We start from the raw sequence: 144,179 nt of genomic DNA, 5'->3' as shown, positions 1-144,179 counted from the left end.
GTGTAGGCTGGCAGCAACAGTTCAGATTCAACCCCTAGCCTGGGAATTTTCATATGCCACAGGTGTGGCCTTAAGAAGCAAAAAAAAAATTTAAAAAGGAAGCTAAAGATAAAAGTATAAATTAAGATACAGAGAATTGTTTAAAAAAATCAAAACTTAAAAATCCAAGTTCTAGATCTTTTATAAAAGTTGACAAATTAGACAAACCACTAATTAGGAAAATCAAGGGGCATTTTGCTATTGTATTATATAAGCTCTTTATATATTTTGGATATTTAATCACTCATTAGATATATGATTTGCAAATATTTCTTCCCATTATAGAGACTCTTTTCATTTAGTTGACGATTTATTTTGTTGTGCAGAAACCTTATACTTTGATGTACTCCCACTTACTTATTTTTGTTTTTGTTACTTTTGTTTTGGTGCTAAATATAAAAAATCATTGCCAAAAAAGATGTCAGCAGGCTTATCTTCTATGTTTTCTTCTAGGAATTTAATTATTTCAGGTCTTATGTTCAAGTCTTTGATCCATTTTGAGTTGATTTTTGTGTGTGATGTAATAATATAGGGATCCAGGTTCATTCTTTTGCATGTGGCCATCCAGTTTTCCAAGCATTCTTTATTGAAAAGTCTATCCTTTCTCTATTGTGTGTTCTTGGCACCTTTGTCAAAAATTAATTTACCGTGTATACATTGGTTTATGTCTGGGGTCTCTATTCTGTTCCATTGATCTATGTGTCTGTTTTTATGATACAGCCATACGGTTTTGATTTCTATAGCTTTGTAATAAAGTTCAAACCCCTTTATTGAATTTTACAGTTGAATTATTTTATTCAGCTCTGTAATTTCTGTTTGGCATTTTCTTACATTTCCTATCTCTGCTGAAATTCTCACTTTGTTCATGCATTCTTCTCCTACTCCCAGTGAGCATTTTTATGACCATTATTTTGAATTCTTTATCAAGTAAATTACTTATCTTCATTTCATTAAGATCTGTCCCTGGAGTTTTATCTTGTTCTTTTGTTCCGAACATATTCCTGTGATTCTTCATTCTCAACTCTCTGTGTTGATTTCTATGTATTAGATAAAATAACCACCTCTCCATCTTGACACAGTGATCTTGTCTAGGAGAGGAAACTTACATCCTGGCCCTAGCTCTTGATTGCCTCTCAAACCTTTGTGATCATCTACGTTGCCTTCTTTGTTCTTAGGACTCCCAGAAGTTGAGGCAGTGATAAGACCTGTCAGTGTCCCAAAGGGGACTTGCTTGACTTGGAATATCACAGGCAAGATCCAAGGACAAATGACAAATCGGGGGGAAATGTATAACATATATCACGAATAAAGGGCTACTATCTCTAATATAAAAAGAAATGAGGAAAACAATGAACAAAAATCCTACAAAAAATAGGCAAGAGATGTGAACAGTCAATTCACCCAAAAAATAAACTTTGTAAAATAACTCTAAACATACGAAAAGATGTTCAACTTTACTCATAATAAATAAGTGAAAATTAAAATTACACTGAGCTACCATTTTACTATCAAATTGGCAAAAATTCTAAAGCTTGACAGTATACTATGCTCATGAAGTTATGGAAGAGAAGCACTCTCATACAATTCCCATAGGAATGCAAAATGATAAAATCCTCATGGAGAGGAATTTAATAATATCTAACAAAACTGCAAACACATTTACCTTTCAAACCATTGACCCCATTTCTGGGTTTTTTTTACCCAGAAGTTATACCTCAACAATATGAGGCTATTCATTGCTACATTGTTTGCAACTTAAAAATCCAAGAGCCCACACCTAAGAAAGTGAATGAATTAACTGATACAAACATGCATTGAAATTTCAAGCAGCAGTGAAAAAGAATAAGGAGACTATCTATGAACTGACAAGCAGTGGTTTTCATATCAGTGCAAAAATGTATATACAGTATACTGCCTTTGTCTAAGAAAGAAAGTAGGAAACAAAAAAGAACATACTTGTTTTGGAAAAACTATAGAAAAGATAAAATAGAAAGCAATGAAATGAGTTACCTACAAAGGGGCTAGGAGAATAAAATGAAAGGAATAGAAGGTAGATTGAGTACACCTGATTATACCTTTTTGGATACCTTCGGAAGCACGTTAATGTTCTGTATATTTAAAAAAGATTTTTTTAAAAAATGAGTCAATCAACAAATATGGGGAAAACCACAAAATTAAATGTAAACAGAAATAAGGGATCCAAACTGTATCTTAAATAATCTGTATTTTAAATATTATGGGAGAAATAATAAACTAACCAAAATTACTTCTGAACACCAGCTATAGAGTAAAAGAATTGCAAACAAATCTGGGTCTCACCTTAGCAGGTTTGTTTTTGTGGTAGCAAGGGTGTGTGAATTCTTCAACCATTTTATGTGCATTGAAGGGATAAGCTAATGAGTAAATGTGCTGATGTTCCCAGAAGCCAGAATTCTCACTGCAGAAGAAGAGACAAGCAAATACGGAATGAAGAAAGGCAAGTAAAGAACTCCGTGAATTTGGATGAAAATGAGAGGAACCATCACGAGTTCAGGGTTTTTCCAATACACAAACACACGCACAAGGAGTTCTGCAAGACTTCCTTGCAGAAATACTAACTGCAGGTCTGTGGTAGGAAAAGTTTAACATCAGCCTTAAACATCTTCTTTATGCCAGAAAATAAGAAAGCACTCCAAAAAAATAATGGAAATCTGTCAAAAAGCACACAAGAGTCAGCCTGAAGGATCTCCCACTGACCAAATCTGGATCAATTTGAGCATGAAAATGACTACAGTAAGAATTATAATCTATTGAATAAAATACGAATCCCTGAGTCCATATTGATCCTAGATGACAATGATGATGATGATGGATAATACATACCTAGATATATACATAAACTTTTGCAATATATCTTGTTTAAATATCAATTTCTTTTATTAGTAGTAACTGGATTTTAGATCCCTCTACTTGTTTGAAATATCAGTCCATGTCATTTCCCCTTATTCTGATTAGAATTTATTTTTAAAAACTCCTCCTGACAGTAAATGCACATTAAGAAAAATACTTATCGTGTTAGATTCCTTCAAACATATTCCTTAAGTCGTGCTCACAAAAATAAAACAAATGTTCCCCAAATCCCTAGAAGGCACCACTAATACTAAAATGGAAGAGGAAAGGAAAGAGACAGAAAAGGGAACCAAACTGTGAGGGTTAATGAGAGAGGAGTCGTATTCCCTCTGTTGTGCCTTAAACCATTCAATTGCATTAAGGAAGGACATCAGAAGAGAAAAATGTGATCCTCTTCCACAGAGAAATTAATTACTTTCTTAGATTTGAAGCCTTTCCAATGAAAAATTTCCTGTTGCCCAGAAGCACCTTTCTAATTAATGATCTTTAGTTTCTCAGGTAAGCTCATGCTGTACAAATCCCTTCTCAGCTTATAAGGGAAGAGGCATTTAAGGCATGAACTGCAGGCTGAAAGAACAGGCAACTTACACAGAGAAAATGAATTGACAGCTGCAGTCTGGGTGTCCCCACTCTTATGCTTGGAGCTCATGAGGGGCTGCAAGGATCTTTGCCCCCCACCCCCACCCCACCCCCGCTGCCCCAGACTCAGTGGCAAGGAGTGTGTGCTGACTTAAGGCTTCAGCGCGTTCTTGAAAAATCACTGCACAGTTAACTTCTAAATTACTGAGAACAATTGTAGAGATCAATAGAAAACACCAACCTCTAAAGACATTTCCTACAGCATAATTTGAAGAAGTAGAATACACGAAGCAGTGAGCCACAGAAAATCAGGTCCTGGCACTAATTAGAAAATTTTATAAGCTTTCTCTCTCTAGAAAATCCGTTCATTGGTTAAAGGACCAATGTGAAACATGGTTTACAAATTTTCATTTGGGCTGAAAAAAATTACAGCCGGATATTTGAACCAACATTCTAAATAAAATTGTGAAACTGATTAATTACTTACTGTTAATAAAATTGTAACAGAAAATTGATTATTCACTAGTAGTTAAAAGCTGTTTTCCACATGTCAGAATGAAGACAGCTTACGAAGCCAAAGAAAATAAAACCCCACTGGAGTATCTTGTTTAATCAGAAAGGGAAGAAAGGAGCTTAATACTGTGTCCCCAGAAACATAACTTCCTCCCTCAAAATTGGATTTTACAACATTTACTTCCAATGACTTAATAAATGCTCACCTCGTGATTAGCGATTAATCCCACCTAGCAAGACAATGTTTTATTTTACAGTTTGAAATTGTTTGACCTAGAGTAGAGATGCCACAAAGGAGCACTATAATCTCTCTCTCTCTCTCTCTCTCTCTCTCTCTCTCTCTCTCTCTCTCCCTCTCTGGTTTCTGGAAGTAAATAGTTTAGAGGTCAGTAGATATTCCTGCTTAACCTCCACTCAAATCTACTCATCTCATTTGATTTTTGCTTGTGTGGTTGAACCATTCACACTGCTGTGAACAGTGCCCCAAGAATACACCTTACCAAAGTTATTCTTCTTTTTAAAGGAAATAAGAAAATAAACTCTCCTTGAGCAGAACAATGGGACCATGTTTCCTCCTCACTCAAAGGGATACAGCCTCATGGAAGTAGGCAGCCACAGTATTACTTGACCCATCATCTTTCTTTAAAGGAAAGTCACAATTTCTGTCCTGAATGATTGGTCTGACCAATCACTAACAGCATAGGTCTATAATCCTCCTCAGGTGCAGACTCAGAATAGGGTGTAATTTGGATCTATTTTCTTTCATTTCATTCTCTTGTACCCCCACATCATATTCTATAGCTAATTCCTTCATACTTTCTTAAATATTCACTTCTCCTATATTTGCAAACTAAAATTCAGATCCTTTGTTCAACTGCCCTTTTTTTCTATTCCAAATCCACTGTATTTTCTCATTTGTATGAGACAAATTAGATATTGTCTGTTATATTTTGCTAACTTTTTAATACTTGTTATAATAAAATATGTAAACATAAAAACATGACAAAATAATAAATAGGAATTGTAAATATATGTTAGGACCAACCACATATCTGACAGAGTACACAGGACTATTTTAAAGTCATATGAAGATTTTCCTGCTAATATTAGGCAGACTGGAATACTAAGACATCCTGTTTATTACTAAATTAAATATATTGCCTCATAAAATTAAGAGAATACCTGTATGCCTAACAAAAGTGAAAATCTCCCATAATTCCACTGCCTGAGATAACCACTGTTAACATTTGGCATATATCTTTTCTGATTTTTCCCATTCTTATATAGGTTGTTTCTTCTTACAGTGGAGGATCTCATATTGGATAGCCTGTTTTGTAATGTGTTTTCTATATTAATAAATATACATCTAAAATACCATTCTTTATGGATGAATTATATGAATTTTAAGAATGCTCTAATTTGGTTATCTAAACTGTAAAATATTTTAAGATGCTATATCTGGATCTATATTTTGCATTTAATTTTGACGATGCTTTACAATACTTAATGCACACTGACCAGGCTCCACTTTAAAACCTAGTATTATATCAAAACATCACTAATAATGTTTAACTTTTACAGGAAACTATGCATTATAATGTAAAATCCAGCTAAGTACATTTTTTTATTGAACTACATTTAGTTCCTCAGGCTCATCTGCTATCAATTAGGGTGATAAGCAGGCACTCAAAAGCTATTTTTTCAATTATGTTTTCTACCTTTCAACCAAAAAGTTTCTGTCATTGCATATCGTGTAGTATTTTTGAAAAGGCTTCATCTTAGCCACCAAGTGATAACTTTAAAATCAAGAATCTGAACCAATTAATTCTGAACATTAATTACTTCTTTTAAAACAAAAGGCACTTTAAAGTAAGTGATTGCAAATATACTTTTTATCCCACTAACAGTCCTTATCTCTTTTTCCCCCAGCTCACAATTCTGTTGACAACTCATGCTCAGACTCAAATCATCATTCAAATCATAATTGAAGCATAATTCTCAGCTCTCTTTGTACATGCTAATTCCACAACCACCAGATGTAAAAGCCACACAGAAATTCCTATAGAGTATTATTAGCTTGCAAGGAGCAGAATTAAGATGCATAAAAGTATCTTCTATAGCAAGTAAATATTTTGGTTTTAATTACATTATTACCTTGTTTTATGCTACTAATTACCACAATTTATTGTATAATTGACTCTCAGAAAAAATATTATCAGAGCAGTTCTGCAGTCTTAAACCAAAGGTAGCATATACTGATGATTTTGCCTAACACCTCTGTTCCCTTAAAAATATAACATAAAATCTTTTTGTGATAGGTTTGATAAATCTCTTTTCTGTTTTCCCACAAATATGTAAAGTTATCATATGCTAGTTATTTGTTGATTTATTTCTCATAAATCACAGGACAATTAAAAAAACTATATTCTCAAGCGAGGGACAATGTATTAAGCTCTCTTTATTCTCTAGCACCCAGGTCAGAACTTGAAACTTAGTAGGTGCTCGATTAATTTTATTAACTAAATTAATGAATTAATCATTTAAAGCATTCCTTTTACTTAATGTCATGAAAGTATTATTGTTAAATACTACCTAGCATCTATTGCAGCCTTTACAGATTAAAAACCTGCAGCCTTGGAGCAAAAGACTGAACATTAGAAATAATAACAGTTTGCTGTAGACTGAAAACAAATGAACTCATTCTGAGACTCGGCAGTCATTCATAAGCCACTTGAGGGGCCTGCCCTCTTGCAGTTTATGACCCCAGTCAAGCCTTTCTAGTGAAATAAAGCCTTGTGTTCACTCTGGGGCCATCCATTGTTCTCTCTGTAATTTGTACCAAATTGTAAAGGTTATAAATACTTGCGGTGAAGCATAGTTGCTGAGCTACATTCACTCACGCTTAGGTGCTTTTTCTTCTTTAATAACTACGAGACCAGGGACTAGCATTTACTTACTTCATAATAACCTAATCGTACATACCTTTGAACTCAGGATGTTCTTCAAATGCCATGATTTATTATGTCCTTCTTGGTCACATAATAGTCAGTCTCGTCAAATTCAACTAGGCCAATCTCATTCTCCTAGGAGTAGTAGCTAGCAATAAAAAGTGAAGAGTTATTTCTTATGTGAAACTATATACACTTGAATTCTTTACAGATTTTTTTAAAAAAACTAATAAATTATGTTACAAATGACAATGAAATGAGTGAAAATAAGCATAAATTTTCTCTGCCTACCACTTCTAAGCCTATTTTCGTCTTGTTGCTATACTTTTTAATTTTTCTTGAACTAATGTGCCCTCTAATGGTTAAAATAAAAATATAATCAGAACCATGAAAGAAGTGCCAACATATTAACAGCCAAAAATAGTTCTAATCCAAAAAATACGTCTTTGACTTGAACCTGTACCTTCAAGTTAAAAATGGATATGTCTTCAAAAAATAACAAGAAGAATATGCATTTTATTTATTCTGCCTGATAGAAAATGCAAACAAGGTACCCCAAACAGACCTTGTCAAGTAGATTTAAATGTTTGTTTCTATAGAAAAGCATCAAATATTTTAATGATATCTATAATTAAGTCGTGTGTGCTGAAAACGAAATATAGGTTGGGATTATGCCTATTCTAATATTATAATTTAAGCATTTAATAAAAGAAAGATATTACTCCAAAACAGATTGCTTTAATTCTTCCTTCATTTTTATTTCTCTAGCCTGAAATGAAAATCTACCCCGATCACTCAAAAATATAAATATATGTACACACAAAAAAGTTAAATGGCTATGCTATTTGTTCACAATTTACCTTCAGTGTTCATGCTCTCTTACTTTTGGTTCAGCTGTAATATCAGAAAGTAATGGAAATTTAGTAATTGCCCAGTTAAAGTGACCAGTGGCAATAGTCCACTGACTATTAGAAACTGCTTGAATGATTCAGCTTCGCTTACTCAACTCAGGAAAGTTATTGTAGTTTCATAACACAATTTATTTCTAACAAGGATTTGATCAAGACAGAAAAACATATACACAGAAAATTTATTTAATTCTGTCTATCTAGAAGGATAGAATTGAAATAAAAGGCATAAGCAGAGACTACCATGTTTAAAGATTTTCTGCCTTGCTTAACCATTATTGTCAGTACTTTAGATAATCTGCATCTTATCAAAATTGGTAGTATGCTCACAACATGGAATTTTCAAGTCCCTTCCAACTGTTAATACATTTTTTATATACAATGATTTTTATTTTTTCCATTAGAGCTGGTTTACAGTGTTCTTCAATTTTCTACTGTACAGCATGGTGACCCAGTTACACATACATGTATACATTCTTTTTTCTCCACATTATCATGCGCCATCATAAGTGACCACACATAGTTCCCAGTGTTAATACATTTTTTAAAAAGAGAAGCTTTTCCCTTCCTCAGAAAGTAAAGACATTATTTTTCCTGTTATAAACATGGGGTAACAGTCATTGAGGCAAAATGACCTACCAAATACTGCACAAAGACAGTGGCAGAAGCAAGATTAGAATTTAGAATTATTTCTGCAGTTTGCTGACTTTGGCTGGTGCTTTGTATGCAAACAGTAATGTGTTATTTTGTTACAGAAAAAAAATTACATCTTCCTGAATTATATTTCTGCTTTCATCTTTAAGCACCAGTTTTATAGAGAACATTCTGTATTCTATATATGTAGTACTAATTTTTCTTATTTTAAGTGAATACAAAACTACTGAAAGGGCTGCAGTCTGAGGGACAGGAAACCTCAAGACCAGTTGTTTGTGCTCCCAAGCAAACAAACAAGACATGAAAGAGTCTGATCCTGGATTGTTCACCCTACAAAGAAGGATATTGAATTAAATAACCTCCGACCTCTCTTCTAATTTAAAACTGAAGGGTTCTTTTTTATAATAGTAACATGGAAAAATTATAGGTTTTTTTTTTCTTTCTTAAAAAATTATTAAAAGACTAAGTAATTTCAGATTATATTTACAAGATGCCTATTCAAGACCTGCTTCCACAACCATGGATGTCAGACTCATGAGAGGCAGAATAAAGATGATTAAGACATGGACTCTGGAGATAAAATACCTGGGTTTGAATCACAGCTCTTGGTTACTAGCTTTGTGACCTCAGACAAGTAATTTAACATCTCGAGACTTTAGTTTCCTCATCTATAAAATAGGGAAGAAAGTAGCAACCTCATAGAGTTATTGTGAGGATATATCACATTTTTATAAATAAAATGCTCAAAATGTGCTGGGACATAATAAGTGATCAAAAAATTTTAGCTATTTTTAGAATGGCCAGTTTAACTTTCTCCCTCAGTCATAATGACAGAATACTAAAAAGGCAATTAAATTAATCTTAATGACTCAACCATCTGGCAATCTTAGTTTCTATTTTTTTTATAATTGAGGTGCTCATAAATCCTAGTTTCCCAGTTATACTTGTTGTCCTGGGGTAATTATGAATAGCAAACTTTTTATTCTCAGTGTCCGGATTTGGATAGTAAAGTATGTAACCACCCTGATTATAATGTAGAGTACTCAGTTCTTTTCCTATACAATTAAAAAAAATGAATTAGATGGCTTCTGAAGTCACACAAAACATATGTTAAAATATATAGGTTACAAATGGAAATAAATATTTGGCTGTTTTGTAAAAAAAGTCAAATGTTATAAAGAGCTATTAGCTTTGGCTAAGATGACATAATTTGATGACTTTATTTTTTTGTTTCTTTGTTTTTCTTTTTTTAATTACTCAATGAATTTATTACATTTATAGTTGTACAATGATCATCACAATCCAGTTTTATAGTATTTCCATGATGACTTTTTATTTTTAAATCAAGAGTTTGAACTTACATGTGGAGGGCTACTTTTATTTCACTTATTCCAAATGCATGAGAATCTTTCTGGAACTGACCCTCACTCTCCTTCAGCTCTTCCTCTCTTCTTCCTACATGCTTTCACTCCCTCTTCTCTTCACTAAATGTGAGGTGGGTGGGAATGGGCAGGAAGAAAGAGCTTCTCCCCCTTTCCATAAACTCAGCCATTAGATTAAGCTTCCACCCAAAAGCTGACCAGTCTCCAGTCTTAGCCTGGTGAGCAATCACTTCTAAACAAATATTAACTGAACTCCTTAAACATAGGGAAGAAAAAAATGGATTTGCAAGAGTCCTCTATCACTGCATGATATCTACAGACTGATAATATCAAACGTGAGAGGTAATAACGTCTTCATTTAGGGCATTACTAACATTTTAAAGTATTTATCCAACAGTATGCCCACTCTGTATCTCTGCCTTATTATAATTACATTTAACATGAAAAGTAATATCACCCTAAACCACAAGTAGAATTTACTAAGCCCTCAAGTAAAGCTAGCTTGGCCCATTTACCAGAAATAGTGTAAAGAAGGATGCATTCCTTGTTTAAAGTTTTATCTAAAAGAAGTCTTGTATTAAGCAGGTTTTGGTTCTGGTGAAAGCCGATGTTCTCAAAGGTATCTGCCCCAACAGCAATGCCAGTTAATGAGGATGGCAGCTTGAAAAAGACAGTTTCATGACCTGGGTTTAAGCAACGAAAAAGGGGCGGGTGGGGGCACTTAACAATATGGAGCTTAAAACAGTATTATAGTATTAATACTGAAAAGAGGCAAGAAAAGAAGGTGAAAATGTACACACCATGATTAAAAGGAGATATCAAGAATTATATGACCTAGGGTATTCCCCTTGTGGCTCAGCAGTAACGAACTTGACTAGTATCCATGAGGACATGAGTTCAATCCCTGGCCTCGTTCAGTGGGTTAAGGATCAGGCATTGCCATGAGCTGTGGGTAGGTTGCAGATATGGCTCAGCTCCCACGTTGCTATAGCTGTGGTGTAGGTGGGCAGCCACAGCTCCCATTCGATCCCTAGACTAGGAACTTCTATATGCTGTGGATGTGGCCCTAAAAAGACAAAAATAAATAAATAAATAGATATCTTGGAATGTTAAATTTGGGGAGGGAAGCATTTGTCTCAGGCTAATTTCAATGATCCATTCCATTTGCTTTTCCTATAAAGAAATCTCAGCTATAATATGACAACATTCTCTTTAATCCACGCCATAGAAAATGTTTATTTGATGTCTATTAAGTGTCATTCAATCAGTAGCACCAACACAGAAAGTGTAAGAGAGCATATTAGAGACAATGATATTTAAAGACCCATATACTGATTCACAAAGTGAACTTCCCCATTATGAAATTAATTACCTCAAGTAACTTGATGTTTTGATTGGTTTCACTAAGACTATTTCTGTTTTTCCTGGATGATCTGTGCTTATGTAAAACTATTTAGAAGGATATCAATGCAGTCCTGGGCAGTAAGCTGAGTCCTGGTTCCCACTTCATCAGTCCCTGCAGGGAAGGAGTCCTTCTGTGCCCCAAACAGTTCCTCCTGCTGCTGGCCCTACACCCCCACTGGCCGTGAACAAAGATATGTTACAATTTTAGATATATTAAAAGGCTCCCAAAATACCTCCCATGAAATTCAGTACTGATAAAGGCCCAGTTTTATGGGCTTTCCTGTACTTCAAAGGATTGATTCCAGAAAGCCTTCATTAAAATACAAATATGTTACTAAAAGAACTAATACTTTATCATCCACTATGATAGCAACACCAACTTTGTAATTTCAAAAGCTCTTTGTTAGAAAAGACATTGAAAAAATGAGGTTAGTTTTCATTTATTTAAATATACATGGTCAATCTACCACAGCTGGGCTAATTGCTGGAAATCTCAAAATAAATAAAACAGTGTCCCTACCTTTGGGAAACTGACTGTCCAATGGGGAAAATGGACACATACACAGTCATTTTATATAGTACATGATGAGTCTTAAGGAATCATTTGATAACAAGGAATAGAAACTCAGTTCAGCAAGTTTAATAAAGAAGATATTGGTGGAATTCCTGTTGTGGCTCAGTGGTTAGCGAACCCAACTAGGATCCATGAGGATGCCGGTTCAATCCCTGGCCTTGCTCAGTGGGTTAAGGATCTGGTGTTGCCGTGAGCTGTGGTGTAAGGTCGCAGGCGGCTCAGATCCCACATTGCTGTAGCTGTGGCGTAGACTGGGCAGCTGTAGCTCCTATTCCACCCCTAGCCTGGGAACCTCCATATGCTATGGGTGCCATCCTAAAAAGACAAAGTGACAACAAAAAAGATATTAGCATAAAGAGTTAAGATTATCTAAAAAGCAACTGCAAGCCCCAAGAGGGACTCCAGTAAGAATTGACAAGCCAATGAATACTAACTCCTGACTCATTCTCTGTCTTAGCACATTGCTCATATGTACTTTTTCCTGCAATTTGCCCCATTTTACCTTTTCCTACAGAGCAGTTCTCTTGGCTTGTACATATGATCACATCAACCTTCGAGACCATAAGACCTTACTCATCCAACACCCACAGCTAACTAATTCCCTCTCTCTCTCTCTCCATCCCCATATCAATTCCTTAGAAAGAGAATGTGACCTAATCCTACTAATCCAAAGACAAATTCTCTTTTTAAAAAATATGGGGATGAGGAGGAAATAATCACCATTTCCAATACAACAAGGTAATTTCAAGGTGAGCCGTGAAGGAAAGGTAGTCATCTTCCAGAGAAACAAAGAGAAAAATGCAATCCAAGCAGACAGAACGTCATGTTCTAAGGTATGGATGGAGCAAAGCAGCCCATTTAAAGACCATGTATAAAGATCCATGGCCAGGAAGCTATTTATTGATGCTGCAAAGATAGCCAGGGACCAGATAACAAAGTACTTTTTATGCTCTGCCAAAGAGTATGATTTTTATCCAATAGCTGATGGAGATGGGGTGTCAAAAAAAATTTTTTTGGCCTTTTTCTAGGGCCGCTTCCCTCGGTATATGGAGGTTCCCAGGCTAGGGGTCTAATAGAAGCTGTAGCCACCGGCCTATGCCAGAGCCACAGCAACACGGGATCCGAGCGCATCTGTGACCTACACCACAGCTCACAGCAACACCAGATCCTTAACCCACTGAGCAAGGCCAGGGATCAAACCCGCAACCTCATGGTTCCTAGTCGGATTCGTTAACTACTGCTCCACAACGGGAACTCCGGGGTGTCAAAATTTTTAACTGGAGAAGAGACTAAAGCAGACCTGTGTTTTAGGAAACAAACAAAAAACCCCCTAACAGCAGGGTGAAGAATGGACTACAAGGAGATTAGGCTGCATGCACCACTCCAGAAGCTATTTCAGCGATTCACATGAGAGATGGTACAGTCTTGCAACTGGACCATGGCCAAGAGAATACAGAGGAGAAGAAGGATCAAGACTATTATGAAAGCAGAATATAAAATGGAATGGGATCAATCCAGAAAAGTGAAGAATCCTATGCTTTGATACGTGGAGAAGGAAAGGAAACCAAACCCAAGGCTGGTGCTAAGGAATGCACAGACATAGGAAAAAGGACACACTAGAAGACGGGATGGTGGGCACACAAGACACACATTGTACTCTTTCCAATCTTCCCTTAGGGTAGCTTTTCTTATGGTCTCTAAACATTTTAACCCACATAAATTAAGGCAGGCTCCAAATCTGTATATAAGCACAAGGGGCATCAAAATAATTGGTAATCAAATGTTAATCAAAGGCATACTTGAGGTATCCTGTCATTTTGTTAAAATGAAGGTGGATTCAGCCTATCACATAAAAGGACAAGAATTTATTCCTGGGGAAGCCTTAATTTGCGGGTGCCAAGCCTTGTTTCATTATGTATTTAATTAGAAGTTTTCATGGTGGTGTTTTCCTTTCAATTCCAAGAATAAAAAGTAAAATATGGGAAATGTGAACTTCTCAGATGATCCTATGACTTTGAAGCCACATATCTGAATATACTATCTCTTGCTTTTGCATTTAGAAGCCCTGGGGAGCAACATTATCAGACTGATTATGAATGCGTATATTTTCATAAGACTATGCAATCTTGGCCAGCTCAGCACAGGACACTGAAGTGACTAAGTATCAAATTAAAGATTATTCTTTTTTGTGTGGAATTCACTCCAGCAAGAAATTGAACAAGGGGATTTAAAATCCAAAAACAGTGGGACCACCTCCTGAGACATTATTAATTATTAGTGGGCCCCAGTTTTCCAGTTTCTTATCTCCCTATACACCCAATGCTCCCATTGCTTTAAATTATTATCATTATTTGTTAAATGCTTTCAATGTGCTTGGTACCCTGGCAGGCACATAAAAAAGGTATCATACCTGCCCAGGGGCTTTTTACCTAAATTGCGCAGATATAAATTAAGTTTGAAAATGGGTTGTAGTTGTCAGTTACAGCCTTTTCTAAAACCTTAGAAACAATAGAACGAAACTAAAAGTATACAAGTATATAAGTTCTCTCCCCCCTTGGGTCATCTTTATATTCTGCAGCCTGGTCCACTAACCCAGAAAATGATATCACAGAAATATGCCAAAGGTCAGTAACAAGAGGCCATCAAGAGCACAGAGAAAATTATCAACACTTAGAAACAATCCTGCCTGTCTGACTTCTCATCCTGCTCCCTGCTGTCCTGGGAGCTAAGCCTATGGTTTAGGAGCAATAGGAAGTGAGGAGAGTTGAATGGAGGGAAAAATCCTAGAGCTGCTTCTTCTTCCCTGTACCTTCCCCACCCAGGCCAAGCAGTGACATCACCAGCAGTACCCACACCGCTGTCCAAATGCTCACCCTCCTCCCAGAAGTCTGTTCTTCCCAGACGCTACTCCAACACCCATGACAAATCTCTAGAGAAGTGAAGTCTAAAACTTAGCCTCTGATTTAGATCCGTCTATATACATTTGTATTTCCATAGAAATCTAAGTATATAAAAGAAAGGAAAAATGGAGGTATGCTTTCAACCTCTATTTGTCCCCTCCATCATCTTTATGCCCATTATCAATAGAAATCTTGTTTAAAAATCAAAAATGCTTGGTTTGCCTCAAGATCAGCTGGGAGAGGGAGCAAATGCAATAAAAAGGAGCTCTATTTAACCATCAAGTGAAGGAAACTCAGACAAAAACCACTTGAGACAGACATGGAAAAGGAAAGCAGGAAGACCAATCCTTGAGCCAGTGAAGAAAACAACATTAGGCACTGGTGAAAGGGAAAGGATATTAGGAAATAGCCTGAGACTCCAGAGAATGACTGGGGCTTTACAATACGAGAAAGTTCCTCACACTATAACCCCACTACCATTTCAGCCACCACCAAACCAGACCCCAGTGAAGCCTCTGCTAGTGCAGCCTCAGGACCCACCACCAACGATTCATCATTAGGGTCTTCCCTGCTCCCTCCGTTCCGCAGAGAAGAAAGAGAGGAGCTCTTCTAGACTGCACAGAGGGGAACAGTGAGGTACACCCAGTTCAATCCCTGAAAGTCATTTCCCAACAAAACATTATTACATTGTGAATTACCTAACTTTGAACACATATCTTTTTTTCTTTGAAATGCATATTCCTTGAAAGCAAAGCTCTTACCTGAGCATGAATAGAATGAACAGTGCATATGAATACATTTCCAATGGGTACATACTCATATATCCACTTCATTATTATTTACTGCCTTTACCCTCTGCCTTAATTCCCACAGAGTCAGCTCCTCAGTCACTGTGGAAAAGCACCACCAACTATGCCCACTTCTACAGCTAACAAAGCCTGACTCTGCCACCTCCTCTGACCTTCTCTTTTCTGTTTCCTATCTGTATTCATCCTGTTCTACATTCCCTCCCCCATGCAGGTGTTACACTCTCTCGCTCGCTCTCTCTCTCTCTCTCACACACACACACACACACACACACACACACACACATTCATTATTGATGTAAAGATTATTTACTGAGGGCCCACTGTGTCTAAGACTTTGTACTGAGTACTAGGCATTGTTAAGTTTGGAGCCCCTGGAGTTTTAGCATTCCATTCATGTCTGCTCTAACCCACCAATTTCTAAAATGTCAACTAGGTCTTAGTCCACTGATGCAATATGAACCTAAGTTCTTATTCCTCACACTCCTGGCATTTGTCTGGAGCTTCTTGAATGCATGCATAGTTCTTTTCTTACTGATCCTTTGCAGTCTTATTGTTTGGACCACCAAAACACTGGCCTATTTTCTCTGAATGAACTTCAGTTGTTCAATCATTTGAACAAATGAAACCACCTTCAATTAAAAAAACTAGAAAAACTGTGCTTTACAGGGAATGTATGAAAGTAACTTTAAAATATTTATGTCCAAAGATAACTATGATGGGATGAATGGAGCAAAAGGAAATCAAAACCGCACTAAAATTAAATTAAAATAAAAATAAACAAAAATCCTGGGAGTAAGAGGTACCAAGTGTGCCATATTTACTTGAAAAAATAAAAATAAATTGTCAGGGAAAAAAACAAAGCAAAGGTGATTTTTCACTTGGCAAAATGATTTACAGTATCACTTTGAAATCTGGATAAAGTACGGTCCAATTAGTAAAAACAGAATATACATAATTCTTTTCTGGTATATATGGATATAGCAAGTTTGTAGTATTTGTACACTAATCACTCAATATGTTTGTTAAATAAGCGATGCCCACTTCTCAATTTTTAGCTCCCATTCCATCTTCAAAACCTTGACAAATGTCTATGAAAATAAGAATAACCTGGTGGGAAGCATATTTTAAGAATAGGTTAAATGATTTAAGACTGGATCAGTCCTCTGCTTTCTCTTAGCTGTCCAGACAAAGGCTAATATATGATTGTCAGATCTGGAATCCATAAATGTCATAAGCACAAAGCTGGATAAGCCATATCAACATATGGGGGGGGGGCAGGTACAGAAGACAGGGAAGAGAGGCAGAGATATTACATTTAAAGAAAACACTTTATAATCATAGTTTTTTAAATGTTGGTTAAAGCAGTGTTTTGCTCTTAGTGTAATGTATTTTTTCCTAGTTTTTCTATTGCCTAAATTCTTTCTATCCAAATTACTGCCCAGATGTTACTCTTCCTTGCCAGTAAATTCCCTTTTTTCTCCATCTCTTATAAGATCTTTTACTTGTTTTCTCATCCTTGCCTCTTTTCCCCTTTTATTAGTCTATGTAATCTACTCTTTTCGCAACCATTTTTATTTAATTTTTTCTTATCTTAAATCTGGTTTGTGTACAATCAAGTCTATAGACAAGAACAGAAGCTAATATAAGATACTAAAAACAGGACTAGGAACAATCATCGTCCTACTTTGAAAAAAAATTTTTAAATCAGCTTTTTGTTTTACTCAGGGAGGATTCTACCTTACTTTCTCTTTATTGTTATAACCATCTTTACTCAGTTTAAGGTAAAAATGTGAATCAACAACTTTCAACAAGAGCCCAAACTAGAAGCCCAGATAATTTAGGGTCTGTAGAAAACTTGCAGGTGCTTCCACTTTTTGATGAGAATAGATTTGGGTCTGGATAAAGTCACCGATGTGCCTCTGAAGAAACAAATGTCAGCGCGACCTATTAAAGTCAACCCTGAGCTAGGTAGCAACAATGAGCTGGGGATTAGCATTGACAGCTCCCTTAATGTGATTCTTTTGGACAGGGATTAATTTAATGTGTTGCTGTCAAATGAAACAAAAAACGAGATGGATTTACAAATGACTCTATTCTATACCACACACTTTTCCACCCCTGATCTATGTCAGAATGAATCTGACAGCAAAGGAAAATAATTTTCAAAATGAAAAGGAAGAAGACATTGCATTCTCGACAAACTTCCAAGAAGGGAGTTTTTACTGGGCTCCCATTGAGTGCGGGACCACGTGAAGGGAGACTGCGGGAGCCGTCAGGCCACCACTCCAATCACGACGAGGAGCGCTAGGGCGGGACCTGCTGTCTGGTCCTAAGCTTTGGTACAAACCTACAAGATGGCTTTAACTTCGCCAGGCCTCATCTACCTTCCTTGTGAAAATAAAAGGTTGCACTACGGGGCTTCTAAATTTCCTCAACTTTAAATTGCTAATCTCTAAAAGAGGGGGGCCCCAAACCTACCAGAACATTAGCCTTGTTGCAAAGACAACTCTGCAGAGAGACAGTGACAGAGAGGGGGCGAGTCAAAGAGCGAAGGTTATCTTTAGCAAAACGGTTTGCCAAGTCAAAAATGCTAAAGCCTCCTTAAAATAATTTGGATTCTTCTTTGTTCTCCCTAACAAAGAAACTTTAATTCGCAGTTCTCTGAGAAGAAAGACAATGCAGACAAGCCATTTTCAGGTGAAAGGTGTCTCGTCAATTAATAATCATTGAATAATCACTAAGGATAGGCATGAGCTTTTCATCGAAAGGGGTGCTCAAAACACGAAACCTCATCGATTTACAATACAGATCGTTTGGATATTATTCTTCCTTCCAACTGTTTTGTTTTTACCTCCTATGAGGTACATACGTCCCTAGTCTTGTGTTTGTGTATATTTCTGTAAGTTACCCTTAGGTTGGTAAATTCCCGCGACCTCCTCCGGTCTGGGTCAGGTCTCATTGACAGGGACTCTCCACCGCGGAGCTTAAGCCACGGCACTGGGAAACGTCCTCCCCACTGGATTCCGGAGCCCTGAGGCGTACGGTTAACTGGGCACCCACCCCTTGCAGCCCCAGCCCGCAGCCCCATCGGTGCTGTTGGCGCCGAGAAGGGGGCACCCCGCCATGGCCTGACAAGGGGACCTCGAGTGCGGTGCAGGAAGAGCCTGGGCACAATCGGGAGCCGAGGGATGCGGCACCTCTCCGCTCGCCGGAGCCCAGCGCCTCTAGCCTTGCGCTCCTCTGCCCAAACTGCAGCTGGGAGAGGCCCCCAGGTCGCGCCCCTGAAACGTGTTCTTGCTTAAGGAGGTAATGACCGCTCTCCGCCCAGCCGCCTCCGCCGCGCGCTGCTGGCTCCAGCCGCCCCTGCTTGTCTTTTTCCCCGGCGGCCGGCAGGATCCAGCCAAAGCCCAGATCCTGGTCGAGAAGCGGTGAGAATCTTGGTTCTGGTACTTAGCTCGGTGACCTTGAGCAGTTACCCCACCTTTTAAGGTCGATGTTTTCCCACCCATTAAGCGAGACCGATACCAAGATGCCGTCTCCGCGGGCTCCCTGTGGGATAAAATAAGAGGATGGATGCCCAGTCTCGAGCTCCTAGTGCCCTGCCCCGTCACCGTTTGATTCCGTTTCTTGTATTCTGTCTTCTGCCTTCTCTCTTCCCTGGCTTTTGCTGTCATTTTTGACCGTGTGTTTTTCCCTCGGTTTTGTCTCCCCAGTCTCTCGCAGAATCCTTTTTCTTCTCTTCTTTCAGTTCTGCCTTTCCTCCCATGCTTATTATTGTAGCCAACAAAGTCATCAGATTTGTTTCTATTTCCTAGACCCTGGGTTCCTTAAGACAAATTCCCGTAATCTCCATCGGCCCCCCTCCCTGGGCCACCCCAAATAATTGGGCAGTCAAGGAAGAACTCTGCTTACTGTATAAATACGATCTCAAGACACAAGTCCCCTAGCCCTAATTCCAATCATTGAATGTCTACTCTGCGGGAACCCTGAGACCACCGCTGCCATGAGGGCCGGGGCCGCCTCGGTTTGTCACTGCGTCCCCGACGCCGGGCCCAGAAATCTATGCAAGGGCTCAGCAACTATCCCCAAGCCACCAGAGAGCGGAACCGGGAAGCTGAAACCGAAACCTAGTTTGAATTACTTGTCTTGATTTCTTACTAAGGAAAAAGCAAATTTATATATGATATTCCATACTTATATATGAACATATTTTTTAATCTTCAAATAAACTGAAAGATACAGTGAAAAAGAAAGAGCACAAGATACACTCCAGTTTTTTTTTAAGTAAGTTCCGTAATTTTTAATCTATAGAATTGAGGTTTAGATCAAGTTCTTAATTATTGAGAGTGGTTAGAAGAGAGAGGAAACTGAATTGCCTAAAACTTGAATTTCCTAAAAATGAGCTGCATTTATGCTCATTTATCAAAATATTTTAAAGATGGCTGAAAATGTTCTTTATAATAAAAGACCACTCCTATCTACACTATCGTAGTATATATAGTATAAAGAGTATAAATAAAACATCGTAAACTATAACCAAAGTTTGTATAAGAACTTTTTAAAAAGAAGACAGAAGCTAAGGCTAGAGAATTTTTAATTACTTGGCAGTTACCTCAAACCTAAAAGTATCAAGTTCCCTTTGAAATTATTTCTCATTTTTATTAGAATCTAATTGAAGATCACCTGTAAAATGTTGGGGGTAGGAAGACAAGTGGAGAAATATCAATTCTATGCTTAGATTTTTTGAAAGAGTAAAAGAGCCACAGTACCACCTTGTGGGGAAGAGAGTTGGTTTTTTTTTTTCATCTTTTCCATTATGCTTATTGTATTTCCCTCTACTACAGTCACACCACACACACACACACACACACACACACACACTTAAAAATAAGTAAAGTTATTTAAAGCACAGGATAAAAACTTGGGTCTATGTGAATAAAATGTGATAATATGCTTTCTCTATTATTTTAAACACATGTACTAAAATAACTTTTTAGTTTTATTAAGTTAAACATAACAATATATAATATTAAGAAACTATGCTTCTACTTTGCTGTGCAGCAGAAATTGGCACAACATTGTAAATCAACTATACTTTAAAAAAGAGAAATTGTGGCAGTTAGCTCAAACCTAAATCTATCATTTCTAATACTATAAATAATTCCAGAAATCAAATGTTAGGCATGAGCAATAAATATAAAATTATGTGCACATCCTAAAAGAAGAATAATTTTTTAAAAATTGGTTTAAATTTCACTAGTAAATATATTTGTAGGTTTTTAAAATGTGGTTCTTTGTTTAGTTGCTTGGACCAGGAAAAGCCATATTCTTAGGTAAATACAAAGCAATGTTTTATTTTTTAAACTTGTCTCATTACATTTAAGATTGGCAGAGCAGCCAGACATTTATAGAACCTATATTTGTTGGTTTAACAAAAGTGTTCTAGTCACTTTGAGAATGTAAAAAGGCCATATATCATAAAGCTTGGAATTTAAGTAGTAAGATTATAAGACTCTGAAGCCAAGAAATGCAAAATAAAAACTGTTTTTCTTCTAGCGTACATCTGGAAATAGCATACATGACACAAATGTTTCCTGCTCAAAATGTGTTTTCTGTAAAGCAAGAGAGAATTCCGGGGTTACCTGTAGGCATTCTTTATTCTCTGTGCTTTAGAATCACAGAGCTGGTATATCCCTCTGACCTTCAAGAAGGACTAAATCAAAAGCATCCCGGGAAGAGACCAGTGTATTTCAAACTGTGTTCAGCAGAGCCCTAGGGGCTGTCAAAAGATTGTAAGGGGAGGGGAAATGGAGAGAAGCCCCTCACTCCCAGCTTCCACCAACTAACTTTGCTTTCATCGTTTTCACAAGCAGGAATTCTGCCTAGGATTGAGGTTAAACAACAAGCTCTCTGTCTTTAGAAATGTTAGAAAATCACTAATCTAATTTAACCTATTTTCTAAGTCCAATAAAGAATTAATTGCTGTAAGAAATGTTCTGATGCTCGCTGCACATTTAACAAATGCACTTAAGAGCAGCCCACCATGCTTCCATTCTTTTTTTACTCTAAAAAAATTAGTTTCATTACAAAATGTAAAGTTTGACTGTTTTACAAAAAACTCAATTAAAACGATATATTAAATTAAAATCTCTATATCTCAACCCCAAACCACACTTCCCAGGAATGACACAGTTAACATTTTGGTTTGTACCCTCCTAGACACTTTTTTCTGTGGGCACAGATACAAGCATATATGGGCAAATAAACACTGAGTGTTCCATTTATTTCAAGAAAACAGGATCATATCACCCATGCTTTGTCCCTCAATAATATAATAAGAATACTTTTCGGCATTAGTACCTATAGAACCACCTCGTTCATTACCCAAAGTATGGATTAAACAATTTACTTAATCTCATCTCTATTGTTGAATATTTGGACTTTTGCTTTTATATTGTATATTTGCACTTGCTCTTCCTTCTATCTAAAATACATTTCCTACACTCCACCTCGCCAACATCTAGACCTCCGAGTAACAACATTACTAACCTATGAGAAGTCACAAGCTCAAAATTTTAAAACAATTTCCCAATACAATTCTCTACCCCAACATTTTAAACACAATAAAATGGGGAGCTCTCTTTAGTCTATTAATTTCTTCACAGAAAAACAAACCTATATCCTTTTTAGATTTTACCAATACCTCGAGTGGAATTTATGCTTTTTGAAGAGCAATTTTGTTGTGCCTATCAATATTTAAAATGTGCATATTATTTCAATCCATTGCCAGAGTAGCTTTTCTTAGGCATATTCACACAAATTGATCAATTCATTCAACATAATTACTGAACCCATCTAAGCGTTGGTAATTTTGCTAGGTTCTTGTGGAAGTACAGTTGAAAGAAGAAAGAAAAACTCAGGGAGATTATAGTATACTGGGATAAATCTACACTGCATAAATAATCACGTAGCATGTTTGTCATTTATAAATTGTGATAAATAGTAGCAGGAAAATTACATTATAATAACTATTCTAACACTGAGTTTTCATTTCAAAGAGCTTCAAAATGTTATAAAATCTCATTATATTTACCTTTTAGACTCAATCTTTGGTGTTCTATTTCTAAGGCATCCCAATATGTTCTTTCTTTTTAAAAAAATATACCTCAACATACAGACAAGCTACTTAAGTCTAATGAACCTCTGAGATTGACAAATTACTGCCTTCATCTTATTTAATAATCTTAGTCTTTGTCCCAAATTTATTACTAAGATATTAGGTCTTTGTTTCTTACCAGCCCTTTCACTTTTCTATTGTGAATTCATTTTTTAAATAAGGATAAAATATAATAGGATATTCAAATATTAAATACTGCTGCTTGGATAAGGCCAAGGAAATAGGTGAAGCTAAATTTTTGGGTGACAGTCAGAGCCAACCCTTCACTATTTTGAAATCATTGTTGATAAGATGGTTTATAACAGCCCAAATTCAGTGTACAGAAGGTTGTGTGGGTATATCGATGTTTAAGGTATAAAAGCCTGCACTTTAACACATGAAAAGGGATGTATGGAACCTAAAAACCAACATAAAAAAAAGTGTTTCCCACTGTATTGGAGGAGTAAAGTCTAGAAAAAAGGTGTGGCCCTTACCAATGGTTTAGTTTTGAAGGATATCATTTATAATAGTAGCAAGAGACACTAAGATGAAGCTGAGCCATGAATGCACAAACAATTCAGACATGTCTAAGAATATCTAGAGGACAAGTGAGATTTGGCCACCAAAGTTATCTTTCTGAAAAAGACCAAGGATGTTTCTGGGAAAAAAATCATCTCTAGGTTGGCAGAAACTTTAGGAGTACCAGTTTTACTCCAGTAAGTGTAGCAAGCTAGTGTCACCATGGAGAGATGATTCGAACCATGTTAGGAAGCCTATGTGAGACATATATGGAGACTTCTTGAAAGCACTAGTAAGAATTTAAGAGGCCAGAATGACCTCAGAATGGGCCAGGGAGAATGTAGGGGAGGGGATAACCAGAGAAATAATGTTTTGTTTCTGTTAATGAGAACTTTTGACCTTTGAACCTATTTTTATTCTGTCTCTGCACCGAGGAAAGGTGAGTTAGAAGATAACATAACTCTAGGCCTAATTGCAGAAAGTCATTACAGAGCTGACACTGTGGTTGATTTTGAACTTTGGAAGCAGAATTCTATCCAAATCATGAGAAGAACAGGCAACAACTGAAGAATGATTAGATGAGGGCTCATTAATGATACTAAGTGGTACAAATGAACATCTTGAAATTATGATTTAAAAAAACCAAAAATCAAGACAAAGCAGCCCTGGCCTCTAGGGATTGGGGCAGGAATGGACTGGGAGAGGGCATGAGAGAACTTACTGGGATGTTTCATATCTTGATAGGGCTTAGATTATATAGGTGTATTTATCAGTCAAAACTCAACAGCTGTACACTAAAGACTTGTGCATTTATCATATATAAAATTTACCTCGAGAAAAAAATGTAAAAAACATTGAAGTCTTGTTAATGAGTGCTGAAGCATTTACAAGAAAACGTACCAATGTCTGCAATTTCTTTTCATCAGTGAATATCAAAAATTAAGGAGTTCCTGCTGTGGTGCAGCAGTTTAAAGATCTGGCATTGCCTCAGTTGTAGCATTGGTTGCATCTGAGTCTCAGATTCGATCCCTGGCCTGACCTGGAAACTTTCATATGATGCAGGTGTGGCAAAAAACAAAAAAAAATTAATATGAATTAATGTGTGGATAAAGGACTAAACAGATGTACAGAGATGTGATAAAATACTAAAAGTATAATGTTGATACAGTCTAGGTGATAAAGTGCTTAGATGTTCACAATAAGATTATTATTTGCTCTGTTTGAAAACTTTCACAATAAAATGTCAGTGAGAAAAATTAATTCCTTTCATCTAAGAAGGTTTGAAGTCTAAAAGGGCCCAGAATAGACCAAGATAGGATCTGTCTACATTGCATTTAAAACCAACAAAGAACCAGAATGGGATGGGAATAAGCAAGATCAGTATATCAGATCATCACATGTTCCTGCCTGACTCTCAGTAGCCCCCAGAGACACAGGTTATATTGATTCTCCAACCCTTTCCTGGTTATCCAGGCTTCTATATAACCACCCTGACTCATACATACATCATACTCCAAAAAACAAGCTTAGAAGCTGACACACTTGCCCATATTCCCAGTCTCTTCACTGGCTTCCATGTTGCTGCCTGACCTCTGCCCACAGTCATGCTTGGGATATAGTGCCCCTGTGATGACGAGTGGGCTTCTGGGATTACCCTTCCCCTTTCAAATGCAGCTCTAGGAAGCTCTATTTATAAGGGTGGAGTTTCTGTTTTGGTCTCTGTTATCTCATCAGGTTTCTGTGGTCACTCTCCCAGTTTGGTGCCTGAGGCCCAGCCTATCACAAAAATAGATGATGACTGCTATACCAGAATGACCCCTAGAATAGACAGCTAAAGGAGAGGGCTGCAAAGGGTCCTTGATTTGGAAGGCATGAGGCTCAAAACAGGGTTGAGACAGTAGGAGCTACATCTCAAGACCTGAGGTCAAGCCACAGAGTTATGCAACAAATATATTTAAGTCCCTACAATGTGCTAGGCATTATGCCAAGCCCTGGGTAATTCAGTGGTGAACAAAATAAATATAGTCCCTGATCTTACAAAGTGTACAGTGGTGGGAGAGGTAGTAAATAATCACTAAGAAACAAATACCTGTACATATATCTACTAGAATTTATTACAAATACTATGAAAAATAGTCTTTGATAGGACTATTAAGGAGATTCACTTTAGGTGGGGATAAAATGTCCTCTGAGAAAATATCATTTAAGATGCAACTATGCGAATTATCAGGGGCAGAGATAGTCAAGATGGAGAGAGAAGAAGTGAAAGTTTGGAAAACAAAGAAATACTAGAGGGAAAGGAAGAAAGCCTGTTTAACTGGAGCAGCATGAATAAAGAGGTATAAGCTCTTGGATAAGATTTCAGACAAGTGAGCATGGGCCACATCCACAGAGGCCTGATGAGTGTGTCAAGGCCTTTGGATTTTATTGAAATACAATGAGAAACTCTGGATTCACAGCAGAGGAATGAAGTCTTCCTGAATGCCACCTGCCCCAGAAATGGCTCCAGTTCTGGGTACCAAGTCTTCTGGGATAATACAAGAATGTCAGTTCCAAGAGGTCAGGGATTTTTATCTGTATTGCTCACTGCTCTATTCCCATACTATTTTAGAATAGCAGAAACTTGGAAAACATTTGTTACATCAACAATGTGTCTCTAAGCAGGCCTTCTTTATGATTGTAGATTTTGTTTCAAGGATTCCGTTCTCCTTTAAGGAACTATGGTTTCAACACCAGAGGCACTTACTGCTTCACAGCAAAGAAAAGCTTAACTCTTTAGCACATACCACAAAAGCCAAAAGGCTTTTAAAATAAAAGTCCATTTATTTGGTGTTTTGATCACAAAAGTCTTGTTGACAGAGGGAGAACCATGGTTTCATATAGTCTACATAGTAAGTACTAGGAAACCTACAGCTGTGAGAAAAAAAATGCAAACTGTGAAGGAGTGGCAGAGTATATTTGTGGAACAGTTGGAACTTAATGGTTCATGTAAGTAAGAGTTCAGGGATAGGTCTCCTGGCACCACTGAACCCAGATGCTCTGGCACTGTCATTAGGATTATCTCTCCATCCATGCTCCAATTCCATTTATAGGATTTGTTCTCAAGCAAGATCTTCCCAAATGGTCACAAAGATAGCTACTAGTAGCTTCAGGCATATAGACTACTAATCTAACAACCCTAGCAGAAAGAGAATGCTTCTTTCCCAGTTCTACCCAAAGCCTGTTGGCTCTGATTGGCCTGACTTGGTTTACATATCCACTCCTAAACCAATCACTGTGGCCAAAAGGATATACAACTCTTTGTGGCCACACCTAGACAGTGTTCCTACCACTGAATGGCAGAGCAGTCAACCCACCTGAAACCTAAGGACAGAGAGTAGTCATTCTCCCAAAGTTAACCAAGATGCTGATGCCAGAAGAATGCTAGGGAAGCAAATGTTAGGGGGAGAAATAAAAGGCAACTAAGAATGTTAAGAATCATTTCTATGTTCAAAGAAAATTAAAGGCAGAAAATGACTAGTTATTGTTTTTTTAAGTGAACGCACATATTATATGAGTACAAACCTGAAAATAACAGACTATGCACATAAACTTTCTATAATGTTTCCTCAAGTTTCAGCTGAATGCAAGTTTCAGGTGAATATTCCAATCAATGCATAACCATGAAAAAAATTATAGTTTTTAACTTATATATATTTACCCTGACGTGACAGGAAAGCAATAACCACAACAGGAATTTTACACATTTATAAGAAAGTCTTAATTTTTTTGGCCACACTCACAGCTTGTGGAATTTCTTGGGTCAGGTATCGAACCTGCACCACAGCAGTGACCTAAGCTGCTGCAGTGACAACACCAGATCCTTAACTCACTGCACGACAAGAGAACTCCCCTTAATATTTTTAAACTAAGCCAAAAATTGCTATAATGTGCAAAGCTAAATGTGGCACTTATTTCAAACTGTTATATACTATTAGTATAGTATTAAGAATTATTTGTGTTTTGAACCACTTATTTGCTTAATCAAAAATGTCTTCAGTTTTGAGTATTTTAATGCTTAAAAACTTGAAAAATCTTAAGTATAAATATGACTGAACCATATACAAGAACATTAAAAAATGCTGACCTCAAAGAGACATTAGTTAAATAATAAAATATATCTTGAAAAAAATATAATCTACAATAATGCAAAGTCATTCTTAAAAGAGAACAACTAAAATTGAAGATGAAAACAACTAGTTAAACAGACCTACCAAATATGCAAAATAAGTAACCAGCAATCAATATAGAAAGGTATGCCAGAAGAAACATATTACAACTCTGAGTCCTGCAATGCAAATACAAGGATAAAAAAATTAAACACACTGGGAGTTCCTGTTGTGGCTCAGTGGTTAACGAATCCGACCAGGAACCATGAGGTTGCGGGTTCCATCCCTGGCCTTGCTCAATGGGTTAAGGATCCGGTGTTGCTGTGAGCTGTGGTGTAGGCTGGCGGCTACAGCTCTGATTAGACCCCTAGCCTGGAAACCTCCATATGCCACAGAAGCAGCCCAAGAAATGCCAAAAAGACAAAAAATAAATAAATAAACACACTGAATAAAACCAGTAATAGCCTATTAACAACTATTAAGATTTGCAAGAACAGCACGCATTTGCAAATAAACATAGCTGGAAACAACAAAATAAGCTCAACTTTAAGCTTTCATAAGGACAAAGAGTTGGAGCTCCCGTCGCAGTGCAGCAGAAGTGAATCCAACTAGGAACCATGAGGTTGCAGGTTCAATCCCTGGCCTATATTAGTGGGTCAAGAATTCAGCATTGCAGTGAGCTGTGGTGTAGATCGCAGATGAGGCTCAGATCTGGCATTGCTATGGCTGTGGCTATGGCTGGCAGCTGTAGCTCTGATTCAACCCCTAGCTGGGAACCTCCATATGCAGCACTAAATAGCAAAAAAATAAAAATAAAAATAAGGGCAGAGAGTTAAGACTAAATAATCATTAGTCTTATTCATTGTTATATCTCTAAAGCCTGGAATAGTACCTGGCACATAGAGGATGTTCATAAATTTTGTTCAGTTTAAAAATGACGTAACATAATTTATCTAGTTATTTCCACTATTGAAAGTGAACAACTTGGTGGATCATTTGGTGATCTCAAAACGAAACCAGCTAATCCATTACAGTATTTATGTGAACGTGAATCTACAATCAAATATACACAGAAAGATTCTGCCAGTCATATGTTGGGGTATATAAGTTTCCAGGCCTGAAAAAGATACAAAAATCATACGCACTATTTGTATTTTGTAGACTTGCATTGCCACAACCAAGATTCTACCCGGATTGTCTGGACAATACCAAGTTCTTTATTGGGTTTCCCCTTGAAGCAAATCCTGAGACAAGGAATGAATGCACATAGCCTATTTGGAACAACGACCTTGACAGGGAAATTAGAAGATGAAAGGAAAGAAAAGGAAAGGCAGCCAATACAGGGTGTATTATTAAACAAACTACCCCAGTGGACACCACAGGGAAGCTCTAGAATTACTCAGCAAAGGGGTAAAGAGCCTGAGAATTTACCTATATACCATAGGTCCACTGGGTTAAGGCCCATAACCTAGAGGACATTAATTTCCACTCACTTTCAGCCTATGCAAGCATGTGGACAAAGTGGGTTTTGGCAACCCAAGGCTAGCCCCCCCTGCCCCCCAACAAAGATGTAGCTACTGTCCCCTGGAAGTCAACCTGGCATGTGTGGAAACAGTAAGAGAATCAGGGAGTTCCCATTGTGGTGCAGCAGAAATGAATCTGATTAGGAACCATGAGGTTTCGGGTTCAATCCCTGGCCTCACTCAGTGGGTTAAGGATCTGGCGTTGCCATGAGCCATGGTGTAGGTTGCAAACATGGCTCGGATCTGCCATTGCTGTGGCTGTGGCCAGCAGCTGAAGCTCTGATTTGACCCCTAGCCTGGGAACCTCCATATGCCACAGGCGTGGCCCTAAAAAGCAAAAAAAAAAAAAAAAAATTTAAGAGAATCTGAGGAGATATGGGTGAAACACTCATAGTATTACATGAGGCAAGTAATGGCAATTGGTATGTAAGCAGAAGAGGCCCTAGAATAAAAAGAGAGGACATGAACTTAAAACATAACTTCTTAGCACTACACTAAACAGGCTTTAAAGGCACCACAGCACAATGGCTATTACTGTTTAGGCTCAATAAATCACTACTGTTGAAGAGGAAGTGAAAAACAATTTAGGAATGAACTATCTAGAAACATATACAGCAGGAAGTTTCCATTGTGGCTCATCAATAATGAGCCCAAACAGTGGCCTGACTCAGTGGATTAAGGATCTGGCATAGGTCAGATGGCTCGGATCCCACGTTGCTGTGCAGCCTACACAGTAGGTTCTGGCTGCAGCTCCAATTCAACCCCCAGCCTAAGAACTTCCATATGTCACAGGTGAGGCCCTAAAAAGCAAAAAAGAAAGAAAGAAAGAAACATATACACCAGAGTACCACACACAGCCATAGCAGCCCACTTACACTGAGCTTTGTATATTAACTTATTTTTCAAATTTCACTTTTTTTTTTTTTTTTTTTTTTGCTTTTTAGGGCTACACCCACACATATGGAAGTTTCCATGTTAGGGGCTGAATCAGAGCTACTGCTGCTGGCCACAGCCACAGTAATGTGGGATCTGAGCCATGTCTGCAACCTACAGCACAGCTCACAGCAACACTGGATTCTTGACTTATTGAGTGAGGCCAGGGATGGAACCCACATCCTCATGAATACTAGGCAGGTTCCTTTCCACTGGGCCACAACGGGAACTCATCAAATTTCACTTTTGACAACCTAGCTAAGAGGGGGTAGCTTTTATGCAGAACTTTTCCTTCCATAACGTATTGTTTTAGCCATAAAGTATCAAGTATCAAAAATAAGAGATTGAACCTTAATAGTTTCCCCTAATATGAACACAATTATATAGTCAATCAAAAATCGAAAGTAAAAAAGTATCTTGAAAGAAATGTAGTCATTTAACTTCTTGTTCTCTACATATCCTAAATCTCCCACATTCTTTCTCAAGATCTAATGGCATTTAAAGACTAAAATTTTTAATCCAATTTTCACATCTTATTATGGTCCTGCAGCTAAATTTTGTTACTTTGAGAAATCATTTGTATGCCAGTTCAATATGTTTCAACTGTAGGTGAGTTATCAATTCTGATAATGTCTTTTTTATATATAAATTAAGCTAGAGACACAGGAAATAATGTACTCTTTTTTTCCAAAGGGGATCAATCTGAGGTTTATTAAAGTTGATAATGAGTCTTTTAGAAAAAGGTAGAAATCAATTCTGAGCCAGAAAGTTAAGGTAAGCAATATTACATGAAATTGAAACCAAAGATGACTCTATATTTGTTAGTTTAATAACCACCATATGTCAATTCAAATATGCTATTGTTTTTCTTTTAATGAAGATGGCTTATACTGATTAATAAACTTTTGAATTGTCTGGATATATGAGGAGGTATAAAACTTATTCTCATTTTGATTGATCAAGAATTGCTTAATTTGATCTCAGAAGGAAATTGGCCTTCAGGCAGTGAACTGCATCCAGTTTGGATCAGGATAATGACATACTAACCTTAAGTAACTGCCATTTATCAAGGAAACTGGAAGTATATGCTAGAAAAATTAAAGAAATTTAGAGATTTAAAAACCCTAACATAAACTGACAATATTTTTCATCATCTCGAAATTACTAATTTCAACTCAATGGCATGTAGTATAACAATATTACCTTTGATGCACTCATTATAATATGACCACATTCCTAAACATCCTTGAGGATTAACTGACCTTTCACTCTTTGAAATATTTCAATCGGTTTAAATTTCAACTTCTATTTCTTCTCCCTGAAACCAGACTCTCACCACACCATTCCCATGTTTAAGCATAACTGGCTTTAAATCAGGAATAAATGATCAAATAAGAAAAGAAAGAGAATACTATCAGGAAAATCATAGTGATCCAATCAGTAAAGTATAATTATCTCATCAAATGAGTGAATAGAAAAGGCTGTATATTTTTCCAGAGAAGGCCCATATTCTTTGAATAAATAAGATTACAATTAATCATTTGCCTTAAAAGACTCCAATATGCCCCCGAGCAATTTAATTATTTGGCAGCCCAATAGAAGCCTAGACTGGATTGTCTAGCAGCTACAAAGAATAGTAGACTCTAGCTCAAGAGTTCGATAGAAGCCTAGAACTAGTAATCTTACTCTACGCTTTCAGGAAAATAAGCTTTGGTGATTTTACAAGGAACTTCCAGGACCTGTTAAAATAAGATGTCTTCCTATGGCTATAAAGCTGGTTGCTATCTTTTCAAACAGTGCTCAGGTTGATAAAATGGTACTATAGGATACTAGTGAGTTCATCACAACTATACCAATATCTTTAAACAACCACCCCATCAAACCTCCTTTAGTTAATCTACTGTATTATAATTGTCCCCTGTTTAACTATGTCCCCTTTCTCCAGCCCCTCTGTTGGACTAGTATGTAGTATTGGCTTTTTAATTCACATGGTCACTAGCTGTTTTGGCAATGAAGAATTGAAAGCCTAGACATCTTTTGAGTGAAGCATAAAACTGAGTTACTGAATTTACAAATCCAGAGATTATAGCCAAGACCAAGGTGAATTATTGCCCCATGGACTCTACTGGAAACAGTCCTCAACTTCAGTTCAAAGAAATGTACTACAAATCAGAAGAGCATCACAGAAATCAACCTTCTTCTTATAAACAATAGGGAAATAGGCCCAAGATTAAAATGTTATCAATAATTTTCAGTTCTTCAAAATGAATTATTAAAATATATGCTGGTTCTCAACTCCAACTGGACTATGAATTAGAAACTCAGGCTGCCTCAGTCATATCTTAGACCTACTGGATCAGTATCTCCAAGAATAATACTCATTGACTGATCTGTAGGCTACAGTTAACTTTTATTGTCACATCATGTCATCTAATCTATGCCTTTGTACAGTACTTCATTCATATTAACATTTCTGAACACCACATATTTTCTAGGCACTGTACTATATACTTTCACATACCATTTGGCATATATTAAGATTTAGAGATGGGAGGGCACTTTACTATTTAACAACATCAATGTGATTCACATCCCTAATAACAACAGAAACAAAATATTGTAATACTGATAGGAATACAGCATAATTCATTTAGCTCAATACTGACAGCATGGCTAGCCAGGCTTCAAATATTAAAAATTTACCAGATTACTTCTTTATTTAACAATTCAAGCTAAAACTACCAGCATGGGTTTAATCCCATACTAAAATTGTCTTCTGCACTTCAGGTAGATCGCCTTAAGGAATAGTTGTCAAAATTCCACTCCCTGAATGTCTTCTAGTACTTTTAATATTTCTTCAAGTAACTAAGCACTAAATACTGATTTCCCAAACCTATCAAATGTGATTGAACAGGTAAACATTGAAGATCAAACTAAAATACCTCTGAGGGATGATTTTCTGTTTAGCCTATTTCCCTTAACTTTCTGAATGCCTCTGCGCATAGTTGAAAGACCCTGTTACTTTTCCCTTACATGTGTTAAAGTTTAAGTGCTTACATAATTGAATTGATTAACAACTTTTAGAAGATTAATTAGCATCCTGACAGAAATTTAACAGAACTTTTCATTAATACCTTAATCCTGATAGTACCAATTTTCCTCTCAGAACACTTTGAATTCCCAGAGATGGCTTCTAAATACAGAGCCTCTATTTACTTAATAGAGCTTTGCACCCCTGAGAGGAGCTCTGTGGGGTGCTGGAGAACTCAGAGCAAAATGTAAAAGGGCTGCTTATGAATAAGAATGCAAAGTAGGTCCCCTCAGCCTTGCAGGTTTCGAGCACTATATATCCCTTACCCTGATTGCAACTTCAGCAGAGTGAAGTGGTTTGTTTGTTGAAATAATGAATAGTAGATGGCATCTATTTTAGTGGAAAGTTTTAATTTGTGATTCCCTGAGGCTGTGTGAAATGAAACACCCTTATTTATTCCCATAAATGAAGCCAAATTGCTTCTGGAATTTCTTCTGAAAAAGACCATCTAGGAACACTGATTTGACATATTAGCTCATGAAATAAAATACTTAATGAATGCACTTTTGTAGTGAAGAGCACTATTTCTATGAGGATCATTTTTATTTCTGAAGTGTGTTCTTATCTGATTAAGTTTCTGCTTTTAAAAACTTATGTTGAGGATGTTTAAGCTTGCCTTAGAAAGTCAGAAAATAAAAGTGTCTATTCTGTCTGATTTTACATCTATTTCAGTTAATAACATCAGTTACTTCTGAAAGCAATCATTAGTGCCACAGTGATACCTTATTATTAAATTTCAAAAAATAATTCAAATGGATTAAATAGTAGTGAGTATTGGGAAAAAAGAACTAAAGTTTACCTTTGCAAAATATAGAAAGAGAATCATACCAAATTAGTAATTTTAAGGCTGGAGAGGAGTTCCCAGTGCGGCTCAGTGGGTTAGGAACCAGACATAGTGCCCATGAGGATGCGGGGTCAATACCTGGCCTCACTCTGGGTTAAGGATCCAGCTTTGCCACAAGCTGCAGCATAGATTGCAGTTGCGGTTGAGATCCAGCATGGCTATGGCTGTGGCTGTGGCTGTGGCATAGGCTGGCAGCTGCAGCTCAGATTCAACCCCTAGCCTGGGAACTTTATATGCTACAGGTATGGCAGTAAAAAGGGAAAAAGAAAAAAGACTGGAGAGAGAGTTAAATTGACCAGAGAACAAAGCACCTTCAAAGCTCTCAAATACTTAGGAAATCTCTATGATAAATAATTTGGCATGCTACTTGTACATCAACTTAGCTATTTATTAAATCTTCCTTAAATTATATTATAGAAAATACTTGGTTAACCTATCCCTTATACCTGAAACAGCATTTACTTAGAAATGCAGATACTCTTTTAAGTTTTAGAAGATTATCAAATGCCTACATTTCAGTTGCTGTTCTAAATCCTGCAGAGACAGTGGTGAACACAATGCTATGATCCCTGTCCCAGTGGAACTAACATCCAATAAGCAGGAGTAGGGAGGGGGTGAATAACAGAAAACATATAAGGCAGAAAATAGGCAAATAAGATGATGTCAGATAGGTAAATCTATAGAAATAAAACTGAGTAACAGATAAAAAGTGAAGGGGTACGGAAATGAATGAGAGCTGACTGAGGTGAAACCTAAGTGGTAAGATAGAGACATCTGTGGGAAATTTGAGAAACTGCAAATCCAAGTTGGAAACACCTACCTGTAGACCACTAGTACATAGGAATAGAAACCTAACACATATAAAAGCAGGCCTTCTGCTAACATTTGTGGGCCCAGGGGAAGAATACAAATAGAGGCTCACATACCATATGTTGAAATTTTTATAACTCTAATTCAAGATAACTGGTAAAGGAAAGAGATTGCATTCTCCCACCTTGACAATACTACCTCCACCAGAATGTGATGTATGAGCTCCCGACCTTTCTCCAGCTCCTCCTATTCTGGACTCCAATCTATACTACAAGGAACCTTATACCTCAACATATGGACACCCCAACCTCCCATCTGAGCCAATTCACACACCCTCCCCCTCAAAGAGACGCACCTTGATTAACCTTCAGGAGGCAAGACACAAATCCAATGGATACAGTTTAAGTTTTTCTCATGTTTAGCTTCTTGGAAGTATTCAATGATGAAATGCCATTTTATCTTGATTTCTACATGATAATTTTCAGTTTTCCACAAATTTCTTTGGCAGTTCCTCCACCTCCGCCCATGCCTTAAACATTTTACTCCTTAAGACTCTGTTTTAATTCCTATTCTTCCTCACTTTACACATCTTCCCTAGATGATCTCATTCATTTCCATGACTTAAATTATTGTCAGTAGGCCAACAGCTGTTTCTCTAGCTGCCTTTTCCCCTAATAGCTGCCGACTTGATAATTACACTTGGAAATCTCTCAGGTACCTTGAACTCAGTGTTTGAAACTGATCTCTTTATCCTCCTCTCCCCCAACCCTGTTTCAGTCTTCCCTGTCTTCTGTAAACAGCACCCTTCCTACCTGAGTTGCACAGGTGAGAGATCTGGGAATCATCCTTTATGCTGCCCTTTCCTTCCCCCACATCTCATCAATTCTGTATCCTCAGTATCTCTCAAATCCATTTATCCATAACCTCTATGGCACTATCCACATTGTTCAAACCACTATTTCTTCTTGCCTTGACTATCTCAACAGCCTCCTAACTTGGTGCTTCTCAAACTTTTTCATGTTGTGGCACATTAAGATAATAACCACATTGCAAGATACTCTGGAATGAACCGGAAAAGATTTTAAAGAATCTATTTGGGCTTAATAAAAAAAACTGCTATTTTTCTCACACAATATAATTTTGAAAAATAAATACAAGGTATCACAATGTTAAACATTGAATTTGTATAAATCTCAAATATATTTATCAAAATTTTAATAGGAAATTTTTAAAAGCTTTCCTTCATAAATATAACTTTAATATTTTATACTTGAAATGCCTACTTTCAGTCCTGATGGAGACTTTTTAAAGATGAGCTCTTCATGTTCTTTTTCTTTAGCATATTAAGAGGTGTTATTTTTTTTATTTTTATTTTTCCATTATAGTTTATTTACAGTGTTCTGTCAATTTCTACTATACAGCAAAGCAACCCAGTCATATATATACATATACATATTCTTTTTCTCACACTATCCTCCATCATGTTCCATCATAAGTGACTACATGTACTTCCTTGTGCTACACAGCAGGATCTCATTGCTTATCCACTCCAAATGCAATTAATGCATTTAAATACTTTTAAAATAATTTTAAAATTTACAACAGTTGAAATAATATTTTTTTAATATTTTTTATTTTCTTTTTACGGCCACACCCGCAGCATATGGAAGTTCCTGGGCTAGGGATAAAATCAGAGCAGCTGAGGCCTACACCACAACCACAGCAACACCAGATCCAAGCCTCATCCGTGACCTATGCCACAGTTTGTGGCAACAGGTTCCTTAACCTACTGAAGCCAGGGATAGAACCTGCATCCTCACAGAGGAGCAGGTCCTTAACCCACTGAGCCACATGGGAACTCTGAAATCATATTTTAAAACTCTAACAACTCTTCTTATTTCAAGGGCAAATATAATGTTCAAATTCCTTGCAATAATATGAATGGATTTTGAAACCAGTTGAATTTATCATCAGAAGTATTTCAAAAACAATGATGGAAATTTTATCTGCAGAACACATGGGCACCATCAAAGCAGCTGCTTTGAAGCTAGCACAGTTAAGGGAGACAAAAGGGAATATTCACTGTAAACAGAAATGTCAGCTGTGTATACTGTCAGAGGATGCCTTGGAGCTGCACGCACCTCTACTTCTCCCTTCGCAGGCCCTCCTGACCAGTCACATTGTGGGACCTGGAGCACAAACCCTCCCAGTAGCTGCATGGACTGTAAAATACCTAGAATGAAGGTGTAGGGAGTAGGATATACGGAATAAACCCAAATATAAAAGAAATACATGAATTTGCAGGAGCCGCTCACCAGCACCTTCACTGAATTGCAAAGTGGTTGGCTATCCTCTGTGTAATGCAGTTTTGAATATAATACAGCAGAAAACTGTTTCTGAACTTCCTGGAAAGAATTATATTTGATTGGGGTGGGCTAGTCTTGTTCTGGGACAGGCAGTAAAGAGAGCACTTTCTAAGTATAGAGCTCAACCAGAATAAATACATGAATAATGAACATTTGTTGGTTGCATTCCCAGCAACCATTCCCTGCCTTGCCTTTCTTAAGAGTCTTCAGATTTTTCTTCTGGTTAGTAGCTCCTCCTTCTTAAAGCTCACGACTGTGAGTCCTGGATCTACAATAAACAAGACATTTGCAAACTCAAACCTCTGTCCCTATTCTTCATTCAAGTGTACAGTTGCCAAGGGCTTGAAGTTCCCTGCTCTTCTGAACTAGCTTCCAAAAGAGATGCCCTCTGTCATTGTACTGGACAGTGTGAGAGGTCATATGAAAAATGAAACTGCTAGAGCATGAATTGTCAACAGGAGTGATAACATCTCCCAGGGAGTACAAACTAGGGAGAGAAAAAAAATTAGCTCTATTTATGCATAAAGCATAAACATGCATACAGTACAAAAACAGATACCCAATATATATGCAGTATTAAAATTTGGGGGTTTATTAAGAAAATGTCTCAAAAGCCTCCTTAGGAAGTCAATAATAAAAAAAAAAAAGGTTGAGAAACTCTGTTCTAGAGCAATGGTAAATTCTACAAAAAGCAGAAGACAATCAAAGAAAGTCAGTTATTAACACTATCATTAAGTTTACGAATCAAATGACACCTGAAGTCTGTTCTGGCTCTCAGCTTTCCACTTATCAAGGCAATAAATCCCCTTTATTTTAAGCAATGTTGCCTTGAGTTTCCCGCTACTCATAACAAAATTCCTGCTAACCAATAAAAAAACAGAACTTTTGCTCTGAAGTATTATATGTCAGTGTAACATAAAAGTGCAACTCTTTTAGTCTGTTTCTGCTAAACCTCCATGAAAATATGTGCCAGATACCCCCATATACAAAATGAGCCAAATATCAAAAAAAAAAAAAAAAGAAAAGAAAAGAAAGAAAGAAGAAAAGAAAGAAAAAAAATAAAAAGGAGTTCCTGCTGTGGCTGAGCAGCAACAAACCCAATTAGTATCCATGAGGACTCAAGTTTGATCCCTGACCCCACTCTGTGTGTTAAGGAGCCCATGTTGCCGTGAACTGTGGTGTAGGTCAAAGATGCCACTCAGATCCTACATTGCTGTGGCTGTAGTGTAGGTCAGCAGCTGCAGCTCCAATTCAACTCCTGGCCTGGGAACTTCCATATGCCACAGGTCCAGCCCTAAAAAGATTAAAAAAAAATTAAGAATCCCATTTAGAACATGCAAAGAGATGATGGGAAATGGATTTCAAAACTCTTTGCCCTCATCCCCTGGGTAATATAAGACTTAAAACTGAAGACAGAATTGAAGGTTAGACTGGTTATTAAGACACTGACATAAGGATGGGTAGTGGGGAGAGCAGAGTGCTGGGAGGGACTTGAAGGAAACCACTTAAATACTTTGATATATATCTCTGGAAATTTGTGGAGACTAAATAGACTAGCAACTGTAGCTGACATGAAATTGTGAGGTCCAAGCTTCCATCTGTAACTCATGAAAGTTAAATAAGCTTTGAGGTGAACTAAGACAAATACAGGCTCCCTCCCTCATTTCTCTGTATTCAAACTATATTACTTAGGATTCTTTAACTGCAAGTGACAAAAATACAACTTGATTCAGCTTAAATGAAAAATGGGAATTTACAAGCTCACATAATCAAATCACAAAATGGGAGAGGTGACTGGACCTTAGGAATTACTGGATCCACAGACATATAAGCACTGCTGGGAGCTGGGACTTCATTATCAGAAGCTAGCGGAGGTGACAGGTAGGCAAAAAAAAAAAAAAAAAAAAGTCTGCAAATAGGACAAAAATTGATTTTAGATTACTGTCAATATCAGAAATCTAAATCAATGCATAAGACACAGAAGCAGAGGTACTGGGGTAGATGTTCAAGATCATGTAGGAAATTCACTTTGAAATGCACCCAATAAGATAGATGTACATATGAGTAGATAGATATATGATAAAACAAGTATACTGAAATGATAACAAGAGCATCTTGGCGTATTAAGTATAGAGATGTTCACTATAAAATCCTTTCAACTTTTATGTTTGGTATTTTTCATAACAAAATGTTAGCAGGAAAATCAAGCAGAACAGTATCAAGTCTATAGTGATTAGTCCCATATCAGTATGATTCTAGGCCTAAACTGAAGATATAGAAAACACATCTTGCACTCCAAGGAGAGTGAAGACTGGCAAAACCTGTTCTTCCATCCAGACGTATAACAAATATTTCTTGAGTTCCCATTTCATAGCATCTACTGTATTAAGATCAAGGAGTTAGAAATTGGATATGACCTACAGAGTGACAGGTTGAGGTTAAAAGGTGACCATCCTAGTTTGGGAATTTGAGAAAAGAAATGACAGGTAAAATGGTTATTCCACTGACTTAATATGCTTCTATTTGGTTATTAGTGCACTAAGCACCATTTTATATGTAGAAATAAAGCTGATTTCTTACTGGGATATCTGAGTAGATGATGGGATCCTTCAAGGAGACAGACAATGCACACAAAAAATATATGTGGTGGGTGATAACTTTTGAATTGGCTTTTGAAATATTAAAGTTTAGGTGTTTATCTTACATCTAAATAGAGATGTCCACAACAGGTCGGGAAAAATCTGAACACTGGGAAAAGATTGGGAGTTATCACCAGAGGAGTGGTCAAGACCCTGGGTAAGATCACCTGGAGACTGTACTGTAAGAAGAAATTATTCTTTCATTCTCTTACCCATTCACCAAACTACCACTGAATGTTACTAGAACCACAAATAAAAAAAAAAATGACAGAATGTTCTCCAGGAGTTCATAACTGACAAATTCAATGACTTATTTGAAATCCTGAATGTGTCAAACTTACTTCTATACAGCCTTATTTAGTTGGCTATTCTTTAATTAATAAGCTCTCCTCCAGTGATATTCCGATCTCTATTTCCTTCACTCCGGTTTTCTGACTGTACATTTTTGGTCTCTTACTGAGACTAAGAATTTGACATTTGCCGGGTTTCATTCTTGATCTTTAAACTTTCATCTATAACTCCAATTTTCCCGGTTAGTCTTCATGTCAAACTGACTAATGTTTAACAGTAAAAAACTAAAAATTGTGTCGACAGCACAATATAGGCAATACTTTCCACCGTGGAGATATACTGACCAAGGTTCTACTAGCTTATCAGAATCTTAATTGTTTCACTCTTTCTGAGCCTATTTTCTCATGTCCTGAAATGGCAACAAAAACATTTAATCTCCAAGGCTCTTATTAACGATTATAAAACACAGTGTGCAGCACTCGACATGTACAATTAATACATCCATAAATTCAGATGAACGATAAATTATGCCAAATTATACTTATCTACCTTACCTAATATTAACTTCTGTTCGTGAGCCTATATAATGTTATTCGGGTTACATGCGCTGGCTCGCTGTGTATTTTCTTTACAATCTCTCAGAGCATAAGGGGTTGGCTCATAGTAACAGTAGCAACTGCTTCCTTCCAAACACACTGAGGGAATATATTTCCCAAGGCTTTTTATAGAGACAGTTCAGTATAGCTTGGGGGTGAAACGGACAATTAAGCTTCGTCACAAAAACTAAATCCAATACTACCCTCGTCCGTCTGCAGGTCTCAGACAAAAAAGAGCAGGGCCACAACATAGTTCATGAAGAATTGGAACCGAAGCTTTTATCTTTCCCGCTGGTTCCTGAAGGACCAACCACACTGATATTCCATCATGCTCCGCGCCACTTCCGTTCGCGCGTTCTGATTACGTCAACTCCTCAGCTCTCGCGGTATCAGCCGGTTTCTGAGGCCTGTTAACAAAAATCTCGCGAAATTTGTCCTAGAGGTCCAAGCTAGACTCTCACCCTCCCCCACTCCACCCCAACCTGTCCTTCTTTGCTCTGTCACCAAATTCTCCCCTCCCCTCCCTGGAGCTCACGGCCCTCCTCCGGTTCCCGATTTCAGGCCGGAACCGGAAGTTTGGTGGGCGGGGCCCGGCAGCGGAAAACGCAGCGGAGCCGGAGCCCGGACTCCGCTGTGGCCGCTGCCCCTGTCCCCGCCACGGATCGCCGTGGCTCCAGGTTGAAGGTCGGTCCGGAGGCGGGTGGGCGCGGGTCTCCCCCGGACTGTCCGGGCGGCAGCCTTCCCGGGCCCCCCGGGCTCCGCGAGGGATCATGTCTACAGCCTCTGCCGCTTCCTCCTCCTCTTCGTCTTCCGCCGGTGAGATGATCGAAGCCCCCTCCCAAGTCCTCAACTTTGAAGAGATCGACTACAAGGAGATCGAGGTGGAGGAGGTGAGCGAGGCCAGTCACTGAAGCGCTGGCCCGAGCCGGGGACCTCTTCTGCCTGGTCCCAGCTCTTAAGGCGCCTCCCTGACCCTTCTGTTTCGCGGGGTCCACCAGGAAGCCCCCACACCCCACAAAGATCGGGTGTAGAGCAGACTCCCTGCGTTTAGCTGCTCTGGGTTATCTCCCATTTTTCCTCCTTTCGGCACTCTTGTTTGGATTTGATATTCCGGTGCCTGGATTTGGTTCATCTCAAAGAGAAGGATGAACTGAGATCGTGAGATCTGGTGAGGTCTTGTGGTCCACCAGATCTCAAGTCTGTAAGTAGTAAATCAAAGACCATGGCCGTTTTGGAGTTTTAGTTCTCTAAGACAAAGTGTTCTTAAGAGCCAAGGATTGTATTATCTTCGACATCAAGTTCAGTGCCTAGTACGCAGTGAATGCTCAGTGTGTGTTTGGTAAATTAATACATCATCATGTCTAATGCAGTGTTTCCCCGAGTACCGGATGGTTCTGTTTCTCCGATTCTATAGAGCAGCCGTTGTAATATTAAATGTTATTCCATCAATTCGACTAATATAGATTAATTTCATCTTTAGTAATATAGACTGGTATATTATGAAAAAATATTTCAAGTAGATATTCTGAAGAAATAACTAATTTCGGTGACAGCCAGAATTATTTTAGAGCAAGGTAATAATATGCCTTTAATACACTGCCTCTTTTCAAATTCACAGAGATTGGTTGCAAGGACCATAAAATTTGGAAAAGTAAAATCTGTGTATGTATTTTAAAGACACATTTTAGAAAGTGTTAAAACTTTGGTTGAAAATTATATCTATTATTTACCATATATTTCATACTAAAAAATACCATATGGCAAAAAAAAAATTTACTAAGCACTTTGCATTACATAGGCCATAGAGAACTCTGTGTCCTAAAATTACAAACTCTCAAAGAGTTTTAATCTCTACTTTAAAAGTCCAAATTATTTTTAGGTAGTGGCAAGCTAAAAGTAGTTATCCTTCAACAAATACATTTTTGTATGTATGTTTTGGACAAATAATGGATTACTTAATCATAGTTTTTACTTGCATAAGATAATCTTAAAGATTACTGAAAAGAACCTCATTTTACAAGGTGGTATAAAATGGCCTTTGGAGTTAGATGAAGTGTGTAGTATATCAGCTATGTCACTTAATAGCTCTTTGATTGGAGCAGGTTTCCTGACCTTTTTGAGCTTTAGTTTCCTTAATTGTAAAATAGGGGTAATAATTTCTGTTTCATTTTATCTACATAACAGATCTTATTAGGCAACACATGCAAAGCACCCAGCACAGTGCCTGATACACATTACTGGGAAACTGAGTTTCACAGCAGAATAGTGACCTTCTTTAAGGTCACATTACTAAAAGAAGGACCCATATTTTGGAAAGGGGGTGGTGGGATTTGTGTGTGTTTTCTATTGAGGCTATGATAAAGTCCTTTTTCAGAATTGGATAGTTAATCCAGCTTTCATGGCTAACATTCTTTCTTTTTTAAGAATAAAAATTCAGTGAGTCAGTATAAAAGAATTGCAGTTTTTAAATAAGCATTTACGTCTACTCTGTGGCAAACTGCTATGCTTGTAGACTACAAATTGTTTTATAATAATAACTTTTACTTCATGGTCTACCAAATGTTCTTACAGACTTACATCATTTGGTTTTTACAACCTTAGTTTTCACACACTGCTTTCTAAAGCATTTTATATTCCTGGTTGTTACTAAATCGTCATTTATCATTTTGTGACTCTTCCCCCAGAAACATTTAACTTCTAATTGGGGTTCTGTTTCCAAAGATCTTTCCTCCAGTTTAGATGATGTTTTGACCTTTCTTTGTTATATTTAGGACAGTCCTGAGGAATAAAATTTTGTTTTTAGATGAAATTTTCTAATGTTAGGCAGTCATTTAATTTTGTCCTTTTCATTTTTTATTGCCCAGTTTATTTTCATATTAAAGTTTGAATTTAGACCTTTCTAATGTTAAAACCATTACATAATTCTCATCATATCCTTTATTTTCACATATTAAAATAATGTGTTATATAATCTAGGGTGCACCATGAGCACTCAATAAATATTTTTCAACTTAGATTCTACTTCTAGCTTAAAATCATGAATAAGAGAACTGAGAAAGATGACTAGAAACAAAAAGTATTTTACATTGCTTTCAATATTTTATATGGTACCAGTATATTGCCTATAAATAAAATCATATTCTGTTTCTCAAATAACAATGTAATTAATCAAATCAGCATTATATTGGTTCAGTTAGAAACTATGTAAGAAAAATACTCTAACTGCAGACCAAATATACAGTCATTTAGTAGATGCATATTTTTAAGGCATCAGCTGATTTTAATCCTTACATTTCTGATATCGTGACTCAGTAATATCATCATGGAACTTCCTAAATTCAGTTCTGATGTCAAATTATGTAATATCTCAGCATCAGAAACCTATGTAGGCACTTTTTTAAAAAGTCATTTAGCTTTTATCATTCTGGATCTGAGTGCAGAGAATGTTAGAATAAATTGTGAGGTATGTCCATTGAGGACAAGGTTGCCAGAAATGGTAAAGGCAGTGGGGTGTGGTAAAAAGTGTACTGGGCTGGGTATTTAGAAATCGTGGATGCCCTGTTGATTCTGCCATAATATATTTCAGTAACTTTGAGCAAGTCATCTCATTTTTCTGGGCCTCCAATTTCTCACGAAGAATGAAAGATTGAAAAGATCATTTAAAGTCTCTCCCAGTTCTAAAATGAAGACACGCTTATTGTTTCCAGTGTTTATGTTCTGTTTCCACAGAAAGCTTTAAGGACAGTAATCATGATCTTTTTCCGAATGCCATTTGTGACCAATTGATCCTTGTTATATTAGGGCAAATGATATATGCCATTTTACAGATATTGACAGATGGTCATAGAGTTTGATTTGCCAGAAGCCTCATGTCTATATAAATGGTAGAGCTGGAAATTGGATTTGAGATTTCTCATTCCTGAGTCCTTTGCTCTTCCCACTGGATTTATGTCACTTTGATTCTTTCTGAAGTACTCTATAGCCAAACCTTTTTGTAAGAATGGGGAAACAAAATACAGATTTCCTTTATAATTGTTGGTCTTGAGCATTTAATGAGCATTCTGTGTGCATAATACTGTTAGTGTACTTACTATGAAAGGTAAATAGAAGGATCCTAGTTTTTTTCTTTTAAAACTTTGTCTTACTGTGAGGCTAGGTTTTTAGAACCACATATTTAAAACTATGAATGTAATGTAAACTGAGCACCATGATTTGAAAGTAGGGGTTATCACAGAATCCCATTGCCTATTGAGTGGAAAAGATTTTGAATAAAGTAAATGTCATAGATTGGGAAAGGTATTAAGATGAGTTGTCTTTGCAGTTGTTCCTCGGTCTAGAATGCTCATTCCCCCCAGAACTTTACTTGGCTGACTCCTTCTCACTCATTCAAGTCCCACTTCAAATGTTACTGCCTTAGAGAAGCTTTCCCTGAGCAACTGAGATCTTTTGTCACTTTTGTTATCCTTCACAGCACTTACCAGTAACCCGAATTGTGAATCCCCCAGCAGAACGTAAGCTGCATTTTTCACACTTGTAACTCTAATATCGAGCATCTAGGAGGTTATCCATAAATATTTGCTGAATGAGTAATGAAGTTACCACAACATAACCGTGAGAATTTAGTGTCCAAACTGGTTCTCTTATGTGATCTGGTTCATTTATGTGACAAAACCAGAGGTTAAGATAAGTTAGTGATTTGGCTAAGGCAGCATTTACACTAAAAATGAAATGTGATTCTCTTTCCAAGTGTTGATTCCATTACAATAGATTATACCTAGCAAATACATTTGTTTAGCCAGTGGTAAAAGATGCTATAAAGGGTCAGGTGCTTTGAGTAAACTCTATATTGGTGAGCCTTTACCTAAATGCTAAAAGACCCTATTTGGCATGGTTGCTTTTTAAAAGCGAGACCCATAGTGTTGACATCAAGAATAGCATATGTGCAAGGCACATATTATCATTGCAACATTTATGTGTTCTTAAGCTTCATTAGAAACATGCAAAGGTTTTGTTTTAAAAGGAAATACAGAAAGAGCTTTGGCAGTGATGTACATTTTGTAATTTTAGGTTATAAGGATATGGGCAATTGATGATAGAGAAAAAGCTTACTATTATTATTATTTTGTCTTTTTTGCCTTTTCTAGGGCCGCTTCCACGGCATATGGAGGTTTCCAGGCTAGGGGTCTAATCGGAACTGTAGCTGCCGGCCTACTCCAGAGCCATAGCAACGTGGGATCCGAGCCACGTCTGCGACCTACACCACAGCTCACAGCACAGCTCACAGCAATGCCTGCCTTAACCCACTGAGCAAGGCCAGGGATCGAACCTGCAACCTCATGATTCCTAGTTGGATTCTTTAACCACTGAGCCACAACGGGAACTCTGAGAAAAACCTTACTTATAGTGGCCTGAAGAAACTAGATTTGTTAGTATTTAATTATGAATATCCAAAATTATTAAAAACTCTTCCATGTGAAAGTAGGGGCTATCAATTTTCATAGAAGTCTGTAATTGCTATCACAATGAAGAGGTAGCCACAGTGGTAATTTGTATAACCTGTATGTGTAGCTTAAAAGATGATATGGGCATATTATTTGAAAGGAGGGCCTATTGAACTGGTCAGGTGTCTTCTGGCTAGTTTTAAAAGACTACATGAAAAATTCAAAAGCAAGTTTGAATAATCAAAGTACTACTTTTGTGTTATCAAGCCTGTCTTGTCATCAGATGGCAGTTCCATTCTGCCACAGTTTATTAATAGATAGTGAAGTTCTGAAATAGTTGGAGGCTCCAAGTTCTAACTAATAAATGTTAAGATCTATGCTTGTTCTGTCATGTTCCAAATTTCTAGCCAGAGCAATGGCAGCACAGCCAGAGTCCACCCACACAGACCACTGAACAGGGCCAAACCAAACTGACAGTTACAGTCACTGAACTAAAAATAACATGAATTTTGGGGACAATTAAGAATTACTTCGTAGTAAATTAAGAGGACAAGGGCATACCCCTTTTCCATTTAGTTTTAGTTTAGATGTTTGTTTGTTTTAATAACATGACTTAGATAAAGGAATGGAGTAGTCTCAGTCTTCCACCTTGAAGAGAAATTAGCATTTTAAGGAGTTGCTTTTTGGGGGGTTGGAGGGGTGCCTGTGGCCTGTGAAAGTTTCAGGCCAGAGATTGAACCTGTGCCCCTCACAGCAGTGATGCCAGATCTTTAACCCCATTAGCCACAAGGAAACTCCAGGCATTGCTTTTTTTAAACACACACATCAAATTTTGATTTGGGTTTTTGTGCCTTTTAATACTAATTGCATGGAAATAGCCTATACATTATCTTTCATATTCGCCTACTGTACTTTTTATTAACAAATTAAATTTAAATCTGCTTTACTATATGAGATTAAAGTTGTGGACCCAAAACCAAGAGTGCTGAACCATATTATCATTAACAATTATTTTGAAATGACAGCTTTCCCCAAAGATCAGTTTTCATCAAAGAGTATAAAAAAGGGCACACATTCCAAATCACAAGTATCTCCCCTATCACACATATCCTTCCAAAATGATCCTAGAAATAAATATTTCAGGTATTTTTCACCACCCCTCATCTATAAAAATAGGAGAACGGAGGAATGCAAAGAGGACTTTGGTTTTAAAAGGGAAGTCAATTTAGAAATATTTCCTTCTGAATTTATGAATGTTTTCTAAATTAAAATGTTCTCAGATAATGATAATATGTATAAGAACCTTAAGTTATTCAGATATGAATGCAATCCAAAGAGCATATTTGATTTGTGAACTTGAATTAGAAATTTGGTAGAAAGTAAAAAGTGACTTCCTTTCAGTGTTTGTAGTTTGAATATTAGGTTTTTCGTTGTTTACCTTAGTTGCCTGTTTGTCTCAATTCATCATCTGTGCCACTCTTTTCTACTGATCTACCGTGTGTCAAGAAAAAAATTGGGTTGCTCAGGGAAATTCTCCTTTTCCTTTCTTCCTACCCAGGAAGTCATTTCAGTGAACTAGAAAACTTTCATTAATAATACCATCAGTGAGGAAGGGCTCTCTGGTCTATGTGATAGTTTCAAAGTATCTGGTCTCACGTTAATTATGGTTTTAATATAACTTTTTTTTTTTTTTTTTTTTTTTTTTGTCTTTTTACCATTTCTTGAGCCGCTCCTGTGGCATATGGAGGTTCCCAGGCTAGGGGTCGAATTGGAGCTGCAGCTGCTGGCCTATACCAGAGCCACAGCAACGCGGGATCTGAGCTGCAGTCTGCAACCTACACCACAGCTCATGGCAACGCCGGATCCTTAACCCACTGAGCAAGGTCAGGGATCAAACCTGCAACCTCATGGTTCCTAGTATTCATTAACCACTGAGCCACGACAGGAACTCCCCTGGTTTTAATATAACTTAATACCGTCATTCAAAGATCAGAATCACCTGAAGGATTAGTTAAAACAGATTGCTGCGCCTGATCCTCAGACTCAGTAATTCTTGGTGGGAACCTGAGAATTATATTTTCACAAATTCCAGGCAATGCAAATACTTTGACCCAGAGACCACACTTAGAGAGCCATCGACTTAATGCCTTTGCGGTTTTCATATCTGATTTCTTGCTTGAAACTCTTTTTGGCTTGTGGCACTTTCCTCGTTTGCCCTCTGCCTTACTGGCTGTTCCATCTCAGTTTTTGCTGGTTCTTTCTCCTCTGTGTTCTAAATGTGAAATGCTTCAAAGCTCAGTTCTCGGGCCCCAGTATTTACATAGTTTTGGGGGGGGGTTTTTGGGTCTCTGCATCCAGTTGATTGATTAGAAATACCAGCTAAATGCTGATGACTCTCTCAAGTTTTTGTCTCCTGCTCTACTTCTCCTTGATTCATGTTTCCACTTTCCTTCTTGACATCTCCACTCGGATATCTAATAGGCATCTTAAATTTTGTATGACTAAATCAGAACTCTGTGTTGTTTAAAAAAGAAGAGGTAGAAAATCTGCTTGCTGCATTCTTTCTTATCCTTTATTGAATGGTTACCTAATCTAGACATTATCTTTGATTCATCTCTTTTCCTGTCCACCTGTCCTGCCTGCATGCAGATCATCAGCAAACTCCTTTGACTAAACCCATAAAATATATCCCAAATCTGCTCATTTTTCTGCACTACCATCAACCTTGCCCTCAAAGCTGTTCTCTCTTGCTCAGGCTGCCTTTACAGCCTCCTTCCTGGTCTACTTATATACTCTAGATTCCCTACAATCCATTCTTCATGTTAGTGCTAGAATGATTTTTTTTTTTTTTTCTTTTTAGGGCCACACCTGTGGCATATGGAGGTTCCCAGGCTAGGAGTTGAATCAGAGCTACAGCTGCCAGCCTGTGCCACAGCCACAGCAATGCAAGATCCAAGCCATGTCTGCAGTCTACACCAGAGCTCATAGCAATGCCAGATCCTTAACCCACTGAGCGAGGCTGGGGATTGAACCCGCAACCTCATGGTTCCTAGTCGGGATTTGTTTCCCCTGCACCACAATGGAAACTCCCTAGAATGACTTTTTTTTTTTAAATGTAAAATCAGGGAGTTCCCATCGTGGCACAGCAGAAACGAATCCAACTAGGAACCATGAGGTTGCAGGTTCGATCCCTGGCCTTGCTTAGTGGGTTGAGGATCTGGTGTAGGTCACAGACACGGCTTGGATCTGGCATTGCTGTGCCCAGCACCTGCAACTCCAATTAGACTCTTAGCCTGGGAACCTCCATATGCCGCAGGTGTGGCTCTAAAAAGATAAAAAAAAAAAAAAAAGGGTAGGAGTTCCCATCGTGGTGCAGTGCTTGACGACTCAACTAGGAACCATGAGGTTGCAGGTTCGGTCCCTGCCCTTGCTCAGTGGGTTAACGATCCGGCATTGCCGTGAGCTGTGGTGTAGTTTGCGGACGTGGCTCAGATCCCGCGTTGCTGTGGCTCTGGTGTAGGCCTGAGGCTACAGCTCCGATTAGACCCCTAGCCTGGGAACCTCCATATGCCGTGGGAGCGGCCCAGGAAATAGCAAAAAGACCAAAAAAAAAAGTAAAATCATATCACATTCCTCCTTAAATTCCTCTGATTGCTTCCCATCATGTTTAGACTAAAATACAAACTCCTTTTCATGGGTGCCAAGAGCCACTCAGGATCCAGACTCTGCCTGTTTCTCCAGCTTTATCTTGGATTACTCTTCCCTTCTCCCATTGGGCCCTGCCACACCAACACTCCAAGTTTCTCTAGATCATCACTAAAATGTCACCTTGCTCAATGAGGCCTGGCAGGACTGTCCTTTGTAAAATTAGGGTGGGGGGGAGGATGCATGCATGTGTATACAAACACACTTAAGCTCCTTTTCTTCTTAGCACACTTATTTTCCAAAACATTTTATCTATCTTAATTCTCGCTTCCTCTTTGTCTCCCTCCAGGAGAATATAAGCAGTTAGAGCAAGGGTTTTGGTTTAGTGTATCCACTTCTATATCTTGATTGCCTAGGATAACACCTAGTCTATAGATGGGGTTCAAATATTGTTGAATAGGGAATGAAGGGGTCTTTTCCCCCCTTTAGGGCCTTTACATTAATTGTTTCTTCTTCAGTTGGTTCCTTGTGTCATTCAAATATCAGGTTAGTAACTTCCTCAGATGGTCTTCCCAATACTATCCAGCCCTAAGTTTCCACCGTCTCTGCTGCCTCATTCAGTTTTTTGGTTTTTACATGGCATTTTTTTATAAGCTGATATTTTCCTTATTTTTTTGTCTATGACTGTCTTTTCTCTCTGCTCCCACCCCGCCCCTTTAATTGAAAGTGCATTCCAGGTATATAATTTATGGCTTGTATCCCACATGGTAGTTATAGTAGATATTCAAGAAATAGTGGTTTAGGGAGTAAACAAATGAAGAGTTCATTGTTCTATTGGCATTAGCCTCACGTCACCCCTTGAAAGCAGGAGACCTTACCCATTTCTTCCTGCTTGCTGATATTTGCTTCCCCTTTGGCTTTCATTGATCTTCCAAAATTCATCTGAACTCTGCATTTAGCTTGCTATAGTTGAGCTGTCTAACCATCCAGCAGCCTCATTCCTACAGTCAGAAGACTCCAATTTTCAGTTCTCTTGCTTTTCTCTTGGCAAGAGTTTTTCTATATCATTTCCATGTTCTGTTGGGACTGAGAGAACCCAGGTAGGGCCTCCCTCTGACTGTCTCCCTTGCCACACTTACTCATTTGCAGCTCCCCATGTTGGCAAAACATATCCTGGGAGGCTGCTTCCTCCTGGGGATCTCATTGAGAAGTTGTGGGGGAGGAGGCACAGGAATAAGTCTTTTCTACCCTTGAATCCCTAAATCTGTCCTGAAAGGGGAAGTGGTAGTTCTTTAGCCACCATCTTGGACTCTCACCTTTGGCTCTCTTCAGCATGCGTTTTTTTTTGTTTTTTGTTTTTTTAAAATACTATTATTTTGTCATGACTTTCTTCTCTCACTTTCATGAAGTGAAGGCAGGGATCAATTGTTTTTTTCTTTCACCCCTAATATCTATGCCATTTGAAAAAACAGGAAGTCACTTTTTGATACTGTGACATAGTGATTTATAAGAAGTATATATTTGGTCATTCAGATGGCCAAAATATATTTCTCACATATGTTTGGTCTTCAACTCCAATTCCCGGCTCACACCTCCCAAAACCCTCTGAATTTCCTAAGTGATGAGAACAATAAAGATGTCTTGAGGTTAATTGTGGACCATACCTAAAGATGGGGCGGGTTGCCAGGAGAACCAGCAGTGTGATTAGAAGGTTGTAACTTTGTCTCACCTCCCTGACTTCCAGGGAGGGGAAGGGAGCTGAAGGTTGAATCTGCTGGCAGTGGATTTAATGATTTCATGTCATGTCCATGTAGTGAAGCTCCATATAAACACAGAAGGACAGGGTTCAGAGAGCTTCTGGGTTGGTGAACATGTGAAGACTGGGGGAGAGCAGGGCCCAGAGAGGGCATGGAAGCTCTGTGCCCTTTCCATTTATCTTACCCTATGAATCTCTTCTACCTGGTTATTCCTCAGTTATATTCTTTTCTAATAAGCTGGTAATCTCGTAAGTAAAATATTTATTTGAGTCTGTGAGCCACTTGATCAAATTAATTGAACCCAAGGCAGGGGCCCTTGGTACCTCCAGCTTGTTGATCATAAGCATAGATGATAACCTGGGCTTATAACTGGCTTCTGAAATAGGGTGGGGGGAGCAGTATGGTAGAACTGAGCCCTTAACCTGTGGGATCTGATGCTCTCTCCAGGTGGATAATGTCAGAATTAAGCCTGAATGGTAGGACACTCAACAGGTATCTGAGAATTGCTTGCTGGTGTGGGGAAACCCCTCTCTGCACATTATAATTGGTGATCAGAATCATTAGATACACAGAAATTTAATTCTTTAAGCATTCTCTGAGCCTCTAACCTTTGAATTCACAGCAATCATTTTTTCTATCCTGTATTTCAGTTTATGTATACAATCTTTGGCATCTTGCACTTTCTTTATTATCGTTTTAGATCTGTTGTTTCACCATACATGTGAAGTATCTTATGGCCCTACTGTGAATATAGGCTTCTCAAGTCCATGGGCTCTCATTGTGCATGTAATATGCCTGTTTTATATTTCAGAGTGTTCAAGAAAATTGCTTTCTTAAGCAAAAGGGAGAAAGTTTATCATGTCCTCATTTGCTCACATTATGTTCCCATGGTTTTAAGTTGCAAGCTCAGAGTCAGCCATCATCTCAGCACTAGGTGGCACTTGTGCATCACAGTTAGTAGTGTACACCTTATACCATTTTTGCAACAAGTGTGTGATCTACAGTATAATGTTTGGAATCCCCGTGAGGGCACCCCTGAGAATAAGAAAATGAAACAAAAGGAGACCTGTTGAGTACTAGTTGCTCTGATGTGTTTGTAAATACATAGTTGAAGGATATATTAAATTATTTTACAATCATTACTTCATAGTAATAACAATAGGTAGGCTGGTCTCCATCTATACCTTCTTAGCTCAACATTACTGTAAAGTTGAGATTCATTTGAGGACCTGTTTCCTATTCACTGTGGTTAATTGTGAGAGAAATGAGGAGTATAGCTCTTGAAACTGATTCATACCTAACTCCAAGCACATAGTATTCTTTTGTAGTATTTAAGAAAATACCTGATTTTGACTTATGAACACCATAGATATCCACTGAGGAAAACGTAGCCATCTCCTTTTTGCTGTTGAGAAAATAGAAGCTCAAAGACATTAACTTGCCTACCATTGATAGCTAATAGGCAGACAGAACCTATATTAAAACTCAAGTCTTTTGGGCTCCAGATCCTAGGTATGCTCTTTCCAGTATTCTGATGGTTTCAAGTTTAGCCACTACCCATTCATGTTGAAGTAACTGTATGACAAGTGCAAATGACTAACGTTGGTTCCTTTTCTCTTAGGAGAGGCGTGAAGGAGAGCCAGAGCCTAATCATCAGGAGGTCCCTGAGCACCTAAGGGAAAGGGAAGGTGCTAAGGGAAAAAGGGAAGGACACCCAAAGAATGACTAGCTCTTAGAGATGTCACCTGCGTTTACTTAGAGGCAGCCCAATTTCCTTTAAGCTTATAACATACAGAGGCTGAATATAGAGTGAATTGGTCACTAAATGCTCTAGGCTTCATATCCTGACTTCTCTGACCCTGTGATCTTGGGCAACTTGCAACTGTGTGACTTGGTTTACTCACCTGTAAAATGGAGGAGAGTTAAACAGGAAAAGCACATAATTAGTTCCTGGCACATGGTAAACATTCAATAAATGCTAACCATTTGGATGTTTTTATACTTTAAGCAACATGAGAAATGTCCATACTGCTCTGTGTAATGTTTGAAGGGGAATTCGAACTTTGGCCCAGTTTACAACTGCTGTCTTGGTAGTTATTAGCACCTCTTTCTTCTTCTGTGAAGAGTCCCGATGAAGATAATAAATGATTTGATCACCTCAGCCAACTTTGTTCGGAAGTGTTTCTGCCCAGGTGTTTGTTCATGTAAGCTTGCCTAAAGTGAAGATTCATCCAAGAGAAGATATAACTACCCCTTTCTAATTATATAGTACAGATACATGTGTACAGATTAGGATCTCTAACGTTCTGGTATTAGACTTCCTGACATCACACTGCACTTGCTCTTTACTAGCTGTATAGCCTTGGGCAAGTTGGTTGACTTCTTTAAACCCAGGTACTTTGTCTATAAAATTAAGATAGCTGTAGTACCTGTCACCTAGGGTTGTGTAAATGATTTAATGATGTAAAGCACTTATCTCAGTGCCTGCCACAAAGAAAGTACATCATAAATGAGAGCCTACAGGGAGGAAGATTTTTCATTTAAGAGTACTTAGATCCGCTGAAAGCTTGGCGTAGATGATGTCTAACTAAGGTCTTTTACAATGATAAAAATGAAAGATTTTGTTCCAGTAAATATAGGTCATTATTTTGTTGTTGTTTTAGTATTATGGCAATTTCAAACATTTATAAAAGTAGAATGGCATGAGAGAGGAATGAATCATGGAGGTACACATCAGCTTCAACAATAATACAATATGTGGTCAATTTTTATTTTATAACAAAAAAAAATCAACTTTAATGAGATATGTTTTACATGAAATTTATCCATCTGAAGTGTATAGTGATTTGTACACATTTACTGAGTTGTACAACCATTACCAAAAATCAGTTTTCAAATATTTTCATCACCTTGATAGGAATCTTCTTACCCATTTATAGTAAATCCCAATTTCTACTGTCTGCCCCAGACAACCATTGATCTACTTTCTATCTCTATAGATTTTCCTTTTTTGGACATTTCATGTAAATGGAATCATACAATATGTATGTTGTGTCTGGCACTTGCCAGACAAATTTATCCATGTTGTACCATGTTTCAGTAGTTCATTCCTTTTTCTTGATGAAAAATATTTCATTGTATATAGGATACCATGCTTTGTCTGTCCTTCACAGTGGCCAGTCTTCTGTCATTTGTATTTTTATCCTTTAACCTATACTCCCTACCCTTACTGAATTATTCAAAAGGTATTTTTAATGTCATAAATACGATAGCTTAAAACACTGGTTACATGTTTCTGCTTTTTATTTTTATTTTTCCAGACCATCTTCTCTATCCTCGTTCCTCTTGTCTGTTTTTGTTTTCTGTCTCTAAGAGTCTCTTTTTGTTTGTTGTTTTTGGTTTTACTTGAGACTGAAGAGGTGTCTAGACCATAAACTTTCAAAGGTAGAGACAGTGCATTTTATTATCTCTTCACTTCAGTAAACATTCATACTTGCTCAGTGGCAAATCCAGATGTGGTGATTTCTAAAATCTTTAATAAGTTTTTCAGATTGGCATCAGCATTATATGTTGGGCTGGATCTGTTTGTTTCTGATTCTCATTTTTTTTTAAATTCAGGTTGTTGGAAGAGGAGCCTTTGGAGTAGTGTGCAAGGCGAAGTGGAGAGCAAAAGATGTTGCTATTAAACAAATAGAAAGTGAATCTGAGAGGAAAGCTTTTATTGTAGAGGTAAGTTGAGATGTCATTTATGCTCTGTAGTTCTTTACCTAAGAAGCTGCATGAATTTAATATTATGAGAAAAATATTTCTCAGTTGTCATTTCTCTGTGTACTTGAACATCGACAATTTGGTTGAACCAAAGAGAATGCCACAGGAACATTTTTTTCATTCACACTCTTAATTTTGATTAAAAATTAGGGTAAAAAAGACTTAGCTGCATAAATGAATTCATCCCTGAATTAAAATGTAATCTCTTCCATGTAATTCAGATGTATTTCAAGGCGTAGAATTTAAATTTTAAAATAGGAAAGAATTGGTATTCTCTCCCACTATCTAAAATTAAGAAGGGAAGTTTTATGCATTCATTTTTGACTGAACATTTTTAGAAATTCGAATGAGATTATTTTAAGGGAAAATAATTTCAAATTTGGTTTTTCTCATTTAGCATGAAAATTTACAACTCTATTCTCTTACAGATTTGGTGATGAAGGAGAATTCAATAATTATGAGATTATTGTAGCAACAAGTTCATTCTTTTTGTGCTGTTTTATGTATTAGATCACAGTGTTTCATTAAATGAGTGGCTTTATCATTTTTTAACTTCATTGGCCAATAAATAGGTGGTATTTACCATATGAACCTTCTGAATTTGTATCTGTGATTTTGTTTAATTATCTCTTCAAAATACACTTCATGATATTTTTAAATGTATAACATGGAGAAATGAGAATTTGGTTGTGATACGACATCATGAAGAAAGATGAGTTCCTACTGTGGCTCAGCGTGTTAAGGACCTGACACTGTCTCCTTGAGGATGTGGGTTCGATCCCTGGCCTGGCTCAATGGATTAAAGTTCCAGCCTTGCCATAAGCTGTAGTGTAGGCTGCAGATGTGGCTCAGATGTGGTGTTGATCTAGTTGTGATGTAGGCTGTTGCTGCAGCTCTGATTCAACCCTGGCCCTGAAACTTACATATGCCACAGGCGCAGCTATAAAAAGGGGGCAAGAAAAGGAGGAAGAAGATGATCTCTAGTAGTATGCTCCAGGACTCTGGCTTTATCTTGCCTTATTCACAATTTTTGTTTGTGTTTCAGATGAGGTTATTGATTGCATACTGTTATATTGACAGTTTCCTAAAACTGGGTAAAAGTGCATGTGTTAAATGCTAGGAATCAGGAGTCAAAAAGATCATAATAGCTTGGAGAAAAAAAGTTTATCATCAAAGTTATAGATAGATGTAATTTAAATTTTCAAATGGTTTTCCATGTATTCTTGCTAAAAAAAACTTTAATCCCGTATACTTCCTCCCATCAAGTTTTCTGCTTCTCAGAGGCAACTTCTTTGAGCTCATCCCTTAGTTTTGTTTGGTGCCCCCCAATCCAGAGACTTACACCTTCTCTAAAGGTATTATTATGTTTCTGGCTCTGTATTTGTCTCTATATGTCTATATTCACTACGTATCTCTGTATTTAGAGAATACCTTCTTATACTTTCTTTAAAGAATCAACCTCCAATATTTGGGACAATAAAGAGGCAGTCACTAAGTTGTTTAAAGTCAGGGAGAGAAGGAAACTTTGGTCTAACTTTTAAGCAATCTCTCTGCCCTTTCAGTAGCTTACATGAATAGATCCCTGATACTGACACCACTGCCCTACATTTTGGTTGAGATGAATCTGGTTGCTTCTCACTTTTCTTCATTTCTTTTAGGTCTGCTCTGTCAGTTATTGCTAGTCATTTGCTTTCCAGCTTCCAAAAATGAACTATTTTTTCAGTTCATATTCTCTTCATCCTTCTCCATTTATGCCTTGAAAAAAGTGCCTTTACCATCATAGTGATATTTGAAGAGGGAATAGGAATAAATTCTTGAGTAATCTGCTGTCTAAACCTCAGTACTGAATCTTTACAAGATGAAATATAATAAATAGTGATTATTCTTCTTTTAGGACTGAAAATCTATAATTGTTGGTTGTAGAAAAATACAGCTTTCTAGTAGCTTGTAGTAAAAAGATTTACTTTAGTGGACTTCATATGAGATAGCAGTATAATATAGGTAATGGAGAAGAAGAGGAAGAAGGAAGAGGAAAAGGAAGAGATGAAGTGAGAGCAAGGAGCAGTTTGGGAGGATATATTAATAGAAATTTGAGATGTAGAGCAAGACAAATGAGTATAGATAGCTAAAGCTCTCACTGACTTTCTCAGCGTGAACCATTAGATTGGATTGGATTGGATTGGATTGGATTGGATTGGATAAAACTGGAGGAAGGGGGACCAGTTAAGAGAAAGCTATAGTAATTACTACAGTGGTTCAGGTTAGAACTGCTAAGGCAATGGTAGTAGGAATGGAGAACAGGGAATTAACTCAAGAGATAGGAGACGAGGAAAGAATGAAGGGAAGAAAATACAAGAATGCAGATTTTAAGTCAAGTAGACCAAAGTTCAAACCCTGGCTGTACTACTTTCTAGGTCTAAGGTATTTAGCAGCTCACTAACCTTCTCTTAAGCCTTATCTTAAAGGTACCTCATCTTTAAAATGAAAGTGATAATATCTTCCTTGCAAAGTTTTGAGGATTATGCAATATCTGTACAGTGCCTACCAGTACAGCATGGAGTAGGTAGACTAACCATAGCTATGAAGATGGTGATGAGGAGGAGGAGGAAGAGGAGAAAGTGGAGGAGGCTTCTTCCAGCTTGGGTAACTCAGTTCAGTGCCATCTCTGAGATGGCATCCTAACATTTTTTGGCAAAGTTAATTTCTTCTTATTTATACTTACGCTTTGTTCACAACTCCTGTTATAGCACTTGGCACATTGCTTTAAGTATTTGTTTACATGTCCCTTCCCCAGCTAAACTGAGAGGGCTCTAGAGCAGGGATTCTGTGACAATCTGGGCAGGAACTTATGACCACAATGCCTTCTACACAGTAAATAGTGATTGTTTAATGTTTCAATTAATAATTTGTACAACCTTAAATTTTAATGATGCTGTGAAATCACTTCCTCAAAAGCTAGCACTTTTTTAAAAGAAACCTTAATTTGTTACAGCTTCGGCAGTTATCTCGTGTGAACCATCCTAACATTGTAAAGCTGTATGGAGCCTGCTTGAATCCAGTAAGTTTGTTACTTTTTCATTATAACCTGTCAGTGAGAAATGATGTGGCAAATGTGTGCAGCTGTGTACTTTATGAAGCTATTTTTATTGTTATGTTATTTCTTAAAAAAATTTGTACATATGTTTCTAATCTATTAACACACAGTATAAGGAAACAGCTGTCTTAGGTGGTCTTATCCAGTAACTTCATCTTCTTGGAAGGTTTACGATATCCAGTGACAGCATCCATTCGTTAGCACTGGAGAAAGTCCCCAAAGATCCTGTGATTATGTTTTTAGATACATCCCCACTCTTAGACAATGGACCCTAGAAGACAAGGTCTTAGATCTTTTTTTTCTCTTCTAGTGCTGTTCACATAGTAGGGAACAAAAGAATAATTTTTAATTCATTTATAAAATCAAAGGTTCTCTCTCAAGTTCCTTAGGCTATAACTTTGTGGTTAATTATTCTGGTATATGTTTTCTTTAGGTTTGTCTTGTGATGGAATATGCTGAAGGGGGCTCTTTATATAATGGTGAGTGTCTTTAGTCCTATCTCTAGTAGAGTAAAATAACTGAAAAGCTTTTAATATAAACTGTAAGTTACTTAATGTTCTTCACAATTTATCCTCAGAGTCCCAAAAGGTGGTAATAAAAAAAGAAATCTGCTAAAAATTAAAAATGTAAAGACAAGATGCTGCAACATTAGGATGTGAAACTTAGAAGTCTGAGTATATCAGGCTTTTAAATTGATGGTACACTTCATAATGTTAAAAGCATTTAAGTAAAGTAAAAACTTGCTTTTTAAATAGGTTTTAAAATATCTTCATGCTTTAATTTTTTTCTTTTTGCCCCCTCTTAGCTTAGAGCCTCTCATTTTAGAAACTTTCTAAACATATGTCCTCATTGTGCTTTATATTGCTTTTTTTTCCCCAAAAATAAAATTGTGAAAACTCACTTCACAGAATATTTTAATGACAGTGAAAGAAAATTGTCATTTAGTTAACTTTATAGAACAGAACTAACTCTTTTCACTCTAAGAAAACAACAGCTATGTATATAAACTGTCTCTTGTCACACCATTTATATACAATAAATTGTACCACTATACTTTTAAAATTAACATTATTTTTTGAGAGTTGCTGCTGCAGTGGGTCAAGGATATGCCATTATCTCTGGCACTACAGGTTTGAGCCCTGGCCCAACAGAGGGGGTTAAGGTATGACATAGGTCACAGCTGCAGCTTGGATTCAGTCCCTGGCCCGGGAACTTCCATATGCCATGGGTGCAGTCATTTAAAAAAAAAAAAAAAAAAAAGATTAGCATTATTTTATATAAACGTTTACTTATATTTACTGCTCATGTGTTCATCATTGTTAACGGCTATCTAATACTCAAGTGTTTTATTTGGTTGAACTATTTCTAGTTTTTAGCTGTTATAGAAAGCATAATTGTAAACATCTTGATGTACATTATTTTGTTTCCCTCCGTGCTATTTCTCTGTATCTCTCTCAAAGTAATATGCCATCACATGGTTTATAATTTATATTATTCTGTGAAAGACTGCATCTATCAATGAGAAAAAGGTGTGGTAATGTGTATCAGTTTTATTGAATGTAGGTACAACATTTAATGGAAATACTATTAAATGTAAGGTACATATGTGGTAGTTATCCATCTGAAGTTATTAGACAGGGCCATCTTTTTATTTAGAAAAGAATGAAAAGTGGGACTGATAGGAGCATGTGTAGGAAAATACCCACTCCTGTGTTCTGACAGTTAGTGCTTGCATTCACCTTATGTCTTTTGTTATATGCAATAAAGTTCTTTTTAGTTTGTACCTTTCTTTTGCAGTGCTGCATGGTGCTGAACCATTGCCATATTACACTGCTGCCCATGCAATGAGTTGGTGTTTACAGTGTTCCCAAGGAGTGGCTTATCTTCACAGCATGCAACCCAAAGCTTTAATTCACAGGGACCTGAAACCACCAAAGTAAGTGCTAGTAATGTGGCGTCTCTCTCGCCACCCTCCCCCCCAAAACCCACTCCCTAATTTAAGTTCCTTTTTTTTTTTTTTTTTTGCTATTTCTTTGGGCTGCTCCTGCGGCATATGGAGGTTACCAGGATAGGGTTCGAATCAGAGCTGTAGCTGCCAGCCTATGCCAGAGCCACAGCAACATGGGATCCGATCCGTGTCTGCAACCTACACCACAGCTCACGGCAACGCCAGATCGTTAACCCACTGAGCAAGGGCAGGGACCGAACCCGCAACCTCATGGTTCCTAGTCGGATTCGTTAACCACTGCACCACAACGGGAACTCCCCACTCCCTAATTAAGCTAATTGTTGCACATTTCCCTTTTGGCTTGCTCAGGAATGTTTATTTTTTGTTTTTTTGAGATGATTTTTAACTCACCTCCATAAGCTGGCCTTTTAAAATGTTGTCTTTAGTGGGGTTTTTTATTTTGGTTGAATTTTTATATTTAATAACATCTATCTTAGATTAGCATACTTCTAGAGTCCGTTATCCTATAAATCCTATTTTTTGCCCCCACAGTATACAGTATATATTGTTCTCCCTAAACAGTTAGTTGCATGAGAGTAGGGACAAGTCTGTCTTGTTCCCTGCTGTATCCCTAATAACTTGCACAGTGTCCCCACAGAGTAGACATTCCACAAAAATATACAGAGTGGTTATTATTTGCCTTTTCAGAGGAAGGCAGAGGGTATTTCTGGCATCTAGAAATTGAAAATACTCGGGATTTCTCCATATTGAAGATTCTGGGACTTTGAAAGCATGTCAAAATTCCCTAAATAAGTATTTTAAAGGCTAAAACTTTGGGGACTTTTGTGTTTCTTTGATACTCAATTAAAATATATATGTGGTATTTGTTCCCATTTCTCTCTAATTTTTTTCTACATCCACTTATGACAAACAAAGTTTCCCATGTGTCCTTTCTCCCCCACCTCTGACCACCACATCAGTCCATAGATAAGCAGTTTCCCCTAGGAAATCAGTCTTGAGTATTCTACTCTCTTAATACTGGTTTACAGCATTAAAGCATCCCTTCTGGCTATAACCTCTCACTCTCCTATCTAATCTGATAAATTCTACATAGGTTTTAACTCTCAGAATCACTGTTCTCACTAGTATACCTATTTCTACTCCCAGGCTTAAACTGATTTCTCTCTCCCCAGGTCCCTGGTCAAATAATGTTTAAGCCCCAGATTTATGATGATTTTATTTTTTTAACTTGACTCCTGAGGTTGTCGTAACTACCGATCTTGGCTAGTAAAGAAATCACTTTTTTCTCCTGTTAGGAGATTGTGTCCTCCTTTCCCCCATATTAACAGTCAGTTGAATTATCACAGCAAGCTCATGAAAATCATAGCTCTTATCCAGCAATAAATTGACCTGATTCAAAGGATGTAGGCAAGTGTCAGGCACAGGCAAAGCATCCTTTTCCTGGAGGAGCCAGAAACCATTAGATTACAACTCCCAAAAGTGACCCTTCTGCATTAAGGCATGTTTGGCTTTGGAATAACTGATAAGTTATTAAGCAGTATACTTTAAATATCTCACAAAAGGAAGTTATTTATTTTCTGACATCTTTTATATTCCATAATTTACACAGCTTAAACAACTACCTCTTTTCTCCATCCAATCATACCATAAATCCATAAATTTTAGGTTTATTTAACCAGCCTATTAGACCAGATATATCTTAACAAAATCATTTGTAAGTAGGGGCTCTCCTTTTGCTAATAAATAACTGTTAATGTATTTACAAGAGGTCTGATCTAGGTCATTCATTCCTCTTAGCCATCCTTTTGGTTGGACTCATCCTATAGAATATTGCTTGTGAGCCACCCAGTGTACAAATTGGACTTTAGAATTAGAATTGGTTTTTCAGAATGTACTGGGGAAAAGAAAATTCTTTGGAATGGCTATGCTTATTTATATAACTGTATATCCAAATGTGCTATATCTTATTGTCACTGGAAAACCTATGGATTCTGTGGTCAGAAAGAGTTGCTCAGAATGGCATTAAAAAAAGCACCTGAGTTCCCTGCTGTGCTAGTGGTTAAGACTTGGTGCCTTCACCACTGTGGCCCGGGTTCAACCCCTGATCTGGAGACTGAGATCTCACATCAAGACGCTACATGCCATGGCACCAAAAAAAAAAAAAAAAAAAAAAAAAAAAAAAAAAAAAAATTAAGAAATAAAAATTAAAAAGATACTTGATGTGGTGAGGTGTTTTATACAGTGGCAACTTGTCTTATGCCACTATTTTAGTTACCTTTTACAAATTCATCAGTCTTATGTGTAAAGGAGTACTGACCATAATAGCAACAATATAAAAGTCATTCAGAAAAAAATTATTTTGATATTTTGAATGTACCAGGAGAAAACAAGGAAGTCAGTTACATAATAATGTATATAGAACTGAAACTGAACTTTCACAAAACATTTAATCTTATTGGTCATGATGCTCTTTGATAGTTTCTATCCTGTATTTTGCTTAAAATTTTCTATTTCCACAAATGTCTCTTCTTTTAATGTTGAATTAAATATTGGTCTTATAACCTCTTGTTCTTCTTTTTGTTTTTTTCTTAAACAGTTTGCTGCTGGTTGCAGGGGGGACAGTTTTAAAAATCTGTGATTTTGGTACAGCCTGTGACATTCAGACACACATGACCAATAATAAGGGTAGTGCTGCTTGGATGGCACCTGAAGTTTTTGAAGGTAAAATAGCAAAAATGTGATATGGCTGATAATGTTTCTTACTCCATGTAAATCCTATATGACTTTGCCCTATTTCAATGGTTTTATTTCTGCATAGTACATAAGCTATACACTAAAGTCTAAGGAGGTATTAAATAAATATAGCCTTAGATCTTGAATCTCATAGCAAGATTTAAGTTTTTAGCACCTTCTGTGCGAGTTCAAGCATATGCATGGTTGATCCTCATTCTCATGTTCAGTAATTGCAAAAACACCTACTTGTACACTAAAATCAGTACTCAGTAACTTCTTCATAGTTGTTCACACACGTGCACTGAGCAGGGAGAATTTTTGAGTCGCCCAACGCACATGTTCCCAATGAGGTCAAACAAGACAACTGCTCCACCCTCTTGTTATCAGCTCTCATATAATTTTGTGATCTATTTAGTAACACATTTTTCTCCTTTCTTGTGCTTTCTCTTAAGAGATTTCACTGTTTAAAATGGCCTCTAAAAGCAATATTGAAAAGCTTTCTAGTTAGCGTGGCTAAGTATAAGAAGGCTGTGATGTCTTAACAAAGAAAATATATTGCTAGCTAATATTCATTCAGACATGAGTTATAGTGCTGTTGGCCATGAGTTCAGTATTAGTAACGCAACAATTTATATTAATTAGGATGTTTTAAACAGAAACACATGTAAAAAGCAATATTATGTGTTAATCAGTTGACAAAATGTATAGCGGTTCACAGGAACCTAACCCTTTATTTCCCCTAGGAGCAAATGATCCGGTGTTCACTACTTGAACATTCACAGCAACTTTATAGAACGTAATACCAGGAATAACAAGAATCACCGTGCTTTGTGTTGGTTTCCTAGAAGTTAAAAATTGGCAGTCTAAAGCTTTAAATGAACATGCCTTAAAAAGAATGCAAGTAATTAGGCAGAAGATGATACCAAAGGCAAGAAGTGAAGGATAAGCTTATATTTACTTTATTTTACATCTCCACGCCTTACTCGGGTCCTGAAAGAGCAATCCATAAATTGCATATGAGGTTTCTATATAAAAAAACATTAAGTTATCTTTTAAATGAGAAAAGCTGAACTGAAGACGTGATTCATATGTTAGGAAGTATGAAAGCTCATGGAATTCAGAGACATTCAATAATCAGATTCTGATTTTGACTTATTTCTTTCATTTTTGATGAATTTAAAGCTCTTTGTTCCTTGTTTTTAGCCACCAAGAGGAAGAAATTTGCTCCGCAGCTGGTCACTTGAGTGGAGCTATTTTGCTACAAAATTCAATTAAAAAGTTAGTGGACAAGCAAATGTTAAATTATATAAAATTAAGTAATTTTTAAGTTCATGTACAGAAAATATATAATTAGGATCATTTAAAAATTATTTACTGTGCCTTTCTTTGAGTTAAAGTAACGCAGTTATTACTATAGTATGGAAAGCAGAAAGATTTGTGTATACAAAATAACCCAGAAATAAAAAGTACTGTTAATTGTTTAGAGCAACAAAGCTCAGACTAGTAGGCTATATAGATTTCTTCGTTTCTGAAAGATGTTGGCATCTATAGCCCAAATCAGATTGTGATGTCACTGTAAAGCTTACAGTACACTGCCTAGTTGCTATTGCTATAAGATTTGTCATTCTGATAGTGGGTTATTCATGAGTTTTTAGGGGGTTGGTTTGGCTGTTTATTGTGCTGATTCACCAGCCAACTGAGTGATCATATAAATTTTGCTGTGTAATCTTGTAATCTGCATACTCTAAATTTGTAAGTATTTCCTGCTTATGACTTATTTTTAAGTTTGCAAACTGACTATTTTATCTCACCAGATATTTTGAAAAGAAATTCTTTTTTTTTTTTTTTGGCTGCACCTGCAGCATATTTAAGTTCCCAGGCCAGGGAGCAAATCTGAGCCACAGCTGCAGCAACACTGGATCCTTAACCCACTGCACCACAGGGGGAACTACTGAAAAGAAAATCTTAACACTAGATTTAGACTTTTATTCTGCTTTGTACTGTTGTTATCCGTCCAGAGAATGGGAGAAGAAAATTAAAAGTAAAGAAATTACAAAAAGGAACGTACGGATGTTTTATATTCTGCCCCAGAGAAAACATAAGCCTGAATAAATAAAGTCTGTGCGTCTTGATGAAAAGGTAGAAAATGACCAGCTTTCTGAAGTGGATTTTTTAGTACATTATTAATACTTAATTCATTGTAAAAACGTATTTATTGCAAAGATTTGAGATCCTTCAAAAAGAGTAGTTTCTTAGCTCTATATGTAGCAATCTCTTGTTATTGTACATTTGATGGCTCATTCTTGAAATTTATGAAAGCACTCGTTTCTGTAAGTCATGTGGAAAAAAGTCTTGAAATTTTACTACCTTTTTTTTCTAGGTAGCAATTACAGTGAAAAATGTGACGTCTTCAGCTGGGGTATTATCCTTTGGGAAGTAATAACACGTCGGAAACCCTTTGATGAAATTGGTGGCCCAGCTTTCCGTATCATGTGGGCTGTTCATAACGGTTTGTGAAACATTTTTCTTCAATATATTTTGTATATTTCCTGTTTGAAAATTGTTTCTCCCCCAAAGAAAACCATTTATCCCTAATATTAAAATATACGATTCCTTATTACCGGTCTCCAACCCTCCCCCACCCCAAAATTGGGTAAGGCTGGGAGCAGCGGTGGCTCTTGTACAAAGCTGAGAAGGTCTGCTGGCTATGCTCATTAGGGAAAGACCATCAGCAGACAGCAGGAGCCACCTACCTAGACCAGCTCTCTCTAGAGGCTAGGGGAGCACTGGGCTAGACTCTGTGGAGAAAATAAAATTTAAAAATTAAATGAATAAAATATCTCACATTTTTGAGATAGTTGGGGAGGTACGGCCTTTTTCTCCTGAGGAAGCAGGTGTCTCACTGAGGAGAGAAAGCAGCGAATAATAAGAGTTGTTAATTAAGGTGCTTCTAAAAGCAAACACAGAGGGCTTCACATTGCCTTCTTTTTTTTTTTAATCTTCTCATCTGTCTTGTGAAGCGAGTACTATTATTGCCTCATTTTGCAGGTTTACATATTAGAAAACTGAGACCTAGAGTGGTTAAGTAACTTGCCCAGGGTCACAGGTGGTATTGTTGGGATGTAAGTCCGGATCTTGCTGATTCCAAAGTTAAACTGATATATGGACACAGTGTCTTTGCATCCCTCCTATTCCTTTTGTACCTTTAATGGTTATATTTCTCACAGTGTTACTAACCATTCATATTAGAATATATCATTAATCCAGTTACTTTCCAGTTGCTTTGGGAGAATAAACTCTTCATGAAGGAAAATTGCTTAACTTTCTTCTAACTTTCAACATCAGTCTCTTGTTTAATTTCTGTCACTTGATTACAGTTATTCTGATTAATAGCATTTTAACACACTATTCCACATGTGATACAAACAAACATCAGCCTCACCGTTTTGGTCAGTCATAGACATGTCAAACAGCCATGTGAGTTATCTCAAGTGTGTTTACCAGTTTCCAGTACCACCTTTCATTGTACTGCCTTTCTTGTCATTATAGAGAATGCTAGAGCATGACCCAGGACACAGTTTGTTTTCTTTTTCTGTCAATCGTCAGTAAATAATTGAATGTTAGTGAAGCAAGGAATAGAAGAAATAACTTGTTAGTTGGTAAATTTATAAAGATTTCATTGTGCATTTGAAGCCTTCTTTACGTTAGGGACCTTACTAAGGATATTACAGCCTTGTTAATTACACCAAAGTTGGCATTTTTCAGCCAATGAAATGATTGATTCACAGTGGTCCTGAGGTCTGCCTCCCGCAAAGGAACCATTTGGAGGTCAGTGAATTTGACATCATAATTGATGATTTTTGACATATGGAAGGTGATTTTTCAAGCACTTTTCAAATTTTTTATAAATCTGAAAATATAGTAAATAATTATCCCAATACCATTTTATTTACCTTAAAAAGACACACACTTGGAGTTCCCGTTGTGGCGCAGTGGTTAACGAATCCGACCAGGAACCATGAGGTTGCAGGTTCGATCCCTGGCCTTGCTCAGTAGGTTAAGGATCCAGCATTGCCATGAGCTGTAGTGTAGGTCACAGATGTGGCTCGGATCCCACGTTGCTGTAGCTGTGGTGTAGGCTGACAACAACAGCGTTTAGACCCCTAGCCTGGGAACCTCCATATGCCACGGAAGCAGCCCTAGAAAAGGTAAAAAGACCAAAAAAAAAAAAAAAAAAAGATGCACATTAAGCCATTATTTTTTGTTAAAAGAGCGTCTATAACAAATTAAACATTATTAACTCTAAGTTGTACTGCATATAAAACTTTCAATTTGGCTTTTCAAAAGGAGCAGCTTCCCCTTTATGAAAATTTAATGTTAATCTAAAGGACAGAAAAAATGTACTTTTATTCCTCCTTTTAAAAAAATCTTAAATCATAAGATCTGTAAAATAAATATTGCTTTGGAAATACATTTTTTAAAGAAAGCTTGTAGCATTCTTTGGGTAAATATACATTCTTTTCTCCTCTCCTCTAATTTTCAATTATAGGTACTCGACCACCACTGATCAAAAATTTACCTAAGCCCATTGAGAGCCTGATGACTCGTTGTTGGTCTAAAGATCCTTCTCAGCGCCCTTCAATGGAGGAAATTGTGAAAATAATGACTCACTTGATGCGGGTATAATCCTTCTTTTGAGGGGCTTTGGGTTTAAGCGAATTTTGTATATACTGAGTTTTAATGCAATTTTAAAGGGGCGCTATTGTCATTTTTTTGCTTATACTTTTCTGTATTTTCCACATTAGAATGAGTATTCCTGACTAATATAGTCAGAGGAAATGTGACTTTGGAGAAAAAAAAAATCTAGTTCTTTATAACGGAAAGGTGGCTAGATTAGGCTTCTAGACTTCTTTTTCTTCCTGCTTAACTTAGTTTTTAGATATGTTTGTTTCTAGTCCTGTTGCCTTATCTGTAATGTGAGAGAGGTTGAATTAGGTGATCTCTGAAGCCTCTGTAGAACTTAGGTATTTTATCACTCTAATACTTGCTAAACAAAATTTTAAATTTTCTTTAGTACAGATCCTTTTCAAGCAGTCATTTATGTAGTAGGTAGAGAGGCTGCCTTCCTAGACGCATTCACCAAAGTGATTTTTAGCCTTCGACTTTTCATTCCATATTTTCAGCTTTTCATTTGCCATTAAAAAGTTAAACTTTCTTAAAGGATCTATAGAATTTTGGTAGAGGAAGTGTTTTAAATGATTATCAGAATTCTCTAGTCTTTAAATCAAACACTTTTTTGTTTAGTACTTTTAGGCCTCTGGTTTTTGGTACACTAACAAAATTTCTCAAGAGGTTCTTTGACTTTAAAAAGTTTATGTCCTTATGAAAGTGTCTGAATTTCAGAACAACTTGCAAAGTAGAAGAATCATTCAATCTCTTTAAATATAGATTAAGAGATTTCCTAAATGGCCAAAGTTCATTCTACTGAAATTCTATTCTAAATAGAAATTCTATTCTAAATACGTCATTCTATTGAAAATAACTTAGGCAAACCACTTGAACAAATCTGATTCAAGCTTAACGTAATATTGGAAACTAGCTATGTCTAGAATCCTAGGACCTAAAGATACACTTCTAAGAAAGCAGCTCAGTCTCCATAATCAGATACCTTAAAACTTTGGATTATATAAATTGTTAAAATCTTAATTGTGCCTATATGTGCTTTGTATAATTTGAGAAGAACACCATTCCCCCCCCAAATTCTCATTTTAATCCAGCAAATATTTCCAATATTTTATCTCTTACAGACATTCATAATCTATCTTTGATATTTAAAATATTGATTCCAACATTTACCCTGTGACATACCATCTAAGTTGTCAGACTAAGTCATTTCAGCAGTTTGATTCCACATCACTGCTATGAGAACATAAATATGTTTCATGTAATTATGAGGAATGATACTATTGTATTTCGTAGGATCCTCTAGGGAAATACTTGCTGTTTTCTTCAAGACTATCTAGACTGTGTAAAATAGATACATAGCTAGATACATGGCATTGATCACAGTTGAAATTCAGAAGAATAGCACATTGTCATCTATGTAAAATCAAATCCTTGGGTATCTACAAATTCAGCGTATGCCTTACTGAAAATAAAGCAGCATTTTTGCTGCATTCAAATCTCAACAAGAAAGTAATTCACATGTACTCTTCAAGTTAATTTTCACAGGATTCAATTTGTATTAAAGAAATTTTAAATTGTTATTTACTTTTTTATATATAGTACTTTCCAGGAGCAGATGAGCCATTACAATACCCCTGTCAGTATTCAGATGAAGGCCAGAGCAACTCTGCCACCAGTACAGGTAAATGGATAGATTGGAACAGTAATAACATAAAATTGTTCTATCTCTATTCCTATGAAATTATAATCAAGAAGCAATGAATGATGTCTTCATTTGCATTTTAATTTCTTCATTTAATGTGATTGACTGCAATTTGAATTTCCAGGTGCATCATTCTTCATGCAGGTATCCAGATTAAAGAGTTACTGAAGACCTGCTTCTAAGTCTTGAAATTCTTAGTCATATATAGAAAGACTGGATATTATATTGCTGTGAATGTTGTTCTTTATTTGAAAATAGTTCTTACACAGATATTGCTAGATCAGATAGTATCAGAAATTATTGTAAATATGTATATATGTAAAACAACTTTTTTTTTTATCATGAACACCCTACCTACCTTTTGGTCCTCGTAGAAGAATCTATGGAGACTCTAAAAAGCTGTGTTATAGTTCAGTGTTCCTCAGTTCCATAGTTTGTAGTCATCAAAAAAGATAGTAAAAATAATACTCTAACTTAAAAAAATTGTTCTTCTCAAAAGATATGCTATTTTAAGTATTTTTCGTCAATAATTTGATTAAAACTGAAACACATAGGTGTGAATTTACTTATTCCATATTTAGAATTTTGTTTTTACTGACAAATATTTTACTGGTCCATTTCCCCCTCTTCAAAAATATTTTAAGCTAGTTTACTATTTGGCTGGTTATTCCCAAATTACAGTTTTTTGAGTTGCTCTGAATGCTAACGTGAGCTTCTCTTAAAAACACCTCCTCAGAGTTCCCGTCGTGGCTCAGTGGTTAACGAATCTGACGAGAAACCATGAGGTTGCGGGTTAGATCCCTGGCCTTACTCAGTGGGTTAAGGATCCGGCGTTGCCGTGAGCTGTGGTGTAGGTTGCAGACACAGCTCGGATCCCACGTTGCTGTGGCTCTGGTGTAGGCTGGTGGCTACAGCGCTGATTTGACCCCTAGCCTGGGAACCTCCATATGCCGCAGAGCGGCCCAAGAAAATGGCAAAAAGACAACAACAAAAAAAAAAAAAAAAAAAAAAACCTCCTCTCCACTCCTCACTCCCAGCTAATCCTCTTTGCTCTTTCTCTATAATCAGAAGATAGCTGCCACAAGCCCCCCACTCCATCTGCCCACCCTCCTGTATCTGCCCCTCTGCTCTGCACTCCCTTCTGTTCTCCTGGCTGACCTATCCAAGCTACCAGCCAAAGGCACACCTATATCCTTATGCATCATATCCTCTCTGCTCTTCATCAGTTCTTCTCTGTCTCTTGCATCATCAGTTGTATCCTTTCTATTGGGTTCACTCTCAGAGCATATATACAGTAGTCCCCCCCACCCCCCAACTTGTCCCTAATTTCATTTTCTGCAGTTTCAGGTACCAGTGGTCAACTGCAGTCTGAACATATTAAATGGAAAATTCCAGAACTAAATAATTCATATGTTTTAACTTGCAGCCATATTGAGTGGTGTGGTGAAATCTCACCCCGCCTTGCCTCGTACTTGAATTACCCCTTTGTCCAGTATATCTTGCCTCTTGGTCACTCTGTAGCCCTTGTGGTTGTCAGATCTACTGTCGTGGTATCTCAGTGCTTGTGTTCAAGTGACCCTTATTTAATAATGGCTCCAAAATGCAAGAGTAGTGATGCTGGCAGTTCGGATATGCCAAAGAGAAGCCTTCAAGTGTTTCCTTTAAGTGAAAAGGTGAAAGGTCTTGATTTTAATAAGGAAAGAAAAAAAAATTGTATGCTGAGATCTAGGAAATTCCATCATGAATTTGTGCAGAAGGAAAAAGAAATTTGTGCTGGTTTTCTTGTCACACCTCAGACTGCAAACATTATAGCCACAGTGCAGGATAAGTGCTTAATTAGATAGAAAAGGTGTTAAGTCTATACAGTAAGACGTAATTTTGAGAGAGACCACATTCCTGTAACATTTTTTACAATGCACTCTTGTAATTGTTCTATTTTATTTTTAATTACTGTTGTTAATCTCTTACTGTGCCTAATTTATGAATTAAACTTTAGCGTAGGTATATATGTATAAGAAAAAAACGGTACTATCCAAAGTTTTAGGCATCCACCTGGGTCTTGGAACTTCACCTCCACAGATAAGGGTCGGGGGGTAGTCTATATTTGCATGTCTCTATCCATTCTTTCTTGTGCCCAGTCTTTTCAGGCTTCTATATTAGATTAATTACGTCTCTAGAATTGCTCTTGTCAAGGTCACCATTTATCTTCACAGTACTAAATCTAAGTGAGTAATTTTCAGTTCTCATGCTTTTTGATTCTCAGTAGCCTTTGACACAGCTGATTACTCTCTACTTCCTTCAGCACTTTGAGTTGGTCTCTAGGATAGTATACTACCCTGGATTTCATCTTACATCTCTGAGCACTTGTTTTTATGGTTTCCTATGCTGCTTAATCCTCATTTTCCCAACCTATCAATGTCAGAGTGCCCATGGTTCAGGCATTTGGCCTCTTTGTTTATTTTTGTAAACTCATTTCCTTGGTAATTTCATCCAAAGTCATGGCTTTATATACTATGTATTTGCCAATGCTTTGCTCCACCCCAGACCTAAACTCGACACTTATTATATATCCAACTACTTGCTTAATATCTAATAGGAACTCAAAATTACCATTTTCCAAATTTAGCTCCCTTCATACTCATTCGTCCATGGTTTTCCCCATCTTGATTAATTGCCACTCCATTCTGCTAGCTCAGGCTAAGAATCTTAAAAGTCAACCTTGACTCAGAAGAATTTTAGGCATTTTAGTTCCCTCTTAAATTTAAAGTGCTGTCCTTAAATTTCATTTAAAATGGGTTTATTTGGGTATCTTCATTAGCTTGAAAAGTTGTATTTTATTTCTGTCTGTATCTTGCTAGCTTAGAAAATAATTTAAAGTTACATTTTATTGAATGAAGCATTTGTATTATTCCTAACCTATAGTCATAAATGTTTCTGCTTTCCTAGGCTCATTCATGGACATTGCATCTACAAATACCAGTAATAAAAGTGACACGAATATGGAGCAAGTTCCTGCCACAAACGATACTATTAAACGCTTAGAATCAAAATTGTTGAAAAACCAGGCAAAACAACAGGTTTGTTTTATTTTTAAAAGTAAGATTATGTGGTAACCTTACCAGTAGTTGTGAACATTATACTAACAAGTTAATCATTTGCCATCTTGCACTATACAAATCCTGTATCTTGTTCCTGAAGATAAACTTGAGTGGTGATGTATAATAAGATTCTCTTACAATTTATTACCTTGTTGTCAAATTGTTTTCCCTTCTGATGATTGCTGCCTTTGCTACCTGTGCAGCTCCCTCCTATGATGATCCCTAACTTGAATGGTTGGTGGTTACAAATGTAAAGTGGATTTCTTGGCTACCCACTTAAAGGAGTTATTCTAAATCTATCATTTCATGTTATCCAGATTTATTATATTTTTGCTATCATTGGTTTTAATGTATCTTAAGGGATGATTTTATTCATCTTGCCTGGGGCCTTTAGATTAGCTGATAGTTGGGGCATTTCACTCCCAACCCTAGTGATCTCCTAAAAAGGACCCCTAAAAGCCAGTATCTGCAGCTTGTTTTCCTTATCCCTGCAGCTCCCTCTTCCTGAAAACTTTTCTTTCAGAGCAGAACCCCTAAGAATCCCACTTGGTATCTTCCTCCTTCTCAGCTGCCTCGGATTTTTAAATATAAAGAGCTTCTATATTTCAAATCAACCTGTTATTCTTTAACAGAGTGAATCTGGACGTTTAAGCTTGGGAGCTTCCCGTGGGAGCAGTGTGGAGAGCTTGCCCCCCACTTCCGAAGGCAAGAGGATGAGTGCTGACATGTCTGAAATAGAAGCCAGGATTGCTGCAACCACAGGTAAAAAGGAAACTGAAGTCTGAGGAAGAGTGGGATTGGTAGTTTCAATTGTTTAAGTAGTGGGAATGTCAGGGGGTTTTTGTGTGTGTCCTACTTTTTGTAAATGCAGAAAGTTGGTTTCCTCAGCTTCTGGCAAAAATTTATGCATTTCTCTCCAATTCCAAATAAGGAAAGTATGCCTTGTAAAATTACTTAGGATTGTAAGATATACCTTCCTAATTACAGATTTTATCAAATGTAATTCAGCCGAAACTTGAGCTGAAAATCTAAGTGAGAAATTGAAATTTTACCAAAACCAGAATGTTTTGGAGGATTTGAGTAATGCTACTAGGATTTTGTGCTGAACTCAAGTAATAGCAAATATTTTGCTTTGAAATTAGCAGAAAGATATACTCCAGATCCAAATAGAATTTGGCCTTACTGTCTGCTGCTGCTTCTCCTTTCAGTGGCAAAAATAGCTAAGTTTGTGATTAATTTTTTTAACTGTAAAATAAAAGATCATAATAATTTTATTTGATCTTGAAAAAGTACCTTTTTTTTTTTTTTTTTTTTTTTGCTTTTTAGGGCCACACCCGAGACATATGGAAGTTCCCAGGCTAGGGGTAGAATCCAAGCTACAGCTGCCCGCCTACACCACAGCCACAGCAATGGGGGATCTGAGCAGCGTCTGCAACCTACACCACAGCTCACAGCAATGCTGAATCCTCAACCCACTGAGCAAGGCCAGGGATCGAACCCACATCCTTATGGCTACTAGTTGGATTCGTTTCTGCTGCGCCACAAAGGGAACTCCAAAGCTAGCATTTATATTCCATTTTATCAGTACTTAAAATGATTAATTATGGAAAGACTGGTCAGTACAAAAATAATTACATGTTTTGTTACCTCAGTAAACTTCTAACCTTTTTTTCTAACCAGATTCATTTAGTAATGCTGGTTTAATTCTGATTCCCCAGGGATGGAGGGGAACTGATTATAAATACATTTCTATTGTGGAAAATGTGGCGATGTAAACAAACAAACAAAAAAACCAGTCTTCCAATACTTGTCCCCCTCAGAGATAAACCCAGCATTCTTATGCATTAACCTTTAGTCTTTAATTACATATCTATATACAAGTATATCTCAAAGTGTATTAGCTTATTTTTTACCTAACCAGGTTTGTTCTCTTTTAGGTCTCTTTGGGTTTTTTTTCTAAATAGAATATTTTCACTTTGTGTGAAGCTCTTTTCAGAAGTTGTCCAGAGGACCATCCGAACTATGCTTGTCTTTCACTAATCTTGACCACTTGTTTTATCAATTAGCATTCGAATCAGTTAGCTATCAGAATATCTAAAATAACAATGTCTTTAACATATCAGCTTTATTTTTCACACACAATAAATCTGGAGGTAGGCTCCATAATCATTAGGTAATTGGGTTTCTTCTGTCTCTGTGTCACAGTCTCTGTTGTGTGGCTTTCATCCTGAAGGTTCTTTGTACTCCGTAATGAGAATACAGTTCCAGGCATCACACCCAACAATCCAGGCCTCAGGAAGCAGGAATTAGAGGAAGGGCATATGCCCAAGCTTTTTTCCCAGAAGTCCCTCCTATCAACTTCCACAGAGATGTCATTGGCCACAGTAATTGGGTCTAATGGCTACTTGTGGCTCCAAGGAAAGGAAGGATCTGTAAGCTTTTATCTGGGAGCATTGCTGTACTGAGTAAAGTCGGAGTTCTGCTACTAAGAAAGAGGGAAGAATAGAGATTGACTGGTGGCTAGCAGTCTCTGCCACAGATGGCTCTTCAGAAGCCATCAAGTTGAATAGAGGTCACTAGCCACTGTGGAACCTTCCTGGCCTCAATGAGTCACCAGTGTTTTCTGTGTGCAGTAGAGGTGTCACAGTGCAGGATCAGATGAACGCTGTGCACAGAAACATACCCTTACACTTCAGGAGCCAAATGGTGATTGCTACCCTAAAACCGGAAGTACTCTGTAATATTATAATAATAATTGTATATCCGCGAGTGTCGATTTTTTAGTCAGGTACTGGTTTATAATTCTTTACAGAAAAATATTTCACTAGATTAAAGACAACCACACACATTTAAATTACCCTTTCCTCCCTGCCTAAATGTAATACAGATTTGAACATCCCTTGTGAATTGTCTCATTTTGAAAAGTTCATATCTTCCAGCCTTTCAGTACTATTCAGGTTTAGCAGGAATGTACCCTAAACTTTGGAAACTTCAATAAATATTCAGTTTACCAGAGTATGTTAAAATATTTATAAAAGCATACACGTTTTACACTTTGATTCAATAATTATCAATTACCAAATTTTACTTTATAGCACACTTCAAGAAACACCTTATTGAACATATATTCCTATATCTAAGACAAATATGGCAGCTTGTTTCTTTTTAACTCCTCTTTTCCTTCCCAATTTCATCCTAGCCCTCCATTGCACATCAGTGGTTTCACTTAGGTAGATTATTTCTATGAACATGTTCTAAATCTAGCTTTCTCATTTCCCTGCAGCTTTGTTTGTCCTATTTTTTTTTCCCCTGCTAATTAAAGCCAGTATGTGAAACATCTTGTTATTGGTAGCTGTTTGCTCCTTAATCACACCTTTTCTAAGCATGGATCAAAAGTTAGATAGTTCTGCATGCTATTCTGCATGAAGTATTATTAACATGACTATTTGAAAGGTATTCTGTTTTTGTTCATCGTTTCCTGCGTTACTATTTGTGGTCGTTTGCATGTATACTGTATATATGTGTTTTTGCAGCCTATTCCAAGCCTAAACGGGGCCACCGTAAAACTGCTTCATTTGGCAACATTCTGGATGTCCCTGAGATCGTCATATCAGGTATCATGGACCACCTGAGTTGGTCTAATAGCTGTGAAGCTGGAATAATGATCCCTGGTACTTAAAAAATGCTTCTTGCTCCAATTTGATAGAATATGAAAATAGATACCTTGCATGCAGTCATTAGGGAGACATTAAAAAGTGTCTGTGTTTATCTACACTGAAGTGGGCTTGGCAGAAAACTTCACATCTCCAAAACTGAGGACAAAATAGAAGGTAAGGTAAACTTTTCAGGGAAGGGAGAACACCAGCCCAGATTTCTGCTAACTTCCTCTCATCTCTTTAGAGAGCAGAAGATTTGAACCTAGATCTTTTTTGCATCCAGCAGAAAGAGGAAACAATTATTTTAAAATATTTGTTGTCTTTGGCTCCTTTCCTTCCTTGGTTACTACTTTTGGGGTTCCTTCTAAGCTTTCTATCCCAGCCTCTTTCTGTTGGTAGCAAGTGAGATACGAAGTTGAGAAAAGAAAGTTGCAAAATGCCATTTCGCCTTAACCTTGAAAACAGAAACAGAAGTAAAACTTAATGAGATTTGCTCTTTTGCATGGTGTCTTGCCGAAGGATTATGGTCAGTTCTGATTCCTGTGTATTATCAGAAGTATCTTCTTGCAAATTATGTGTTTTTAATACCTAATTCACACATGGTACTTGTATTTCATATTGGTAAATTGCTTTTATTTCTCAGAATGATCATTTCATAGATGAATTAAATCACCATTTTTGATAGAAACTTAAATGGCATACATGACCTTCAGTATTGGTTAATGCATGTTATCAAAATTATCATTTGTTTGTCCTTCCATTTTAGATTTTCCTCCACCTCTTCCCCTGAAATTTTGATAAGGAGATACACAGTTTCCCCTACACAATCATGGTTGTAATGAGGTGAATACTCTAGCACTCATACTTTGCCTGTGATTGTGCTTTTAACATAGTATTGTATTTTATCTAAATGCCCACTGGTTCTTTTCTCCCCTAGTAAACTGAAACCTGAGGATAGAGACCATGTCTTTGTTATTTACAATTGATGGTATCAGCAGTGTCTGGCTCAGTGCCTCACACATTGTGTTTAATAAATATGTGCCTATTACATAAGTGAACAAACAGTTTTTGAGCTCCAGCGGCTAGAAAATAGGATACATGTAAAAATCTGTGGATTACAGGTGTGCATAAAATATAAAGAATGAAATTTATAGGACCCATTTCATCTATACAAAACCGTTTTATTTCTAGACTAGTTAATTTTTATTCCGGTTATCAAAAGTAGTTTATTTTACAACATTTTCACCATTACCATTCAGAGAATAGCATTAACCCATTCCAGACGTAGTAATTTTATTTATAGAGTCATGGGCTGCTTTCAAAATTAGCAAAGTATTTAAGATCATTTTTACCTCCACACTGAAAGATACTAAGTTTAAGGGAATAATATTCAGACTAAAGAAGTGACAGCATTTAAACATATAAACATATTGCTGAGCTGTGATTATCTTAAATGTTTGAGGGAATCAGGAAAACATAAGCAAATGGCATTATAATCTTAATACAGGTCTTAGGAGTAAGTATTAAGAACACTCACATACAGTGGGTGAAGTAGCCGTTGGTGTATGTGGATCATGAGGGAGAAAGAAGAGGAGAAAAGAGAGTGGTCTCAGTGGTTCTCAACCAGAGTGAATTTGCCACCCAGGGGACATTTAGCAACATCTGGAAACAGTTTTGATTGTCAGAACTAATGAGTGTACAGGCACACGGTGGCCAGAAGTCAGTGATGCTACCAAACATTTTCCAGTGTACCAGGCAGCCTCCCACAGCCAAAAATTAGGCAGCCTGAAGTGTCAGCAGTGCCAAGGCTGAGAAACCCTGTAATGTAGTTTAAAGCACATCATCTTAATTGACCTTCGAAACAGTCTTATAACTAGATTATCATATAAAATTATAGCCATTCTGCAGATGAAAAACTTAGATCTGATGATGTTAAGTGGTTATCCCAGAGTCATGTAGCCAGGATCCCATCCTAGATCTTCTGACGCCAAATTACATCCATTTTCTCTTGTTTTGTTTGAGTTAGAGAGGTTAGAGTTATTCTGACTTGCTCCTCCTTAGAGTTCATATTAAAGCGAGCTCATTAGCCAGGAGACCCTCTTTTATGACATTGGATCCTCATGGAGTTATGAAACCTGAATTCTGCTCTTAATTGCCAGAGTAACAGTGTTGTTCAAATGGAAATAATATTCAGTAATATACTTTATTAAATATTCTTGTTGGTTTTTTCCCCAGTGTTTTTTTCAAACACTGACCTAATCAGTTTCACTTTCTTTAATAAAAGGATGCAGGAACTGGAATTCAAACAGTGGACATAAAAGCCAAACATGAATTTGTTCTTAGGTTATATTTTAAAATTAAACAAAAGATAGAACCCTTGAATACTTCAAATGTCTTACATGGCCATTCTAATTATAAAGGAGGATGAAATTTAATTCCCCAAATTTCTTAATACTTTCCAGAGTTTTTTTCCTCCAAGTTAATTTCCTACAAGTTCTGTGGTATTACCGGATACTTTGTTGTATCCAAACTGGTATTAGTTAGGACTGGAACCCAATAATAAGCATTTTTTTAAATCAGCTATATTTTTTATCTTATCTCTTATGGATAAGTTGTTTGAATAATACTTTCTTTTGGCCAAGTATAATGTACCTCTTGGAATGAACTACCTTTTTTTTTTTTTTTTTTTTTTTGTCTTTTCTAGGGCCACTCCCGCAGCATATGGAGGTTCCCTGGCTAGGGGTCTAATCGGAGCTGTAGCCGCAGGCCTACACCACAGCTCACGGCAACGCTGGATCCTTAACCCACTGAGCAAGGCCAGGGATGGAACCCACAACCTCATGGTTCCTAGTCGGATTCGTTAACCACTGCGCCACGACGGGAACTCCTGAACTACCTTTTTAATAGGAGTGTTCCTTTAAGCATCACATAAATTTTGATGTGTACTTATTGGTAATGTACAAATGTATCTTTTCTGAAGTGTTTGTTGATTCTTGCAATTTTAAAAACCTTAACCAAGTTTTAAAAGGTTTTAAATACACATCATTACTCTAAAGAATTTTTTTAAATACACCTTTATAGTGACTAAAATGCCTAACCTGGCCATAGGTCAGCAAATTCAAATCTTGTTTCTTGTTTGCTCTTCAACATTATTGTATACTATGTCGTCATTCATATGAGGAATAACAAGCAGCCTATGGCTAACGACAATATCCATTGCTTTCATAGTCTCTCAGTCATGGCAGAATGGACCTTAAATACCTCAGGACTTCCTATAGATCAAACTCCAGAGGTTTTTTTTTTTTACTCCTACCTTGACACTGGCTCTAGAGAGGTATTGGCAAGTTTGGTATGGATAAACCTCCTTTCTACTTTCCCCTGCTCACAAAGAGTGGGTATAGATTGATCTGGCTTCTTTTTACCAAACAAGACACGTAATTAAGAGCAAATTACCAATAGAATATGACGTTTTGCTAACTCTCCATTTGTGGAGAAGGTCCTATCGAATAATGGTATACTACTTAAGCAAAGTAAATGTAAACATAGAAGTCTCTTGCCCAGAATTTAAACCATTTGATCTACAATTTTCTAATCCATTTGTTTACTGAACATTATTAGCTATTAAATTGGAATGGACTTTGAGAAAAGGAAATAGGCTTTCTTAAATGTTTTCCATTAAAACTTGGAGTTTTAAAAGCATAATCCTTTCTCCTTTTCAGCCAGTTCGTTTTAATGTGGCCCAAGAACCAATAGATAATATTTGTAAACATTCCTCTAACTGTATGATGTAAATTGTTAGTGTAATTTTTCCCCATTTTAAATGGCACAGTGCCTATATGAAGAGACCATGAGATAGAAAGAATTGCACTTTTCTAGCTCTGCAACTTCCTCCTTTGCACAGAGAGTGTCATTAACAGCTGTAAACCTTAGATTAGGGACCCTGAGACCCAAGGAACTCCACTGAGTTATACTGCACCTGCTTATGCCATGTGTAGGCACCTCACCTTCAATAAAATTCTGTTTGTGGCTGATTAAACAGGGGAGGACATCTAAAGTACAGGAAATAGTTAGGTACTCTCTTTTTACCATGTCGTAGTCTACCAAGATCACTTTCTAGTAATCTAAATAAACTCTAACCTAATAAAGCTGGCTTATTAGACAGTAGAACTCATCAATAATAATTACTTTCCTTTGTGGGGCGCGGGGGGGGGGGTGAAAAACCCAACCTGAAAGGGCCTTTATTGCCAGGGGTCAAATCAGAGTGGCAGCTGCAACCTACACCACAACACCACCAGATCCTAGCCCCATCTGTGACCTACGCTGCAGCTTGTGCCAATGCCAGATCCTTAACCTACTGAGTGAGGCCAGGAATTAAACTCTTATCCTCACAGAGACAATGTCAGGTCCTTAACCTGCTGAGTCACAACAGAAACTCCAAAAACAGCCAGAATCATTGGAATTAGTAAAGGAATATGAAACTGTGGCAGCTTAAATGAGAACACAGACTTTTAAATTACATATTCGGTATACCATGAAGCAGTAGTATAATACTGCAGTGTATATGGTACGGTGTAGATTTTTTAAATCTTGTGTATTTTACGCAGAAGAATAGTGTCTCATAATTCTTAATATTCAAAACTTAAGGACATCAAAGTTTCCAATATTTTGCTTAAGAGGTATCAGCAACTTTGTCTCTAGAAGAATATAGTGTTGATTTTTACAAGAAAAGAGTCTTCAGGAAGTTTGGAAGATAGAACAATGTAAGTAAGTAGTTAAGGTAAGGAAACTGATAAGGAAAACCACAAAAATGACTGGGACCTAAGCCAGTAGTCTCTGGAGGGACTTTGTGATGACTTTCAAATACCAGCTCAGGAAATCAGTTGTACCTTAAAAGAGCAGCTTTTTGAAGAGATAAATGGATTCTGTATTAGTGTTGTAAAGACAATCATGCCATAAGCTTTTGGGAGGGGTAGTGGGGAGGTAGATGGGCTAGGAATATAGTGTATTCCTTTTGCTGCTGTTACTTAGGAAAGTGATTCTTAAAAATACCACTTGTTTCCTATCAGAAGTCATGAAAGTTCCAAAATTCATTAAAGAATGAAATATTAGGACATCATTTACAGGTTTCATCTGCCTGGATTATGCATCTGTCTGCCATATTGTCCCTCGTTTCTACTTCTTTTTTCCTTTATACTACCATGTGTAATATAGGTATGCACATATCAAAGAACCATGAAAAAGTGTAAAGTAAGTGAGTTTCTAAATTAGTTTTTAGTCACCAAAAAATTCAGAATCAATCTAAATTTACTGAGCACACACCCAGTAATTTTCATCTGTGATAATAAGGGCTTAATGTTTTTGACATTCATAGTTCTAAATTAGGACTTAAAACCTAATATTGGAGCAACAAGTATTTGTTGATTGCAATCCTTTTTTGCTTTGTCTGAACTGTTTGCCAGATGGTTTCTGCCATGGTTATGCTAATTAAAATGCATTGCCTAGTATCGCTTGCTTTTACTCATGCTATAGCTTGAAGATTTCTCATTTTACGGCATTTGTTAACTGTCAGCTCTCCTTTACCCTCCTTAAAGTTTTTATTCCCCTTTCCTCCTACCCCCACCTAGATTGGAGCTTGTTTTTGTTTTTATTGCAATGGTGATGTAATGATTTTTAGACACATGTGCTGGGTGGTTCCCCAGATTCACAAATGTTGCTAATCTGAAAAGAGAATTCCGGACACTTTTACAAGCCTGTCTCATCTAAACTAATTTTAGAATGATTGTGTTGAATGAAATGTGCCTAAAATTGCTTATTAGTCATGGTGGTGGGGATCATTTTTGTCTTCGGGAAGCAGGGATAACCAAAAGTTTTCACAAAAGTATCTTAGTGTTCCTGATTCAATAAATGTGTGCTTTGTTGTTAATTTCTGAATGAAAGTAGGAACTTGTAGTAAAATGAAATTAGAAGTAAATTTGAGTTAAGATTGTACTAAGTATTCTAGAATGTTCAAGAATGACTATAAATATGAGTTTTTATATTCACTACACATGTTATTTGCATTAAACATTATTCTGTTGTAAGGTCCTTTTAGCTTATGTGAAAAATAATAGCGTAACATTGATTAAGATGCTAAATTATATTGCTGATTGGTTTAGAATAAGATACTGAAGGATATGGAAATATAAAATTTTAAGAATCAATTCTGTCTGCTAATCAGACCACAACTATTAGAGTGCATGTTCTAAGTGCTACCCAGTAGTTGAGAAATTACATAATATAGCTTTCAGAGTCAAAAGAATTTTGAGTATTCTGTCAGCTGTTATTCATAATACTTTGGTGTTTCCTTTTTAGACAGCTGATCTCTCATCTTAGAAGATCCTGTATGAACAGCCTTATTCCCAAATCAAAGTGCTGAGCGCAGCTATTGTTTCTTTCCATTTTGCTGAAGACTTGCATTTGTAGAGTTCTTTCATAAACCAATTTTTAATTAAATTACTTTTAGCATAGAAGTTCCTAGAGCAGCATTAACATACTTAGCCCATTTCAGCAAGCTGTATATTTGAGAACAGAATGAGAATCATTCATCTCCAGGAGGAAATTGAGTTGTTGTTCACAAATAATAAATTACTAGTTTCTGACAAAGACTAATGGGATTAGGTAAGTGTGACTTAGTATAATAAATTCAAACCTAAGCATCCTTTTGGCCCTGAAACAAACAAGGCCCTGTTGGTTAAAGTCAGTCATGGCTTACAACCTGCTGGCTGACTTGCTGTAGAAACTGTAACGTAAGGCCCTTGAAATAGATGCCGTCATCAGCCCCAGCCCCCAAGCCTTCGTCTATTTAAACACATGACAGAAGATGGTGGAAGAGAGTTCAGCAGCTCTTCGTGTGGTAGCAGTGGTTATTGTATTAGGACATACTTTCTTGAAGGCCAGCAGCTTTTGAATTAAAACACTCTAGCTGTTTCCCTTCCTTTCCTTACGTCTTTCTATTTTGCCTTTTTTTTTTTTTAAACAATAAGCTCACTTATTCTTTTTCCCACATTTTGTGTAGATCCAAGGAGCAAGAAATTTCACCTTCCTACTGTAGCAGTTAAACCCTTATTGTCTGTTTGAATAGATTTCAGTATTTTACTTTTTTATTTTTTAAAAGGCAACGGGCAGTCAAGACGTAGATCCATCCAAGACTTGACTGTTACTGGAACAGAGCCTGGTCAGGTAAGACTTACCTTTCAAATTCTCTGTCTTTGAATAGTAGTGGGTAGAAATCAACAATTAACTATTCTATATATATACTCTGCAAAATTAATTTTATGAATTTACCTAAAATTGTGATAGAGAGGTTCATTAGCACTTGAACTTCAGTATATAAGGGGGGAAAAGTACAGATGCCATTACTGATTTAACTTAAAGGATAACTTATGAAAGTAGGTTGATTAATTCCATAGTGCTCTGTGTATGTTGTGTGGTTTTTATACATGCTTTAATAAGGAAGTATTCATTTTGTAATTTAAGTTTGTCATTAACATTTCCCTCTAAAATGAATCTCCTTTTTACTAAGGAGGGGAATAAGTATTTCCCCAATGAGATGTCACTCCTCTGGGATCACACCAGGCGCAGACATACTTGGAGGACTCTAACATCTTTTAATTTGCTGTAGCCCCTAGATTTATATTTTTGTGAAACATCCTTAAGACAGTATTAACTAAGCAGTGGGATAAACTCTAGAAAGAGCTGTATCCCAGTAGTTAGGGTTAAGGTTCTGTCCCAGGGGTTAAAGATAATAAAAAGGCTTCTATCCCTGTGGTTAAGGTTCACCTTTATATTTCTGGATGGTCTTCTAAATTCCCCTTATCTTTATAGATAACCCAGATAGTGCTGTAATTTAAGTCATCACAAGTATAGCAATTTAACTAACCAAGTAAATAAAAGTTGCAATCATTGCTTTTTCTGTTACTCAAATCAATAGACCTAACATATGTAATTTACATCACATTCTTTGAATGAGAACTAGTTACAAGGTTTTGTTGATTTGTTTTCAGTTGTGCTGAAATTGATTTTAAGAGTATAATATGCATCTGAAGTAATTAAAATAGCACATTATGGTACATATTCTTATAAAATTATAGGATTTTATGTTATAAACAATATGATGTAATTTATGGTAAAATGCATTAGTACTTTTCACCCTAAAAAAGATGTTTTATTTTATTTTTATAACATACTTGGAGTTTTAGAAATTCTTTATAGTCATTAATAAAGATTGGAAGGCCTTTTCTAGCCATCAACTAATTTAACTAACAAAAACCACTTGAGATATTCAGATGATAAATATCCTTGATATTCATTTATATACAGAAATTTTTTATTTCTCACAGTGCCCATTTACATACTCAAATGCATATATACAAACATGCATACATTATATGTAATACATATTAATTTATTACATATTTTATGGTATTATGTGACCCTGAATCTTGAGCTCATGTATTTAATAGCAGCTTTTTCAGGATTATCTGCTTTTGTAAGATTCCCAGAACTTTTGAATGATGTTTCCAACTGTCTCCCTTTCAAATACTTCAAGTAGTAGTCAGGTTATTTAGTAACAGCTAGCTTGACATCTGGTATTTGCTTTGATTCCTTAGAGACTTGATGAGCTCAGCCTTTTTAACACTTATTACTATTGCTATTGATATTTCAGTTACGAGAAATTCTAGTCAAGTAGTCTCCCTTTGACTAGGAATGAGAGTCTTGCTCTAAGACAGTTCAGGAGTATTTGCTAGTGTGAGTGCTTTTCTCTATATTCTGTAACAAAGGCATTGCTATATTTCAGGACTGACCTCACCATATCAAGCCCTACTTATTTCTCACAAGTTCTGCTTTACTTGAGACTGTGATTGTTACCATTTTCAGTACCTTCAGGTATTAAAACATTGGAACTGAAGCAGACTTTGGTTCTGGCACAGTTGCCTTCCTGAATTGTCGTGGACTATTCCAAAAGATTTAGAGTAAAGAGGAGTTTGATATAGTGGTAAAACCTGTTGTAAAACAGGTGATATATAGCTATTGTCCAACTAGTTTTTAAATTTGATCCACTCTTAAAAATCACACTTAAGATGCCTGCATCCAGTGGGATGAGAATGACAAATAGAAATCCTAATACATTATGAAAACATTTTCCCTTGAAAATGTTATGATAAGTGACTATTAAATCTTTTTAATAACTCATGAAAATATCATTCATTATTTGAAGAAGAGAGGTATATATAATCTGGATTTTTAAAATTGAAGGATTAATTCTTTTTAAAGTCTGGCTAAGCAGTGACTAAATAGATACATTGGGGGGCGGGTATCTATTGGCCATGGAAATTGATAAAGAATATGCCCAGCCAGTACAATCATCAGAGGAAGAGAGGTTACTAATAAAGTTTAATATTGCATCTCATAGAGAAAAGTGACCTGATGAGAGTTTCTACTTTGGCCCTTGATTCAAGATTGATCTTCATAAAATCTTTTAAACTTTAAATCTGTCAACTAAAATTAAATTGCTTTTATACTGTTTCTATTTAGGGAATAGTGAACATAGCAAGCTTCTTTTCTTTTCTTTTTTTTTTTTTTCTTGGTCTTTTTGCCTTTTCTAGAGCCGCTTCTGCGGCATATGGAGGTTCCCAGGCTAGGGGTCCAATTGGAGCTGTTGCCGCTGGCCTATGCCACAGCCGCAGCAACAGGGGATCTGAGCCGCGTCTGAAACCTACACCACAGCTCACGGCAACAACAGATCCTTAACCCACTGAGGGAGGTCAGGGATCGAACCTACAACCTCATGGTTCCTGGTCTGATTTGTTAACCACTGAGCCATGACAGGAACTCCAGCAGGCTTCTTAATTAAAAGTAGTTGTATAAGTTTTCATGTAAAAGATTGCATCCACACAACATACAACTCATTTTTAAATTAATTGATTGAGGTTTTTATTAATTCAGGAAGCTCATTAAGCACATGTAATGGATCTGGCCTCCATTTGAAAAGATACTAAGAAAGATAAAAGCCGAACTTTTATCATCCAGGAACTGATCTTACATGAAGGCTTCAGTGTCACTAGAAGCTGGATGTAAACAATAGCTCAGAACACCAGTAGATAAAGTTATTCTGAGACCAAGAAAAAATGAGACAAAAGAAGACCGTTTCGTAAATATTGGCTAAGCACAGACAAAACCAAGATCACTGTGCCACCCACAGAAGTACCAAACATTGTCCTCTCCTGGCAGATATGAGTGACTATTGCTTCTTTACCAGTTGCAGCTTTATCCTCACTGTGGTCTCCCTTCCTGTAGAATTGCCACTGCTTTCTGTTAGTAGCCAACTAGTATGAACCCCTGTTTCCTTGGAGCCTCCTCAGAATCACTCAACAAAAGCCAAATCCTCTAGTAAGCTCTTTCTAAAACTCTCTCACTGAGACTCCCCAAAGTGCCTCATGGTGAGTATTTTGTTTCACTGCAACAAATACCAAGCACAACTCAATAAAGATGTGTTATTGACAATACCAAGAAGACTTAGTTTCCCAGAAGTGTATTTGGGCAGATTAGACTTATGCCTAGATCAATTAGAGAAGTTTGGTAATGATAGCTGCTGTTTATTTACTGTGCACCAACTTTGTGCCAGTCAGGTCTTTTAATGTGTTATTTAAATCTTAACCCTATAAATTTGATACTTTTTACTTTCTCCATTTTGCAGATGGGTAAACTGAAGTTTAAAGAAATTTACCTAAGTCTCTACTCCCCTTACACTCCCAGTAATTCAGATCAGATTCCAAAAACACAAACTCTGTACTCCATCTTGCACATAAAACTAAATGCACGGTAAAGTAATCCTAGACCTCTTCAGTTTCAAGTATTTTGGCTTCTGATAGTCTGCATCATTATTAATTATTTACTGATTTTTAATGCTGCATTTTAGCTGTATCATATTGTTAAGCAAAGCTAATCCACCTTAATAATAAATTTTTATAGATGACTATATAAACTTACTTTTTATAGATCTGAGTGAGTCTTTCCTTGTTTCACTAAAATTATACATTCTCATGTATGCCTGCATATCCCTCCTGGAATTGTATTTGATATAGATCTGTTTTCAGGATTTCTACAGTCTATGAAAGTTACAACTGCAAGATGATGCTGTTATGATTAGAGAACTGGACATTCTAGATTTCTGTATGGACTTTAGAGTCTACTTTTACTAGTCAGATATGTGGCTTTAGGCAAGGCCTTAATTTCCTTGATCTTCAGCAACTCTGTCTGCTAGTGGGGACCATAACATCTACTCCCAGCCGCCCAGCGTTTTTATAACATGTGAAAGTCCCAGACACATAATAGATGCTTAATACATATTTGTATGCCTGTCTCCCCATAGTGTGCTTCCCAGGGCTCTTACCACTTCCTTATTCTCACTATAGTGTATTACTCTTGAGAAATAAAACAAAAATAGCATTTGGAAAGAAGTAAAACCCAGAGCATCCATTGTGGCTCAGCAGTTTACAAATCGGACTAGTATCCACAAGGATGTAAGTTCAATCCCTGGCCTCATTCAGTGGGTTAAGAATCCAGCATTGCTGTGGACTGTGGTGTAGGTCACAGACACAGCTCAGATCATTCATTGCTGTGGCAGTGCTGTAGGCTGGCAGCTGCAGCTCTGACTCGACCCCTAGCCTAGGAACTTCCATATGCTGCAGGTGCAGCCCTGAAAAAGCAAAAAAAAAAAAAGTAAAATCTACCAGCATTCTATTCCTTTGGTATCATCAGGGGAGCAGGGATCATGGAAAGTATTTGCTTTAAAGGACTTTTATCACATATCAGGAAATATATTATCATACTTTTTATTGTTTATTTAAGGAATATAATTTATCATACTACTTATTTTGTCCATTCTGTACCTCCTTTAGTATAAAAATTTTCTGTTTAAAGCTCTAAATCAGAATCTTACATGATAGTCTTCAATAGTTGCTGGTTCATAATATACCTGTTAGAGAATTTAAAGACCATGTAAGAAAAACAAAAGTCTAAAATTTCCTTTTAATGAAATATAATGAATCCAGAATTGGATTGAGCCCATAATTTAAGATTAGAAAGAATGTTTTTTAGTACATCCTGTCATGTATGGACTTAATTAATTTGTGGTTATTAATTATAAATTAATATAAATTAATTATAAATCTGCATTATCTACTGATATCCATTTCTGTTTAATATTCATGTTTTTTAAATATTACTTCACCAAAGTACTATATAAATCAAATTTAATCTGTCTTTTGTACTTTATAATTTTAGCAACTAAGATTTCTGAGGTTTTTAAATAGCTTTCAAATGTCAGTTTAAATGGTAGCCCTGGCCATAGATTCTTTTTTTTTTTTTTTTTTTTTTTATTTTATTTTTTTTTTTGTCTTTTGTTGTTGTTGTTGTTGTTGCTATTTCTTGGGCCGCTCCCGCGGCATATGGAGGTTCCCAGGCTAGGGGTCGAATCAGAGCTGTAGCCACTGGCCTACACCAGAGCCACAGCAACGTGGGATCCGAGCCGCGTCTGCAACCTACACCACAGCTCACGGCAACGCCGGATCGTTAACCCACTGAGCAAGGGCAGGGACCGAACCCTCAACCTCATGGTTCCTAGTCGGATTCGTTAACCACTGCGCCACGACGGGAACTCCCCTAGATTCTTGACTTATGAAAATATTTTCCCAGTTTTTCAGGTGAGACATAAAAAGCAAAGCTTTATTTTTGTTTGTAAATAACTCCCAATTCCTTGTTATAAATATAAAGTTTTGGTCTAAGTCCAGTTCTGGTTCATGTCTACCGATGGTATTTTGCCCTGCAGTTTAAATTTGAGTTAGTATTCTTTTGCTGCATTAAACTTCTTTATGGCATTTCTGTACTCTCCTAACCACTTTCATATCCTGTCCTTGTAGTAAGTCAAGTTTCTTTGTATCTCTTACACCTTTCAGTTTCTTTGAAAGTAGAATAAAGTAATTGTAAATGTCTTGAAGGAAGGAGCAACCTAAATGAGTTTTAATAGTTTCAGAGCATTTATGGCCATCAGAATTTTACCAGTGATTTAAAAAAAAAAAATAGCCACTGGAAAAATAAGACTTCTTTAATAGTAGGTTGATAGCAGTAATACATAAATTTAACCTACAAACCTGTCTGATATTTTAAAAAAATTATCAAGTATTACTTGTTCTTTTTTATGCCTTGTATTATTCAAGTATTCAAAAAATCCTGTTATGGCTTGTTTTTAAATATTTCTTTAGTTTTTTTTAAATGCAGACATATTAGCATATTCTGTTATTCACTGAAATAGTCATTCCTTGAAATATGAAGACTTAATTAATAGATTTAAATTTAACTCATTGCTATTCTTGTAGCTTTAAAAAAGACCCATTTTGGGACTTGACCTAAAAACATTAGCCTTATTTCTTAGTTGTATAGCTTAGAGGAAATCTGAAGTAGAACAAATGAATGTACACATGAGGTGCTAAGAGTTTCTTAGAAAGAGGAAAATAAGTAGCAAAAAACTCTCTTGAGAAAGATTTTTAAGTTTAAAGAATATGATAATTCATACAAGTAGAATTATTTGTTTTAATATCAAAAATGTTCAGTGACTTTTTTAATACACAAAATTCATTCTTATATTTTGTAAACCTAATTATTGATTATACTGTATCTTGTTTTAATTTCTCATAACTGATATTGATTCTTACATGCCACAAATATTCATACTTATTTCTCCCTTTTAAGAAAATATTAAAGTAATAATATTAGTATAAAATCAGACTGACTGAAACCCTCCTCTACCAGCACTTTGAAGAAAAATTGCTCTTGATTTACAGTAGAAATTATAGCTATGGTCATATCAGTGTACTCTTATTAAATCATCAAGACTTAGCTATCAGACATAGAAGGTTAAAGCACTCAGGAATAATGTCGTATCTATTTTGGGGGGTGGGGTTGGGGGCCATGCCCACAGCCAGGGATCGTGTCATATCTGTATTTGCTTTACCAAGGTGAACAGCATTCTAAAAATAAGAGTTATATGGGAGTTCCTGTTGTGGATCACAAGGTTACAAACCTGACTGGTATCCATAAGGATGGATGCCTGTTCAGTGGGTTAAGGATCTGGCATTGCCATGAGCTGCAATTTAGGGAGCAGCTGCTGCTCAGATCCTGTGTGGCTGTGGCTGTGGCATAGGCTGACAGCTTCGGTTCGACCTCTAGCCCAGGAACTTCCATATGCTGCAGGTGTGGCCCTAAAAAGGCAAAAAAAAAAAAAGTTATGTATTTCATCACTGGTTCTCTGTGGTGTATATTCTTACTCTTACTATATATCAAAGCTAAATAAACCTAAGCACCAATCTTAACATCTAAGTGCCAAAAGCGTATACTGTCATCTTATTTAATGTGTATCTATTATATGGTTGTTTACTATATTACATAGTTTTTACTTATACATTGTATTCAGCAATTTCTTAAATCCTGGTGGGTATGGTATAAAAAATATGCATGATCTCTGCCCTTAGGAAATTTTAATGATTTTGAGGAATCAGAGACTTAGAGAATAATATAAAACATTTCAGGCTCAAGTTGAAGGTTATGTATGAAGAGATTATAAATACACTCAAAAAGAAAAATTTCTTTGTGACAGGGTCTAGTCACTGAATGTTTTTTATTTATTTATTTATTTATTTTTATTTTTTATTTATTTTTTATTTATTTGTCTTTTTGCCTTTTCTTGAGCCACTCCCACGGCATATGGAGGTTCCCAGGCTAGGAGTCTAACCGGAGCTGTAGCTACCAGCCTACGCCAGAGCCACAGCAACGCGGGATCCGAGCCATGTCTGTGACCCACACCACAGCTCATGGCAACGCCGGATCCTTAACCCACTGAGCAAGGCCAGGGATCTAACCCACAACCTCATGGTTCCTAGTCGGATTTGTTAACTACTGCGCCACGACGGGAACTCCACTGAATGTTTTTTAAAAGAACTGTAGTTTTGAACTAGAAAAGGAATTGTTAGATGCTACACGTCTATTCATGTATTGCCGTTTTATATTTCAACAACCTAATTATCTGCCATTCAATGAGCATTTTTATTGTGTCAAGACTCCTCATGTACATTATTTCATTTAATTTTTGCAACCTGATATAGGTAATACTGTCCTCATTTTACTATTGAGTCTTAGAGGTTAAATAATCTAGATTATCTAAAGCCACACTCTTAATAAATGGCTGACCAGAGACTCAGACTTTAGGTTGTATTATCTCCAAGGCCTGACTTCTCACCTATTACTACTACTTCTCATTCACCTTTGATAAATGAAGAGCCTGTAGCTCAGAGAGGCTGAGTTATTTGTTAAAGTTTACACAGGTGTAAATGGCTGAACAGATTTAAACTAGGATCTCCAAGGTATTAGACTAAACCATGTGAATTTGCAAATATTTGACTGTTTCTGACCTACAAAAATGGCAGTTTTAGATTGCTCCATTTCATACATGCTATTTGCCCTATACCATATTATCCTGGAATGAATATAGGGTCAGGATTAAAAGTGGGCTGGGAAAGGATGGCATAGGGGATTGTTAGAGGAGAGCAGTCTAGGGGAAGGGAAGGTAACTTGCCAGTGGAAGGTTGGGAATGCCAGGGTCAGAGTGAGAACTGATACAACCAATAAATCACACTGCAGGGCATTCCTCTTCCTCAAAGGCCAGATCTGGCTTTGTTTGGCCCAAAGATGACCACATAATGTGAAAGGGAGCCTGAGCAGAATCTTACATGAGAGAGGGGAATAGCAAGGAGGAAAGAAGAAAATGAGCATGGCAGTAACAGAGGGCACCTGTGGAAATGTGGCATGAATGAACCACGGTTTTGGAAAGGCCAGTCTGTTATGGAGTTTAAAATTATTTATGGTATAGAAAAGCTTTTTGAAATTTCTGAAACAATTTCAATAGGTACCCAAGGTGAAAGAAATCAGTTTTCCTTCAAAATTACTTGATTTTATCTGAAATTTTATAAAAGTATCTTTCACTAAATTTCTCAATCCATTTTGAGTTTTCAGAGCTTAAAATGATAGAATTTTAACATTTGATGGAACATTAAACATAACCACAACTTTAACCCAGCCCCAGCCCCTCTTCAGATAAAGAAAACTTCTTAAACTAAATTATACATGATACCAGATTAGAACTCTCACATCTGCTGATTTCTATTCACAGGTACTTTCCACTACTGTATCACCTCTCATTTTAGTTGATGCAGTCTTGAATTTGAATGTTTCTGTGTTTGCATATTGAAACTGTACATTATGTTCCTTAGGAATTTATTTACTTAGGGTTTACTTTATTTAACCCCATATTCTTTTATTAGTCTCCTTTTGGTTATTTAATAACACTTCAACAAAAAGCTACTTTTAAAAAAATTGTTATGAAATCCATTTTAGTATATAATATGCTTTGAGAGTTTTTAGTGTATGTAATACATATACAAGAATATGTGTATATATGTGTAAGTTATGAAACCTGATAATAAAATGAATACTCATGAACCTACCACCCAACTTAAGAAATGGAACGTTATTAATTCCCATGAGTCTCTCTGTATATTCCTTGCCTGTGGCTTCTGTCATCCTCCCACCAGCTTATAATACCATTTCCTTTCTTATGTCACATTTCTAGACTTTTTATAAAGATATCTAATTAAGAAATTCTCCTGAAATTTGTTTGTTAAATGTATTTTAAATAAATGTATGTTAGGTTTTGTCAAATATATTTTATGCAATTGTTATGGTTTTTCTCCTTTAATCTGTTAATGTGACAAATTGGATTAATAGATTTCATAATGTCTTGTAGGATAATCTCAATTTTTAAAGATTTTCATAAGCTAGATTGGCTAGTAGTTTTTCTTATACTGTCCTTGTTTATTAATCAGATTTTACTGCCTTCACAGAGTAAGTCAGGAAGTGTTTCTTCTCTTTCCTAGAATAGTTTTTTTTAAGATTAAAAATATCTTTTTCTTGAATATTTGATAGAATCCACCCGCAACACCCTCTGGGCTTAGTGTTTGCTATAATGTATAGAAATTTGGGTAATTTATATATTTTTTGGAATTTGTCTATTTCAGTTTAAGGTTTATTTGTTTTTTTAGAAGAGAATAACTACAAAAATTTTTATAGTATTCTCTCATTCTTACTTTCTTTTTAAGAAGCTCATAGCCTTGTTCTTTTTCTAACTATATAAATTAGATCCCTAGATCCCTAGCTTGTAAATTGCCACTGCTTCCTACTTTTTCGTATAAATAGTTAGAATTAAATCTTTTTTTTTTTTTTTTTTTTTTTTTTTTGGTCTTTTTGCCATTTCTAGGGCCGCTCCCGTGGCGTATGGAGGTTCCCAGGCTAGGGGTCTAATTGGAGCTGTAGCCACCAGCCTATGCCAGAGCCACAGCAATGCAGGATCCGAGCTGTGTCTGCAACCTACACCACAGCTCACAGCAATGCTGGATCCTTAACCCACTGAGCTAGGCCAGGGATCGAACCTGCAACCTCATGGTTCCTAATCGGATTCTTTAACCACTGAGCCACAACGGGAACTCCCTAAATCTTTTTCTTTAAGTGCCTCTTTGGGTGTATCTCATAGGTTTTGGCATATAGTTCATGTTAAAATTCAATTGAAATATTTTCTAATTTCCATTCTGTTTTCTCTGACCAATGAGTTATTTAGAAGTGTTTTTAAATTTCTAAATACATGAAATTGTTAATGTTAATTTTGAATCAGTACAAAAAGATATGGTTTATAATGATATTAAATTTTTTTAATTTTTTGAGGTTGGCTTTTGGCTTACTTTTCCTAAGTGTTACATGGGTGCTTGAAAAGAATGTAAGATCTCCATTTGTTAGACACAAGTTTCATAAATATGTTTAGATCAAGTCTGATTTTTGTGGAGGTCAGGTTTTACTACATGCATGTTTTGTTTTTTGGTTGCTTTTATATATCACAGAGGAGTATCAAAATATCTCACTGCGATGGTGATTGCATCCATTTCTCCTTGTAGTTTTTTTGCCTTCTCTATTTCAAAGTTCTGTATAGGTTCGGCATACACATTTTTTATTGTTGTAGTCTTAGTTGAACCACTGATCGTCATATCTTTCCTTAGTATTTTTTTTGCCCTAAAATATATTCTCTCTGATAGTAATATAGCTACATAACTTTATTTTGAATAGATTTTGCCTGGTTATCTTTTCTTATTCCTTAAACCTTCTGTTTTCTCTGTCTCTGTGAATTAGATATATCTTATAAACAGCATTTAATCCAGCCTGACAATCTGAATTTTTTAAATAACTAGAGAGTTTAACCCATTTACACTTATTATGGTTACTGATAAATTTGCTCCCTCTTATCTCTTATTTCTCTTTTTTCTCCTTTCTTGACTTTTTTTAAATTGAATAAATATATTTCTCATTCCACTGTTTTTCTCTCTGGTTTGAGAATTATCTGTTACTACTTTTAGTAATTACTAAAAATTTTTAAATTTTAACACTCATGCCCAACCTAAAGTATCTTTATCCTCATCCTGAACATTACAAGGATTTTTAAATCTCTGGTCTTTTTTATGCTATTGCTGTTCAGATTTTTGTGCCATCTTACATATTTGGTAATTCTATAAATTAGTCATTGGTCCATTGTTTCATATTTTCAGTGTATAGATTCCTCCTTGTGTTTACCAGTGTTTCTGATTGTAACCTGGCCCTTCCATCAGGGAAAAAGACTTTTCTCCCTAACACACATGCTTTGGAAGTTCTTATGGTAAGAGTCTGTGGATGGTAAACTCAGTTTTGTTCATCTGAGAATGTTGTTGACCTCATTCATTGTTAACTAAACAGTTCTAGATGGACAATAATTTTCTTTGCACAGTTTGAAGATACTCTACTTTTCTTCTGGTTTCCCTTGTTGATTTTGAGAATCTAACTGGTGTTCTTTTATGGACAACTATCTTTCCTCTCTGGCTGCTTTTCATTGTCTTCTGTTTGTCTTTGTTTTCTAGAATATATATATGACTGTAACATGCCCTATGTTTTATTCCATTATGTAGATTTTCTTTTATTTTTTTTGTACTTGGGATTTTTTGTATCTTCCATCAATCTTGGAAACTTTTTTTTTATAGATTCACAGTGGATACATTTTCTCCCCTCCACCTAGAGCCACTACCCAAGACAGACAGATTTACTTACTGTTGCTCTTGTAACATAGTTTTTTTTTCTTCCCTAGTTTACATTTTCCCTGAAAGTGAAGCCTTTCTTGCATTTTAGCCTTAAACAGAGGGTTCTTCAGTCTCACTCTCATCCTGCAGAGGCCTAAGACTTTATACCTTTTCCTCTGAGTGCAGCTGGCAGTCAGAACAAAAGCTCCAGGCCCTTGGTGTTCACTTGAAATTCCCAGGGCTAGCACTTAATTTAGCACAAATTCCCACTTGCTAGACTTAATTTCTGGTCTTAGAGAATTTCCCTTAACTTTCTTGAAAATTTGTCAGTTTTTATGTATGAGAACATATAAATTTCTTTACCATATGTGTAGTAATCTAAAATTCTTAGAGGATTTGTTTTTTGCAAGTGTTTTGGGACCTCTTTTGATACAAATGGAAGTCTGTCCTTTGCCTCATAATGGAAATATTCTCTTGTTATATTACTCTTTATATCAGAATTACATTTTGTCCCTCCTGTTACTTCTTCCTGCAGGTGAGCAGTAGGTCATCCAGTCCTAGCATCAGAATGATCACTACCTCAGGACCAACCTCAGAAAAGCCAGCTCGAAGTCATCCATGGACCCCTGATGATTCCACAGGTGACCAGCTCGTTTCCTCATTGTAATTATAAAGTTGAATTTATCATGTTTATGTTCATTTAATTGTCATTACTCTGATGTTTACAAAGGGAGACATTAGACAAAAGTTTAGATTTTCCCATTACTAAATCAAATATTTAGCAATAAATGTTAAAATGTCTTTTTGAGTACTGAGACAGAGACTACCTTCCCCCCTGTGTTTTTTCCCACAGAAACTTTTGAAGATGGTTGGTTTGGGCTCTTTTTTCAAATAGGAAGGTACTCTCTTCTTGATATTTCAGTCTGACTTTCCTGTTACAATCCATCCTACTAGATTATAGTAGTAAACTTTCAACTGTTAAATAACTAAAAGTAGCAGAAAGGGAAAATAATCATCTCATCTCAGTCTTTTCAAAACAAGGTATCATGGACCTTGGTGAGGAAAAAATGGGCCATTGAACTTTTGAATCATTTTTAACTGATAAGCAGACCTCATTCCAGTTACATAAACATTCTAGTAAATAGACTATTAAAAGCCTGGTAAGAGTTACTTAAACTCTCCAACATGAATAACTAACTGGTCTAAGTCAAAATGTTAATATTAAAATCTGCCTGTCTGAAGATAGTAATGGAATTGTTTATTATGAACAAGCAAGAAGTAATGTGCCATAATGGAATTAACTTTTCCTTAGCATTAAGGGAATACCTTGATAAATACACAGCAGTACACTGGTACAAAAATTATTTATATGTATTCTGTCATAGAGGGAAGATGATCTCTTAGACCTTGGAAAATTAAACCATTTGGGGTTTTATATAAGATCAGCTGTTATTAATAGTGGCAATTAAACTGAAATTAAAAAGTCAGCTTACCGTCTATACAAACTAAAATTCTCCTTATAAGTATTTATAAATATTTGGCATGATTTAGTCAAGTTCATAATTTAATTTAAAAAATTAACTGGGTGGCTTTTCTCTGTGTCATGTAACATAGAACTATGTTTAGCCTTGAGTGTACTCTCTAGTTTTAGTAAGTTCAAATTTAGTGGTGCCAAAAACTCCTAAGTTTCACCCCTTGGACAGCCCAGAACATCCACCACGACTCAGCACATGTGCAGAATTTATCATGATGTGCTTCTCAGAGGTGGAGGAGAAATGCTCTTGACAGATTTGGTCATTAATGCTCAGATAACATTGGGTTTTTTTGTTTTGGGTTTTGTTTTTTGGTTTTTGGGTTTTTTTTGCGGGGGCGGCGGGGGGGGCGGTTCCTATACCCTTCAGTGAGGGAGTGCTTGCTCTGACATTACAGCATTTGCTGGGTCTCCTCACTTCTACCTGGACTAATCTAGACACAGCAGTAGCGTGTGGCAAATTGTGAATTTGTGAGGGTGAAATCAAATTTCTCTTAAGCCCTTCTCACTTAACCAGTGTTTCTATTTCACATATTCTTCCACCCTTCCAACTCCTGTCTCATTTTTTTCTTTTCTGAAACCTAAAATACCACGGAACATTAGTAGTTAGACATCGTATATAGATCCAGGTTGCAATATCAACTAAATTTTGTCATTGCCTTGAAATATACTGCAAATGCATGGTTATCATTTTTAAGTAATTTCGTTTGTTTGTTTGTTTTTGTCTTTTTAGGGCCACACCCACAGCATAAGTAAGTTCCCAGGCCAGGGGTTGAATTGGAGCTGCAGCTGCCGGCCTGTGTCACAGCCACAGCAACACGGGACCCGAGCTGCATCTTCGACCTACACCACAGCTCATGATAACACGGGATCCTTAACCCCCTGAGTGAAGCCAGGGATCAAACCTTTGTCCTCATGGATACTAGTCAGGTGCATTACTGCTGAGCCACGACAGAAACTCCATTTTTAAATAGTTTTGAGTACAATTTTAGAAGTTGAGAATCTGGTTTAAGGTTATAATTAATAAAGTTCAGCTTTGCATTATTTCTAGCAAAAAAATTGATAGTCAAGCTGTCAGAATAAATTGTAGAGAAGAGACAGATGAAATCTCCTTTGTCGAAAGCCCACTGCCCCAGGGGGGAAAAAAAATTAGAAGTACATAAATAAATCAAAACAACCTAAATAATTAGATTTTTTAATTTAAAAAGGGGAGAGGTTTGTGTAATTTCAGAGAAAAAGTGTACAGTGATTCAATAATCATAACACAAAGTGCTGTTAGGTTTCTACTTAAAGTATATTGGGGATAAAGAAAGACAGACATACTCAAGAACAGCTAGTTGAGAGAGAAAGCTACACCAATAGAGAGCACCACAGTGGGGGGAAAACTCACTGAAGAAGTTCTTCTGGGTTTGGTACTTTGCAAAGATAGAAATCTAAGATAGGGCCATTGCTTGCAGTCTGATTAGAATCACAATACTGACAAAAACAAACTCCTCAGAGTTCCCATTGTGACTCAGCGGGTTATGAATCCCACTAGTATCCATGAGGATGCAAATTTGATCCCTGGCCTTGTGCAGTGGATTAAGGATCTGGCATTGCTGTGAACTGTGGTATAGGTTGCAGACGTGGCGTGGCTTGGCTCTCGTGTCACTGTGGCTGTGGTGTAGGCTGGCAGCTAAAGTGCTGCAATTCGACCCCTAACCTGGGAACTTCCATATACCACAGGTGCAGCCATAAATGCAAATTAAATAAATAAATAATTAAAAATAAACTCCTCATGCTGTATATTAAACTGTTGTATTTATAGTGCAAGTGGAGAGTTTTGATAGTTACAGATAAGACCTAGCATAGTCAGCAACTTTTTCATAAAATAGTAAAATTTGTTTTTTAGTCATAAAGCATAAAGGAAAAAACAGCATTCCACATGAAGGGAACACATACTTAGATAATATGAACTAGTTATAGGTATTGTGTTGAAGGCACTAAAAAAGAGATTTTACCAGACTAAACCAAATCAGTGTGAATCTCAACAAATAGGAAGAGATCTGATCAGCAATTGAAACATTAAAAGATAAGTTTTCTTGAAATAAACTTGCTATCTTGTGACCAGAGACTGAAAGCTAAATTTCAGTTCAAGTGAGAAAGTAAAATCTCACTTCTTGGTTTTGGAAAACAGATGAAATTCAATAAACGACCTTAAGTTCCTCACCATCAACAGGCTTTAAAATTGTTTGAGTGTCTCAATCCTTGCACTTTTTTTTACCCCCAGAATTCTGTAAAACTTTGATATATTTAATCCTGAAATACATGTTGGATATAGGGGACTGGTTTAATAAGATGTATCAAGTATCAAAGATGTAAGAAAGAATGATAGGAGTGGAAATACTAAATTGAAGAAACTTTCAAGACATTTAATTTTTCCAGAAAGGTAGGGGGAAATCATTTTTGATCAGCTTAATTTTGTAGAAAGCATTGTTCAGTTGAAAGCATTATTTGAAACTATTGTGAAAGGTGAGGAGAGGATTCATCAGAGAAATAAAATATGTGTCTTATTTAGCCATTTCAGAAAAATCCTTATGTTAGTATGTGATTTAAGGTAAAGGCTCTGCTAGGCAATACTCTGTTATTCCTTCTTATTGCACTCCAGTATTTAACTAACATTACTTTTTTTATCTGAAATGTAAGCATGACTATTTAAAATTACTCTCCTTTCCCAATTCTTCATTTAGTATCAGTAACAATAAATTTAAAAATAATCACAATAACCACCATCAGTACCATGTGTTGAGTGCTTACCAGATGCCAACTGGCACTGCATGGTATTCGTTACAGGCATCGTCTCATTTGTTCTGATTTAGCTTAGCCTTTGGAGGTATTTGCAAGCACACTCTCAATGGCTTTCTAAATAAATAAATAAATAAAACTCAATATCAGTCAGCAATAAATTAGGAGTTTTCTGAACCATCAAACTGTCATAGTTTTTATTGCGTTCGAGTCAGTGCCTTGCTATCATCCTGACTTTACCTTTATCTGTACCACTCTTTCAAGTAGTGCTTGTCAGGAAAACAGCTGAACAGCTCACTCATTTAGCTCATTTATCCTCTATTAAAGATGGGAAAGCAGCTACTTCTGAAATAGGAAAGTCTGTGTCACTCACTCTTCAGTTACCCTGCCTGCTTGTGGAGCTGTTGTACATAAATGTTAATGTTGGAAAGAGACAGTCCCATGCTTCTCTTGCAAGTCGTTATGGCAATTTTATTCTCTTTTGAAATATGAACAAAACCTAAATAGTTGGATAAAATTGGCGGGTTGTTTGAATTAACCCATTTAACTCTTTTGACATGAAATTGAGTCACAGATTCCGTATTATCCATGTGTGTCATATACTCCCATCAATAACATCTCTAATTTTCTTCAGTGATTCTTATTGGGAGGGGTGGGATGGGCGGCTCACATTTGAACCCACACTAATTGAAGATGATCCACTGAAACAAAATGTGTCTCTTGTTTTCACCCTTTCCCTTTTAGGGAACACTGGTGTTGCTGGAATCTACACAGCCTTAAGTAAACTTAATATGATCCAGGAAAGAAAGAGATGGGTTTGATTAGGTAGAGGCAGTTAAGACTGAATTTAAAATAGAAATATTTTAAAGGTCCCACATCACTGTTTGTTTTTAATTAAATAAGGCTTACATGCTTTAGTACATTATGTTCTAGTCCCATTTATAGCCGATGTAAATTGTAGGTATGAGAGTATGGTTGTATTCTAATTATTTGTATTTGAATGTCCTCTTTTTTTACCTTTTAAATTCAAAAATTACCAGTAACAATAACTTTTCTTTTACTTTGGGGAAAATAGTACCAGCACCTCATGCATGCTTTCTTGCTTTTCGTTTGTAACTATTTATGACAAAAAATAAATAAAATACATGCTGTAATTCCAGATACCAATGGATCAGATAATTCCATCCCAATGGCTTATCTTACACTGGATCACCAACTACAGGTAAAGGAGTACTTTCTTAGCGAAGTTTACTTTTTCCTTTTTAGAGAAGTTTACCTTTAAAGCTGATGGTTGTGTTCCTATCTGTCACTTTATATCCATTTATTTATGCTTTTAGTTGGCCTCTTTATTTTAAAATCAAGTTAAAATAAGTGATTCTTAGTTAAGTTAATCAAATTAAAATTGCCAAATCAGATGTTCCTATTCTAGCAATCATCTTAAAATATCCATATCTTTGTTCAGGACTGCCAAGAATAATGTTTTTGCTCCTTATTTTTAGCACATTATAATATAAAATTCATATAAGCTTATTTCTGCTTAATAGATTTTGTGGTAATTTGGCATGTTCATGGTGACTGAAAATATAAATAATATACTTCAGTGTCTCTCAAATGAGAGCTATAAACATCTTTCAGTATAATAAAGTTTGACAGTCTGAAACATAAAACCACAGTCCCAGAGTACTCTAGTTGTGGCTCTCCGTAACAATGAAAGTGTTAAAACAGCAAGTGTAAATTTAAGATCTGAGTTAATGCTGACAAAAGGACACAGATTTTCTAGGCCTACTTTAACACATATTTTTAAATGATCATTGCTTTAGTGCTATAAAAAAAAAAATCACAGTCTCTGTCTTAACTCTCAGCTAGATAATTGAGATTTGATCTAATTATGTTTTAACATTTCTTGATTTATTTTCAGCCTCTAGCACCATGCCCAAACTCCAAAGAATCTATGGCAGTGTTTGAACAGCATTGTAAAATGGCACAAGAATATATGAAAGTCCAAACAGAAATTGCATTATTATTACAGAGAAAGTAAGTTGTCTTTATGAATAAAAATAAAACATCAGTATTTGGAGTTTAAATTAAAGTGCATCATTGCTTAGGACATGAAAACTGTAAGTTTTAAGCACCCATTGGCTAATTGTTCATGCAAAAATTCAACTCTTTTGACTATATCTTATATTAGGAAAACATAACTAAGGAAAATAAACTGGTACTTATGACCATTGTTTGATGTTTTCAGCATTTTTAAGTTAAAAGCTGCTTAGATTTATTGTTTAGGAAGATTTATTGTTTTCTTAGACACAGATAAAACAATTTGATATATAATGTTCCGTTGTGATTTATCCTAGAAGCATTTTTGTAGATAATATATTCTTTCCAGGTGTATGTTGAAGAGAGTAGAATTACTTAACTAGTGGCTTTATTTCATACTTGTGAGTGTTTTTCTGGGAGATAGACTGCCTTCCTCCCCTTTTCAATGCAGTCCCATTTCCATACTTCTCTACTGAGATTCTTAAAAACAATATTTCAGTCTTTTTAAGCATGACCTTTATGAAATTTTATACCTATGAAGCTGATTTATGGTGGTACTTCCAAAGGGAACAAAAATAGTTTTTTCACAATTTACTAATAAAATGATTTTAGATAAATTTACCTTAATATTTTAAAGGTAAGGCTGATAGGAAATTAGAGACTGCAAACTGTAGTACTAATTATAGAACTGTCATTTTATATTAAGATTTTTTAAAAACTCTGTCATCACATATTTAATCTTTATTCTTTCACACTTTAAATCATTTGAGAGAAGAGTTTTATGCTGGAAAAAAAATGGTGTAATGGGGGCACTGTGAAAACTATGACAGTTTTAATTGATTTTAAATACTTTGGATAAGAAACATTACTAGTAAATTTTTATTTGAGGACTTTTCATTAATTATTCAGTTATATCCAGTGGTCTCACTTAATGAGCTGATATATAATATCCCCCAAACAAAGAAATTTATCAGGCTATAAAAGACTCTGAGGATCTTTCCTGAAAATATTTGCAAAAGTGAGTGTTTTAAGAGTGGTACTTTGTATTCTTCTCTTTTTTTTTGTCTTTTTGCCTTTTCTAGGGCCACTTCCTGTGGCATATGGAGGTTCCCAGGCTAGGTGTCTAATTGGAGCTGTAGCCACCGGCCTACACCAGAGCCACAGCAACGCGGGATCCGAGCTGTGTCTGTGACCTACACCACAGCTCATGGCAACGCCGGATCCTTAACCCACTGAGCAAGGCCAGGGATCGAACCCGCAACCTCATGGTTCCTAGTCGGATTCGTTGACCGCTGCACCACGACAGGAACTCCTCTTCTCATTATTTTAAAGTAGGAAAGAGATTTCAGTTGGATAGCACCTATTTTATTTATTTATTTATTTATTTTGTCTTTTTAGGGCCACACCCGAGGAATATGGAGGTTCCCAGGCTGGGGGTTGAATCAGAATTGTAGCCACGGGCCTATGCCACAGCCACAGCAACATGCCAGATCCAAGCCACATCTGCAACCTACACCACAGCTCATGGCAATGCCAGATCCTTGCTTGACCCGCTGAGCGAGGCCAGGGATTGAACCTGAAACCTCATGGTTCCTAGTTGGATTCATATCCGCTGCGCCATGATGGGAACTCCCGAGAGCATCTATTTTAATTAGCTTGCAGATGTTCTGTTAACTACTATTTGGCACTGTAGTTAAATAGGATTGTGACTTTGGAATATGAATACATGAGTATAGAAGTAGAATGTGCATGATAGAAACTTCAAGTGTTATATCCCTGTAGCCAGTTAAAGCCTTTCCCAGTCTTTTTTCTTCCCTCCTACACAAAAGGGATACCAAATGAAATTTTCTGCAACTTTTATTATACCATTTTATCCATTTTCAGTATTTACCTAAATACAGTTGCCTGTTAAAAGGATTATGATATTTGTATGGTTACAGCAGAAGAGTGGATGATAGTTTCCATTCCAGCTCATAATTATATTTGAGTAGTGTAACTAAGGTTCATAATGATAAACGCAGAATAAAAGCTCTAATTAATTGAAATTGAGATTCCATCATCAGTTATTAAGGTATGAATTTTTCCATCATGTGTAATATGCTGTATTTGTTTTTAGGCAAGAACTAGTTGCAGAACTGGACCAGGATGAAAAGGACCAGCAAAATACATCTCGGCTGGTACAGGAACACAAAAAGCTTTTAGATGAAAACAAAAGCCTTTCTACTTACTATCAGCAATGCAAAAAGCAACTAGAGGTCATCAGAAGTCAGCAGCAAAAAAGACAAGGCACTTCATGATTCTCTGGGACCGTTAAATTTTAAAATATGCAAAGAAAGACTCTTTTTTAAGGAAAGAAAGACCCTTATAATGACAATTCATGAGTGTTAGCTTTTTGGCGTGTTCTGAATGCCAGCTGCCTGTATTTGCTGCATTTGTTTCATCGTTTATTTTCCTTTTCTCATGGTGGACATGCAGTTCACCTGTCTCCTTGCATAACACGGGGGCATCTGTACTTGAATAAGCAGCAGTTCTCAACTTCACAACAGATGCAGTGAACCGTGGCTGTATACGCATGCTCGTTGTGTGAAGGCTAGCCTAACAGAAACAGGGGTATCAAACTAGCTGCTATGTGCAAACATCGTCTTTTTTTCCGAGGTGGAACCTCAAGAATGATTTTGTTCTTGTATCTCATCTCAAAAAAAAAAAAACAATATTTTTTTTTTCCAAAAGATGGCATATACCAAGTTAAAGACAGGGTATTATAAATCTAGAATAATTGGTGGTACATTATTGAAATACAGAACTTTAGTGATAGTTGGGAGTAAGGGCTTTGATGCCAGCATCCTTGGATCAGTAATGAACTTTATCCATAAAATATTTAAAGGTAAGTGGCGGCTGCTGTATTTAATAGAAGCATATTTCATTAGACTAAAATTTGACTATGATACATTGAACAAAATGGAACTTTTTTTTAAAATATAAAGATTTTTAATTCTGTGATTGCGTGTATGTGTGCTGAAACTGTAAAGTTTTTATGATTCTAATATTAATAGCCCTGAAATGAAATTAAAAGGTTAATGAACATGATCCAGCTTAAATGATCATTCCTTCCTGCGATGATTATTGGACTATTTTACTGTATATTTTAAAAACTAAAGAGAAATAATGGAAAATGGAAAGAATTGCTCCAGCTAAAAGGCTTAGGCTAAGATTTCTTTTACAATACCAAATGAGTAAGAACCTGGCAAATAAGGACAAGTTAGTGAGGAAGTTAAAGGAGTAAATCTAAATTCATCAAGTATCGTATTTATCAATACTGGAATAATTGATTTTCCTTGCAAGCCCATCGTAGGAAACCTGCTGCCTTTCAACACTTTTAAAGGAATTTCACTTATAAAGAGAAAATTTATATTGTTAACAGTAACTTTGCTACCAACTTTGAAAATAAAAGTAATAATAAAACGAGTGAAATAATAGACTATATAAGCTCTATTTTTCAGTTGGTATGAAAATAAATTACATTTTGATACCAGTACAAGATGTCTTTTAAATAGGGATGTCATCAACCTCATTTTTATAGCATTAATGTTTTATGAAAAAGAAAGTAAAAGCATAATTGCTGTGATTATTAGGATTATATCGCAATTGTATCGTAGTTTTGCTCTATTTCAGATAAGCAAGTTGATCTAAGAAGTTATCAAAACTATTCTTAAAAATGCTAAAGCAGGTAACTTTTTCTTCCATTATTTTTTCCTCTTCCCACTGAGTTTTATAATGTATTCCTTATGTATACAAGCAATAAAGGTAAAGGACAGTTTGTACTAAACTGCGTCATTTTTAGCTTCTTCAAAATCTGCAGTTAGAAAGTTTCTGGTAAATAAATATCTGCTTATCATTTCATTTAAATAAAAGGAGGATTACTCCCAAATAATTTAATTTCCTAGCTAAAAGTGATATTAGGCTTAACATAGTAATCGTAAAATAAAATTGGCACAGAAAATAACTTTAAAGTTTCACTCTTGCATAGGGTATTGCTGCTTGTGTGTACATCTGTCACTCCACCAAAAGGGACCTAGTCAGTGTTTTTGAGACTTTTCTAATTATCTCAGAGCATGAGATGGCCAAGTGTGGATGCTAAGGCTTAAGTTTTCCATTAGGATTCAGCAATGTAGGTTTCAAATTTTATTTCTTGTCATTAGATTGTTTTTGCCATACTTTACACACTTAAAGGGAAAATTTATTATTGTTATTATTACATGCATCAATCACTACATAAAAATATCCCAGATAGGTAAATGGGAGAAAATAGTGGTTTTAAGACGTGGTGCCAAATGCAGAAAAAGCTATAGAACACTTGCTTGTTTGTTTACAGTATGTTCCTGGGGATATCCAGGAGTGTCATTCTGGACACTGAGTGCAGTTCAGCCTTATTTGGTTGTGTTTTGTTTGTCTGTTTTTGAGTACTTGTATTGCCAAACTCGTACTTTTTAAGTCCTGATTATCCTTGATCATGAAAGGAAAGGAGTCACAGGGATAATTAAAATCCACAGCCAGTTTCATCAGTATCCTCACCCATCAGCCCTTCAAACAGAAGAGCGAAATTTGTTGTTCTGGTTTTATCATTTATTCTAATCATCATTTTTTTTTGGGGGGGGGGTGTTAGAAATAGCAGACAGACAAGCAAGTGTCTAAAAGGCCCCAGTCTGAAAAATTTACAAACAATCCTTGAATAAGCCCTATTTACATTTTATTCTTGCCTCCAGGGAAAGAAAACAAAGCTTTTATCTAGAGGGAAAAACTCCTCAGAACTAAAAATAGCTTTTTTGAGTCAAATAAAAATCAGTTAAAAGTATTTACCTGATAGCAACATAGCATATTGAAAAGATCTGTTTAAAAGTTGTTTACAGATGTTTGACTATTTTTGCTGAAGTATTTTAGAGTATTGAATGTCTTTTTTTCTCCAAGTTTCTTTTATGTTCCTAGTTTCAGCTCCTGCCTGTAGCCGGAGATCACGGGTCTTCCCTGTGAAACTTTTGTTTCTTTCTGTAAGTGTGTGTGGTTTTCAGTGGTCAAAACTCCTCTCTTCAAATGGTAGGAAGTTCTACTTCTGTCATTTAGAACATTTTATGTAAAATGATGTAATGCAGAAATCCTTGTGCATACTGTATAATTGAAGGAAGCTTTTTAGATTTATTTTTGTTTGTAATAAAATTCAGATTGTTATTCTCAACTTGGTCATAAAAATGGTGAATGATTTATATCAGCAAATGAGCTGTGAGGTGTTCTGCTCCAGCAGCATGTTTACCTTATACAAAATCAAATAAAAACTGAAAAGTCAGTAATCTTATAATACTCGATGCCGTTATAACATAATCATGATTTATGAGAGGCTTGGGGATTGGCCAGCTAACACATCATTTCCTCCAGTTCATATTTTTAGTTAAATGGATTCTCTGCACAATTTCAATGAATCCTGATTTGTACGAAGTACTGCATGACATACATCCCTACACTTCCTGATTTCTTGTAGTATATCTAAGTTACAGTAAGTATTTCATTTCTTTATCAACCTAGTGGCCCTTTAACCTGCACATAGGTGCACACACACATTCTTATAAACTCTACCTTCACTGCAATAAATACATCCATTCACTCACTTCCCAACAAATATTTCTTGGGCACCTTTGATAAGCCAAACCACTGTGCCTAACGCCAAGTTACACGTCCATTTCAGTCACATAGTAGTTAGATTTTGTTCCCATTTACAGATGGGAAAATAGGCTCCTAAAAGTTAAAGCTTGTTCCTGCCTGTGCTTTTCCATCATCATGTGCTTTAAGCAGAATTACATGCCTGGAGACTCTCTGGCCACTCTCGGCCCACGTGAAGGACAACTGAATGGCAAACAGAGGAAGGAAGGAGAACGTGAGGTAACTTTGAATTTGCAGGCACAGCGATTTTGTGACCACTCTGGATAGCAACAAAGCCAACACTGAGAGCAACATATATCTGTGACCTAAACACTTTGCTGTGCTATAATTTACAATGCTCACTGAGTTCCGACATACTTCAACTTTTTCATTCACTTATTTGATGAATGGGGTGTCTTCATTCTGCTGCTCTCACCCCCGCACCTGAAAGATGTGCTGAAAATGAAAATACAGACCATGGTATTGTGAGGCTCGGTCTTTAGACTTTTTCTTAACAGAAACATGAAATTTAACCCAGGTTTTTCATTTTTAGTTTGTTTTTTGTTTTGCGGGGGATTTTGCCCTTTGCGGGATGGTTCTTATAATTGGGATATGATTTTTATATAATAAGCTGCATCCATTTAAATTTTGAGATTTATTGAATTTTGGCATATGTATATCCGTGTAAACCTACCCAGCAACCAAGATCCTGATGATATCCATCAGCTCCAAAGGTTTTCTTGTCTCTTGCAATCTGTCCCTCCCTTCCCCAAGCTCCAGACACTGATCTGCCTGCTCTCTAACAATATAAAACAATTTGCATTTTCTAGAATTTTAAGTAAATGAAATCATACAATATGTACTCTTTATGTTTTAAGCTTTTTTTCTCCTTTTTAAGAGATGTTTGAATCCCTTTGAGAGGATTTTTTTTTTAATGTCATTTAATAGACTGATTTTATTTATTTTATTTTTCTTTCACACTGCCACACTGTGGCGTATGGAAGTTTCCCGGCTAGGGGGTCAAATTGGAGCTGCAGCTGCCAGCCCACACCACAGCCACAGCAACGCCAGATCTGAGTCGCATCTGTGACCTACACAGCTTGTGGCAATGCAAGATCCTTATTAACCCACTGAGCAAGGCCAGGGCTCAAACCCAAATCCTCACAGACACTATGTCGAGTTCTTAACCGGCTGAGCCACAACAGGAACTCCTGAGAGGAATTTTTCATTAAGCCATTTTGAATGATAGTTGGAAACCTTTCCATATCAATCCTGGAGGGAAAATGTAGATTTAAGGAGGTTGTAATTATGTCCAGTATGACCTACATGATTGTGAAATCTTACCATCTTCTGAAACGTTTAAGATCACTGCATTTGTATCTTTTTACAGAATCTTAATACTCTACTCACAAAATCCCTTGCTTTTGTTATAGTAAGTATATTTATATCTGTATTGCTTTAAGTATTAGAAATGTGATTGGTCATGGTAAGTAACATTAGTAAGTTCTTGGTAGTTTTCAGCAAATATGGTTGATAAATGTAATTTTTTTTTTGTCTTATTTAAAGTTTTTTTTTTTTTTTGGCCACACCTGTGGCATGTAGAAGGTTCCTGGGCCAAAGATCAAACCCATGCCACAGCAGTGACAATGCTGGATCCTTTAGCTGCTAGGTCACTAGGGAACTATAAATTGTAGCTGCTTTTGGCTTGCACAAAAAAGAGAAGATTGGGTTGATTACACCACAGAGCAAAATACAAAACAATATTTTAAATAACAATGACAACAATCTTTAAAAAGTTGATAAAGTGAGATTGCATTGGCAGAATGTGTACTTCTTACCACTAGGTCCTGTGCTCCTGTACATCAGCGACTAATCACTGCTCTCAGTGCCCTGCTATGCCCCTGCTAAAACGGAATTTCTGTTTAAATGACCTACCTCTTCATGTCAGTGTTTTCAGTGAAGCTTTTCTGAGAAGCCAAAGGTTATTTAACTTATCTGAGCTTCATGGTGCTTTTACATTTCCAAGTAGTGAAATGCATTCTTTGTCCTGTAATTTAAAGGTCAGTAGTATCTCATAGATGTCATACGGCAGCAGGATAATTGCTTTGAAACACCAGAAATTACTGACTGAACACATGCTGAATATTTATCTTCTGAAAAGCAAAAGTAATTCACAAAATGCAATTACCTTTCATACTTATTATTTCTCTTTGTAGCTACCTCTTCTTTAGTTATTAAAGGAATGACTACATTAGTCATTGATTGATACATTTGCTGAATTCAAATTAGAGACTGAAGAAACCCAAAAATGAATGTAACTTTTTTTTAATAGTTGCAGGAAAAATGGCGATATTTTCTCATCACACACTCTAGAACCCTTCAGACTTTTAATCAGTTTCCTACAAAAATGCTTAATGAAATATCCATCTAAAATGTGATGAGCATGACAAAAGACCAGAGTGAAAACTAGAGAGAATACCTTAGTTTTAAAGCTACTTTTGGAGTTCCCGTTGTGGCGAAGCAAAAACGAATCCGACTAGGAACCACAAGGTTGTGGGTTCGATCCCTGGCCTCACTCAGTGGGTTAAGGATCTGGTGTTGCCGTGAGCTGTGGTGTAGGTCGCAGATGCAGCTCGGATCTGGTGTTGCTGTGGCTCTGGCATAGGCCAGCAGCTACAGCTCTGATTGGACCCTGAGCCTGGGAACCTCCACGTGCTGCAAGTGCAGACCTAAAAAGGAAAGAAAAGAAGAAGAAGGCTACTTTTGCCTATCCTCACATTCACCAAGGCATTAGATGAGTTTACTTTTTTCAATATTAGCCATGCCAGCTATTACAGTTAAAACTAACTACATGATACTAGTGTTCCCTCATGACTCAGCAGGTTAAGGGAAAGGCATTGTCACTGCTGTGGCTCAGGTCACTGCTGTGGTGCAAGTTCGATCCCTGGCCCAAGAACTTCCACATGCCACAGGCACAGCCAAAACAAACAAACAAATAAACTCTACATGATACTAGCTTATGTGACTATCTTAAAATCAACAGAAATCATGTATAGCAGTCCCCCCTTTTCCAAAGGGGGTGCATCCCAAGAGCCCCAGTGGATGCCCAAAACTGCAGATAGTACCAAACCCAGTACACACCTGTGATAGAATTTCACTTAAAATTCCACACAGTAAGGTACTAGCAACAGTAACAGAAGTTCCCAAGTGGCTCAGTGGGTTAAGGATCTGGCATGGTCACTGCAGCATCTCTGGTCACAGATGTGGTGCAGGTTCTATCCCTGGCCCGGGAACTTCCACATGCAGCAGATGTGGCCAAAAATTTAAAAAAAAAAAAAATTTAATTTAAATAATGATAAAATAGAACAATTATAGTAATATACTATAATGAAAAGTAAATGAATGTGGTCTCTCAAAATACCTTATTGTACAAATTTAGTGCTTTTTCATCTTAACTATGCATTTATCATGCCAGCATGAATTTCTTTTTCCTTCTTTATAATTTCACAGAAGATTTGTTCCTACCACAGATCTTAGCAACCTCAGCATACAATGTTTTTTTCCCCTTACTAAGTTGAGAATGTTCACCCTTTAACTTAGAGGAAGCACTCTACAGCTTCTCTTTGGCATATCTGCATTGCCAGCATCACTACTCCTCTACTTTGAGGCCATTATTAAGTAAAATAAGGGTCGTTTAAGGAATAAAAGCTCTGAGGTACCTTGAGCATCAGTCTGACAAATGTCACAGTTGGTGCACTGGACAGATGATTCAAGACCGGGGCGGGGGTGGGGGGGAGACAGTGCAAAATTTCATCACACTTCTCAGAATGGCTCAATGTTTAAAACTTACGAATTGTTTATTTCTGAAATTTTCTATTTAATGTTTGGGAGCTATTGTTGAGTTTGGATAACTGAAACCATGGAAGGCGACACCATGGGTAAGCAGGGAGTGCAGGGCAAGGTCTGTAAATCAAAGAGTACAGGAAGTCTGCATTTTCCGTCCTTGCCTAAACTAGTACCTGAGCCAGTTTTGCTGCCTGAAATGTTTAAACTCTGCTATAATTGTTCCTTAGAACTTCATTTAGGATCCAGACAACCTGCTGTTCCCCTTAAATAACCACCTGTCACAGTGAAAAAGGTGGAGGTAGTTGGTCCATGATGTGAGCCAGCTGTTTGAGTGGACTATTCCAGGCAAGAGCCAGAGGCACATTCACTGAAATGAAACAGTCAAATGTGCCTCCAACCTCAGTACTTTGGCCATTTGAGGGGGGAAAATGTCTTATTTTACACTTAAAAATAGCCAAATGGGACTTAAATATTTGTTACTTAAAAAAATTTCCTTTACCATCTTTGTCCCAGATACTCTTATTCGACTGGCTGTTGGGAATGCGGTATCTTATTATCCATTAAAACGTGACATTTCATCCCATGAGACTGTCCTCTATGAAATGGCTTTAAAAACATGTGGGTACGCCCCTTTCACTTTTCCTTGGTGAATAGCCAGCTATTTGTAGGTGATTTTTTTTTTTTTTTTTTTAATGTTAAAGAAAAAGAGGAACAAGTAAAGAGTTGTAGTAATGGAGACAAAGTCAGACTATTCACTGAGGGGACAGTCTCCAGTCTGGATTACTCCTAATTCCAAGGTAAGCATGCCAGCTGTAGATGTAGCAGTAACAAGTACATTCCGGCTTTCTCTTACGTCAGCATTCATCCGATTGCTCCTGGGATGCAGGGAAGGTGACGCAGTCATCAAATGAGATTTGCTTTGGAGCCTAAAAATGGGATGGCTGTAGCTGACTATGAAGGAGTGGCCAAGACCTGAGAGGCAGGTGGGCCTGGTCCTGGCTGGATGCCTCCTTGCCCTTCAGATGTTCTTTGGAGAGTCAGGAGACTGGGCCCCAGTTTCCCTATTGGTAAACACAGGAATGGCCTAAATCCAGTTCTAGATGCCTGAGATCAATCAGCATCGTTAATGCTACCTTGCCCATTCTCCCCTAGGGCTAATTCATTTCTTCTCCCACATATACCTCAGTGTGTTGATTAGAAGAGAATGATTCAAAATACTGGGGAGAAAAATAGTTGAATGTGTATTTGTTGATTCCTCCTTTCAGAATAGATTTTAAGTCCTCCCTTTTACAGTAACACCAGTGTTAACATAAATCCTTCACAGTCTTTTTAAAAAATGTTAACCTTGATTTAGGGGTCAGTAAGCAAGCATCCTGGGAACAAAGGTAAAAGTTAAGATCCCCATGGAAGATCTCTAGGACAGTAGGGAGCGTCCTGGCTTGGGGCCAAATTGCTGCTGCTCACTCAAATGTGTTTGCAAGATCAGCACAATGGAAAGAGCCTCTTGGATAAAATGGCAGCGTAGCATTCCCAGATACAACTTATGACCCATTGTGAGTCTTGCTCTATGAAACCAGAGGGACGTTGAAAGAAACAGCTGCCTTCAAACATAAGTGGAAATTGAACTTCATACTCTAATTACTATAAATTGTAGTGATTATTTGTGTAAAACCATAACTGTACACTATGACTAAACGAGTCATTTATAGGATATCCTTTCAGTTATTAACTTGGCATAAAAACTAATCCCTGAAGATGAAGTCAGAACACTAATCACCTGGAACATTCAAGGACCTTTTGTGATCTGAGTATCGTATTTACATATGGTAATTTCCCCCTTGGTCGCTGAGTCGGGTGGCTGATTGCTCTGTAAGCATTAAGGTATGACTAGGAGAGCTGTAACTTGGAACAGGATTTTCTTCTCCTGTCCCAGCCCCTCCCACTTCATTCCCAATTAGAGCTTAATTAAAACTCCTCAGAATTTGGCTCTGTTTAACCAGAGGGCGCCAAACTGGCCCTGAAATGCTGACACCTCCTCCGCTTCTGCCTGCTGGGTCAGCTCATCAAGGGTCACATCAGTAAAGCACATCCATGGCTGCCTGGCCACAGGCCCAAAGAAGGCAGAAAACCTCAACAGAGGAGCAAAATACACCTCAGCAAGTAATATAACAATTTGGCCGACTTTTAAAATGCATTTTAAAGAGGAACTTTAATTTTTAAGGTAATACATGGACAGACCTTTAAATCAAATTTTATCCTCTGCACCATGAGCAGCTGCGGCATCACCCCTTGCTCTCAACCCATTCTGTTTGCCCCATATTTGTAAGTAATAAGTTATACTGCTGCTTCTTGATTTATCAAATTTGCATACCCAAATTCTGGCTTCATGTTATGGTGGCGGAGAATTTAGCTAGTTTACACATGTCCCAATTTCCCCTACTCTTTCAGCCCGATATAGTAGGTCACAATTTTAAATTAAATCAGCCAATAGTACATTATCCTGACTAGTGTTTATTGCTGCTGAGCTAAGTAAAGTGTGACTATAAGTACATTGCCTTTTACTGAAAACCATGTTTCTCCTAATGCTTTTTTTAATTTGCCTGTAGATTTATCACCTTTTTAAATAAATGCTTCAAACAGATGTATCACCCACACCTAGCCATAATTTCTCATCTTCCCCAACACAGTTACAGACCCCTGTCCCCTGTGGAGCCATCATTCTCCCTGCCCAGCACAGCCTCTGCGGCCTCCACGCAGACTTAGTGCCCTCCAGGCCCGTGCCAAGCTGTCATCCTGTGAACTCCCTTCACTGCTGTCCTGGACTTGACCCCTGGGCTTCACCTCTGTCTGTTTCATGGTTTGCTCTCTCATTTTGTTGAAGTATATCATCCAAGAGTTTCATCAGAAAGGGCACAATTGAGGTAAACGTTTTGAGTCATTATGTCTGAAAGTGCCCAGTGGCCCCTTTACTTCCCCCCGCGAGGTGCCCCCTGTTCTGTACTCTCTGTATCCCCCGAAGACTGGGGACCTCCAGTCAGAGGAACCTAAAATGGCCCTCTTGCTGTTAGCTGAACCGTTGTAGGCCAAAAGAACTGATCTTTTCAGCATTCAAGGCTCCAGCTCGAAGCCTATAAGGATATTTTTCCTGCCTTATAATTACATATTTTATTATATCCTTAGGCTTTTTCTGTCCAAGGACATGGATTGGGGTGAGGGGAGGGAGAGGTGAAAGTAAAGAACTGCCTGAAATGGACTCTCCTCAGCCTGTGAGGGCGTGGCAGTTTTCAAAGACAGCAAGCATAGGGTAGTATTCTCTTGACTGCCATTTGTCCAGCCTCTGGCGCTTCACCTCAACATGGGCCACAAGTTGTGGTGCTGGCTCACATGCAAAACACCTGACCCTGAAGAGTCAGGATTGGCCACTATCAGAGAAAGGAGAAAACCTATGAGAAATTCAATACCATTTTTCCCCGAAGGAGCCTAACAATTCAAGGTACTTCTGATAAGAAAGAGGGGAAATGGACTTCTAAGGTACTGCTCAAATTAAGGGGAAAGGGAAAGGAAAAAAAGATATAAAAAGATTTCCAGCAACCACTGTCTCCACCATGCTTCTCCCTTACCTGCTTCCTATAGAAGCTGAAAACTCTCATTTCAAGCTCCTATTACTGTTTAGAGTGGTTGAGACCTACATATGGCCAATGGGCAGTGGTGGGGAGACTACTGGGGTCTCTGGAAAAGCCTTCTCTTTCCAGGCAGATGGAGGCTTGGAAGGAAGAAGTCTTTTGTTCCAATTTGTTCTTCCTGCGTAAGACCTAATCTGAGGCCCTAATACACAGAACCATCATGTAACCATGGTGACAAAAAGCCGACACGTCAGGATGATGGAGCTGAGGATGGGAATGACCTTCATGAGTTGCCTCACCACCCCTAAGACCACACTCTCCAGACAGAAACAATAAATGCCCCTCTGCAATAAGCCACAGTGACTGTAGGCTTGCCTGACCCCTGCACCACTTTCCTGCCACACTCTTTCATGTGGCTCGGCTCCGTCCTCTCCACAGATTGAGTGCAGGCAACTCAAACTCAACATCAGGGCCGCCTGTGCTTATCTGGCTCTGAGCTTATGCCCTGCTAGGATGACAGCGTCCCTTAGGGCTGGAGTCCTGCCTTGATCTTGTCCACTGCAGGCCCAAATCCCACCAACCTCTCCCTGTGGAGCCTGGACCCTGTTAGCAGCTGACCCAAGCTTCTCAGGCTGGACAATTCCTGCTGATCTGACAACATCCACATATGATCTGTTCCCAAGTACCCTGTCCTATAGCTTGTAACACCCTGTCTTTTCTTGCTGGAACTTTCCAAGGTCAGCTACACAGCTGTCTTCTACTGGGCACCTCACCTTGCTCTCTGTGTACACTGGGCTCCACCTACCTGGATAAACTGTCTTGCTGACCTTCATTGAATTTAATGACCTTTCCTCTCCCAACCGGGAGGAAGTGTCCTGACCCCTGAATAAAATCATGTTGTGTTGAATAGATGGCATCTAAGCCATCTGCTTCCCTCTGCAGTTGCTAGTCTACATTTAATCCCGAATTCTATTATCCATTAGAGGAAAATTATAGACTGCTTCTACATTTTGAAGCAAGCAGGGTATAAAACCTCAATAAAGGTTAATCAAAGTTAACACAGATGAAACGTAGCAATGGCTCCGTCACGTCCAGTTTTTTTGACTGAAGAAAAAAAAATCATCCAAAAAGGAGTTTTTTCCATTTCTAAGTATTCCTAATAACTGCCAAATTTTAGCTTTCTCATATCAATTAAGTCTTTGATGTGAAAATCAAGTTGAAACTATAACATCAGGGAATGTTCTTTGTTTTCATTTATTTCAGTACGTGATGATTTTTTCAAAACTGTCTAGGCCTTCAAGAAAATATTTTTATCACTTCGATCAATGAGAAGCACCAGGACAATCAGACCAAGGTCCTAAGGCTACAGTGGCTCAAAAAGATGTATTTTGCCATCAGGTGTGTTGCTGGAGCCCACTCCCCAGATGGAGCACTGTTTTCCCAAGTCAGATGTTGGCCGGCCTGCCCTTACTCTGCACATAGAGCAGGTGACCCCGTACACACAGGAGGTCCCCTTGGCCTCAGCCCACACAGCTCCTCCTGTTCTCTTTCCCTTCCTCAGAAGACAGTAGTCGCTCCTGCAGACAGCAGCCCTGTCCTGAATGTGTTAACAAGTATCAACTTACTCAGTGCTCATAAGCTTTCTGAGGCAAGCACCATTACCATCCCCTGAGGACAGAAGGCACAATATGTTTTAAAAATCAGATCCTAAAGAGAAATGAAAACAGGTGAGCACTTGCAGCATAAGCATTTTATGTCCATTAGAACTATGGTGTTATTTTAAAAATCAGTTAGTTCTGGAGTTCCATGGTAGCTCAGCAGGTTAAGGATCCTGAAGTGGGAGCAGGATATTCCCAGGCCTGAAGCAGAAGAGACTGTGTTACCTCTTAAACTACAAGTACTGAGGGCCCTTCCTTGTGGCGGAAGCAGAAGCAGGGGGAGAGGCGAACCCGGAGAACCGGGAAGGTTTATGAGGTGCTTTCGTGTCACTGGAGGGGTGGGGACCAAAGTAACAGCCCCAGGGAGCCTTAGGCCAAATCACTGTCACCCCTCCCTTGAGCAGCTATGGCTGCATCCTTCCCACATCCCTGCTCTGCTTCCGTTCCCCTGCAGTTCATTCTCACGGAGCCGTATGCATGAGACTATTTGACTGCCCCTGGCTTAGCCCATCAGTGCGGGGATAGGCTCTGAGACACATCACATGCCTACACATCCTCACCTCCTCTGGCCTCTGTCTTCCCCTTCAGCTCCATCCACACCCCTTATCAGGAACTTGTTCAAAGACTTTTCCCCACTAACGCCTGCTCAGCCTTTAGGCCCCAGTGTAGACAGTGCTTCCTCAGCAAATCCTTCCTTGCTCCCAATCGAAAATAGGCTCCTTGATTATGCTTTTTTTTTTTTTGAAGCGAAATTCATAAAACAGAAAATCATTTTACATATACAGTTCAGTCACTTTCACAATGCTATGCAACCACCACCTCTAATTCCAAAATATTTTCATCCTCTCCCTAAAAGAGAGCCCTGTACCCATGAAGCAGTCACTCACAATTCTTCCCTCTTCCCAGCTTCGAGCAACCACCAGTCTGCTTTTTGTCTCTATGAATTTACCTATTCTGTATATTTCATATTAAAAAAGAATCATGCAGGAGTTCCCTATGTGGTGCAGCAGAAACGAATCCGACTAGGAACCATGAGGTTGCAGGTTCATCCCAGGCCTGGCTCAGTGGGTTGAGGATCTGGCATTGCCGTGAGCTATGGTGTAGGTCGCAGATGCGGCTCAGATCCTGTGTGGCCATGGTGTAGGCTGACAGCTACAGCTCCAATTAGACCCCTAGCCTGGGAACCTCCATGTGCCATGGGTGCAGCCCTAAAAAGACAAACAAACAAAGAATCATGAAATACGTAACCATATGTCTAGCTAGCTTCTTTCACTTAGCATCATGTATTTGAGGTCCATCCATGTAGCATTTATCAGTACTTTTATTCCTTTACATAACTAAGTAACATTCTATTGTATAGATAGACCATATTTTGTTTCTCCATCCATTGATGGACATTTGAGTTGATGACATTTCTGTCTTTTGGCTTTTGTAAATACTGCTGCTTTGAAGATTCCCGTTCTAGTATTTGAGTACCTGTTTTCAGCTTTGGGGGTATGTATCTGGAAATAGAATTTCTGGGTCATGTGGGAATTCTATGCTTAACTTTTTGAAGAACCACCAAACTGTTTTCCACAGCAGCGTTATGATTTTTTTTCTTAATTATCCTATGCAACTCCCTGTTTCTGTTTCTTACCTACCTTGCAAGCTCTATAAGTGCCCTGACCATATCTGATTTATTCACTACCTTGTCCCCAAAAACTAATGAAGTAGGCACTCAAAAAAAATTGTTAGCTGGACAAAGAAGGATTGAGTGTGACCAAGTTTCAGAGTTTAAACAGTTCACTCTGGATGCAGTCAATGGATGGATGCAGGGCCAGGTGCTGGCCGAGACCAGCAAGGGCTGCTGTGTTAATTGGGAGCCTGACTGGACCCCTGGACCAAGTGAGAGAACATTGTGCATATTGGCATCACCCCAGAGCCTACTTCTCTCACAGCTCTGCCCCTGCACTTTATCAGTCTGCTCACTTATCCTCTCCCAATACCGGGCTGTGAGTTCTGTAAGGACAGCCACCAGGACCTTTCATATTGCCAGTTGCACAGTAGCTTCTCAACCAATGTTTGATGAATGAATGAATGTGAATGAGTGGATAGGAATGGAGAAACGGACAGGAGGTGTATGATGTGGGGCAAGATACTTAGCCTTTTAAGTCTTAGTTCCTTCAGTGGTAAAATGGAGAGTGCAGTGGTCCCTGCCTCACAGGATTCCTGTGCGGGGTGAAGGAAACGAAGATGCCAGGGCTCTTGGCACTGATTTGCCAATGGCAATCACTCACTCAATGGTACCATGCATTCTTTTTTTTCTTTTTTTTTCTGTCTTTTTGTCTTTTCTAGGGCCGCACCTGCAGCATATGGAGGTTCCCAGGCTAGGGATTGAATGGGAGTTGTAGCCACCGGCCTACACCATAGCCACAGCAATGCTGGATCTGAGCTGCATCTGCAACCTACAATACAGCTCACGGCAATGCCAGATCCTTAACTCACTGAGCAAGGCCAGGGATTAAACTCACAATCTTATGGTTCCTAGTCAGATTCATTAACAACTGAGCCACGACGGGAACTCCACTGCCATGCATTCTTTACGACTCTGTAGACATAGAACACATGGGCCCAAAGTAAGGGGACAAGATTTCGGCCTAAAAGAAAAACATTGTAATGTGAGCTTTCTGAGAGCAGGGACCACATGGCCATGCTTGCCTTTAGTGTCTCCAGTGCCCCACATGGGGCCAGGACACACCACGGACTGAATGTTCAGGGAAACAGGTGGAATGGGTGACCTGTGAGGTTGAGAACCACTCATCCCTGGAAGTGACCAGCAGACATTGACTCTCCACATGCCAGAGGCGCTGAGGAGGGGAGCCTGCCCTGGGAGGACAAAAGACCCCTGGACCAGGTGAGAGAGACCTAGGACCGTTGACCGCAGAGATCCTTTACAAGTCAGGCGTGGTTCAGTTCTCTGATGACCCTTGTGAGACAGCCAATTCCTCCAGGGCAAGAATTGGAAACAAAGAAATAAAAAAAATGTCTCCAGAGAAAAGGCGAAGCCTTCAAAATGCCTTAAAACTGAAGATGATGAAAGGGCAATTTGGGGTTTTCTTAGGAGTCATTTTAAGGATGAAGGAAAGCTTCATAGAAAGCAAGAAGCCTAAATCTCAAAAAGATGTTTGCGCCCCTGTGTTCATGGCAGCATAATTCACAGTGTTCAAAACATGGAAACAACCTAAGTGTCTGTCCATGGATGAATGGATAAAAGAGTGTGTGTGTGTGTGTGTGTGTGTGTGTGTGTGTGTGTGTGTGTGTGATGGAATATTACTCAGTCTTGAAGAAAGAAGGAAATCCTGCCACTTGCAAAAACGTGGATGAACCTGAAGAACATTATGCTAAATGAAATAAGCCAGACACAGACAATACCTCAGTGCAAATATTCTCTTACATGTGGAATCTAAAACAGTCAAACTCATAGAAGCATATAGTCAGACGGTGGTTTCCAGGGCTTTGGGGTAGGCTGGGTAGTGATGGTGGGAATGAGGCGACATTGTTCAAAGGGTACAACCTTTCAGGTATAAGATGAGAAAGTACAGTATGGTGACTCTAAATAATACTGTCTTGCATACTTGAAATTTGCTAAGAAGGTAGATCTTAAGAGTTCTCACCACAAAAAAGAAAAAACAGTAACTATGTGAGGTGTTAGCTTCATGGCAATGACCTTTTCACGATATATACATAGAGCAAAACATCAAGTTGTATACCTTAAATATATACAATTCTAATTTTTAAATTATGCTTCGGAAAAGTTGGGGTAGGGGGGAAGCTAGGGGCCTGAGACTCTCACATAATTATGTTCTGCTTAATGTGCTTTTCTTTTGCAATTGCAAAAACTTTCATAGTTTCCAATTGGAAAATTTCAAGTACTATTTTCATTGTGGTAAAATATAAATAACAAAGTTGACTTTTAACCGTTTTGAAGTGTACAGTTCAGTAACATGTTCACAATGCTATACTATCTCCATCTCTAAAACTTTTTCATCTCAATCTAAATATTACTTTTAAATATTAATATTTTACCTAGCAAATCTGTTCAAAAATCGGAGGTAAGCTATTAACCAGCAATTAGCTTAAAAAAAAAAAAAAAAAAACAGGAAAACCGCTGAATGTTTTTTTTTTTCCAATATACTCAAGCAAAGTTGCTTTCAAAGGGAATAAAATAGCTCAATTTCCTGAATAGGAAAAGCGCTTTCAAGGCATTTTCTATGTTTATAAACTCATTTAAATGTCATTTATTGGAGTATCCAGAGACATTAAAAATTATATAGATTTCATGCATATAAATGACACTAGTCAATAAAAACCCCCAAAACCTTCCATTCCCAGAATCAGTAAATGAAGCTTTGCAAGCATAGATGCTACAGGAAAAATTTAAATCACCAGCCTCAGGTAATTTGGTTACTTGCTTTATTTGCACCTATTTGAACTACAGTTGCTTTCTCAGCATGGGTATAACCAACCCCATGTGCCATATCAGAATCTCATAGCAAAGATCTGAAATCCATTAATAGTCCAAGTCACTTTTGACAACAGGGCTAGTTTCTATTTCTTCTCCAGCTGACCTCCGGGGCCTCCCCAAGCAGCTCTGCTGCGTGCTGGCCTCCACTGCAAGTGATCAGTACAGAGGTGGGCCTGGGCTACACCAATCACAGACACCAGGGGACTCCACCAGGACAGCGCAGGACAGTACCTGACAAGAGTGCACAGCAGGGCCAGTCAGACCCGTTATAATCAGCTTCATATTGTTTCATTTTACTTCCTCTACTTGATAGAAACAGAATCACCAAATTCAAAAGATTGCTGGGCAGCAAAGGTGAATGAAGCAAACAGCTAATATCAGACACCATTTCAAAAGCAACTGCCTGGATAAGCCTTTAATAGAATTTCCCAGTTTACAACTCTGAAGATGAAGAAGGCAAGTTACCATGGAAACAAATAGTCTCTTTAAAGAGAGACAGGCTCCTCTCCTAGTCTGAGCTTGTTCCAGAAGGGAGGAGGGGGAGGTGGAAAAAGGCAGGCCGAGCATCTGTGACTAGAACAATGAAGGGAAGTTTTCTCATTAAAATCTTACCAATGAAATAAGCTTGGAGGATCAGCTCAAGACGATGTTGTTTTCTTGGTTGTACTACTGAAAAAACCTCAAGTCAGATATTTTGAGACACTTAAGCAAAATGACATTTTATTGGTAGTTTAATTTTTCTTTCTTTAATCAATTAGTGACACATGCTAATGACAAGTGCAACCCTCCAATACATGGCATAAAAGGCAAAGAACTCACCTTTCCTGGTCTTCTAGTACCAGCACATTCCCTCTGAGGTAACACTCCACTGGCTGCTTTTCTCTGCCTCTGCCCTGTTCTATATATGTTTAAAAACATGTATATGTGTATATACACACATTTAGAAGAATATATACAAACCAAAAAACCTGATTTAAAAAATAAAGGACTTTAAATGGCTATTTCTCCAAAGATATACACATGACCAGTAAGCACATGAAACAATTCTCAACATCATTAATCATTAGGGAAATGAAAATAAAAAATGAAATATCACAATGAGATGTCACTTTACACCCATTGGGATAGCATTATTTAAATAAAAACAATAAATAAGTATTAAAGATGTGGAGAAATTGGAAACTTTACACACTGATGGTGGGGATGTTAAACGGTGCAGCCACTTTGGAAAACAGTATGCTCTTTCTTTGAAAAAATCAAACAGAATTACCACATGATCCAGCAATTCCACTTCTAGGTATATACCCCAAAGGATTGAAAATGGGGACTTGAACAGATGTTTGCGCAGCCGCATTCATAGCATCAGTATTTCCAATAGCTAAAATGTAGAATCAGTCCATTGATGAGCAGACGGATAAACAAAATGAAGTATATCCACACAACGGAGGGTTTTTCAGCCTTAAGAAGGAAGGAAATTTTGACACATGCTACAGTACGGTTGAACCTATAGGACATTATGCTAAGCGATCTAAGCTAGCCATGATACTACTGTATGATTCCACTTACATGGGGTACCTAGTGGAGTCAAATTCAGAGGAACAGAGAGTAGAAGAATGGTTGCCAAGGGCTAAGGGGAGGGGGGAGTGGGAAGCTAGTATTAAATGGGTACAGAGTTTTCAGTTTGGGAAGAAGACATTCCAGAGATGATGATGGTGATGATTGTATAACGATGTGAATATACTTAATATATTTAAACGACACGTTAAAATAGTAAATTTTAGGTATATTTTAGCACAATAAAAAATTTCGTTGAGTATATCTTTATATGTATACACAGGAATGGTTTTGCATATACATTTTGTTTGTTTGTTTGTTTGTTTGTTTGTTTGTTTTTGTTTTTTAGGGCCTCTTCTGTGGCATACGGAAGTTCCCAGACTAGCGGTCGAATCAGAGCTGCAGCTGCCAGCCTATGCCATAGCAACACCAGATCTGAGCTGTGTCTGTGGCCTACACCACAGCTCATGGCAATTCTAGATTCTTAACCCACTAAGCAAGGCCAGGGATGGAACCTGAGTCCTCATGGATACTAGTCAGGTTCATTACCGCTGAGCCACAGTGGGAACTCCTAGATGTTTTGGATATACAGTTTGCACAGGGATTTTGTTTTTGCACTTGATTGCTTATTTTCACTAAAGGAATTATATTACACAAGTATTTCTAATGGAACAAACCCCAGACCTTAAAGGTATAAAGCTACCATTTAATTATCCTTAGAATTTGGGGTTCTGTGGATTGGGAATTTGTCCCAGGCAGAGAAGGGAAAGCTGTCTCTTCATGGTGTCTGAGGTATCCTCTGGGAAGACTCAAAGCCTGGAGCCGAAATCATCTGGAGGCTTTTGTCACTTAACTGGCAGTTGATGTTGGATCCTTGCTTGAGCTGCTGACCAGAACATCTACATGTGGGCTCCTACGTGGGCTGCTCCTCTGAGCTTCCTCATAGCATGGCAGCTCAATTCCAAGGGCAGCATTCCGAGAGAGCAGAGTACATGGCATTTTTACAATGTAGCCTCAGAAGTTGCATTGCGTGCTTTGCTGTCCTCAGTGGGTTGAGGGACAGGCGATGCTGTTGTGAACCCCCTTAGAAAATACCATCTGCCAGATGCATTGATTAGATTGCTACATGCTTTTATGCTATTTCATTGACATTCCTAAAAGTCAGGAAAGATAAAATTTTTAAATTGTTCTCATGTCTTTATAGTGACAAAATTCTAAAAGTAATATAAATACAGTAACAAAATTTGGAAAACATAAAAACCTATCCACAATTTCCCCTCTTTCAACCAATCACAGTGATTATTTTTAGACTTTTTACTCCATAATTCCCTCATCACATACATAGAGTTTAGGTTTGTTTTTAAAAATTTCCCCTAAGATGGAGTTCCCATCATGGCACAGCAGAAACAAATCTGACTAGAAACCATGAGGTTGCAGGTTCAATCCCTGGCCTTGCTCAGTGAGCTAAGGATCTGGTGTTGCTGTGGCTGTGGTGTAGGCCAGCAGCTACAGCTCTGATTAGACCCCCTAGCCTGGGAACCTCCATATGCTGCGGGTGTGGCCCTAGAAAGACAAAAGACAAAAAAAGTTTCCCCTAAGCATATAAGCCCCCAAATTCACATTTCAAAATTTCAATAAAGTTATCTTTATTTTTCCTATGTAGACAAAGCAAAAATAAGAGTAGGGTATGCTATGGGATAAAGTCCTCAGGTAGGATTTTGCTTAGCCTAATCCTACCAAAAACTACTAGGTAAAAATCATGTCAAGCCTTTCAAGTCCTCCATCTTCTTTAAGGAGCATGAAGCAGAGACATGACACTGACTCTGGAAAAGTAATGCCATGAGCTATGCCTTCTGCCACACTTGTGTAAGGAGCAAGCAGGCAGCTATTGTGGGTGTGCAATACCTGCCAGTGACCTTATCAGTTTTCTGCTACAAAATCTTGGTTTGGGGGTTTCAATAAAACAAGGGGATTTAGTGATTAAAGTTCAGCGATGCCCTCGTCTCCCAAACATGACTCTAAACTATCTCTGATTTTCATTGGCCTGATGTGAAATGAGAAAAATCAGGACAATGGGGTGAGTTTTTCATGAAGCTAAATGTATCCAATTTTTTAAAAGCTGGGCTTTATTCTGAGATCATTCTTTTAAAAAAATATTTATTTAATAACATAATTCTGATCATAGATTTTCTTAGCATTCCTAATTAGCACAGTAAAGGGCTGGTAAGTCTAAACCTCATTCCAATCATTTGACAGATCTGTGACACCCCAAAGTCTGAGAAACACTGATGCTGGCCACTGGTCCAGTCTCCTTATGAAGAGCCTCTGGGTTTGATGTACAGTATTTGTCAAGGGATCACATGCTGAGGTCAAGGGGGCGGAGGGGGGGGAAACTGCTTGACATAGGAAGAGGATGCAACGCTCTGGAGTCTGCACGCGACGGTCCAGTTGTGTAGAATCAAGCACATCATTTATGCTCAGAGCTTCTTCCGCCATCAAATCCAGTCAACAGCACCAGGCCTCCCCCACCCCCACCCCCACCCCTACCCCGCAGGGCGAGCAAGGGTGAAAGGCTTAATTGTGGCAAGTGCAGAGAGATGTGTAAGGCCGAGTGTCTTTCTGGTTGCATCCTCACAGAGGCTGCTCAGCAGGGCCTGGAAGAGCTGGTGAAAAAACTGTTAGGAGACACTCTAACATCTCAGGTCTTTCCCTGGGAATCCCTAATTTCAGTGAGAAGAATATTCTCTCATTAAAAATGCCGCCACAGAAATTTTTAAAAAACAAATTGCCATCTAATTTTGCTTTGATCTGTTTTTTCCACTTGGGCTGCAAGGTTTTATGGAATTTCCCCCAAATGCTTTGAGTCTGCAGTAATTTTATTTCATTCTGATTAAACTTCAAAGGAGAAAACACTAAGCCACCAGGACAAGCTAAGCTTTTTTCTGCTTCATGTATTCAGTAAGGGTTTGGGGGGCATCTAGAAGGTGCCTGATACTGTGCTGAGTGTTGGAGAGACAAAGATGAATAAATACTAACTAACTTGGCCCTTGCCCTCTCTGGGTTTGGTGTTTCCAGGGCAGGATTAAGCCACAAACAAAGCTTCATAATACAATGTGGTGACAGTGGAAACACCATCACACAGCCATTTTCTGTAAGGCCTTGTGGGAGCAAAATGCCGGCCCTGGCTGAGCTGATGCTGTAAATGAAACTTAAAGGATGACTAAAATCTAATCAAAGGAGGGCATGAAGAACATCCAAGCAGAAGAAGGTCAGGTCTGGGGGTGGGAAATGGCATGGCCTCTGGTGTGTGTGATGTACATGGATGCATCTGTGTGTGTGTGTGTGTGTGTGTGTGTGTGTGTGTGTGTGTGTGTACACGCGTGCATGCGCGCACACGTGTATGGGCACACACGTGTGAGATTGTTTCCATAATAGGAAAGGGCTGGAGGGGGTAACGGTCTAGGAGACTTTCCTGAATGGAATGGGGACAGGCAAGTTAACCTGAAGCAAGCTGGCAGCATCATGTATTATCTGTGGGTCTCAGGGAAAAGGATGCAAAAGGTGGCTTTAAACAACATAGAAAGAAGAAAAAAACCCAGTCCTTCAAGAGTAAATCTGACTTTAATGCATGTTTTGAACACACACCTGTCAGAGACTTTGCAGACACCAGCACTGGAAAGAATAGCCCAAGTTCTCCTGCAGAGGTGATTTGGGGCCCTAATCCAGGGCTTCTCAAGCCTTAATGTCCATATGAATCACTGGAGATCTTGTCAAGATGCAGATTCTGACACAGTGGCCAGGATTGTACATTTCCAACTAGCTCCCAGGTGAGGCCAATGCTGCTGGTCCAAGGACCACACTTTGAAGAGCAAGATCAAAAGCACTTGATGCTCAGCCTTGGTGGCCTGCCAACCTAGACAGGCCATAGTGGGCTCACTGCCCTCAGCTCAGTACAGACCTCCAGAGGGCGGATTTGGATCCTCTCTGCACCCGGGGAATAGGGCCCCATCCAGCAGAAGCCCAGGCCCTCTGGTCCAAGAGGGCTGCTGGTTCTACAGACCTATAATGGAGGGGTGGAAGAGGGGAGAAAGGAGGCAGAGATGAGATGGTGGGATGGGGCTGGCACTAGCTCAGAAAAATAGGCCAAGATAGTGCCTGTAACAGGAGTTAATCAGACACTTAGGGACACAAGAAAAGGAGGCAGGAGCTTAAGCAGAACTTCAGAGTCAGGGTCCTGAGCACGGACCATGTGCCAGGGACTTGTCTTCATGCTTTAAACTGACGTCACACTCTGCATCACCCAAAGGCCATGCAAAGCAGACTGTAACCCCCCACTAACAGATGAAAAAGGTCAGTGAATCACCCGACCTCCTGCAGGCACGCAGTGGAGACACCGTACACACCCAGGACTGCAGGATGCGAAAGCCCAGGTCTTCAAGGGACCATACTCTGTCCACCTCCCTTGTAATGATGGATGAGATCCTGTGCCTAGACCTAAGTTGCTTTCCATACCTGAATCCAAAAGCGAGTGACATCAGCCATGAGTGTCAGGTCAGGAGGAAGCAGGACAAGAGAAATGCACAGTACGAGATTTGAAAGTTGTGATTAAAATTAACTGTCTGGAACTGGACCACCCTTGGACAAAGTGGCCTGGCCCTCCTGGTCCTGAAGGAGACCTGCCTCCAGGTAGGCCAGCCAGGGCTCCACATGGCCTCGTGGTCTCGGTATGCACAGAGAGAGACAAACTGATTAGTGGGCCTCTTAAAGCCATCTTGGGTAGAAATTTTGGCAGAAATGGAATATGCACCTGAGAAAAAGAGGATAGAACCCTGAATGGGAAGGGTTATCATCTGACGAAGTGTCCTGAACATAGTGAACAATCAATAATTGGTAGCTGCTATCACTGGAATTATTGTGGTGGGAGTTGTTTCTGTCCATTGCTAGAGAACCAGCCAGCAATATACTAAGAACATTCTCAGGCATAATTAGATGTGAAATATTCCCAGGAAACCCAAGTCTAAATGAGTCCAGCCAGGTCACTGAACAAACCCGCTGAAGCTTCATACTGTATTAGAGAGGAACGTTCACCCGACCACATTTTGCAGGCACTGATATTCAGATATCAGGATGCTGTTTGTCTGTGGTCATTGCTTATGGCCCCTGGTTCCTCTCTGTTGGGCCATCAGAGTTCAAAAATCCTCTTTCCCAATGCCAGGAGCTTTCCTATAGAAAGAGCCCCTGGGTTTGAAAGATGCACTCTCCTCACCTGCAGAATGGAGATGATCGTACCTGTGCTGCGGCCTCAGGACCAAGAGAGATGCCATGAAAGCAAAGAGGTAAAAAGCATGAGGCCTACGTGCAGAGGAGCCGTGATAATACTCCACAGACGCCTTGCTGTTCTATTCTAGTTTGAGAATAAATTCTTTATTAGTGTTATTATTATTACATCCTCTGTTTCCTCTAAGTTTAGATCTGAGATGCCTCAGATTCTTTGAGGAGCCAGGTAACATCTACTTACATCCATAAAATAAAAGTGCACATGAAACCTAAAAGCGAAATTACATGTATAGATCTAAACATACCTAACATGTATGTACACATATGTATGCATGTATATACATATATATATATACAAACACATGTATGATTTTTCCTCTGTACTAAACTCAAAGGAATACTTGTTAAAGCAGGTGAGACATTTGCGCAATTAGTTTAAAAGACTATTATTTAAAAATGGAAATAGCTTGGAGCAGATGACTAGAAATCATTCCTCGCTGCAACTCAAATGGAGGAAGCTGTCTGATTCTTGGAAATTTAGACAATCTTCTGGTAATTTAGCACAAAAATGGGCCTGACTCAATCTGCTCTTCACATTTTGGTAATTTAAAAGGACATAACGGAATTTTATTTTAATGGTAATTGCAAACTCATGCAGAAAATGTAAATGCACATTTCATGATTAGCTTACAGCATAAACTATGGCTTCTATTAATGTATTCCAATTTGTAATTCTTTTCACAGTATGAGATTTGAAAGCTGTGATTAAAATTAATTAGGTTAAGTAAAGTTTATCCCCCCTGAGCACAGCTATTGGGAAAAAGCAAGAGGAAAATGCGAACTACATCTGGCTCTGCAGGAAGCTGTGTCTTCACAAGAAGTCGTCTGACTTCTTGTCCCCCCACAGAGGTTGCATGCTGCTTATTTGGCATATCTCAAGCACCACGTATTTCCTCAAGGAGCTAATTGAACCATTAAACTATTCTTTCCTGGCTCACAAAACCACAGACATTGAGACTACATCATCTTCAAATAAGGATATTAGGTAGCTCCATTGATGGTTTAAAAAAACACAATACATCTTGGGGGGAAACACGTACATCTGGTAAACCTAAGGTAATGTGGCCACCCAGAATTATGCACCCTAACTGCTATGGAAGAGGCGCCAAGTGAGGGAACAATAGTAAAGATCATAACTAATCAACACCCAGACAGGGCTCTCTGCTCTGCAGAAAACTGTCTAGAATATTACCTTATGGGATCTCCTCAACAATCCTGCTAAGAAATCCTTACTGTTGATCCATTTCACAGATTAAGCATACTGAGGCTAAGTGAGATGCCTAAGATCAAAGAGTGCTGGAGATTATTATTACACCCAAGTCTTCTGAATTCCCATCCTACCTTCCTTCTACGGTTCAGCTCTATAGCTGCTGAAAACAAAACTAAACTTTTAACCTATGCCTCATCTGTGTTTTCCCAATGCGTTGAAATTCATTACCAAGGTTCCTATGACATGAACTAAGGCAAAGTTCAACAGCTCCAGAATGGTGTGGTACAGCCCAGTAAGCAGAGCATAAATCTGGAGGGCCCAGACAAGACGGCGACAAGCCAGCAGGGAGACACCCTGCTCCTGCTGAAGATCTTGGTTAGAGTTCCCAGTCTTCCCTAACTGTCTTTTGCTTGATCTCCAGCCACTTGGGCTACCCCTGGCTCCCTGTTTCCCTTGGCACAATGGAGTCCCAGCTCTGGTCCAGGGCTGGCAAGACAGACATGGATAACGCACTTGCCCTACCTTTAGGCTTGCCTGACCCATGCCCTGAGTCATGATGGAGACTCTTCTCCTGTGATTCCTCCTGGCCGTCCACACTGCCCAACCTGGCTTCTTCCAGGGAGGACTAGATGGTCCTTTATGTTAACTTGTGATGATGGGTATTAACACTCCATTGAGAAACCTCTTCCTTGGCATTTTATTTATGTATTTATTTATGTATGTATGTATCTACGTATTTATTTTAGGGCTGCACCCATAGAATATGGAAGTTCCCAGGCTAGGCATCGAATTGGAGCTGCAGCTGCTGGCCTAAGCCACAGCCACAGCAACATCAGATCCGAGCCGAATCTGCAACTTATACCAGAGCTCACAGCAACACCAGATCCTTAACCCACCACTGAGCAAGGCCAGGGATTGAACCCATGTCTTCATGGATACTAGTCAGATTCGTGAGCACTGTGCCGCAATGGGAACTCCTCCCCTGGGCATTTTTAAATGACACCCCCCCCAGTGTAGTAACGAGAAGACTAGCTTTCAAATATGGAAAACTGGGTTTCCTTCATAGTTCTGCCACAGACCTTAAGCGAAGCATTTAATCTCTTGCTTGTTTTAAAATCAATGCTTCTGTCTACCAGTACCATCGGACAGAAATTTCTGAGAGAACGGAAATGTTTGACTTCTGTACTTTAAATATGTTAGCCACTAGCCACAGGTGGCCATTAAACCTTTGAAATATGGCTAGTGCCAGAGAGAAATCTTCTTTTAAAATTTCTTATTTAATTTTAATTAGTTTAAATGTAGGTAGCCAAATGTGGCTAGTGGCTACAGTGTTGGACCAGAAGGTAGATTATCTCTTCCACTTCTTGCATCACTAGATAAAACAAAAGCTAGGAGTTCCCATTGTGGCTCAATGGGTTAAGGACCCAACACTGTCTCTGTGAGGATGCAGGTTTGATCCCTGGCCTCATTCAGTGGGTTCAGGATCCGGAGTTGCCTCAAGCTGTGGTGTAGGTTGCAGATGCAGCTCGTATCTGGTGTTGTGGTGAAGGCTGGCAGCTGCAGCTCCGATTTTACCCCTGGCCCGGGGAACTTCCATATGCTGCAGGTGTGGCTATAAAAAGAAGAAATAAATAAATAACATAAAAAAATAAAATCTAAAGGTGGGAACCTCTAGTTCTTTGATAGTAGATTAGTGGGGAAGATGGGGAGTAGACGAGCCTTAGTAATGACCCTTATAACCAGCCACATGGAAAACCACAGGAGACTAAGTACAGAACAAATCTTTGCTTTTAAGGTAGAGGACACTGTAAGAAGAGTCCTCTCTACTGCCAGTGGAGTTTGGGCCAAGGATGTCCAGTTCCATGTTCATGCATAGCCAGGCCCTGCCTCGTACTGCGGGCTTAGTCTGAGGCTTTACAAATAGGCAGACTCTACTTCTGAGGAGACAGGTGGCCTGAGGGCATGACTTATCCTCTCCTGGCCTCAGCTTCCTTCTGCAGCAGGGAACACACGCCTGTCCCTCAGGATGGCTTTGGGGATGGAATGGTACAATGTACATATAGGAACCCGTAGAGCTGCTGGAGAACTGCTCCTCTCTTCTTCAGAAAATCATGACAGGAGTCGTCTCAGAGAATCGCAAGATCCTGTAACACAGGACAAGAAAGCTAGTGGCCTCTGCGTCCCAGGTTCTCGTGACGTGTGGCTGTTGGCTGATCAGACGCCCAGGAGGAAGGTGTGATTTGAGAAGAGAATCATGCTTCTTCCTCACACCTGACTCCCCTCCTAGCAAACATCACCTCTGTCTCTGAATCCATGGTGGGCTTCAGGAGAGGGTCCCCATACAAGCTCCATGTGCCCCAACCACAGCTCTAACCAGTCAGAGAAAGGTCCCAGGCCCAAAAGGGGACGCACCTACTTGTGGGCATAGGCGTTACATGCATACATGCATTATATTTTAATTTCTCATCCTTTGAAATGTCTAGAGCATACACTGTATATTAATACAGGAGTGCCTCTTTCTATGGAAATAAACATTCATAGTGAGGTGTGTGCTTAAAATGAAGTTACAGATACGGGTGCATCATCATGCAAGGTTGGAAATCTCTGTGAGTCAGCTGGGGACGCGGGACACCCAGTGAGCCGCAATCAGCCCCACAGAGACGTGAGGTGGGGCCTGAGCTACGGGAGCCCAGACCTGCGTGTGGAATGTGGGATCCCTGGTGAATTCCAGAGATCAGAGGGGCCCTGAGCGGGGCAGGAAGTTGTTCTGAGGACATCTCTACCCAGTTCAGGCAGGAGGGCCCAGGGCCAGGGCTGAGGCTGAGGAACAAGCAGATCCCTCTGTCTCCGTGTGGGGTGCCGTCACTAGGTGCAGCCTCAGCACCGCCACTCTGGTGACAACCTGCCACAGTGTTTTGTCCTCTGAGTGAATTTTCTCCTGGTGAGTGCAGGCTGTCGATGGCAGAAGTCTCCCTTGACTCTTTTCATTGTTAACTGTTCTATGAGCACATCCTGGGCTGGATCTTTCCTTTTTTGGCTGTTGTTTTTTGTTTTGTTTTGGTTTGGTTTGGTTTCTGTGTTCTATTTCCAGCACTACGAAAGAAGAGGAGGCCTCTGCTTCCCGGGGAAGGGGAAGGGGGACAGGGGTTTGGCTGACTGGTTTAACTGAAGGGTGGGTGTGGACATCGGGGTGCAGAATCCCAGGGAAACAGGAGCAGGAAGCTAGAAAGGGGAGAACATCATACAGTTTATAAAGGGGCTTCATGCACAGACCTCGCAGCCGCCTAAACTCTGCATATTGTTAATGTCCATTTTCCTAAGAGAAAATGGAAGGTTCAAGCCACTTCCCCGAAGTTGAACAGTGAGCTAGTGACTCAAAAGAGCCTTTAGACTCCCTAGGCTGGTGCTTTTGCCCCTACCTTGAATCTCAGTGTTGCAGTGTATTAGGTGGATGATATAATTAAACCAAATTAAAATAGGGAATTAGGTTGTGAATCTGTGAATAAAATTTTCATCTTCTAAAATTTCTTTGAGGAGATGCTGATTCTGGGTGATAACTGTGGTGGGTGTGACTGGGGAAGCAGAATCCTGCCCAGACCGAGTCTTGCTTTTTGTAACCACTAGGTGGCAGTCCAAGCACAGTTTTCCAGGGACCCTTTACCGTTGAGGATCCAGGGCAGCGACCAGAGGAGTTTCCTGCAGCAGCCCAGGGTGAGTCATCCTGCAACTCCAGTGTCGTGGTAGCAGTTTCAGTGCGTCTGATTATCTGGAGTTTTCTCTGTGCTCTCCATCCAACCTCGTCAGAGGCTTCTATGACTGTGTAGAGATGCCTGCTGTGGGACCTTCTGCTGAATTAAGTAGAAAAGTGAATGAAGGAGATGCTTAATGGGGCTGCCCACCCTAGGAATACCCAGGAATCATCATTCTTCTGAGTAAGCAGGGCTGCCCCAGCTCTAGAAGGAAAATTCCACATCTCCTGCTCTGTACTTCAAAAACAAATCTTCAGGCTGTGTAACATCCTGGTCACTTTCAGTGTTGTGACCGGTTACAGAGTAAGTGCTGTTAATAGGAAATCCGAGACTCAAAGGATGTGGTGAGCTGACTTCTCCCCAAATACAGTGTATCACATTCTCATCGCAAAGAAGAGCATCTCTGGGGAGTGGCCCAGCCTGCCTCCCTCTAGAAAGGAACGTCCTGCACTAAAATTGTTTTATTAATATGAGTTAATGTATATTGAGCACAGAGAAAGCACTATGTTTACACTTAATATACATGACCTTTTTTTCTCTAACAAAGGCTAACAGGGGTATATGTTATCATGATCCCGGTCTTCGAATGAGGAGACTGAGGATTAGAGTGCTGAAGTGACTTGCTCAAGCCATGGAATTGGAGTGAGGGTTTCTCTGATTTAAAGGCTACTATTTGTGTCACTCTGTGAGTAGTTAGCACATTCTTTGACCATGAATAGTGTCTTATTACCCCAGTGCTGGCACAGAAGGGGGCTGAGATGGGTCCCAGTGTCCTAGTGCATATTCTTGTGTGTGTGTGTGTGTGTGTGTGTGTGTGTGTGTGTGTGTTTGCTTTTTAGGGCTGTACCCGTGGCATATGGATGTTCTGGCTAGGGGTTGAATTGGAGCTGCAGCTGCCAGCCCACGCCACAGCCTCAGCCACAGCAACATGGGATCCGAGCCTCATCTGTGACCCACACCACAGCTCACATCCTTAACCCACTGAGCGAGGCCAGGGATCAAACCTGCATCCTCATGAATACTAGTTGGGTTCTTAACCTGCTGAGCCACAATGGGAACTCCCTAGTGCAGATTCTTTGGTGAGGTAGAGCAAGATGCCAAGATGCCCACCTGGCTGAGGCGGATGGGAAGTCCCCCCAGGCCTAGCTCTGCTGAGGTTCAGTTTGACAGGCCCATCCAGAAGAGGTAGTCCAGGCAACGAGGCAGGTGGTTCAATAGTGATGCAGCCAGTACGGGGTGGGGGGTATCTTGTGTGTTTATGCTTCCTAGTGCATTTTGTCAAAGCCGGTTTGATCAAATGGCAATCCCTGATTCTCCTTTGTGTCTCTGGATGGAAACCCTACTACAATCTTAGAGTCAGTTGGGCTGTACGAAAGTGCAAGCATTTTCCTCGAGGTTTATTTCCCAAAGGCTTGATCACGATGACTCTTCCACTGGTCTGCATGAAAATGAGAACACAAGAACAGTATTTTTCAGAAAACAACATTTATTACATTTAGAAGATAATCCCTACTTTTGAGATTCTTCCCTTCCTACTTTTTATGATTAAAACGTTTCTCTTAAGAAGCAGTGGAAGTTGATTTATATCTTAATAATGGTCCCTGGAACAGTAAAAACTTGACAAACCGATGGAGTGCTCCCCCTTTTCTTCTTTTATTTTTTTAATTTAAAAAATTTATTAAAGAATAATTGATTTTCAGTGTTCCTTCGATTTCTGCCGTACAGCAAAGTAACCCAGTCATAGACATACATTCTTTTTTTTCATACTATCCTCCATCATGTTGTAATTCCAAAGATTGGATAGTTCCCTCTGCTGTAGGGACCCCATCGCTTATCCATTCTAAATGTACTGGTTTGCATCTACCTCTTTTCTTTTCTTTATAAAAAATTTTACAGATAAAATCTGGGAACCCCAGCTCTGGGTGGTCCTCAAACTTCGTTCCCCTGAGCACATCAGGAGTGTTTTACATACTGCCATCTAGTGGTCATCCTGGCTCACACTCGCTGACCCCTCTGAGAAAATAAATGGTGTAGTGTAAACACGAGTATGTGTGTATGTGTGAGTGTGTGTGCGTGTAAACTCAATTGGGTGCTGACAAGCGGAGATGTGTTAGCATGGAAAAATGCAGGTTTTTGAAAATTGTGTAGAGAGATTCGGCGTGAACAGACCTCCTACTCCAAACCCACATGGGCAGAATTGAAAGCAGGTGTGTGGGATTAACACTCTGTATTTTTTCCAACATCCACCACCAAAAGGGCAGCAAAACAGAATCATTCGTGCTCAGGAGCGCAATCAGCTAATAGGACATGAGAATTTGTAGAGGAAAGGCTTTCAAGACTAAACGTGGGTCAAATGTGTTCACAGTTTAACTCATGCCTTTTGAACAACAGAGACATACATCCCTTCAGACTCTGGGAGGACACATCCACCTTTCAGAAATGGGTGAGTAAAGATTTCTGCAAGTGCCTGGTGTACTTGGAGGTGTGGGGGGAATGTGGGTTTGCAAAGAGCAGATAGCCTTGACCTTTGAAGTGACCTCTGTGTAGACATGACTAACCAGCAGCTGGTATGTCCCACCTCTGCTCTTCCTGGCTGCCACAGATCTGGAATTCTCTGTCTGCAGCCTCCCGCTGACCTCCTCCTCCAAGCTGACTGCTCATCCTCTAGGCAAAGAGGACTTGTTTCAGACTGGGGGGTGGGGGAGGTGGGAGGAGGTGGAGGCATGGAGAGAGATAAGGGAAAAGGGGAGAAATGCAAAAAAAAAAAAAAAAAAAAAAAAAAAAAACACAAAACAAAACCCAAGTCTGGGGTAGACTGGAGTCTGGGACTTGGCTCCTTAGAAGACCTGCCTTGTCACAGCCCTTCCAAAGCCCAGAAGACCTGGTGGAGAAGGGCTTTAAACCACGTGGTATTCTGTAACTCACGTGAGTTGTCCTGAGTGGAATCAGGGGATTCAGGTTCTCGATGGTGGTGCACAAGCCAGCAGGCCATAACTTGCTAACAGGCTTATCCTGAAAGGTTATGTGTACATGAGCCCTACTTGAAATCCGAAGCACACTGACACATCAAATCAAAGTGCTCAGACTCCCAGCCTGGCTCAGGAAGCCCCTTTAACTTCTCGTGTTCCTGAACTGCACTTCAGACTTCCTTTGAGCCACCTGAGTTTTCGTGGGGCACACGGTGGGGATGCGGAGGTTCTGCAGAGACTTAATCATTGATTCTTTTAATAGTTCTCAGTAGAAACTCCTTAACATATCAGAAGAGTACCCAGGGGGGGAGAAAACTAGAAATAAAGAAATAAATCTGAATATAATTAATCATATTTGCCAAGGGGATATGTTCAAAGAATTCTTAGATGCAACAGCAGCCAGTAATTAAAGGAAGAAAGTGCAAGAGTACGAACAGCCTTGCCTCAGTGCCTTTGTTCCCTGGGCTGCGAACACCCAGGGCTTAAACGCATGCTCCTTTCCATCTTCGCCTGGGCTGCCTGTGTGCTCCAGGACGGCTCCACACCCTGTAGGTCTGGCTCATAGAAGGTGCTTAATAAGCATCTGATGAGTGCACGTGCCAAGAGCAGGCATGATCTCGCGCTTGCATTCATTCTATACCTAGTAATCAAGTGCTTTCTATGATGTGGGTGTGTGCTAAGTACTGGGATCAACAGTAAACTGGGACATTGGGTCCCTCCTTTTGTGGCTTGTAGCAGGCTCACTCATGGCCTGCCAAAGTGCCAACATCCCTGGAACCTTGAGTATGTCACCACCTTCCATGGCAAAAGGGACTTTTCAGATATGATGACATTAAGGAGGCTGAGATGGGGAGATAGATCATCCTGGATCATGCAGGTGAACCAGGTTCTTATGAGCGGCACGGTGACGCATGGTCATGAGGCAAGGAATGCAGGCAGCCTTCAGAAGCTGGAAAAGGCAAGAAACAGATTCTCCTCTGGATCCTCCAGAAAGACAACAGCCCTGCTGACACCTTGATTTTTGCTCTGGAAAACCGCTTTGAGACTTCTGACCTCCAGGACTGGAAGATGATAAGTTTGTGTTGAGCTTAAAGCCACTCAGTTTATGGTGATGTCTTATAGCAGCACTAAGACATTAATATAAGCAGAATATGGCTGGAGCTTATTAACCATCTTGTATAAAGTGGAACAGACATTAGAAAAGTAATCCCAGGAATTCCCATCGTGGCTCAGTGGAAACAAATCCGACTAGGAAACCATGAGGTTGCAGGTTCGATTGCTGGCCTTGCTCAGTGGGTTAAGGATCCAGCATTGCTGTGGCTGTGGTGCAGGCCTCAGCTGCAGCTCCAATTCGACCCCTAGCCTGGGAACTTCCATATGCCACCAGTATGGCCATAAGAAGAAAAAAAGAAAAGTAATCCCAATAAATTATGGCAATAGAGAAGGTTTAGAGTGTTGATCAACTCATTTGCCTTATTATCTTTTCACAAGTTGGCTTCAGAATTCATTCTTCTTTCACCAGTCAGAGTACCTGTCTGAGGCTGGACCTTTCTGGGGTAGCAGCAATTCACTCTGCAATTTCCAAAGCCCGGCTTCAAATGTTTACAAAAAACATTTCAGTGACAAATCCATCCATGTAATAACAGCAACTTTTACTTAGGAGGAATATTGTTCCTTCATGGACAGTCAAGTTCAACTTGGATTTTTGGTCACAGCCCCCTAAAACAGAGAGAAGAGATTTTATTTGCATCTATTTCTCCAGGGGACACCAGCCCAGATCTGACCAAATTTGCTTCGCCACCCAAGAGCAAGAATATGAGCTCAGCTTTTTTGACACCTCAGCCAAGGGCGTTCCCTTGGCCTCCGCTCTTTGTTTTAAAGGTATTAAAAGAAGAGAAAAGAGGCGGTAAACACAAAGCAGGTGGGTGATAGCTTGCTACTGGGAGGGAGAAGAGAAACTAAGAGCCAGAACCTCTGGAATAAGAGAGGCTCCAGTTTTTAAAGTAAAACGACGGGGAAAATTTGACAATTGGATGAGTTTCATTTTGAAACTCATTTAACCCGAAAAGTCAAAACGAAACTCCAGGGGTGCAAACCCACAACAATCAAAATAAAAACAAGTTTTCACAAGCCCGTTGCAAAGCTAAATATAGATGTTTCAGCTAGACCCACTCGCCTTCAAATTCATGACTTTTGAGAACTAGTTCAAACGTTATTTAAAAAAAAAAAAGAATGTCAATCAAAAGAAAAAAAGCTGGGCCTGCATGTGTGTGGTGGGGGGAGTAGTTCTCAGACTTAGTCCCCCTCAAACCCTCAAGCTGTTTTTAAATACCATTTGTGGTCACCTGCCCTGGTGATATTTTCTAACTGTGGTCAAAAGAAGCTGACTAAAGGCTTGTGTTTTTGCTCCGGGGGAGACTGTCAAATGCCAGCGTCTTAGTGGACGGGCGTGCATCTCCTCATTTCTCACCTGGTTTGCAGGTGCATCTGTGTGGCTCACTCTGTGTTCTGACATAATAAAGAGCAGGGTTAAAATTGGAAACCCAGCACTCTGGCTGCAGCAGGTGCCTAGGCCCTTTCTGTTTCCTGCCCCTCTGAGCTCACCTCTGTGCCCAGGAGGAGGTGGAGGGAGGAGCTGGACTCACCTGTGGCCGGAGGGTTGCCCCGGAAAAATGGCTTCTCCGTCCCTCAACATGCGGTGAAGGCTTTGAGCCAGAATGTTTGAACTGCTGAGCAATTTCTCATTAAGATGTGTCAGCTGGAGCTTCAGGCTTTTATTTGTGGTGGGCTGTTTTCCTGCCACGGTTGCTGTGGTTTACCGTCTACCTGAGTGTTCAAAACTGCTTTGCAGAATCCAGTGACTGAGTTTGCGATGTAGAACCTCCCCTCCCCCACCCAGCCCTGGCCCCGGGACCCCCATCCCGCTGTGCTCCACTCCCTTCCAGGCCCTGCTGGAGACCCACTCGTGAACAAACGCACCAGCATTGTCCCATCTCCCTCATGGTGTGTATCTCCAGGAATGGTAATTTGGGGAAAACTAAGATAAGTCTCCAGACAGCTGTGCAAAAAGACGATTTCCCCAAATGGATGATGGAAATCAATCATAACACCACGCAGTCCAAGAAAGGAACCGTGACACAGAAAGCCTTAAAATTTTGTGAACCATGAATAATTTCGGCTAAGGCAATAATCACGAACATGTAAAAAAAAATTTTCAAAAACAGACTCATGCTGGAGGGATCAAGATGGCAGAGGAGTAAGACATCGAGCTCACCTTCTCCCACAAACACATCAAAAACAAAAACAAAACAAAACCCACAACTACCTGTAGAATTATTTGCACAAAAACAAACTCACAAGTAGAGTTCCCTGGTGGCTCAGTAGGTTAAGGATCCAGTGTTGTTACCGCTGTGGCGTGGGTTCAATCCCTAGCCTGGGAATTTATGCATGCCAGGGTCGTGGCCAAAATAAAATAAAGTCACAAGGATATTTATTGAGTCTTCCTATAATAACCAAAAAAGGGGAAAAAAATCTAAATAGCCAAAAGGTTATTCTGAATAAACTGTTATAATCATATTTTTGTCATAATATATAACTAGCAATTATTGAATACTTACGATGTCCTAGGTATTGTGCCTTAGCTTTATGTGTGTTATCACATTTAGTCCTTAAAACACCCCAGGAACTTGCACCCAGAGAGGTGAAGTATTCCTTATCCATGAACATAGTGCTAATGTAGTGAGAGAAATAGTGTCCCTGCGCCCCCGTCCCCCCAGCCAAATTCATGTCCACTTGGAACCTCAGAATGTGACCTTATTTAGAAATAGGGTCTTTGAAAAGGTCACAAAGGATCTAAAGATGAGATCACCCTGGTATACTTACATGAGAAAAGAGAGTGATCTGAGACGCACAGACACGGGATAGAGTCCATGTGAGGGTAGAGGCAGGGATGGAGGTGTCCTCACGCTGAAGGAGACCAAGGGTTGCTGGCAGCCACCCAAATCTGGGGACAGATTCTCCCTCAGAGCTCCAGGAGGAACCAGCCCTGCTGACACTTCGATTTCAGACTTCTGGCCTGTTGAACGAGGCAAGAATAAATGTCTGATGTTTTAAGCCACCTCATTTGTGGTCATTTGTTCCAGCAGCCGCAGGAAGTGAATCCAGATAGTAAGTGGTACCCCCCAGGATTGGAGCCCAGGCTGACTCCAGAACCAGGGCTCTCCTGCTGTGCTATGTAGCCTCTAACAGCCGGGCTTAACAGTGTATGTAGAGTGTCACATTTGGGTGAAAAATTCGAATAGATGCAAAGAAAAGGACTGAAAGAATATCCAGCAAAATGTTTATTTCTGGGTAGCAAGATTCCAGATGGATTTTACTTTCCTTCTTTTTGCTTATCTGCTTTTTCCTTTTTCAGCACTGAAGTGCAATACTTTTCATAGTAAGAGACACACGGCAGGATGGAGGAGTAAAGAGACATCATGCTACAGCTTCCTCTCAAATGGCTCAGACAAAAAACCCAGAAAATCTGTATCTACACAGAGACGGAATGATGAAGCAAGTGAGGAAATGTTAACCACTGGAGAATCTGGGTAAAGGCTATGGAGGAATTCTTTGTACGATTCATGCAGCTTTTTGGAAATTCTGAAATTATTTCAAAATTTAGCAGTTACCCCCCCCAAAAAAAGAGTCCTAACATAGAAAATATTCAAAGTTGAAATTTTATACACATAAATGCCAAGACACTGCCAACTAGTATATTCCAGGAATCAGAAAAATGTGTTTGTGGAATAAAAGCAAGTATTTGCATTATAGCAAAGATGACTCTCAAAGAAAAAAAAAATGTAGAGGTCAAAAGAGACAGAGTAAGAGGTGACAGAAGAAAGTAATTCCACAAAGAAGTCTCTTTGGAACTACGAGGTGGGGCTGGGATGGCCGTGCAGCCTGCGGCCAGCTCTCTGGTGCCATTTTGGGCACATACTCGAAACTGAGAGATTTGGGGGCCAGGCGTGGACAAGGAGTCCGAAGATGAGGGTCTGCCAGACCTGCAGGGGAGAAGTGTGTCCCAGATCACCCATCCAGTCCCTTCAAGCTCTGATGGTGGCCCCGAGTCACAGGTTATTTATTCATCCCCTAGACGATGGTCCTTAATGATAGCCACGTGGGTTACATTTTTTAAACAACATGGATAGACAAAGTAGAAAAGGGTTTCCTGGTCCTTGGAAGTATAAAATTATTGACAGGCCTCTTGATATTTTTATTTGAGTAGAACAGAAATGCTAACTGTGTGCCAATTTTAAAGCTCCTTTCCAACCGATGAGTCTAGTTTACCATCTGGGCGAATACAGAGAAGAGTACGTCTATAATTTGGGCTTATCTGGAGGGAGGAAAAAAAGTCACACATTGTTTCTGCATCACTAATTCCTATAGAAATCTGTAACCATTACAAAAAGGAACTCAGTGTCACTGGCATCATTTTTCTTGTGTACAAGATATTATGCAACGGGGCTCGTTCTCATCCAGTTTGAAGGAACCACTAGTTTCTTCCCTTCCAAGGTGGGGGAGGAGCTGGGCTGGTGTGAATGGATCGCTCTTAGAAGCAGCCCCACCCTCACCCTCACGCTCACACAGCACAGATAAATATATGGTTTGGCAAAAGCATATTGAATTATATTATGTGCACTTAATTGAGTCAAGGAATAATAGGTCCATTTTTATTCCATTCTCAAGTTGTTTCACGCTCAACATTCCTTCGTCACAAAGGTTGGCTAATTGCTCCAATTTGCCTTGCCAAGTAATTTGTGCCTAGTAATTCCATAAATGTTTGCATTTCTGGGTTCCTCCAGAGTAATTCCACCTCACAGTGTCTCTAAGTCGCCACTTGGAGGGAAAGGATCCCACAAAGATGAGTCCTGCCGTCATACGTGCGTATTTTGAATGTCCCCAGAGACAGGGAGAGTAGCACAATGATGTCCCGACTGCCGGGGTGCTGCCCACAAACTATTCAGAGAGAATTACCAGCCAGTGGGAGGGTGTCTAAGTGGGAGGTTTGTCGTGTGTGTAGATTTTTTTCCCCTAAAGTATTTAAAACTAGTTTGAAGTTCAAATGGGAAGATTTCCATTTTAGCTTTTCCTTTATGGAAAGAAAAGCAGCATCTTGGTAAGATTCCACACCATCAGATCCACCTTCACTTTAAGATCTTTGACCCCGTTTCTACTGGTTTTATTAACATTTTCTGCTTTAAGCCATCCTTGTGGAATTCCACTGTGGCTCAGTGGGGTAAGAACCCAACATAGTGTCCATGAGGATGCGGGTTTCATCCCTGGCCTCACTCAGTGGATTAAGGATCCAGCATTGCCATGAGCTGTGGTGTAGGTTGCAGATGCAGCTCGGATCCTGCGTTGCTGTGGTTGTCGTTTAGGCCGACAGCTGCAGGTCTGATTTGACCCCTAGCCTCCTGATAACTTCCATGTGCCATAGGTACAGCCCTAAAAAGAAAAAAAAATAATAATAAGTCATCCTCATGGTGTACAAAGAATGTGTCCCTTTGAGACCTAAACTTTCCTTGTTAAGTGAAATATCCTGCCAAAGCCTGGCATGGCTATGGCCTTTTGGATTCTTATTTTGGGGGTGTTGTAAACAACAGTGCTTACAAACTTATGCCTGAAGCATATCCTAGTGATGATAATGGACCCTGGGTCCAAAGGCAGTATTTAAATTTTTTTGGTCAGTCATCCTTAACAGGTGGATATCTGAGGAGCTGGTGACATTGATTAAGACACTTGCACAATCCTGGACCACCAGACTCACCATCCTGAGAGGAAGGACGGGAACCATCTAGTGGTGAGTTTTCATTTGACCCAATGATAAAGTTAAAGCCTTTCTTTTGGGAGTTCCCATCGTGGCTCAGTGGAAACAAATCTGACTAGTATCCATGAGGACACGGTTTCGATCTCTGGCCTCGCTCAGTGGGTTAAGGATCCGGTTGTTGCTGTAAGCTGTGACTGTAGGTCGCAGATGAGGCTCAGATCTGGCTTGGCTGTGGCTGTGGCATAGGCCAGCAGCTGATTCGACCCCTAGCCTGGGAACCTCCATATGTCGAGGGTGTGACCCTAAAAAGACAAAAGACCAAGAAAAAAAAAAAGGCCTTTCTTTTGGAAATTATAGTAAAACAGAGTTATCCTTGTCAAAACTGGCTAATGTTTTCATGAATTTGATGGAGACCGTTTTTCATATTTGAGCTCCACCCACTGAGCCCACATGCACTCTCGTGTCTTCCAGTCCACTTTATAAAGGAGGTGGGAACCAGATTCTTACAATTGTTTGCCTAATAACAGCATGCAAAGATTATATACAGCATACAGCAGATAGATATCTGCTGAATTCTAATTTTTCTATTTCCAGCAGAAGAAATCTAGAGTCAGGAAGTTCATTTTCCTGAAGATTTATACACTGAGTTCACCATACTTGGGGCCAAGGTTTCTTCCAGAGGTACTCGTTTCTTTCTTTCTTTTTTTGTTTTGTTTTGTTTTTTAGGGCTACCTCCTGTGGCATATGGAGGTTGCTAGGCTAGGGGTCATATTGGAGCTACAGCTGCTAGCCACAGCCACAGCCACAGCCACAGCAATGTGGGATCCGAACCATAGCTCACGGCAACACCATATCTTTAACCCACTGAACAAGGCCAGGGATCGAACCCGCAACCCATGGTTCCTAGTCAGATTCATTTTCCACTGCGCCACGATGGGGACCTCAGGCAGTAGGGATTTCTGAACCTGCCGTCAGTGTAATGGTCACCAGGTGAGCAAAGGCACCTTGGGTTTAGGGTGGAAGCTCTCAAACTCCAGTGTGTATAAGAATCACCCAGTGTTGGGGATAGGGAATGGTGTAGTGTCTGGAACCCTTACCCAGATGTAGAATCTGCAGGCTAGGGAGTCATGCGCATTTTTAACACAAACTCTGGGTGATTGTGATGCGAGTAGTCTGCACTGAGAAACACTGTCCTAGCAACTCTGATGGAGAATGTTTGGACATGGGCCAGAGTCCATCATTTTTTGGTTTTCATATTTCCTGCTCAAAATACTATTATTTCAAATATTTTTTTCCCTAATAAATATTTAGGACAAGAAAAAACACTCAACATCATTAGTCATTGGGGAAATGCCACTGAAAATTACAACGAGATACTACAGCCCACCCATTACTATGGCCATAATCAAAAGACTGACAATACCAAATGCAGACAGAGGATGTAGGGAAACTGGAACCCTGATGTACTGGCGATGAGAGTGTAAAAGGGTAAAGCCACTTGGGAAACAGTTCGGCAGTTTCTTAAAAAGTTAAACATATACTTACCATATGATCTAGTAATTCTGCTCCTAGGTTTGTG

General features: G+C 38.4%; 1 protein-coding gene and 1 long non-coding RNA gene across 6 annotated transcripts; one reads left to right on the top strand and one right to left on the bottom strand.

The window, feature by feature from the left end:
• On the top strand, positions 40,874-106,915 carry MAP3K7 (mitogen-activated protein kinase kinase kinase 7). Of its 2 annotated transcripts, NM_001114280.1 has the most exon segments (17): positions 41,286-41,405; positions 54,977-55,087; positions 58,119-58,184; positions 58,654-58,699; positions 60,018-60,156; positions 62,786-62,910; positions 65,303-65,431; positions 67,472-67,602; positions 69,208-69,289; positions 72,257-72,387; positions 73,041-73,170; positions 75,942-76,022; positions 83,218-83,282; positions 95,838-95,943; positions 100,778-100,839; positions 101,536-101,651; positions 103,771-103,951. In NM_001114280.1, coding segments are annotated over 17 exon segments (1,821 nt in total).
• LOC102157779 lies at positions 130,636-142,140 on the bottom strand. Of its 4 annotated transcripts, none has more exons than XR_001306009.2 (5): positions 139,675-142,140; positions 138,438-138,632; positions 137,324-137,511; positions 133,934-134,261; positions 130,636-132,919 (listed from the first exon to the last, which is right to left on the bottom strand). It is a non-coding gene; the product is annotated as an uncharacterized LOC102157779 (long non-coding RNA). The 4 variants fall into 4 exon arrangements; XR_001306010.2 differs by having other exon boundaries at positions 138,438-138,618; XR_001306008.2 differs by lacking the exon at positions 139,675-142,140 and having other exon boundaries at positions 130,638-131,218; positions 132,736-132,919; positions 138,438-139,102.

This window comes from Sus scrofa, chromosome 1 (genome assembly GCF_000003025.6).
Source record: "Sus scrofa isolate TJ Tabasco breed Duroc chromosome 1, Sscrofa11.1, whole genome shotgun sequence".
NCBI lineage: Eukaryota > Metazoa > Chordata > Mammalia > Artiodactyla > Suidae > Sus > Sus scrofa.
Note: the sequence above shows the minus strand (reverse complement) of the source record. Positions and strands in the feature narration are given on the sequence as shown.

Coding starts and splice junctions, on each gene's coding strand:
- MAP3K7 (XM_021082147.1), top strand. CDS start 41,286: ATGTCTACAGCCTCTGCCGCTTCCTCCTCCTCTTCGTCTTCCGCCGGT. Junction 41,406..54,976: donor AGGAGATCGAGGTGGAGGAG/GTGAGCGAGGCC, acceptor TTTTAAATTCAG/GTTGTTGGAAGAGGAGCCTT. Junction 62,911..65,302: donor GGCACCTGAAGTTTTTGAAG/GTAAAATAGCAA, acceptor TTTTTTTTCTAG/GTAGCAATTACAGTGAAAAA.